At 41.8% G+C, this 144,179-nt stretch overlaps 2 protein-coding genes, 1 long non-coding RNA gene and 1 pseudogene across 5 annotated transcripts; 3 read left to right on the forward strand and 1 right to left on the reverse strand.

The window, feature by feature from the left end:
- The first annotated feature begins 14,371 nt into the window (after window positions 1–14,371).
- Klrg1 (killer cell lectin like receptor G1) lies at window positions 14,372–25,455 on the forward strand. The gene is made up of 5 exons (XM_085839609.1): window positions 14,372–14,464; window positions 17,431–17,535; window positions 18,895–19,064; window positions 22,991–23,088; window positions 24,608–25,455. The coding sequence occupies exons 1-5, from the start codon at window positions 14,383–14,385 to the stop codon at window positions 24,717–24,719; spliced, it is 567 nt and encodes a 188-aa protein (XP_085695735.1). The 5' UTR covers window positions 14,372–14,382; the 3' UTR covers window positions 24,720–25,455.
- A 5,631-nt stretch (window positions 25,456–31,086) lies between these two features.
- LOC110296255 (uncharacterized) lies at window positions 31,087–41,466 on the forward strand. 2 transcript variants are annotated; one of them, XR_015047567.1, is made up of 4 exons: window positions 31,087–31,547; window positions 33,320–33,423; window positions 39,315–39,495; window positions 40,214–41,466. It is a non-coding gene; the product is annotated as an uncharacterized LOC110296255 (long non-coding RNA). The 2 variants fall into 2 exon arrangements; XR_015047568.1 differs by having other exon boundaries at window positions 39,315–39,429.
- A 7,744-nt stretch (window positions 41,467–49,210) lies between these two features.
- Window positions 49,211–102,578, reverse strand: LOC110295777 (murinoglobulin-1). 2 transcript variants are annotated; one of them, XM_085839973.1, is made up of 36 exons: window positions 102,356–102,578; window positions 100,807–100,990; window positions 99,883–100,042; window positions 99,714–99,766; window positions 90,876–90,896; window positions 90,450–90,618; window positions 89,984–90,068; window positions 88,905–88,992; window positions 82,635–82,752; window positions 82,380–82,489; window positions 81,544–81,705; window positions 78,015–78,242; window positions 77,707–77,770; window positions 71,073–71,221; window positions 69,073–69,222; window positions 67,715–67,873; window positions 66,996–67,077; window positions 64,448–64,625; window positions 63,625–63,853; window positions 62,752–62,878; window positions 62,371–62,492; window positions 61,838–61,889; window positions 59,747–59,830; window positions 59,155–59,331; window positions 58,853–58,940; window positions 57,632–57,788; window positions 57,326–57,400; window positions 56,398–56,578; window positions 55,441–55,664; window positions 53,851–54,069; window positions 53,563–53,690; window positions 52,388–52,478; window positions 51,667–51,735; window positions 50,761–50,863; window positions 49,670–49,711; window positions 49,211–49,355 (listed from the first exon to the last, which is right to left on the reverse strand). In XM_085839973.1, exons 1-36 carry the CDS (start codon window positions 102,439–102,441, stop codon window positions 49,339–49,341), a joined length of 4,431 nt encoding a protein of 1,476 aa, XP_085696099.1. In that variant the 5' UTR covers window positions 102,442–102,578; the 3' UTR covers window positions 49,211–49,338. The 2 variants fall into 2 exon arrangements, with proteins under 2 accessions (XP_085696099.1, XP_085696098.1); XM_085839972.1 differs by lacking the exon at window positions 49,211–49,355 and having other exon boundaries at window positions 49,402–49,711.
- Window positions 85,167–85,362, forward strand: LOC110296035 (thymosin beta-10 pseudogene; annotated as a pseudogene).
- Window positions 102,579–144,179: the final 41,601 nt, after the last annotated feature.

The raw sequence follows: 144,179 nt of genomic DNA on the forward strand, positions 1-144,179 counted from the left end.
TAATGAATACTCAGGAAATTGCATTGTAGAATTTTGTTATTATCCCCAAATATAAATTATATTCATAACATAATGAAACACGTCAGGATTATTTCCAAATTCCAAGATGTCCTTGAACAAAAACTGCACCTTAAAATGTTACATACTAACACACACATGCCTCACACCTTAAAAACCACGTGTATGATACTCTGTAACCTTAAAAGTGGACTTATTCTTATTTAAGTGGCTTTTGAGATATAAGATGATATGGACAAGGGGCGGGAGAGATGGCTCAGCAGTTAAGATCACTGGCTGCTCTTCCAACCACGGTTCAATTCCCAGCAACCACATGGCAGCTCACAATTGTCTGTGACTCCAGTTCCGGGACATCCATCACCCGCATACAGACATATGTGCTGGAAACCCACCAATGCGAATACAATAAAAATAAATAATTTTTAAGAAAGATGATATGGACAGGTCTCAATAAGACCCTTACAAACACAGCTGCAGCAGGTAAACAAACCAAATAACACAGCAGGACACTGGTAGAGCACTGGGTGAAGGTTTTGGCATCCTGCACAAGACTTTTGAAAGTAGGTTGTATGGGGCGTTTAGACAAGGCAGAGAAGTGTTGCTACATGGGCGGTCCTACACATTACAAGTTTGTTAATTGCTTTTAGCTGAGAGCAGCGGTATAGGTGTGTGTGTGTGTGTGTGTGTGTGTGTGTGTGTGTGTGTCGGGGGTTGGGTGGGGTTGGGTGGGGTGTGGGATGTGGTCGTGGGAGGCTGGTCTATGGCTCCGGGACCGGAGGAGCGAGGACTTTAGTTGCAGAGAGGAGAGGAAGGGGAGAGAGAAACTGTGTGTTTGAGGGAGAGGGATGGGGAGGGGCAGACTGAGGTTGAGGAAGGCCAACGGTGTCGCTGAAAGGGTTTTGCAGGTTAAATAAGGTAGCTTGGGACTTTGAGAATTGAATATGTTTTAAATTGAACACTATTAAAATGCAACTGTGTCTGGACAGGCTAGGGTCATAATCTGACTCCCGAAGGTGAGGCGGTGGAGCGGGGAGGGTTGCAGCTGGTTAGATTAACACATACTGAGCTGGAGGGGGATTTCTTCATAGGCCGAGATTGGACTCAAATCAGCTGCGAGGGGGATGGGGAAGAATTCATCTTTCTAGGGAAGCTGAGAAGGTAGCTATTTGCTTTTCTTCCTTTGGCCAGGAGGGGAAATTTTGAGTGGAGACGTGGACCATTTCCCCTTGGGAAACAGTGCTAGAGTGAGGTCTTTGATGATGGATGGGGGTGGGGGTAGGGATGGTGTGTCGAGCTGGCAAGTGGGGCTGCGAGGGGGTAGGGATGGTGTGCCAACAAGGAGGGGGAGAGCGGGGCTTAGCAGAGCTGGGCCAGGAAAAAAAGAATGGGAAGCAGAGTTTTCAGAGAAGCTCCCAGAAGGAGAGGAAGAGGCTGTTGAGGCAGCCCGGTGCGTTAGAGCCGGCACTTTCGGTATCTGGGGAGGAAAGCTGTCCTCAGCTAGCAGCCGTTCTGGCACGTATAGAGAAAAGCTGCAGTTAGGTGTCCTCCGGCTGCCTCGTTTTTTTTTTCCTGCTGAGGGACAAGGACTGAGCTCTGGCAAGGAAGAGTAGCGGAGATAGGATGGAGAAGAATTAGGTCTTCATTGTGTTCGTGAAGGGAAGAGACTGTAAGTGGACAGGCCAGCTAGAGGAGCGGATGGATGAGGTTGGGAAAGCCATGTATAGGATACCCCTCCAGGTTTGCTTCTGTGCTGGATGAAGCTGTCTGAGTCTGGGGTTGAGATACCATTATGAAGTCTGGTGGTCAAGTGGACAGATGGGGGTCGGGTCCAAGAGAAATGAGAGACCAGGGCTAGCAGAGGTACCTTATTAGCATACCAAAGCACGTGCCAGGCTTCCAGGCTCATGAAATACCTGTGGTTCCTCACAGCTCTGCTCACCCTGTCCCCTATTCTGGACGGTACCTGCAGGCTTTGCACTGAAGAAAAATAAAGGAGAATCAGCCCGATTTAAGTATCGGTGTTGGGCCAGGACTTTTGAGAGTCATTTATTTTCTGATAACAGTTAATTCTGCCTAGTGAGTGGTGAGTAGACAAAGCTTAAGATATTCAAGCTCTTTCCAAAGCACATATGGCTTGGTTCAAAAGATGGGTTCTTGTGGACTTAGAAACAATCCCCAAGATAAGGGTCTAGGGAGAATGACTGAGGCAAGCATAATGCTGCCTGTGGGATTGCTGCCTGACAGGGGCTCTTCCTTTCACACAATGGGGAACCCAATGCTTCGCCACCCCTCTCTCCTCTTACTCCCTCTTCCTTTAGTGGCTTAGAAGCAATGCTAAAGATTTAGAGGGAAAGGATTTGGGATAAGTAAAACATAAATTCTGGGAGACAGGAGAAGAGCCTGCCTTACCATACAACAAAGGAACAGCAGGCTGTAGACCACATCCACTCCCAGCATCCCAGGAGGAGGACAGTTAAACATCATCTCCTTCCTTGAAGGATGCCCGAGTTTAACTTTACTGGGTTCTTCAGAGTTTATCTGTGTGAATAAGCACTTTTTGCCCTCTACACCCTACCCTAAACTCCAATGCATGGGCTTCCCCTCCCCCCCTCCCCAAACTTCTTATTCCCATATAACCCTGCTGTTGGTTTTCTGTCTGGACTCCATCTGGACTCCACTCCCACAGTTACCTGGCAACAGCCAGGTATGTTCCTCTCCACAGTTACCTGGCAACAGCCAGGTGTGATCCCCACAGTAGGCCTGGATTACTATAAAAGGGGCTGCTTGCCCCCTCCTTTTACTCTCTTACTCCTGTTTTTCTCTCTTGCCTCTGTCTCCTTGCTCCCCCTCTCTCCCTTCCCCCCTCTCTCCATGTGGTCATGGCCGGCTTCTACTTCACTACTCTCTCCTTCTCTCTGCCTTTTTCTGTCTGTACTATACTCTTAACTCCCCTCCCCATGCCCTAAATAAACTCTATTTCACGTGTGGCTGGGGGAAGGGATGCCTTGGCATGGGCATGCCGAAATACCCCTTCCCCCACACACCCATAGAACATATTCTTTTTTTTTTTTTTGAGTTTTTAAAAAATTAGATATTTTCTTTATTTACATTTTAAATGTTATCCCCTTTCCTGGTTTCCCCTCTGAAAACCCCCTATCGCCTGCCCCCTCCCACAGCTCACCAACCCACCCACTTCTGCTTCCTGGCCCTGGCATTCCCCTACACTGGGGCATAGAGCCTTCACAGGACCAAGGGCCTCTCCTTCCATTGATGACCGACTAGGCCACTGAACATATTCTTATATCTTTATCTTTCTATGATCACAGCACCTACCTTTTTGGCAGTGCACCTCCTTGACTCTCATGGTCTGCTGGCCCCCCGCCTCTCTGCCCTTCTCTCTTGGTTCTCTTTGGCCCCCTCTCTCTTGGCCCTCTCCCCTCTTTACTCTCGTTCTCGTTCTTCTCTTTTTCTCAGCTCACGGACATCCTCTCATGATCCAGTTCAGGTTACCAGCCATGTTTAGTCTACTACTTTCTCGCCCTTTTCTGAATTTTTCAGATGTCTCTGGCTGAGCTCTCTTTTATATCTACAATAAAAACCTTCCTCTCACCCACATCTTGGAGTGGTCATGCCCTTTCTCACCTTATAGGAGGGGAAAACCCAGCATTAGTGTTCTCATACCACTTGATTTCATCCCAGACATGTGACCAGTGTCACAAGAAGGCAATTGGGTGGGAATTTAGCATTGTTAAATTTAGCTTGTTCAGGGCAAACTGTCTGACCCTAAACACACGAAGCATCTGACTCGGTGATAAGTTTTACTCAGCCTGAGAGGCAGGTGCAGCAGAGGCTAGTGTGGGTGTGGAAAAGCAAAGGCACGGGGGTCCCTATGGGGAGATTCGCTCTGTGATGAGCACACCCAAGTTTTAGCACCATTATCTGCGTTCTTAGAATCCAGGGTTCAAGAAGGACACTGATGAAGTAGCTTGTCCTTTGGGGTAAGAAATTTACTGGAGAGATTTTTGTTATGAAATACAGTGTGGTAGTAGGCAGGGGTACATGGTGGGCCTATGCCAATGTGTCCCCCTGAGAAATCATGCCATGCAACAGACCTGGTATAAGGAGAGGAGCGAGGACCTGGTGAAGGGGTGGAGGCAGGCAGGAGCAGAGCCATGATGGCAGAGAAAGGGGACAGAGGAAGACAGACAGGACAGAAAGAGAGGAAAAAAAGGCTGGCTGGGAACACGTGGGGACAGAGAGGGAGAGGAGAGGGGAGAGAGAGACAGAGACAGGGAAAGAGGGGGTGGCAAGCAGTCTTTTCATACTTTATGTGGTGTGCTACCCACACCTGGCAGCAGGTAATGGTAGCAGGTAATGATGTAAGCTTTTGCTAGGCCCCAGGTTCCTGGGAGGAGCCTAGTGGCATCACCTGTAAGCTAAAAATTTGCTCATGTGTGTGTGTGTGTGTGTGTGTGTGTGTGTGTATGTGTTGGTGCATTCAGAACATGATGTATATGTTGAGGTCAGAGGACAACTTGTGGGAATTGGTTCTCTCCCTCCCCTGGGTGGGTCCGGGACTTGAACTCAGGTGGTATTTGCCTCACTGAGCCATCTTGCTGGTTCTTTTTTGGGAAAATTTTTAGCTCCATGGAAGGAGACATAGGTGGGGTTTTTAAGTTTTCAGTCCAATGAGGCAAAATGAGGATCCCCTCTTATAAGCTTCAAGAGAAGGGGTAGGCCCTATGCCAAGTAGGTGATGATTAGCCTATCATAGTAGGTGCCTCATGTTGCTAGGCAGCCGGGTGAGGAGGAAAGCTCATCCCCATAGTTACCATGTGTCTGTCACAGAGGTGTGCCCCTCCCACCTGCTGATTGCTTAGCTTACTTCATGAACTGCTTTTCTGGAAAAGAGGGCCTCATGGTTCCAAGCTCTTGGAACCTGGCTAGGACTTGTCGCTGGTGTCATCTTGAAATGGTTCTTCTGTGCTTTCTTCTCATAGTTTCACACCTTAAAGTCTTTGATCCATTTGGGGTTGGCTGTTTTGGCGCAAGCAGTCTTCTCTTTCATGTCTAGCTTAAAACCCGGTAGATTTCCTATGTGCTAAAAATGGGATTTTCTGGAAAAAAGAGTCGAAGGAAAAAAAACAAAAAACCCTGTCATCTGAAGCGCTCTAGCAGGCCTGAGAATGACAATCAAGGCACTGCTGACACATTTTACCTTCATCCTTCTCTCACTTGACTAAAACCTGTTAGGTTCCATTCCTAAAGCCACCAAGGTCTATTCCCTGATTTCCCCACTTCCTCTTCCTGAGGCTGACCACCAAGTCTGAAGTATTGAAGTCCAGCAATCAAAAGCCCCCCTTGGGCTGCCCTAATTAACCTGTCCAATCAAAATTAAACACCTCATCCTACCTAGCCAGGGGTTTTCCCTTTTTCTGTTTATAAACCGCCATTTGCCTAGGGCAAGTCTGTTTCCTCTTCATCCAGAGGCAGTCCTTTGTTCCTCAGGAGCAAATGCCCCTTCCCCCCTCCCTTGCCTGCTTTCTCTTCTCCCTTGTCTCCTATGCCCTGTCTTTGTCCCTCTGGAGCAAATAAATCTTGGTTCTGTGCCAACTCCAGTCCTTTCACCACTCATGATAGTTAAAGAATAAAATAAAATAAACAAAGAAATAAAGAAAACCCCTAGACATAAATTTAATTCGGATGTTAAGGCCTTCTACATTGAAAGCTATATTGAGTCAAACAATGAAATTATAGAAGACACCTGACGATAGGAAACTCCCCCCATATTTATGACTCAACAAAGTTAGTAACTGTGCCCACATTATCAAAAGCTGATTTAGGCTGTTTGAGCTTTGTCTCTTGTGGTTAAACCACCCCAAGGGTTGAGGATTTTGCTTATCCTTTCAAAACAGCTTAGTTTTCTTTCTTTGTTTCTATGTTCTGTATTTATTTCTGCTCTGATCTCCATCATTTCCTTCCTGCTAACATGGGACTTTGTTTTTTTTTTTTTTTCTTCTTCCTTAAGGTAAAATTAGACTTCGAGCTTCAAATCTTTTGTCTTTTAAGGGGTGGTTGGTAGAGACCATCTTGCTTTGTGACCCAGACTGACCTTGAATTTAAAATGATCCTCCCCTTTCTGCCTCTTGAATGCTGGGGTTATAGCGTATACTACAATGCTCTGTTCTTTCTTTAAAAAAATCATTATGGGACAGAGAGCTGGCTCTGAAGATAGGAGAGTGGCTGTTCTTCTAGAGGACCTGGGCTCAATACCCAGCACCCACAAAACAGCTCACAGCTGTCTGTAACATCAGCCCCAGGGGACCCAAGGGCATTAGGCACACACATGCACATGGACTAGTTGGCTCCATCCTGACCTGTGGCCAGCGTCTTCTTTATCTGTCGTGTGAATGCTTTACCAACTTTAATCTCATTAAAGAGTCAAATTTTAGTCTTTTGCTAAATTTCCTACTATTATTAAAATTTGACTCTGGCCACTTTTCTCTTCTGGTTTTAATTTGCTGCTGTCTTTCTATCATTGAACTTTAAAGTCAGATTGTATGATTCTGTCCCCTATTCATTGAGAGCTGCAATAGTTCCTTCAATAGCATCATGTTAGCTGTTTAGCTAATGCTCACGTTCTGTCTGACTTATTCTCTTTTGTTATTTCTTTTGTTTTATTTTAATGGCTTAGGAGTCATTTAGAAGTGGATTTTAATTTCCAAATGCTTAAACAATTGTTGAGATATTTTTCCTTGTTGATTGTTGTTCAGCTACAGGATGCATGTCTAATACCCTAATACTGGACATGTGATATGGCTCAGATACTGGGCCTGTGAGATGGGCATGTGAGATGGGCATGTGAGATGACTCAGATACTGGGCCTGTGAGATGGGCATGTGAGATGGGCCTGTGAGATGGGCATGTGAGATGGGCATGTGAGATGGGCATGTGAGATGGGCATCTAAGATGGCTCAGATGGTGAGGTTCTTTCTGCACAAGCCCCCGTGACCGGGATTTGATTCCCAGAATGACCACAAAAGCAGGAGGCAAAAACTACCTCTGTTCTCTGACCTATACGTGCATAGTGCGGCATGTGTGTGCTCCCAATCTCTCTCTCTCTCTCTTACACACACACACACACACCATTAATAAATAAAGATGAAAATATACTAGTACTTCAAACTTATTGAAATGTATATTATAGCTCAATATACCATCTGTTTTTTATGAACCTTGTTTTTTTTTTTTTCAGACTTGGAAATACCCCTGTATTCTCTACTTGCTCCATGTAATTTTCTGTGTAAATGGAGTCAGAGCAAGGTGGGCAGTGGTGGGGTTGAAATGCTTTATATTACTACTGATTTTTGTTTTTTGGAAGCTTAACGACAATTTTATTAGCGACTAAAGGAAACCCGCCAGGGCAGGCAGGTTGTAAATCTTAGCTGCTTCCTGGAGAAAGAGACTTGGAAGGAGGTAGGGAGAAAAGCCACACTGTTTAAACTGGCTACGAGGTCAGACAATAAGTCTCCACACAGTGAGGAGCGATCAGAGCTCCAGAGAGTGCAAGGAAGCCCAGAATACTCACTGTTAGGGAAAGCACGCCCACAGAAGCGGTGGAAAGGAAGTTACTCTTGTCTGAGTAATGTGGAGAACTGACTGAGTCTGGAAAGACTCAGAAGAGAGGTGAAGGCAAGGGTGCATCATCACAAGCCCCAGGCAGAGACTCAGCAAAACCCCAAACTGGATTTTTAAAAACATACAAATTAAAGTCCATGAGAGCATCTATCCACTGGGCCTCTAAGGCTGGACTTGTGTTGACCCCAGGATATTTTCAGGGTCTCAGATAGCCATTGGAGTGGCTAAAATCACAGCGAGAGCTCTCCCACATTGCTTCTAGGGAGAGAAAAATAAAGCCATCATTCATTTCGTAGGTTAAGCCAATAGTGGGCATGCCTCTCTTGGCGCCTGAAGGGCTCTGGGGTATTGAATTGAGCCAAAGTCTCAAGTCTTACATCCAGGCTGTAGTTTCCTTATCAAGAAGAAAAGTGTTTGTGAGAAATGGTTTCCCAAAATAACTACTGTTATTATTGTTTTTTTTTTTCCTAGTACTGAGTTACTGAGGAAAGAAATTAAGTTTTTTTTTTTTTTACATGATTATGTATTTGCTGATTTCACTTTAATTCAGTAAGCTTTTGCACCGAATGCTTTGAAATTTTGAACTGGGTACACGTGTTCACTTATAGTTGTTGGATAGGCTTAGTACCATGACTAATCTAATCATGAAAGGTGTCTTTGTGTAGGTCTATTTTGCTGTAAGTTAATCTGACCATTTGTGATAAGCTTAGTAACGACTCCCATTACCATATAAGGCAAAAGAGACTCTGTAGTTGTGACTGACTCTGTGTGTGTGTGTGTGTGTGTGTGTGTGTGATCACTATGCACCCCAGGCTGGCTTGGAACTGGTGATCCTCTGACTTCAGCTTCCTAAGTGCTAGGACTATAGGCCTGATTCGAGGAAGAGACAGAGAATGAGGGAGGTACCCAAGAATCACAGTGGGTGTCTTTAGCTGTGACTCAGCACTGGGGACATGGAACCTGAAGAGGCCTCCTTCTATAGCCACCCAGGCAGGAACCCTAACAGTAGGGACACCAACACCCACAAAACTTTCAACCCAAAATTTATCCTGTGCACAAGAAATGCAGGGACGGTGGAGCAGAGACTGAGGGAATGGCCAACCAATAACCAGCCCAGCTTGAGACCCATCCCATGGGCAAGCACCAATCCTCAACACTATTAATGATGCTCTGTTGTGCTTGCAGATAGGAGTCTAGCATGGCCATCCTCTGAGAGGCTCCATCCAGCAGCTAACTCAGATAGAGGTGTACACCCACAGTGCATGGAGATTGGGGACTCTTATAGAAGAGAAGGAAGAAGGATTGTGGCTCCTAAGGTGGTAGAAACTCCACAGGAAGACCAACAGAGTCAACTAACCTGGACTTTTGGGGCTCTCAGAGACTGAACCACCATACACGGGCTGGACCTAGGCCTCCACACACATAGGTAGCAGATGTGCAGCTTGGTCTTCATGTGGGTCCCAAAAAATTGGAGTAGGGGCTGTCCTAAAAACTGTCAGTGGGATATGTGCTACTAGGTGGACTGCCTTTTCTGGTCTCAGTGGAAAGGATGCACCTAGCCTCACAGAGCCTTGATGTGCCAGGGCTGGGGGAATCTCAGGAAGGCCCCCACTAAGTGGAGAAGGGGGGAGAAGAGTTGTGAGAGGGGGTGACTAGGAGGCACGCACTGAGTGGGATGTAAAGTGAATAATAATAATAATAATAATCTTGATATGAGGGATTATGCTGGATTGTCCTTGTGCTTCCAATAGGGGGAGCCAGTGAGAGGGTTAGAATATAGATGCAACAGTAGAAGCAGAAGATGAAATGAGACTTTGAAGGTTGAGGATGCAGACAGCCTTCAGGCTCTAGGACAACAAGGAAGGAAGCTGACTGTTTCCAGAGGGAAAGTCCTCCTGCCAACTCAGTGATTGAAGGCTTCTGACCCCTGGAACATTAAGAACACTTTATGTCATTCTGTGGTTCTTAAGTGTGTGATGGGTGGTTTATTACATTAATGCTACACTCTTTCAGGCTTCTTTGTTTATCATTCATTGGCTTATATAGTCTTTTTGCGTGTAGGCATGAGTGATGAATGTGTGTAGTGTATGTGTGTGCAGGGGTATGTGTACGTGGAGGCCAGAGCAGGAGGTTGAGTGGCCTATGGTATCACACTTCTCCTTGGAGATGCTCTCTCTCTCTCTGAATCTGGAGTTTGGATGGCAGCCACCAAGTTCCAGTGATTTTCCTGTCTCCATTCAGCACAATACTTGGCTCTGTAGACATGTGCTGCTGTACCTGAAATTTTTCATAGATGTTTTGGATTCGAACTCATCACCTCATGCTTGTGTGACAAGTGCTCTTACCCGTGAGCAATCTCTCCAGCCCTGTGTAGACTATTTTAGAATCAATTTTTCAATCTGGTGACTGCCCCCACCCAGTTGTCCATCTCCACCCTCTGTAACTTTAATTTTTTTCAAAACCTATTCTTAATGATGGTTCTTAAATGCTTCTAGCTCACCACCCAGCATAGGTAGTGGGAAAGAAAGGATATGGGGGAGGTGGACCTGTCTAGAAAGGTTCTTTGGAGCAACTCCCATCTGTGTTGTCTGGAAATCAGCAGTTCAGTTCACAGGTCAGCAGCGGCAGCTCAATCCACTCGCAAATACTGCACAGATACACCAGCAGTCCAGTTCAGTAGAGTCTGGCTAGTAACAGTGGTGACACGACCTAGCAGAGACAGTCAGGCCTCAGCCACGGCTCCAGTCAGCAGGAGGGGCCAGGAGAAACACTAAGAGAAGTTCTCAGCTGTGCCTCTCTCAGTGAAGCAAAGATCAGTGAAGACTTGAGACTTACAGATATTGCCCAGCTGGCTGTACCAAGTTCTGCTCCATCACTGTCTGTGGAGTCCTGTTTACACCCTCCAATCATCACGTGTCCTCTACAGGTCTTGCTTCAGCACAGGTACCAGATGTCAGCTTCAGCCATTAGCAAAGAATCCTTCATCACGTGTCCTTTCATGTGCTTGCTTTAGCAGAACATCCTCTCTCCTGTGTCTGCTTCAAGTGAAATGTTCCTTCAGGCCTGCCTTAGCCTTTCACCTGTGTCCACTTCAGCTAAATGTTCCTTCATGTGTTTGCCCCAGCAAAACACCAACCGACTTTCCAAAGACCCTTATGTTTCCATTTCAACCCCCATCCCCTTGCTTATGTGTGTGTGCATATGTATGTGTGTGTACATGTAGAGGCCAAAAGTTAATGTGTGTCTTCTGCAATTGTTTAACCTTATTATTGTTGTTGTTATTATTATTATATTATTTTGAGACAGAGTCTCTCACTGAACCTGTAGCTTATCAGTTTGGCTGGATGGCCGGTGAACCACAGGGATCTCCTGTCTTTACTATCCCAGTGCAGCGATTGCAGATGCATGTCCCCAAGACTGGCTTTTTATGTGGGTGCTGGGGACATGAACTCAGGTCCTTATGCTGGCCGGGCAAGCACTTTACTGATAGTCCACCTCCACAACCTTTCAATTGTACTTATATTACTTGATATTACCCCTATAGCTTCTCCATGTCCACTGATCTTTCCTTCTGAATGTTCCAATTATCTTTAAAGACTATGAATATTATTCTGCAGTAGAACCACTTTAAACTTGCCCCCGACTAGCTTACAAATAAATGAGACTCAGAAGGTGGTTATTTTATTTGGCCTTGACAATTACTGGGGAGTCACCCCTAATCTACTCTTTTAACTGCTGGCCTGGCTGCCTCCCCAGGATGTATCCCTGACACTTGCTGTGTCTCCTGGCCTCGTGCTCACCGCTCATCTCCCCTTATAGTGGCTTCCTTTCTCCTCTCCTTCCTCCTCCTCTTCTCCCCAACCAGTCCCTCCAAACCCACCCCCTCCAGGAATTGGCTGTAGCCAATTTTATTTAACCAATAGTTTTAAATCATTCAGGTATAGAATTTAGCATGACAACACAGAGCAGCAGACCAAACCTCAACAATATTCCAGAATATTTGGCTGATTCTTTTTTACAGTCTCCATTTCTCTGATGAGGTTCTTCAGTCTTTTATTCTTTCTGGTCCTATTTTTTTTTTCTTTTTTGTTCGAGACAGGGTTTCTCTGTATAGCCCTGGCTATCCTGGAACTCACTTTGTAGACCAGGCTGGCCTCGAACTCAGAAGTCTGCCTGCCTCTGCCTCCCAAGTGCTGGGATTAAAGGGTGATCTACTTTTGAACAAGTGTTCAAACATACACACTCACACACACACACACACACACACACACACACACACACACACGTGCATATCTATCTATCTATCTATCTATCTATCTATCTATCTATCTATCATATATATATCTCATATATATAATTATTACAGTTCTTGTTTGCTGACTCCAGTCTCTCTCTTGTATGTTTCTTGCTACTTAACTGGTTTTTCCCCCGAGACTGTGGTTTAAAAGTGTTATGTCTGAGTGTCGTTCGTTTGACAAGGGACATGTGGTGATGGTCAATGCTGTTTGTCAGCTTGACCAGATATAGAGAACAACAGCTCTCAGCCTGTGGGCTGAGATCCCCACAGGGCTTGCCTAGCAGATACCCTGCACATCAGGTATTCACATTATGATTCATAACTAGCAAAATTACAGTTATGAAGTAACAATGAAATAATTTAATGGTTGGAGGGGTTGCCACCACATGAAGGCCTGTATTAAAGGGTCACAGGGTTAGGAAGGCTGAGGACCTCTGCCCTAGATGTGTCACTTAGGAGACACATCTCTGGTGCGCCTATGAAGGATTTTCTAAATTGAGTTCCTGACATGGGAGGACCTACCTAAATGTGGGTAGCACCATCTATGAAGTATAGTCCTAGGCTTAATAAAAAGGAAGACATGGGCAGAGCACCAGTTTTGTCTTTCCCTGTGCCCTGACTTGCAGGTTCCATGAGCCTAGCTGTCGAAGGCTCCTGTCACCAGACCCATGAGAGACTGTTTTCCTCTGTCAGTGAGCCTAAATGATGCCCCCTCTGTGAGGTTAACTGACTGCCCTCTGTGAGCCTATCTGACCGTCCCCAATGTGTTTTTGTCAGGTAGTTGTCATGGCAATAAGAATATCAACTAGGACCGGGCGGTGATGGTGCATGCCTTTAATCCCAGCACTTGGGAGGCACAGCCAGGTGGATTTCTGAGTTCGAGGCCAGCTGGGTCTACAGAGTGAGTTCCAGGACAGCCAGGGCTACACAGAGAAACCCTGTCTCAAAAAAAAAAAATCAACGAGGGATGGAGCGATGACTCAGTGGTTAAGAACACTGACTGCTCTTCCAGAGGTCCTGAGTTCAATTCCCAGCAACCACATGGTGACTCACAACCATCTGTAATGGGCATTTGATGCCTTCTTCTGGTATGTCTGAAGACAGCGACAGTGTACTCATATACATGAAATCAATCAATCAATCAATCAATCTGTCAATCAATCTTAAAAAAAATCCACTAATGCACAAGTCTCACTTTGCAGCCAGGCCAGCCTTGAATTTATAATCCTCCTGCCTCACCCTTCTCAGCACTGGAATTACAGGCAAGCATCAGCATACCAGTCACAGCATATGATGGAATTTCCTCCCCTTTAACAGTGAGTAATATTTTACTAAAAATATACACTAAATTTGATATTACATTTCTTTAAATGGTGTCAGTATTTGTGTCACGTCTGTGGCTAAGTCACCGGTGGACGTTTTTGGTGTTTTTCTAGGGGTGTGGTATGTGTGTGTGTGTGCTAGTACACATAGCAAGTGCTACATCATCTCTGTTGGCTGCTGTCGGCAGGGCAGGAGGCTGTGCTGTGGAGATGTAGCCCTATCTCATGCATGAGCATCCTAGTTTTTAGTCACAGACCTGTGGTGGATTCCCCCAAAGTCTTTCAGGTACCTCCCCCCGCATAGCTCTTGTCAGTTCCTGGGCAATGTAACTTCCAGCCACGTTAACAGCTCAAAATGCCAGTCTCTGACTCCTGCTTGGTGGGAAGTGACTGCTACCCTGTGTATGGCTCCCTCTTCTCCCAGGGGGAAGCCAGGGTAGGGAGTCCTGTTCACTTCACTCTCTCCTTTCTCAGAGACCACAGCACTTTATGGCTCTCCTACCAGAAATAAACTGCTGGCGCTTTAGAATTTGTTTCTCTTTGTAAATTTGCCTAGGAAGATAAAGCAACGAGAAAAGGTCATGGTATTACCGGCAAGACAGTGAATGTTATGTCACACTCACAAAATACATGGAAGTCTGTCTCTTCCATAAAATAGGCCCGCATAGCCACAGTCCATCACTCTAGCTCTTATTGTGTCTCAGAAGGTCCACGGGACAAAGACATCGGCTCTACTTGGTGCCTGTCTCTTGTAGAAGGGGAAGAGACTGTGCTGAAGTCTAAGAACTATTCACATTTACTGCAGCGTCCACACACAAACTTCTGGGCTTGAGCACTGCGATCCCCACAGAACAAGATGAGCTTGGGAGTCCGTGTGTATCTAAGGAGCAATCTCCGAGGTGTGCTGCAGCGGGCCTCTAAAGAGCAATTTGATTATTAATTTCTATAGCAACCCTCGAACCTGAATCACTTCCTGACAATTTGCTTGTGTTTTGGTCAAGTCTACTTGCACTACTTTACAGGATGGGTTGTTCCCTCATGGGTGTTTCTCACCCCACTTACAGCCCGCATTCCCCACCCACTGAGTGTGAAAGGGATTTGGTAGAGATGGCTGACAGCTCTATCTATTCAACACTAGAGCTGCCAGAAGCACCTCAAGTCCAAGATGAGTCCAGATGGAAGCTCAAAGGTGAGTCAGGCACAGCAGCACTGAAGACTGTGCCAAGGAGGAGAGGTGAGGAGAATTACAGGGAGGACAGGGTGCAAGAGTTCGAGGACGCTGTGAGGAAATACTTGAGGTTCAGTTTGCAGTGCTATCTGGACTTTCAGTGTGGAGTGCATCTGTGGTACGATTCTCAGATGAATTTTTTTTCTGGGCACCCACTTCTGTGATCCCAGCTCATGCCCAGCAATGGCAACACTATCCTTTTTGTCATTAATGTTTTCTGTATTCTTAAGGATTCTATACATGGAGACAAGCACGCTCATCTTTATTGATCCCGATCTAAAAGTCAGAGCTTTGCGAGAGAATTTTGTCTTTAGTCAGGCTTTACTGATTGATATCCCGCCACGTCTGTTTCGATAACCACGGAGTGAAGAAAGCAACAGTTTTATTAAGGGGTAAGGGTAAGCTTTCTTGAGATGAGGCATGGATTCACACAGGTAGATTTGTTTTCTGTTTCTTAACCGCCCTCCCCCACCTCCCCGGTTGTAACTCAGCGGCGGTGAGGACCAGAAGCACTGAACTCTACAGATTCCTGGTCAGAAATCTGGGGAGTCAGGGACCACCAATGACACCCACAATACCCCCTTTTAATGCAGATTCTTATCTGAGACAGGGATCGATGCCAAAATTAATCTTTGATTTTACACATCAAGCAGGTGACTCCAGGAGACATATTCTCTTCTATAGTTTTTTTTAAGATTTTCTCTGTTACATAATTTTCCTACCCCTTCCCCCCCTCTCTTTGTTACAATTTTTAATGTACCCTTTGAAAACATGGCCATGTTTTCTAAATCATGGGCATTCAGATTTATTTCTGTTTCCATAAACTATATGTATGATTTTTCCTTTATTATATCTGCTCTAATTTGTGAGGATTAGAAAGGTTAAGTCAAAAGGAATGTATATTTTGAAGTATAGAACTTAATAATATTATATGTTATATAGTATATAATAAGTAAAGAACCTAACAATTAATAGTTGGAATTAATGTATACATAAAATCAAATAAAGTAAAATTTCTGTTTTACTTGAAGTTGATTGGTGGTTGGTTAAATACAATTATAATTTGATAACATATTTTTTTCACTTACCAAACCATAACTAAAATGAGGTTTTTTAAAAATTTCATTAAGAAATCACTTATGCAGCTGGGCTTGGTGGTGCACACCTTTAATCCCAGCACTCAGGAAGCAAAGGCAGGCAGATATCTGAGTTCACGGCCAGTCTGGTCTACAGAGCAAGTTCCAGAGCAGCTAGGGTTACACAGAGAAACCCTGTCTGGGGTGGTGGTGGTGGGGTAGGCATAAGTAATAAAAAAATCATCTATGTTACAAATCTGGTGTATTTTTAACTTTTAATTTTATCTTTTGAGGCAGGGTTTCTCTAGGCTGGCTATGGTGGCTATACTGGCACCTACTCTGTAGACCACGCTGGCCTCCAACCCAGAGGGATCTACCTGCCTCTGCCTACCCAGTGCAGGGGTTAAAGGTGAAATTTATTTTTGTTGTTGTTTGTTTCACTATAATGCTAGAGACTTGGGATTCATGAGTGGAAGTATTTATCATGCTGAACTCTTGTGAAGGTTCTCTCATTGTGAAATTACTTTAAGAAGTTGAGACATTTTCTTGATACAAATGAATAAGAACAAATTACCTAAAACTTGAGTAGGTTCAGGAGACTAAAATAGAAAAATTAAATCCTTTCTCTCTTTCTAGGACAGAATCTCATGTAGCCCAAGCTGCCCTCAAAATTTGCCGGGGTGACTTTGAATCACTGATCCCCCTGTCTCCAAATCCCAAGTGCTGCCATTACAGTGGCTTTTACATCCTGCTTCAAAATCATTGTTTTATTTCAGGATAAACAAAGGAATAATAAAAACGAATCCTTACAATTTTTCTTTACACATAATTTCCATACCATCAAACTATAAGACACCTATGATTTTTAAAACAAAATAAATACTTTCATTTTCAAACTAGAAATACAGTATTCTTAGAGAAAGTATGCTACATAATTAATATGATACAATGCTCTAGCCTCAAGCACAAGGCCAACCTAAACTTATTATACATCCCATAGTTTCTTGCAAAACAAGGTGAATCTTATCAAGTACTTCTGAGATGAAGTTTACTTTCAGTTTAAATTTTATTTATTTAAAATTTGAGTGCCAGGTTCAAATTAGAAGGATACAGAAAAAAAAAAAGCAAAAAAGTGTCTCCCTCTGTTTCTATTCCTACCCACGTTTCCCCTTTAAAAGGGAAAACACTATCAAATGTCTGGGTGGACTTCCACGTTTGAGCTTGGCCGAAAGGCTGAGGAGTGCTTTTGGACTGACTTCAATGATATCAAGCAGCCCTTGTTCTAAGGAATGTGTCTTTCTTTTAAGTATATATTTAAAAGTCACTTCATATTGGCTTTAAAAGAATCCCCCTTTAGAAGCTACGTATTTCATGGCTATAAATATATTCAGCTGGTTTTTTTTTTTTTGGATAAAAATTTCGATTTTTGGTTGATAGATTTAGACAGTTGGCCTTCCTACAGACATTGCGGCCACAGGCAGCCTTATGAGTGTATTTTGCACGTGTGTGTGTGTGTGTATTTAGAAAAATGTTTCTCGAGGAGAAATTGCTGGGCCAAAAGGCAAAATGCTCTTCAATTCCGGTAAATTAAGCCAAATTGTCCTTCAGTCCCTAAGAGGTAGAGTCTATCTACACACTAGCTCACTGTCCTAGTCTTAGAGTACAGAAGCCAAGATTGCAAAGGCAAGGGTTCCCTTTAACTGGAGAGCAAGTGCTTCCCCTAACCAGGAGAGGAACCTGTGTGGCCTGGGTCTCTGTCCCTCCAGGCAGAGTTGCTTCAAGATACCAGAGGTTCTTGCCTGAACTCCTGCGCCTGGGTCAAGGATTTTGCTTTGGATTGTGTCTCTGCAGCTGTCTTACACCGGCCCCGTCTTTCCTGCTTTGCAATGGTGGCTTTGGGGCTTTTGACTGTGATTCTCATGAGTCTACTGATGTATCAACGGATCCTGTGCTGCGGTGAGTGTTGACTGCACCTCCAAATTAACCTTCCGTTTTATGTTATAAAGCAAAATGACTGTGAATGATAGGGTTTTACAGATCTAGAGCGTTCATGGGATCCAGCCCCACTCTCCATTTCGAATTCAGGCCCTAAAGTTTCAGCAGAGAAACTCCCAGGAAGTTGGGATTTTTCTGGTCCAGGCTGATTATGCCACAGTTGTCTGGAAAAGGTGCGAGACCACCAAATGCAATTCGAGGCCTCAGTCTGAAGACTCCAACCCTAGTGCCTGTGCAGCCTTCCCTCAGGAAGTTATCTAATCTGTGTGCGACACGGAAAGCTTTCCCTTCTTTCTAGTTCCTGATCTAGAATATATATGTGTACCTCAGTTGTTCACGTATGTGCATCTCCTGTGGAGGGATGGCTTATGGTGACTTGATGCAAATGAGTCTCTTGGAAGGAGACAATCAAGAGATCATGGGACCTTATTTGAAGTCCCATTTGAGAAGTTCTCACAGTGCCCACCCATTTCAAGCACTTTAAAGGAGTGAGGATTGCATCTTCTAGAGGAACGTGGCAAGGCGAATTCTATCACTTTTCACTTTAGTATCTGATGTGCTTTTCTGCCAGGAAAAAAAAAATATGTTTAGGAAGTTACTTTAGCTGAAGGTGAATTTTTTCCAATTTTTATTGGTTCCAAATGATCACGTCCATTGATTCTTTCTGGTTTGTCTCCTTTTCTTTTCTTTAAAATATTTTAAAAAATATTTATTTATTATATGTAAGTACATTGTAGCTGTCTTCAGACACACCAGAAAAGGGTGTCAGATCTCACTACAGATGGTTGTGAGCCACCATGTGGTTGCCGGGAACTGAACTCAGGACCTTCGGAAGAGCAGTCAGTGCTCTTAACCGCTGAGCCATCTCTCCAGCCCCTTGTCTCCTTTTCTTATACACCTTGTGCATGCTGTCTTGAGGCTGGATGTCCTGAAAGATTCTGAGCATGTGACCTCATGAACTCCGTGAGCTCATTGGAGATATACAGACAGTAGCTAGATATGTACCATGGCAACGTATGCATCCTTTATGTGCTGTGTGTATATCGCATGGAGACAGATGGTATCCAAAGTTCTATGTGCTCTACAGGCTGATCAGACACTTGGTCAGAATCCATGCCTGCTTGATGAAAAGCACTTCAGGGGTGACATTGTGGACCATTCGGCTTCAGGTCATATGTTACAGATTGCCCTAAACCTTAGTTTGAAAAGGGGTAGGGCAAGGTAGACCCTGGAGAGGCCATGTTTTCCTGTATCTCCCTTTTACTTTGCAGGATCATTTGGTCCATAAAGATGTGAGTCGTGTGTCCTCTTTCCTTCTAGGCTCCAAGGACTCTACGTGTTCCCACTGCCCCAGCTGCCCCATCCTCTGGACGAGGAATGGTAGCCACTGTTACTATTTTTCAATGGAAAAAAAGGACTGGAATTCTAGTCTGAAATTCTGTGCAGACAAAGGCTCACATCTCCTTACATTTCCGGACAACCAGGGAGTGGTAAATGATAACATGTAGAAAATATAGAGCTGTTCCTCCCTCCCTCTTTCTTCCTCTCCTTTCTCCTATTCTTTTCCTCCTTTTAGATGACATCTTACTATGTAGTCCAGACTGGCTTTGAACTTGTGGCTCTCCTTCCTCAGCCTCCTAGCTCTTCGTGTGTGTGTGTTTAAATATTCATTTCTCTCCATTTGTGTATGTGTTTGCTTATTTATGTGTGTACTTTAAAAAAAGATTTATTTATTTATTATATGTAAGTATACAGTAGCTGTCTTTAGACACACCAGAAGAGGACATCAGATCTCATTATAGATGGTTGTGAACCACCATATGGTTGCTGGGATTTAAACTCAGCAGTCAGTGCTCTTAACCGTTGAGCCATCTCTCCAGCCCTTATGTGTGCATTTGAACATTTATTTACTTACATATTTGTGCACATCTGTGTGTGCACATATGCCACGGTGTGCTTGTGGTGTGTATATGTGCATGTGCTTGTGCTTTTGTATGAGCGTGCGTGAGCATGTGCGCGTGCGCGTGTGCGGCAAGATGGCGGAAAGCACTGCAGAGAAGAAATAGGCTTAGAACACACATCTAGTTAAATGCAGGATGAGGTCCTGAAACGCACAGGTCCAGTGGAACTTGGGAGGGAGGGGCCACAGGGACAAAGGGGCTGCACTCAGGGACTTAAATGTCCTCTGCTGAGTGTTCTTTATTTCACTGGATTTCAGTACATTCTAGACTGGGAACAATGTCTAGAAAGTTCAGTTAGAAGGAGAGCACCCGGGGGTGGGGGTGGGGTTCTGCAGCACCTGTTCACCCAGAGTCTCCCCATGCCTCTGCCGGTCCTAGAAGACATAAGCCATGTGAGGAGTTCATATCCTGGCACAAACTTGACCAAACTCAGTTACAATTCACACATAAGAAAGTAAGAAACCTTAGATTCTTTTTTTGTTTTGATATTGCTGTTTGTTTTAATTTGAGCGGGGAATAAAACCAAGCCACAGAGGATAGTTTAATAATTGAGAGCTAGGGGCTTTGTAGCCCAAGCTGGTTTCAAATTCATATTCTGGGCTCAACCTTCTACTCTGATTAATCTACTGGGAGTAGCACTCCGGGACTGCTACTTCCTGTTTTGAGAAAAGATGAGCCATTTTGTTAATTTTCTCTCAAAAGAACACCTATGTGCTTGAAATTCTGGAATGACCGAAATCCCAGATCCTTCCTCAGAGATTCCCTTTTCCTTCATTCTTTGTCTAGGCCAAGTGGGAGGATGCACTATATAGCCTTGTTTCCTGGAACTTACTGTAGCTGTTTTGAGCATCTGACTGAAGTCAGTAGCAAAAGTGAGCAGCTAGCTTGAAACATAGCAAGTCAACATAAGGCAGGGGTGCTCTTTCCCACCCTGAGAGATGTCTTCCCACTTCAGTGCCTTATTAGCTCCGGTTTCTCCTTTGGAGATGATGAGAAAATGCAATAAAGGTTTTTCTTCTCTCGTGTGGTTATGGAGACTGAACCTCTCAGCCTTGTATGTACTGGATAATCGTTTTACCATTGACCTCCATGGCTCGAGCCCAAAAAGTGAAAGCTTTTCTTAGAAAGCGAGGGGCAAAATCAGGCACATTCCTCTGAGCAGTCTCTTTAGCCAGTGGGTCCAGAAATGCATGAAGTCTTAAGCCATCTTGAACTGGTCACTTCATATCAGTCTCTTCTTTCTCCTTCATTCTTCCTTGATACCCCTGCCCACACACTCAGAACTCAAAGGAGGCAAAAGGAGTGGAGATTTGTACTTGGGGGGCTTTTGTCTCTCGTAGCCCTGACTCCACAGTTTATTCTTCCACAGCTACTTACTAGATATACTTTTCTATACTGATTCAAGGTGTTAGGAAGCTTGTAAGCAGGGGTTCTTGCCATCACAGTGGTACATTTTAGACAAGACAGGCAACTGAAGTCATAAATAAATACAGTAATTCGTGCTTTGGAGAAGATACACCGTTTGATGGGACAGTGACTGTGGACACTGTTTTAAACAGATCTCCTCAGAAGCAGGACTGAGGCCTGCACAGTGACAGCCATCGAAAATCCAGGGGGCAGTAATGGCTGTGTAAAGAATGCTCTTGGCCTGTTACAAAAAAAAAAAGGGGGGAAAATAAGGCAGACGGGGCAGGAAGTTGGTGAATAAGTGATTGGTAGTGCCCAGATCATGCAAGCCTTTGTATGTGTAGTCAAGATTCTAGGTTTTAGGGGCTGGTGAGATGGCTCAGTGGTTAAGAGCACTGACTGCTCTTCCGAAGGTCCTGAGTTCAAATACCAGCAACCACATGGTGGCTCACAACCATCTGTAACGAGATCTGACGCCCTCTTCTGGAGTGTCTGAAGACAGCTACAGTGTACTCACATATAATAAAATAAATCTTAAAAAAAAAAGATTCTAGGTTTTAAAAACCTGAAGCCTAGTGAAGGGAAGATAGGGGTGATTTTGCCCTTAGTAGACAGCACAGGAGAGTTTCCAAGTGTCTGCTGTCACTGGACGGGCAGAGAGAATTCAGTCTTCCTTTGACTCTCTTCTTGCTGGTGAGGATGCTGTCAGGCAAAGGAAAGCTGTCTACAGCAGAGCCCATAAACTCTTTCTCTTCAGGCACCATCTTCCAGGAATAGAATAAAAATGACCCCCAATTGGGACATTTAGTAGCATCATAATAATAGAGTTGAAATTTCACTGGGCTTTCTTGATTTCCAAATAAAAGACAATTTTCTTGAAGGAAATTGTTCAACAAACACTAATCTAAAATACCATGAAAAGGTCATTCAAGTAATTCAGTCCAAATTCAATTAATTAAGCTGTCACCGGAAAATATTGAAAGTGTAATTATTCATTACACGAATGTTCAACCTTACCGACAAAAATTAATCTTTTTGGATGTATTTTTTGTTCTGTTTAATGTGTTGGGTAGTTCCCTTAGGGCATAAACATCTTCATTTGATTGTACTACTACCATTACAGAGCAAAGCATCATTTATCCCGTCCCAATGGGTAGCACAGCACACATGCTGGTACACTTAGTTTAACTCTGTCTTAAGGCCCATTGGAGCCTTGTGGGGTCCCAGAGCACTGTGAGTGTAACCGCAGTTGGTGCTGTGGATGGGGAGTGAGTGAACACTCCTGCAGTAGGGACAGTAGGGACAGCAGGGTGGAGCTTCTTGTTCTTGCAGCAGGGTTGAGCTTCTTTCTGCTGAATGCCTATCAGGCTCCATCTAATCAGAAAGGAAGTAGCAGTGGAGGTAGAGCTGGCCCAGTATCTTATCTGTTACAGCATGAGAGTGTGCTTATGAACTAAAGGTCAGTTCTGGGAGGTGGCTCCTTGTAAAAGACAAACTTCTGTGAGAACTCAGAGCCCCATTAGAATTAGAAGCTACCGAGGGGTTGGCTATTGGAAGTGGTTCTTTGCCTCGGCTTCCTTCATTTCAATCAAATTCCCTAGAGCGGATGGCTTTAAATAGCAGACACAGCTTTGGAGCCTGGGATGTCTAAAGGCAAGGTTGCTACGGAGAGTCCCTTTCAGCTCTACAGAGGGTGTCTTTCCTTGTGTCCTCACTGTAGAGAGAGCTTCAGCTCCGGTCCCTTCTAATTTCAAGGCCATAGGATCCTGTCATGGGGGTACCATTGTATGGCCTCATTTGTATGATCTCCTCGAAGCTATCTACTTTCAGAGGCTGTCACATCAGAGGTTAGGGTTCCAGCATATGAATTTTATAAACATTTAGTCCTCACCTGGATCTGAGAGAGAGAGAGAGAGAGAGAGAGAGAGAGAGAGAGAGAGAGAGAGAGAGAGAGAGAGAGAGAGAGGATAAGGATGACTATATGATTCACTCAAGGGGTCCAGGGTGTCTTTGTTATCTTTATTCACCATCTTCCATCTTTTTCTTAGAACCTATTTGGAGAGTACCTGGGTCAGGACTTTTACTGGATCGGCTTGAGGAACATTGATGGTTGGAGGTGGGAAGGCGGCTCAGCACTCAGCTTGAGGTAAAGTGAGGAGGGAGGGCAGTGAAAGAAGAGGAAGGAGGAAGGAAAACCCCGGGGAAAACAGAAGGAAAATGACAGATAGCAAAGGGTAGAAAGGAGAGATTGTGGGGGTGGGATGGGGTGGGGGCGGGGTGGAGATGGGGGTAAAGTGGTAATGGGGGTAGGGTGGGGGATATGGGGTGGGGATGAGGGTGGAGGTGAGGGTGGGGGCTAGGGGATGCTTCCCCAGCACAGAGGAGAGTAGGAGGGTCCTTCCTGATTGAGTAGCCCCTGGGAGGGCTGAGGGCTACTCCTAAGGCTCTGACTAGCCATCAGGCCATTTCTGCTGCTTTGACTGACTAGCAACCAGCTGCTTCTTTATTTATACAAGTCTCACGGAACAAAGACGGACAGTGATTATCAAAGTGGTACAGATTATGTTTGACTTTTCACTACATGTTCAGGGTTACTAGCTTGATTACAATTAGAAAATGCAAACAGAACAGATTCTCCTCCTCCTCCTCTTCCTCCTCCTCCTCCTCCTCCTTCTTCCCCCTATAACTCCAATGTAGAGAATCTAAACAATGTCTTCTCTAAGGTAAACACATTTAATATATGACAGCTTGCTTTTCGGATGGCAGTATTTGCTGTTTGAAAGCACTTCGGACAAACAGAAACTATCTGAACCAGTCTGTTTATGAGTAGCAAATATTAATACCTAACTTCTATTATTATTTCATCATCTACACTATAAAGTAGAAAAAGTTTATTTTAGTCAACCCATCTTATCTTCTGAGTTTTACTCCTTCAGGAGTGTGCCCTGTATGACCACCTATCTTTAAACTATATTTATAAAAGCTATAATAAAAAGAGATCTTGAATTTGTAACCTAGTCCCCTGGTCAGTCAGTGTTTATCAATTGTCTCTTTTTATCCTGCATCAATTATACTGTTTGCATTAGCTCAGGACAGGCACCTCGAGAAGATTCCTAGAGTAATGGCCTCCTTTAGCTATGCGCTTATCGGTGTTTAATGATCTCCAAGGCATAAGGAAGGCCCCAAATAGGGCCAGATAAAGTTAATTTTAGGATTTTCCTAAAAAGGCTCAGACATAATTTTCTCTGGAAAAGACATAGAATTAATCATAATGCAGAAATCCCCCAAGAGTACAACACGCAGAGACCAAACCCCAAAATTAGAGACAGAAAGACAGCGATGGTAGCAACCCACTCAGCCTTGCTGGAACGGTGTCAAGCAGCTGTGCTGGCTTCATGCTTGCTGTTTCCAGTGGGTTTGGCTGTGCCAGAGACACAAACAGAACAAAGACAGGGAAGAACATAGGTGATCATAGGAAAGGACATAAACGTGGCAACCTTTTCAAGGGGGAAGCAAACAGTTTCTTCCCCTGCTGTTTTGATGCCTCCTGAGGGGTCTGAGGAGGAGACTGGATTCATTCAATTTCTTTTCTTTCGTGCCCTTTAAGTCTTCTTCTACCCTGCAGGTTACCAAAAGCGACCGATGATGCCTCTGGTTTCTTACAGGATTCTTACCAACAGCTTGATACAGAGGTGCGGTGCCATCCACAGAAATGGCCTCCAAGCCTCCAGTTGTGAAGTTGCTTTGCAGTGGATCTGTAAGAAGGTCCTACACTGATGGATGCCACTGAGCCTCGGATCTGCCACATGTCTTTAAAAAGAGGGAATGGGCCTGGGGAATCTTTGTCTACAAATGTGTGTTTAACAAATGCCAAACCTGTTGTGATATGCCATTAGACAGAGGATTAGCATACATTTCTGGGGGTTGGCCTTTTTCTGTTGGGCTTTCTCCGAGACGGTTTAAGTATTAGGTTAGCCATTTAAAGCCTAAATCTTGGCAAATGAAATGGATAAAGTTTATTTTAATGGATACCCACCCTGGCTCTCTCATCCCTTCCTCTGCCATCTCTGTCAAAGATATGTAGAAAACTATTCATCCTCAGAAGAATGAACCCCTGCCGCATTCAGTAACACGTTCCATAGACATCAACAAGACAGAAAGAAGCCAACACCTCATGTGCTCACTCCTGCTTGGGAGCTGACCAAGCTCGTGCCTGAGCTGTAGAGAAGTGCAGTGGTTATCAGAGTCCAGAGTGATGGGGTGGGTGGTAGAGCTTGGGTAATGGTTTGGCTGGTGTGGGGTGACAATAATGATCAATAATTGTTGTATGGTTGCCAATTTATTGTGAACTTCCAAATAGCTAGGCGGAAGGACTGTGGGTACTTCCGAATGCCTGAAGGACAGGTATGCTGAGCACGCCGACTGGATCATTTTCTACCCACACTGAAGTATCACACTGTGCCTCATAAATGTGTACAATCACTATCTCTCCATAAAAATTAAAGAAGTCACAATTAAAATGAAAAAATACTTTTCTGCTACATATCTATCTTATATCCTGAACTAATCTGAAGAAGTGTGTGCCTGCCGTATTGCTGAGGTCCTTCTCTGTGTGCACTGGAGTGAAACACATAAAATATGCCAGGTAATGGTACCTTCCCCCACTGTGTATCCCGTCCTAACAGCGGCTCGTGTGTGGAGTTTTATTCTGAAACACATGGCTGTAAAGTGTGAGAAGTGGATGACGACAGGGTGGAGCTCTCTGCTGCCCCAGCTCTTCACACAGCAACCACACTTACTCTAGATTTTTCAGATACGCTTGTGGAGATGTGGTTGAAGGAGCCAACGTGTGACAGTTTCTGTTCTATGCAGTGAATGTGTGCTTTGCATTATTAACTCCGTGATAGTCCTTAATCTGAGAGTGGGTTTTTATAGAGAAAACTTTACAGAGACAATGTATGTGGCTGAGTCTTGTCCTGAGGCCTCAAAAGTGAGGAGACCTCATTATTTTTTCTTAGTAGAGTTTGGATACAGGTGAGGAGAGAGCGTACCCTTTTGTTGATTTACTTCAACAAAACTGAAGTAAATCTCTGTCTTTTGACGATGCTGACTGTCATGTTCATTTTCGTAGTCCATTCTTTTACCAGTCTATTTCAACATCTAAGGAAATGCTTATATTCAGCAAATACTTAATAGACAGACTGGTGAATAAAATAAGAAAAGTTATTTTATTTTATATACATAAAATTTATTATATGTTAAGATAATATAAATATATAAATTAATTTATATTATATTAAATTAATTATATATCAAATACATATTCTATAAATAAATGTAAGTATATAATTATACATTAAATTAAATATAAAATTATATATATTATATATAAATAAGTTACAAATATTTATTCTAGTTATTTTTGCCAGCCCATGAGTTAGAGGGATTAAAGACAAGAAAAACAGTGTATTTTGGCCCTCCTAGCCCACCCAAATGAGCAGAATGTAGCTAACTATCCCAAAGGCTACAGCTAGTTCAATTTGGATTTTCTGTCCATAGAAAGGAAGTGATGACGAACCATGCCAGTCCCCCAATCTCTCAGCTTTGCTCCTGGGTGGGGAACGCTCCTAAATTTATGTGTGTGGTAGTACTTTCTCCCACGTGGCTTGGCTGCTAAAAGGTCTCCAGTTTCAGTTACGATTCAAACACACATGGAGGGGGACAGCAGCCTGGTAAGCTGTCACCTAGCAGGCAGGATGTGTGCAGCTTCCTTTGCGAAGAGATCAGCATATGTGTAAGGATTAAAGAGGGTTACCAGTACTGAGTGTCATCTTTCACATCTTCATCCTCCGGAAGTGTTAGTATAGAAATTGCTCATTTCCAGAGGGGGCTGGTGGTCATGCACTCCTGTAATCCCAGCATTTGGGAGGTGACAGCAAGAGGATGAGGAGTTTAAGGCTAGCCTCTGCTATGTAGTAAGTTCAAGACCAACCTGAACTACAGGAGATCCTGTCTCCAAACAAAACAAAACAAAAGGAAACAAAACCAAACAACAACAACAACAAACCAAAAAGCACCACCAACAGCCGGTGAAAGCCTATGCCCTCATCATTTGCTGTCCCTTACATTTGTTATTGACTCAGTTTCTCTCACTTTCCTGGGTGGGAGTTTGGAAAACTTCAAACCACCTCTTGCAGGATAAACTTAAATCCCGTGGCTTTGATGCACAGTATGTGCACATATCCAGCACATGATGTGTTTGGAACAAAGCATTTCATTTTACTTGTATTGAATTTTAGTTTATTCAATTTGACTGTGCACACGGGGCAGTGTGTGTGGAAGTCGGCTCAATCTGTTGAGCCGTTTGCTCCTTCTACAAGGTGGGCACAGAGCCAGGTTTGTTGGCAGGCATCTCTACTTGCAGGGCACTCTCTCCAGCTTGGAATAACACATTTACTTAAGTTACCATGAGAATATTAATAAGGTTAAGATCATCAAGAGAGGGAGAAACCTCTGTAGAGGGTATCTGAGACAATAGTTTAAATGGAAATACAACTGTAGACAGTAGCAGAAAATGAGGCCTTTGAATTATTGTGTTTTTATTGTTTTCTTTTATTTTTGTAACAATACACATTTTTTTTGGAGACTGGCAGAGTGAAACTCCCCAGTGTGTGTCAGCATCTTTATTAGGCCATAAGCGTTTCTTATCTGCTCTCCCCTCTCACTGATGACCCTTAACCTTTCCTCTGGGGTTCTTCCTTCAGTCTGCTTCTGTCTTTAGGAAGTGGACAGTTTGAATTTGGTCTTATATGTAGCTCAATGGTTTTTAAAACATGTTTGACTGTTGTTTTAGAGTTTCTGTATACTCTATGGTTGAGACCAGTTCACTTGTGCTGGTATAATTCATCCGTTGGCGTACATCCACTGTCTTTTCTTTTAATTAATTCATCCACAAACTTTTATTATTCTCTCATGCATTATATTCCCAACTGCTGTTTCCCCTCCCTCCTCTCTTGCTAGTCCCTCCCCTCCCTCCTCTCTCCTCCAGATCAACTCATAAAGTTTAGGTTCTCAAGATCTCCCTGGGAACTGATATCCTATTTGGCAGAAAGAGACATGTACATGGGTAACTGGCACCCTCATTGGCAAGTTAAGACATGAGTGTTGGATAAGGCTAATTTCCTGCCACAGTTGAATGCCCCAACCAATGGGAGTAGGGTAACTGCATAACCAAGACATGTTCCTAAGGAAATCCCCTATCCCTAAATCCCAATTGGTGGAATAACTTGGCACAGATATCTGTGGATTTTAGCTTAAAAGCTCTATAGGATCTTAACTCAGGGTCAAGGTTCAGTGCCCAAATCTGTACCATGGCCCTGATAGATGAGTCCTGGAGCATTTGCTCAATAAGCTATCCCTTCCTGACAAGATCAGTGTTTGTGTGGTTTGTGAGGGTGAGGTGGCTGCTGGATCCCTACACTCACAAGAGTACTTTTAGATGGTGAGTGAGGCAGACATCTTGAGAAACAACTTTTTTTTAAAAAGATTTTATTTACTTTATGTATATGAGAACAATGTAGCTATCTTCAGACACACCAGAAAAGAGCATCAGATTTCATTACAGATGGTTGTGAGCCACCATGTGGTTGCTGGGAATTGAACTCAGGACCTCAGGAAGAAAAGTCAGTGCTCTTAACCATTGAGCCATCTCTCCAGCCTGAGGAGCAAGATGGCTCAGTGGTTAAGAGCACTGACTGCTCTAACGAAGGTCCTGAGTTCAAATCCCAGCAACCACATGGTAGCTTACAACCATCTGCTATGAGATTGGATGCCCTTCTTTTAAAAATCTGTTTTATTTATATGAGTACACTGTAGCTGTCTTCAGACACACCAGAAGAGGGGATCAAATACCATCAAATACCATTACAAATAATTGTGAGCCACTGTGTGGTATCTGAGAATTGAACTCAGGACCTTTGGAAGTTCAGTTAGTGCTCTTAACCATTGAGCCATTTATCCAGCCCCTAGCTTCAGGTTTTCTAGCTTTAGGCTGTTCACCAAAACAGACAAGAGGTGGGACTTTCAACTCTACTGCCCTACTTTTGGAGGGGCTGAAAGTGACAGGACTGAGTTAGCCAGAGCCAGACTGACTCCATGACAGGCTGCAAATGGGCAGTTTGGGAGACTAAGCCTAACTTTTTGTTTTACAGAACTGGAAAAGTCCAAAACAAGTCAATTCCAGGAAATACCACCCCTCACAGGCAGCCAATCAGGAGCTGTAGAGGCTGCCCCACCATCTAGCTTAAGCCAAGTATAGTTAATCAGCAAAAGGTCCCCAAGTTCCCCAGAGCCTTAACCAATCACAAAGGTGTCCATACCCCAGAGATAGAGCCAACCAATCAAGGGAAAGAAAGGTAAGAGTCACCTGCTGTGACCCTAACAGGCTTTAAATTGACCCTGCAGGGTCCATATTGCTGTCTTCCATTCTGATGTATGTTGGACTCCTGCATGCATGTTCTCTGCAGAATAAACACTCTTTGCTGTTACATACTATTTGAGTCTGGGGTATCATTTTTTTTTGCAAATCATACACCCTTATAAAAGTTGATTTCATCATCACAGGCTATTGATTTATCAAATTGTGGCTATATAAGAGAGCTTCATAAAACTGTAGGAGGCCTGAGTTCTGAAGGGTGTACACCCAAAGAGGGTGTGGGTGTTCCCCACTCCTTCCTAAATGACTTGTTTTGTATACCTTTTCCATCTGGCTGTTCACCTGTATCCTTTATAACCAATGAACATATTTAAGCAAGTGATTGCCTGAGTTCTGTAGGCCATTAGCAAATGGAGTGGGGATTCTGGGATTCTAAAAGTCAGTTGATCAGAAGTTTAGGTAACAATCTGCTTGTAACTGTCAACTGGCATCAGGTACTGGGGGTTTCCTGGTGGGATTGGGCCATCAACCTGTAACTGTTGCTTCTGGGTAGATAATCTCAGAATGGAATCAGATAATACGCAGCTAGTGTCTATGAAGAATCTTCTGCAAGATCGATTTTTCTTTCTTTCTTTTTTTGGCATGGTTTATGGGATTTCTGAATTTAAACCACAGAAACATTGTGTGTGAAAGTTTGTTTCTGAGAGAGACATGCTTTATTCTGTTTCTCTGTCAGCTTTTGTGCCTTTCTTACAGTGTCTAAAATCTTTGCCTGATCTAATTTCACAAAGATTACCTTTCTGTTTTCTTCTCACTTTAAAAATAGTTTTAGGTTTTGCATTTAAGTCTGTGATCTGTTTTAGCTTCAGCGTATAATAATACATATAATACATTCTCTAAGAATGTGTTGAAGTCAAATTGTTTTCTTATAGATGGTCAGTTATGTCAGCACCATTTTTATTTATTTATTATTTATTTTGCATGTGTTGTCCTGTGCATATGACATATCTACTTGTTAGTGTAGGTGTGGCTCTTTGAGTGAGAATAGTCCCCATAGGCTCATGTAGTTGAATAGTTGGTCTCCAGTTTGTAGAACTGTTTGGGAAGGACTAGGAGGAGCGGTGTGGTTGGAGGAAACGTGTCACTCATGGTGGGCTTTGAGGTTTCAAATTCCAGGTCCACTTAGCTCTTTCTGCCTCATGGTTGAGTCTTAAGATGTGATCTCTCAGCTGTGGCTTCATCATCATGCCTGCCTGCTTCTATGCTTCCCACCATTATGATCCCTTTAAAATTCTAAAATTCTAAATTTTAAAATTCTAAGCCCCAAATCAAATACTCTCTTTTTTACAAATAAATAAATTAAAATTTGAGGCTGTAGCAAACACATAAGTGGAAGCTCACAGTCAGTTATTGGATGGATCACAGGGCCCCCAATGGAGGAGCTAGAGAAAATACCCAAGGAGCTAAAGGGATCTGCAACCCTATAGGTGGAACAACATGATGAACTAACTAACCAGTACCCCGGAGCTCTTGACTCTAGCTGCATATGTATCAAAAGATGGCCTAGTCGGCCATCACTGGAAAGAGAGGCCCATTGGACTTACAAACTTTATATGCCCCAGTACAGGGGAACGCCAGGGCCAAAAAGTGGGAGTGGGTGGGTAGGGGGGGTGGGGGAGGGTATGGGGGACTTTTGGGATATCATTGGAAATGTAACTGAGGAAAATATGCAATAAAAAATATTTAAAAAATTGAGGCAGGGTCTATCTGGGTTGCCCTGGCTGTCCTGTAACTCACTATGAAAACCAGGCTGGTCTCAAACTCACAGAGATTCACCCATCTTTGTCCCCCAGTGCTGGGATTAAAGACCTGCTCTACCTCCCTCTCACATGATTTCTTGTATAGGTTGCCTTAGTTGTGGTATTTTGTCATAGCAGCTAAGTAACTCAGACAGTAGGTATGTGTATGTGTACATGTGGTTGCATATGCACATAGGTGTGCAGGCGTGTGTAGGCCAGAGGTAGGCATCGGGTCTCTTTTTTTTGACTGCCCTCCAGCTTTCTTTTCAAGGCAGGGTCTCTCTTGAGTGTGATGTTCATCAATTTTCCTGGTCAATGAGATGCAAGGGTCTTTCTGTCTCTGCCCATCTCCCTCCATTGCTGGAGTTGCAGGTATATACTACTCTGCTGGCTTTTCCCATGGGTTCTAGGAATGAACTCAGGTCCCCATGCTTGTACATCAGCCATTTTACCAACGGCCATCTCCTCAGCCCTCAACACTATTTGTTGAAGTAGCCACTTTTTTGGTGACTTCCCTTAGTGTCTTTGTTTAAAATAAGTGAAAAAAAAAAGGTAAATTTCTGCATTTCTCTTTTGTCTCAGTTATTTATGATCGTTTAAAAAATATATTATTTATAATAGTTTTAACAATCTGCAAATCAGGACATCTATCACTTTCTTAAAGTAAAAGTCTTAGCTGTTCTAGGCCCTACACTCTTTCCTGTAGATTTTAGTTAGATATCCTTTTCTTTTCATATGAATATATCAGAGAATATATACTTGAAGTTTGGTTAGATTCTTCCAATGTTCCTATCAATTTAAACTTCCCAGCACTGTGAATCAAATCACCTATTTATACCCTTACAAGGTGTCTTAGTCAGGGTTTCTATTCCTGCACAAACATCATGACCAAGAACCAAGTTAGGGAGGAAAGGGTTTTTTCAGCTTACAATTCCACCTGTTTATCACCAAGGAAGTCAGGACTGGAACTCAAACAGGTCAGGAAGCAGGAGCTGATGCAGACGCCATGGAGGGATGTTCTTTACTGGCTTGCTTCCCCTGGCTTGCTCAGCCTGCTCTCTTATAGAACCAAGACTACCAGCCCAGAGATGGTCCCACCCACAAGGGGCCTTTCCCCCTTGATCACTAATTGAGAAAATGCCTTACAGTTGTATCTCATGGAGGCATTTCCTCAGCTGAAGTTCCTTTCTCTGTGATAACTCTAGCTGTGTCAAGTTGACACAAAACTAGTCAGTACACAAGGCAAGGGTAATGGAAGCCACAGCCTCCTTACATTCACCTGGATTTTAGTCGTGGCTCTGTTCTTGAAGGGCAGTGGTGAGTTTTTACTAGATGGAGATGTGTCAGGCCTTTTGCATCAGAGCCTGCACAGACACTTTGTGACAGCTATTCTTGGTTGTCCATTTGACTATATCTGGAATGAACTATCATCCAGAGATGGAAGGCTCACTTGTGAGAGATTTTCTACTTGGTTTGAGGTGGGTTTAAATCTCTTCTAGTCCAGATCTTTGAGGCAGGAAGACATACCTCTGATCTGGATCTTGAGGTGGGATGACACTTTTAATCTGACCGCACACTCTGGTGGAACCTTATATATGGACATGGAAGAAGGAAGATTTTGTTTTTTTCCTGCTTGCTCTCACATTGCTAGCACATCCATTCCTTCACTGACACTGAAGCCTACTTCTTCAGGATCCAGATAAACACACACACACACACACACACACACACACACACACACACACACACACACACACAAACTCCATAGTTCTCCAGAGAACCCTGACTAATACACAATTTTTATGCTGGCAGTCATCTCTTTGAAGCAAAGCATTGATGATGATAAAGTCTGTGTTTCCATGTTAGTACTGAGATGGAGACAGAAGGGAAGAGGATGGAGAAGTGTAGCCTCCCCTCCCCCAGCCTTAGGGTTCTACTGTTTACACCTGGATGGAGCTTGCCGGCTTAATCGTTCTGCCACGCCCACTGCTGGAACCTGCTGCCTTGCTATTGGTCCCCAGGACTATTTGGCGGGAATCGGGGGCCTCCCTTCCTCTCCTTTATAACTGCGTGCTGATATAGTAAAATTGAGCTTTGATCAGAGTTGCTTTTGACTTGGCTCCGTTCTTTCTCTCGTCGCCTAGCCCCTCTTCTCTTCCAGGTTCCCCAAATGCCTTTCCAGGCTAGAACCCAGGCTGTGATCTGCTGGCTGGACACAACAGAGAAGACTTTTGCTCTGGCACACGGGGTGAGTGTTCAGTCAAGTCTAGGAAGTCATGGGAGGAGCGGTTTTCAGAGCACAGGGAGAAACCATTAGCACGAAATGTTAATGAGCTGTAAGGTAGATTAATGAAGGAGAACTTAATGAATTTGACATTGGGGAGCCCATCGTTCAATAGATACTCTTTATTGGTGTGATGTTGGCAGATGTGCAGTTTTGGTGAGCTGGCAGATGGAAGAGAGGCAAGGAAGCAGAAAAGACTCACGAAAAAGCTTGTGACAGGAAGGAAGGAGATAATATCTGAGTAGTCATAGGTGAGGTCAACTGTGCATGAGAAAGACCAAGACACACTATGACTCGAGGTGAAAAATTCAGTTAAAAGGACATTGAAAGTTCATGCCAGAGGAAGACCATTCCCTGCTTTGTGAGTCCCAACAGACAGCCAGGGAAGGATCTGCGTAGAGGAAGCAGCCATTTTCATGATGACAGAGAAGACCGAATGATTGGAAAGAGAGCACATACTCTTCTTGCCTAGTGAATTTATCTTCTCAGCAAAATGAATTATAAAACCACTTACCCAGAACAAAGGAGGGGGTGGTGGGGATAACTAGATCAGGAAAAGATAGACATCTGCTCAGAGATGGTGTCACTGAGCAGTGGTCACAGCCAGCAAAGGCAGCGGGTTCTGTGTGCACAATGGCCGACCTTGGGCAGTGCCCCCCCCCCCCCCCCCCCCCCGTCACCTTGGTTGTCTTAACAGATAAGTCAGATGGTAGTGATGGTGGAGTGTGGAGGTAGATCGCTTACAGGGTGGTTTAGAGAAAGGGGAAAAAGATTTTTAAGAGCTTGAAAGAGACAGAAGTGGACAACAAACTCCAACAGCAGGAGGCTGGGAGGGAGAGGTATGCTGGACCAGAAAATCTTTGCCTGTAGAACATGAAGTAAAATCATTTCCTACACCATTTCTTTTAAGATTACATTCTAAGGTTAACACATAAAGTGATGGATTCCATCATGGCTTTTTTTGTTGTTGTTGTCATTTGGTTTTGGGAGACATGGTTTCTTTGTGTAGCTCTGGCTGTCCTGAACTCATTCTGTAGATCAGGCTGGTCTGGAACGCAAAGATATGCATGCCTCTGCTAGAATTATAGGCATGCACCACCTACATGGGTCATTAATCTTTATTTTCTTTTTTTTTTTTTAAAGCAAAAGACATTAAGTTTATTTTTCCACTAGCTATTTTTTTTATTACGTATTTTCCTCAATTACATTTCCAATGCTATCCCAAAAGTCCCCCATACAACCCCCCCCCACTTCCTTACCCACCCATTCCCATTCTTTTGGCCCTGGCATTCCCCTGTATTGGGGCATATAAAGTTTGCAAGTCCAATGGGCCTCTCTTTCCAGTGATGGCCGACTAGGCCATCTTTCGATACATATGAAGCTAGAGTCAAGAGCTCCGGGGTACTGGTTAGTTCATCATGTTGTTCCCCCTATAGGGTTGCAGATCCCTTTAACTCCTTGGGTACTTTCTCTAGCTTCTCCATTGGGAGCCCTGTGATCCATCCACTAGCTGACTGTGAGCATCCACTTCTGTGTTTGCTAGGCCCCGGCATAGTCTCACAAGAGACAGCTATATCTGGGTCCTTTCAGCAAAATCTTGCTAGTGTATGCAATGGTGTCAGCGTTTGCAAGCTGATTATGGGATGGATCCTTGGATATGGCAGTCTCTAGATGGTCCATCCTTTCATCACAGCTCCAAACTTTGTCTCTGTAACTCCTTCCATGGGTGTTTTGTTCCCAATTCTAAGAAGGGGCACAGTGTCCACACTTTGGTCTTCATTCTTCTTGAGTTTTATGCGTTTAGCAAATTGTATCTTATATCTTGGGTATCCTAAGTTTTGGGCTAATATCCACTTATCAGTGAATACATATTGTGTGAGTTCCTTTGTGATTGTGTTACCTCACTCAAGATGATGCCCTCCAGGTTCATCCATTTGGCTAGGAATTTCATAAATTCATTCTTTTTAATAGCTGAGTAGTACTCCATTGTGTAAATGTACCATATTTTCTGTATCCATTCCTCTGTTGAGGGGCATCTGGGTTCTTTCCAGCTTCTGGCTATTATAAATAGGGCTGCTATGAACATAGTGGAGCATGTGTCCTTCTTACCGGTTGGGACATCTTCTGGATATATGCCCAGGAGAGGTATTGCTGGATCCTCTGGTAGTACTATGTCCAATTTTCTGAGGAACCGCCAGACTGATTTCCAGAGTGGTTGTACAAGCTTGCAATCCCACCAACAATGGAGGAATGTTCCTCTTTCTCCACATCCTCGCCAGCATCTGCTGTCACCTGAATTTTTGATCTTAGCCATTCTGACTGGTGTGAGGTGGAATCTCAGGGTTGTTTTGATTTGCATTTCCCTGATGATTAAGGATGTTGAACATTTTTTTCAGGTGCTTCTCTGCCATTCGGTATTCCTCAGGTGAGAATTCTTTGTTCAGTTCTGAGCCCCATTTTTTAATGGGGTTATTTGATTTTCTGGAGTCCACCTTCTTGAGTTCTTTATATATATTGGATATTAGTCCCATATCTGATTTAGGATAGGTAAAGATCCTTTCCCAATCTGTTGGTGGTTTTTTTGTCTTATTGATGGTGTCTTTTGCCTTGCAGAAGCTTTGCAGTTTCATGAGGTCCCACTTGTCAATTCTCGATCTTACAGCACAAGCCATTGCTGTTCTATTCAAGAATTTTTCCCGTGTGCCCATATCTTCAAGGCTTTTCCCCACTTTCTCCTCTATAAGTTTCAGTGTCTCTGGTTTTATGTGAAGTTCCTTGATCCACTTAGATTTGACCTTAGTACAAGGAGATAGGAATGGATCAATTCGCATTCTTCTACATGATAACAACCAGTTGTGCCAGCACCATTTGTTGAAAATGCTGTCTTTCTTCCACTGGATGGTTTTAGCTCCCTTGTCGAAGATCAAGTGACCATAGGTGTGTGGCTTCATTTCTGGGTCTTCAATTCTATTCCATTGGTCTACTTGTCTGTCACTATACCAGTACCATGCAGTTTTTATCACAATTGCTCTGTAGTAAAGCTTTAGGTCCGGCATGGTGATTCCACCAGAGGTTCTTTTATCCTTGAGAAGAGTTTTTGCTATCCTAGGTTTTTTGTTATTCCAGATGAACGGAAGGTACTCTACCCAACTCATTCTATGAAGCCACAATTACTCTGATACCTAAACCACAAAAAGACCCAACAAAGATAGAGAACTTCAGACCAATTTCCCTTATGAATATCGATGCAAAAATCCTCAATAAAGTTCTTGCTAACCGAATCCAAGAACACATCAAAACAATCATCCATCCTGACCAAGTAGGTTTCATCCCAGGGATGCAGGGATGGTTCAATATACGGAAATCCATCAACGTAATCCAGTATATAAACAAACTCAAAGACAAAAACCACATGATCATCTCGTTAGATGCGGAAAAAGCATTTGACAAGATCCAACACCCATTCATGATAAAAGTCTTGGAAAGATCAGGAATTCAAGGCCCATACCTAAACATGATAAAAGCAATCTACAGCAAACCAGTAGCCAACATCAAAGTAAATGGTGAGAAGCTTGAAGCAGTCCCTCTAAGATCAGTGACTAGACAAGGCTGTCCACTTTCTCCATACCTATTCAACATTGTACTTGAAGTCCTAGCCAGAGCAATTCGACAACAAAAGGAGATCAAAGGGATACAAATTGGAAAAGATGAAGTCAAAATATCACTTTTTGCAGATGATATGATAGTATATATAAGTGACCCTAAAAATTCCACCAGAGAACTCCTAAACCTGATAAACAGCTTCGGTGAAGTAGCTGGATATAAAATTAACTCAAACAAATCAATGGCCTTTCTCTACACAAAGAATAAACAGGCTGAGAAAGAAATTAGGGAAACAACACCCTTCTCAATAGTCACAAATAATATAAAATATCTTGGCGTGACTCTAACTAAGGAAGTGAAAGATCTGTATAATAAAAACTTCAAGTCTCTGAAGAAAGAAATTATAGAAGATCTCAGAAGATGGAAAGATCTCCCATGCTCATGGATTGGCAGGATCAACATTGTCAAAATGGCTATCTTGCCAAAAGCAATCTACAGATTCAACGCAATCCCCATCAAAATTCCAACTCAATTCTTCAATGAATTAGAAAGTGCAATCTGCAAATTAATCTTTATTTTCATTCAGTCGTCTCCTCCTCCTCTCCTAGGTACCCTTCCCCCATTTTAGCTTGTTTTCTCTTTCCCCAAATAGTGCCCTTCAGTGGCCTCCTCTGGTTTATCATCATGTGTTATATCTGAAATATGTTTCTTTGCATTTATTATTACATTTATGTATGTATGTATGTATGTATGTATGTATGTATGTATGTATGTGTGTGTGTGTCTGCTGACCTAGGCCTAGTCCTAGGAGCTTCTAGACTCTTTACAATCTTACCTAGGCCTAGAATGTTTTCAGCTTCTGACACCTATTGCTGAATAAGCTCACCTTTTCTAGTTCTTTCTGAGCTCTGGCTGGCTGGTTCAACTCAGCTGTTCTGGCTCAAACTCCTCTCCAAGCTGACTGATTCAAACTGGCTTCTTTCCACTTCTCAGTGAACTGCTCTGCTTGGCCTCAAGCTAACTCTAGCAATTTGTTCTAATATTCTGGCTCCTTCTCATTCTCTGTCTCCTTCTGTCTTTGCCTGAGTCTAGCTTATTCTCTCTTTAAACTCTCTCTCTGTAAAATTCTCCTAGTAAAACTGCCTCTGGTCTATGCTCAGAGCTGATCCTGTGCCACAGCACTCCATACTCAAATACTGCCTGGAGAGAGCTGGTCTCCCAGGAGTGGGGACTCGCCTGCGAGCATAGGTAAGACCACCACTTCTACTCAAATTCCTGGCCCAAGAGGGACCCACCCAGACCTATTAGGACACAGGAATTAAGGAACGGCCTGGGACAGGATCCTTTCGGTTTCTGTCTGCACCCCAGAACTGACCCTGTGCCACAGCTCTCCATACCTGAATTTCTTCCTGAGAGAACTGGTCTCCCAGGAGTACTGACACACAGGCTTGCAGGAGGGACAAGCCACAGTCCTATCAGATCACCATGGACTAAGACTGTTCTTAAATTCCAACAACAACAACAACAACAAAACCCAGAAAGCCCACATACACGTGGAAGATGAACAATGCTCTCCTCAATGGTAACTCGGTGAAGGAAGAAATGAAGAAAGAAATTAAAGACTTTTTAGAATCTAATGAAAATGAAGGCATGGGACACAGTGAAAGCATTGCTAAGAGAAAACTCAGTTCTGAGTGCCTCCAAAAAGAAACTGGAGAGAGCACACACTAGCAGCTTAACAGTAATCGGAACACACACACACTCACACACACACACACACACACACACACACAGACATAGACAGGCAGACAGATGGACACACAGACAGACAGACAGACAGATACACACTCACATATACAAATACCAGGGTGGGTTGGGGGTAGGACACACTAATAGGAAAGGAGAAGGTATTAGTGGGAGTGGGATGGGGACAGGAAAGAGTAACAGAGTTGTGTGGCTATCACTGAAATACGTTATATACACTTATAAAAAATGCTATAACGAAACCCATTAGTACTTAACATTAATGCATAATAATAAAACATTAAAAAAGAAAAGAAAAGTTAAGATGAGATGGAAAAGTGTGCAACAGAGAAATGATGGTTAGATATTGTAATTATCAGGGTCCTGAAGGATGCTGAAGACATATTGTTATTTATATACATTAAAATTACCAATTTGTAAAAAAAAAAAGACTTGCTGTCTTATGAATAGAATTATTGTAAAATAGCTTTTGTTTTTGTTTTTGCCAGCAGCAGCCTCAAAAACCTGTTCACCATGTTTGAAAACATCAGTCACACACCAATAGGGCAAGAAGGCAGAAGAGAACCACAGAAAACTTGTCTGCTTTTCCGAGGGATGGAACAGGTGTGTCGATGCATGTGGATGTAATTCACTGAGAGTGAGCCCTGAAACCTTATCACAGAGAGACAGGTATGAGGTCAAATCTCAGAGACTAGGGATATTCATGTAGTGAGAGTCCCAGCACCTGTCACCTAGCCATGGCCATGGCCAAAGGAGGGAGTTCTCTTCGAGTCCCAGATTGTCATGGAAGCCTGGATGTTTCAGGCATCCAGCCTAAATAAAGAGATATAGACTCCACAGGAGGCTAATAGCTTACTGGATCTCTCAGTGAGGCCGCAGAGCACATGAGCCAGATTTCCTGTCTGAGTCCTCACAACTCCAGTTGTCAGATCTCAGCGTGTTACCATCTTTGGGTACCCGTGGACAACCACTGCGGCTTCATGAGTTATTCTTGGACTACGGGCGGGGGTGGGGGTGGGCGGTGGGGGGTGGGGGATGGGGTGGTGGTGGTGGTGCGGGGTGTGTGTGTGTGTGTGTGTGCGTGCAACTCTTCAGAGGATTTGTTGGCATCTGGAGCTGAGGGCACTGCTCTCGGACCCGGTGGGGAGTGATCATGCCCTCTGGTGGATGTGGAAGGCGTGACATGGAGATAGGATTTGAGAGCACTTGTCTGTGGTTTTCCTGGACAACACTGAAGAGAATCCTGCCCTCCTGCCGGCCCAGACCTTTGGGATTCAACTGCTCTTTTCAGTGGCATCTAGAAGACCCCATACCCCACCCTCTTTTGGTAAGAAGCTCTGGTCGGATTATGTGTCTGGATTGGCCCTCTCTCTGCTCTCTTGTTCAGGTCAGAAACCTAGCTGAAGGGAATGTCACCCAGCTGGTGCCTGGTCACTTCTATGATGTCCGGTGGGCTCCACAGCCGGAAGAACTTGGCGTGCAAAGCTCATGAATGACTCATAACCCAGGAGACCCAGAGCAAAGTTCCAGTTAGCGGAGTCTGAAATCATCTACCTTCCATCTGCTCTTCGAGTATTCTATTTACTTGAATTTCTTACAATTTTCATTCCCTTAAATTTTTATTTGTGTATGCTTCATTGTGAAACTTTAGATTTGTCAGGTCTCAGGCAGCTCATGTAACCAGAAATGAGCGCAAGCTGGACTATAGAAGGATTTCTGGTAGATAGAGAAAAGCCAGCATTCTGTAGGAGGTTTTCTGTCCCCCAAGAGGAGTCCTTTCCCTTACCTCTGGCAGAACGGACATATGGCTCTGCAATTCATATATACCGATGGTGACTATCAGTATATCAAAGCACACACTGGCCTCCGGGCTCCCTTGGTATCACAAAGACCAGTTATACATTTCGAAGTCTGCATCCTAGCATGGCAGCCTTTCTCAGCTCCTCCTCTAGCCTCCCTCCAGCTCGAGGGCTCCCTCTCTCAGTTACTCACTGTTCTTATGATTCACACTCTAGATCTTGCTAGCCTCTTGCTGTCTCTCTAACTCCTTCCTCACTATGCTCTCTCCTGCTCTGCTGCTTCCCTAGCCCTGCCTGTGCCCAGTCTGATTTTCATTCCAATCTGACTGGATTCTCTCAGAATGGGGAATTTTCTCTGGATATTTTCTCTCTCTTATTCACAGTGCAAGCCTTCCTCTAATAATGGATCAGTCATGTCACACTTTCTTTACCTCAGCCCCTTTGAATACCATATTCCCTTTAAGATTTTTTTCGAGACAGTCTTGCTGATGTAGCCCACAGTAGTGTGGAACTCAGGACTATACTGCCTCCCTCCTGTATAGTGGCACTACATGCACGCACTGTGACACAATTTGCACCCTATATGATAGACTTAATTTGATTGTGTCAGGGTTAGGACTGTGCGTTTCCCTGGATAGGCACTGATGACTAGGGGATGGGGATAGACCCTCTATGGTACCTCCATGGTAGAAGAGATCAAGGAGCATGCCTCTTACATCAGACAGTTATTCCCTCTCAGCTCTTCATGGATGCCATATGCCTGCCCCTTCTCCTCCTCTTCTTCTTCCTCTTCTTCTTCCTCTTCTTCCTCCTCCTCCTCCTCCTCCTCCTCCTCCTCCTCCTCCTCCTCCTCCTCCTCTTCTTCTTCTTCTTCTTCTTCTTCTTCTTCTTCTTCTTCTTCTTCTTCTTCTTCTTCTTCTTCTTCTTCTTCTTCTTCTTCTTCTTCTTCTTCTTCTTCAGTTCTGCAAACAGGCAAGAGAAATTACTGCCAATGAACCTCAAGAGAAAGGCCTTGTATGCAGGGATATTTTTCTTTTCAGATCTAGTGGCTGAAATCTCTAATCTTGGGATTTCTTTGTAATCCTTTTACAAGATTTAAAAGATCCCGTTGGTAATGAAAATAAAAATTTCATGGTACGCAGCTCAGAATAAGGCACTCCCTACCCCTTTGCTAGTTCTATAGGGACTAGTTGTTGTGCCCAGGGACCAAATGTCTATGTTCTAGTCTTAATGACCTTTGGGTATCACCCAGGAAAATGTGCCCAAGAAACTGTTCCTTTCTATCTGGGTATTTGCCAACTAGCCAGCAAGCCCCTCCTCCCAGAACCTATCAATAGGCTGTAGCTCAGAGGTATGGAGTAGGTCTCCATGTTCTTCCCCTTCCTTCACTGGTATTGGTAGGCCTGATCTTGTAGGCCAAAACAACACAGTTTTTAATCAACTGTTGTATCTTAGCTAAAGAAGTAAAAAATGGTTTCTCTCGTGATTTTAATTTGCATCTCTTTTTAAAAGAATGATAGTATCTTTTCACACACTGAAGAGCTGTTTGTATTTCTATTCTGTGATATACAGTTCACAGCCTTTATCTTTAAAAACATACTTTTCCTAATGGGCTAACCAGTCAAATGGTATGATCTTGTTCTCCCAGTTGAAAGTTAAGAGTTACTTGAGCATTAAGGGCCACCCTGGGACACAGTGAGACTTGGTTTAATAAAATTCACATGATCAAGGTACATTGGCTCTCGTCATATAGTACAGGCTGGTTTTGAACTTGTGGTGCCCTTCTGACACTGTGCATGGCTAACCATCTGTCTGTCTGTCTGTCTGTCTGTCTGTCTGCCTGCCTGCCTGCCTGCCTACATACCTACCTATCTATGTAAGTAAGTCATTTGAGCCCGATGCAAGCTGAACATATCTTGGTTTGCTCTTCTCCTAGTTAGCATGTGTTACAATTTTTCCTCAGCTGTAAGAAATTTTTCACCTGCCAAGTTCATAGTTATTTCTTTTGTGAGTTCTGAGTTTTTAGAATCCAAACCGTTCCTTTTACATTTAAGAATATAGAAAACATATTTCCCATATTTTCTCATAGAGAATTTTTATTTTTTCCTGCTTTAATATGTTAAATATTTAAAATGTTTGGAATGACTTTAGGTGAAAGATATGATATAGGCTGTAACTTGACTATTTCCCTCAAGGCTGTGTAACTGTCCCTATAGCACTGATGAATTAATATACTTTCTTCTAGAAGTAATTTGAAACCTTACCTACATCATGTACCATGTTTCCTGCAGGTAGAACTGTTGATCACTGTCTGTTGTTCCATTGAGCCGTGTGCTTCTTCAGTTACCTAGTCCACAGGGCGAGTGACGGAATCATGATATAGTTTGAGATGCAATAAAAGTGCCCTGAACATTTCCTTCCTAGAATATTCCTGTTAATTTTTTCTATGTATGTATCAGAATTAAATTGGTAAACTTGATTTTTCATACAGAATTGCTATTTCTTTTGTTTAAATTATTGGCACCATTTGAGGTTTTCAGTAGAGTGTGTTTTTAAAAATTATTTATTTTCTGTATATGAGTACACTGTAGCTGTCTTCAGACACACCAGGAGAAGGCATTGGATCCCATTGAAGATGGTTGTGAGCCACCATGTAGTTGTTAGGAATTGAACTCAGGACCTCTGGAAGAGCAGTCAGTGTTCTTAACCACTGAGCCATCTCTCCAGCCCCTCCAGTAGTGTTTTATTTAGATATTTCCTTAACACATTTAGTCTCTTATCATATTTGCCTTCTGTTATCCTCTCTCACATCCACTTTCTTCTTTTTTCTTTCCCTTTCCACTCTCTGGTCTACCTTTTTCTTTCATGACTCCCCCCCCCCCCCCATTTCTCTAAAATCCACATATGAGAGAAAACGTGATGTTTGTCTTTGCAAGCCTGGGTTCTTTTTCTTATATGATGATAAAATTCCATTAAACTGCAGGCAAGTGGTATAATTTAACTTTTATAATGGATGAATCCAACTCCAGTGTATAGATACACACTACTTGTAGAGATCCCTCCATCTGCTGATGGGCGCTTGAATGATTCTGTGCTTGACTGCGAGTTCTGTGATGAACTAGGATGCAGTTATTTCTACATGGCTGGTTGACTTTGATTCTTTTGGGTTAAAGAAGTGATGTGCTGGGTAGTTTTATGTCAACTTGACATGAGCTAGAGTCATCTGAGTCATATGAGAGGAGAGAACCTAAAATGAGGAAAGGCCTTCATAAGATCTGGTTGTAGGGTATTTTCTTAAGTGGTGATTGATGTGGGAGGGCTTAGCCTATCGTGGGTGGTGCCATTACTAGGCTGGTGGTCCTGGGTTGTATAAGAAAGCAGGGTGAGTGAGCCACGTGGAGCAAGACAGTAAGCAGCATCCCTTCATTGCCTCTGCATCAGCTCCTGTCTCCAGGTTCCAGCCTTGCTTGAGTTCCTGTCCTGACTTCCTTTGGTTATGATAGCGATGTGGAAGATGTGGATGTGTGAGCTGAATAAACCCTTTCCTCTGCAACTTATTTTTGGTCACGGTTTTCATCACAGCAACAGAAACCCTACCTAAGACAACTGATGTGTCTGGATGGACCATATTCTGTTTTCAATACTTATTGCCATAGTGACCGTCTGGTTACATTCTCAACAACAGCATTCTCAACCAACATCTATTGCTTTTATGTTTTAACAGTAGCCACAAAGCCCGGGAGAGTTAACACCTCAGTCTACTTTTCATTTCTGTTTCATTGATGGGTAAAGAGGATGAACATTTTTTCACATTTTGAATGAAAATTTTTCTGTTAACTTATGTGTTTATTAATGGCAATGATTGATACTTGGGTATTTATTTTTTGAGTTCTCTTTCTCTCTCTCTCTATTCCTTCCTTCCTTCCTTCCTTCCTTCCTTCCTTCCTTCCTTCCTTCCTTCCTTCCTTTCTTTCTTTCTTTCTTAAAAAAATAAAAATAAAGCAGGCCCATTATGTAGCTTAAGTGGACCATGAACTTACTACGTAGCCCAGGATAGCCCCAACTTGTGCCTGAGAGCTGGGATTAGGGGCATATGCCACAGGGCCATAGATTTTATATTTTCCAGATTTATGTATTTTCTTTCTATAGTACAGATATAGTACACACACACACACACACACACACACACACACACACACACACACAAACACACTCTGCTTTTTTCCCATGAAAATCATTTCCTGCCAGATGAGTAACTGGAAAAGATTGTCTCTCATTCCCTGATCTATTTCTTCACCCTGTTAGTAGTTGTTTCTTTGCTATTCAGTAGCTTTTTCACTGCATGGAATCATACTTGCCAATTTCTGATATTATTTCCTGAGATATTAGAGTCCTATTAAAAATCTCCATTTCCCTGTATTTTCTTATAGATGTTTAAAAGTTAAAATCTTACATTAAGGAACTTAAGCAATTATGATTGATTTTTTTTTAATAGGGTCAGGGATAGGGACTGAGTTTGAGTCTTGTAGGTATGGGTATCCAGTTTTCCCAGCACCACTTGCCAACACAGTTTCTTCAGTGCGTGCTTTTGGAGGCTTATGGAGAATCTGTTGATTGCAGCTGCCTGGCTCTATTTCCACAGCTCAGTAGTGTGTTTTGAAACTTCTTTCTGTTTGTGTGCGTGTATGTATGTATGTATGTATGTATGTATGTATGTATGTATGTTTATTTATAAGTTTAACCTTTTTCTTATGTCTGAGAAGAGAGCATCTCTCTTCCTTTGACCATTTTATTTATTCTTTGGTCATCTTGCCCACCCCATGCTCCTCTCCTGACTTCATCTTTCTCCTCTTCCTCCTTTGTCATGTACTGAGTCCAATTAGAGCTGCCTGTCTGCATGGGGTATAGGGCCACCCATTGGAGTATGTCCCCAATTTCTTATTTTTTTTTAAACATGGTTTTAATGAAATGAGAGTACTTAGATTTTTAACTTTCGCTGCCACCATGTGGTAATCTGGATACATACATATCTAGAACTTTATTTAGCTATCATATATGTATTATCTACACAAACCATTAGGGGGATAATCATATATTTTTCTATTTATATTTGTTATATTTTGATGGAAGAAATACATTTACTGTACTAGATTTTAAACTACTATTTTGAAGTATACACCTACCTCTAACAAAAGCGAAAACCATTGTAAAACTTGAATCCTTACTGTACTTGGAGGGCAGGGGGCAAGAGGTTCCAGCTACTTCTGAGCAGAATAGGAGTAAACATGCACACATTAAATAACAAACAGCAGCACACAGAATATGAGACACACATCCAGCACATGTCATCTGTCTCTCATAATAGCATTTATGCTTTAAAAATCCCACTAATCTCCACCTAACCTAATTTGAAGAGTCTACTATTCCCAATTCCACTTCAAAATAAGAGACTGCCCCACCTAGGGAACCAACCCATCTGCACACACCAAACCCCCACACGATTGCTGATGCCAAGAAGTGCTTGCTGACAGGAGCCTGATATGGCTGTCCCTGAGAAGTTCTACCAGCACCTGACCAATACAGATGCAGATACTCACAGCCAACCATCAGACTGATCACAGGGAACCCAGTGGAAGAGCTAGGGGAAGGACTGAAGGAGCTGAAGGAGGATTGCAACCCAATAGGAAGAGCAATATCAGTTAACTGGACCACGCAGAACTCCCAAGGACTAAACCAAAAAGTACACATGGAGGAAGCCAGGATTCCAGACACACATGTAGCAGAGGATGGCCTTATCTGACATCAGTGGGAGAGGAGGGAAGCTCGATGCTTCAGCATAGGGAGATGTTAGAGGGGTAAAATGGGGTCCTCACTCGGGGCTAGGGCTGCTGGTCAAGGCAGGATGCGCAAACTTTTGACTGTGAGCACCCCAATGTCAGCACCGGGAGGGCATTGGGTTGTGAGAAGCTGTGGGACCCCACTCAGGGGAAGGTGCAGTCTGAGGTCCCCACAGACCTACCAGAGTTAGGCTCAGACTCTCGGGCACTACAGACGCCTCTGGGTGCCTTGGAAGAGTGAATTCTGGCGTCCCTGGGTTTCACGGAGGCCAGGGACTTCAGGTTCTCAATCTTGGACATGAGAAATGCTGCTGGGTGCATTGGAAGAGCTGAGTACAGAGTAGCGCCCATGGGAGGACTCTGGCCTGGGGCTGAGGGGAAAAGGGTAGGAGGAGAGAGCTCTGGCAAGTTACTGTGAGGATGAGAGTCCTTGTCTTACCTGGTGGCTTGTTCAGCAGGCAGCTTGGCTTGGTGGAGGCCCTGCCTGGAGCACAGGGAATCTCTCTCTGAAGACATGCTCCATTGCTCCTACATGGTGGGTCCTGATGAGAGGAGGCAGTCCATGGTTTTAAGGTGTTTATTGTAGAAAGGCAGAGAGAGGGAGAAGAGTAGAGAAGTAGAGGCCTGCCATGGCCATGTGAGGGGAGGGGGAGGGAGAGGGAACAGAAGGGAGAGGAAACAGGAGGGTGAGGGAAAAGGAGGGCAAGAGGAGAGTAAGAGAAGAAGGGTAAGAGAGTAAGAGAGGGAGGAGGGGGCAAGCAGTCCCTTTTATAGTGGGCTGGGTCTACCTGGTTTTTGCCAGGTAACTATGGGGTGGAGCATACCTGGCAGTTGCCAGGTAACTGTGGGGGTGGAGTACAGACAGAAAACCAGGAGCTTGGGGCATTGCCTAAGTGACTGATGGCCACACATCTCTCTGGGGGTGGGGGGCAGGACTGTGGGAGGCTGTAGCTGCAACGGGAGCCAGGGGCCCAGAGTGCATGGCCTAACACCGGCTGTCCCTTAGGATCACCGGGGTTCAAGGCCTGTGCTCGACTAAGGACCAGGCTGTCTGTGCACAGCTCACTGCCCCACAATTGGCTGAAACAATTTTGACTTTTCCCTAAAAATTAAATAACAAATATTCAGAAGAAGTCGAATATATTTATAACCAGTCTTCCAACGTTTCCATGAGATGTAATCTTCCCACCACCCCTCTGTTCCCCATTTGTTGCCCTCCAAAACCACACGTGATTACACAGTTGCGATAAAGATGAATGAGCCTCAACTCATTTCCCCAGTCTCAGAGTGGCATGAATAAACACTACCCTCTTGCTTCTCCTAGGACAGCCTTTTTTTTTTTTTTTTTTTTACTGGATCATGTGTCTGCCACAATCAACTTAGAAAGGGAAAGTTTCATTTTGATCGATTGATTGCTCCTTTAGGTTCTGGGTTGAGTGAGCACGGAGGCCACAGGATACAGTAAACCAAAGCAACATAAGTCAAACTCTTACCTCATAGTCACCAAAGGAACACAGTAAGCCAGTGAGGAGGAGCCGCTGAAAAGGTCACAATAACAACTACAGCCTTTATAACTAGGTACTTGTGTTCAAGGTTTCGCCCTCAGCCTGTGGTGTCACTGGTAGGTGGTAGAACTTTTAAAAGGGGCTGGCCAAAGGGCAACAGATAGGTCACAGAGGGGATTGTGGGACTCTGTCCTCTCCTTTCTCTCTCTTGAATTCTTGTCCTTAAATGAGTGGATTCCCTCCCAATGACATGCTGCTGTGCCACAGGCTCCAGAATAACAGGCTAACTAACTGATAGGGTTTGAATCTCAAATATCTCCATAGGCTCATGTGTGTAAACACCTAATCCTCAGCTGACGGTTCCCAAGTCCAGGCAACACAGCCTGTCATGGTGGGGGAAGCATAGTGGCTAGGAATGTTTATGTTCAAAGATGCAAAAGCTTGGGAAATGGATTCCTCACACTTCATAGGTCAAGAAGCCAACAGAATTTGACTGGGCTGAAATTCTTAAGCTTCACCCCTTTTACCAGCTAGGATCCAAATTCCAAAAATGTTAGACCCTCGCAGAACAGCACCAGCTTGGGACCAACCAACTGCTCAAACACCTGAGCCCACTGGGGACATAACTTAATAGATTTATCATTGCTGTCTTCAACATGGCACTCTGTCGGCCAGTCAGGATAGGCATTTTCCTGGCACTAAAAGCCTCTTTTTTTTTTTTTTTAATTTGTAAAAAGTGTTTTTACCTGGATGCATTACATCCACCATTTTCCCCCTGTGTTAGAAATTGAATCCACAGACTTGAAAATGGTCAAGTATTTTACCATCAAGCCATAATCCCTGCCTTTTGATTTTTTTGAGAGATAGTATTGTTATGAAGCCCAGGCTCACTTGGCACTTGCAAAGTAGCCTGGGTCACTTTTGAATTTTTGATTCTCCTGCCTCATCCTCTAGAAATGCTGTGAATGCGTGCCTGAATCACCGTTTCTTGCTTGCAGTATAGTCTTGCTTCACTAATGAACCCATCATGATTTCCTTATGGAAGTAAGGTTGCCACGGTGTTAAGCTTCATGTTTGGAGCTCTGTCTTCTTGAAGAAGTTGTAAAGTGTTCCACATGTTCACAATGCATGCTTGTCTGTTTAAATATCATTTCTGGCATCACGAATGTGAGGCTATCAGGCAAACACTAACTGAACATGGAGTAAATTTGGATTAAGTGAAGAAATAATGACAGATAGAGACTCTTGAGAACTAGGCATTTATTTATCAAGCTTGTTCAGTATTTGTATTTCAGAGACAAACACAAATCACCATCTTGAAGGTTCCCGGGTCTGGGGACTTCAGCAATGCCTTCTCCACAAATAGGAGTTTCAAACATTTTGTTTGTCTGTGTATGGGGAGAGAAGAAAACAACACATATGATGAGTATAATCTAACTGGACACAGATAGCAGGCGTCTCTGCAGGAAAGCAAACTGGCAGTGATGGAGAATGGTTTCCTTCAGATTTTCTGCTATAAGCTACCATACACTTTGGTAAGGAAGTTGGAGGATTCTCCCGATGTGGAATGCCAATCCAAATGTGCACCTTTCTGCATTTCCAGCCAGTGAGAATTGTCTGTGGTCATCTAAGAAAAGTTCGGGGTAGTGTTGAGGGGAAGGAGTTCAGAGTAAGGCTTGGGGTAGGCATGCTGGGTGCTCACCTGAGCTGCAGGGACTGCTGTATTCAGCAAAAGCCACTTCATCTGAAAGACATGGGATTCAACCTTGAGAATGGGAGTTTTTGAGAGAGGAGTTTGTGGAGGGTGATGTGTTAGGACTGACTGCTTTCCTCAATCAGAACCTGGATGATTGCTTAAAAGTCATCTCTCTGGGGACATCAGACAAACCAAACAAGGGAATTTCTTCCCTTGAAGCTACTGGTTGATACTTTTACCCTGGGATAGCAAGATGGCTGTGGGCAAGAGTGCTTGCTGACATGCCTTATGACCTTAGTGAGTTCAGTCTTCAGGATCCACATGGCAGAAGGAGAGAACACATTTACCTCAATGGCCCTCAGACCTCCACAGGCACAGTATTGTGCCAGCCTCTCACGGAATAAAGAATCAAACATATACCAATACTGGAATCATTTACCCTGTGGAGAAAATCCAAGTGTGCTTCTTCTACAGTATTTGAGTAGAGTCACAGCTGGGGTCATTTTACACATACATCCTTTCAGATTCTGTGCTATGTTTCTGTTTTTTCATCAATATTTCTTGAATTATTCTAGTCTGAAACATTTGGTATATCTCTTCACTTGATAAGAAATCCCCCCCTTTAATTCCCCAGCTCTGGCTTTGCTGTATATCTTTTGTCACCACTGGGCACACAGACTACAGTTCTCTCTCATCTTTTTATTCCTTCTGTAAGTATTTGTACAATTTCTCATCTTCCCATTGCTGTCTTAATAGGAAGTGTTGTGTGCCTTTCAACCTAGTGGCCTAATTTTGTAAAATGTTTGATCCCTTGGGTTATGTGAACATGTTTGATCCCACATGGTTGCTTGGACAAACAGGAATAAGGCTTCAGTAGATGAATAAACTCAAATTTTATAAATGGTTGTCTTACCTACATAATGGGTCAGTGGTTAAAAAAAATTGCTTTTAACAGTGGGTATGATGCCATATTCCTGAAATGTCAGCATTTGGGACTCTGAATCAAGAGGTCTGAGATTTTGTGCCATCCTGGTCTACATAGTGAGGAACTGTAAATAAATCAATACCACAAGGGTCCATCACCATCTCTTGCTCACCTGTCTCATAGTAGTCATAGACTTTCACAATGGCAGGCTGCAGGTTCGTTACTGGGATGTCTTGTTGAATGATGAAGGAGAAGGCTAGTGTCTGATTGGTCACCTAGGAAAGAGAGGAAAACAATCCAGACTCATGAGAGGGACCAGTGTTTTTCTTCAGTTTTTCATTGGATAGCAGTTAACCTCATTGTCAAGGTCTTCTTTAACTGCCAACCTATGTTGATGGTGATATGGTGATATGAATTTCAGACTGGGGACTGGGGAAACTGAAGTAGAGGCTCCTGGGTGTATAAGAAGCTTTTCCAGTCTATCAAACCATTCCAAAAGTCCATATTCCTCCTTAATGTATGACATTTGACTTTGTCCATTTTAAGAGTCAGTAAACACTTTCATTTGCTGACTTGAGATCCTATGTAAGGTTCCAGGAAAGCTAGCAATGAAGAAATAATATTAAAAGATTTTATTTTGTTATAATAATAACAATTACTACTATTATTATTATTATTATTATTATTATGTGTGTGTGCTTGTGTGTGTACTGATGGATCATAGAAGAAGGAATCAGATCCCCTGGACAGGAGTTACAGGCAGTTGTGAGTTGGTATTGATTCTGGGAACTGAATTCTTGTCTTCTGCAAGAGCAGTATATGCCCTTAACTGCTGATTCATGTGTCCCGGCCAGAGAAAAAGAAATCAAAATATCATGTAGTGTGAGGTATCGAGCCTGTAATTTTAAAGGGATCCTTTAGAATTCCCTCTCTTCTCCTATGTGCTTCCCACATAGACTCATTATTAGAGAAACCTCACCTCGGCATCTATAGGAAGGTGGGAAGGATCCTCACCTGACCCACATAGATCAAGGACTGTCAACCTCAACATGTTTAGGGAGGCAGGAAGGAATCGTACCTGATCCAAATATAATAAGACATTGTTGTTGCTCACTTCTGTTCTGCTCACGTGCTCTAATCTTTCAAGCTGAAAATGAGAGAAAACCCCCATGTTAATGAAAAAGGAAAGACCTTGGAGGGGGAGTGAGAGAGGCAAATGAACTGTAGAAGTGAAGGTGTTAGAAAGGTGATGTTATTGAATTCATTTAAATGAATGGGAAGAAACTTTTCCAATAAGAATGAAAATATATCTTGAAAATTGTGAATGCTACTCTACTAAAGGCCCAACTGTATATGATATGATGTAGTAGTAGGTATTTTTGACTTTATTTGAACATAAAAATAGTCACCCATTTGGTAGTACTTACCCAATATTCTCTGTGCTCTGCTATCGACTTTAGCTTGTTGTTAATTTTCATAGTTCTTCTAACATTTAAAACTACACCTACAATTGTAACATTTAATAATATTTTCCCCTGAATCACTACTGACCAGGATCATTACACTTTAAAAGTTATTGTCAGCTAGATTGTGGACTCAATGAATTCAGAGACCTTTTTTATGTTTCTTGTGCTGGCTGCTATCACCATCCATACCTATATCAGCATTTTAACACCAGCCAAGTGTGTTAAATTAGTGCTAACATTGCTTTGACATGGATGGGTTGACATAATTCTGATGGTGTTGGCAGGCTCCTAATCTGCGGATACAGAGAATCCAAACATCTCATCTCTGTTTACCTTTTTCACTGTTGGTTTCAATGGGATGAAACCAGATAGCATCTTCACATCAGCAATCACCATGTTGGAGGCTGGCCGGCTGCCTGTGTAACTACAGACCAAAGAAATGGACAGAAGGAGTCATCTTAATAGTTTGAATCTTGTCTTTTTCAAGGCCTGGCAGTAATTCCTGATATAGCCTGTGGGATTTTTCCATATTTTATAATACATGGCCTTTACTATTAATATAAATAGATTGCAAAACAATATCGTCTGGAGAGGGCATTAAAATGTCTGTGTCTGTCAAGCATGCTGGCTCACCATCAGCATCTGCTTAACCAGTAAGAGACTTCATATCTAAAACAAGTATGTAAGGAACAGGAGGGCTGATGGCTGATATTGTCCTTTGCCATACACAAACATGCTGGCATACATACTCCCCCCCCCACTACCTCCCCCCACACTCAAACACACACTCACACACATACACTCATACACACACACTCAAACACACAAACACACACACACAATTCTCCCCCCCCACTCAAACACACACTCACACACATATACTTTTACACACACTTGCGAATGTATGATGATAAGTCACTCTGTGGATGTATTCTTTCCATCTAAGATCCCTTTGGTTTCTGCAGTTAGACCCTGTTGCTGGTTATATTTTCCACAAAGATTTTCACAAGTGCCAGAAAATGAGAATATCTTTTTTCTTCTAGAAAAATGGAATCCTAAAAGACCAGGAAGGCTATTCTTTGTTGATGAAGAAGAATAATGTATGTTAAGGTCTCTTGGAAAAGAATAGTGTATTATTTTATTATGATAGTTTGCAAGAAAGGAATCCTAAAAGTAGACTAATTAGAAATCATAAATCTACAATTCTTCATTGTTTACTTTGTTGAAGTCCAGTATTCTTAATTTTTTTACAGTTAAAACAAAATGATAATGAAGAGACTCATATTAGATATCGTTGAACCTGTTACATGAAGAGTTCTAGAAAGACAGCCTTATAGTAACTGAGAGACAGAGACAGATGTTCATACAGAGACAGATGCTCATACAGAGACAGAGACAGATGCTTATACAGAGACAGAGACAAAGGTTCACACAGAGACAGAATGATGCTCATACAGACACAGAGACAGAGGATCACACAGAGACAGACACTCATGCCTATCTCATACCTGATTTCTAGTGAGATCTGGAAGCTGTTGTGGCCTTTGGGGTTGTTACAAGTTAGAGGTACTGTCTGTACCCGTAGAGCAAATGCAGACAGCTGCTTCTCCAAGTATATATTGTATCTCAGCATAGTCTGACAAGTAGTGAACAGAAATATTTCACCTCCATTGCACTGTGTCCTTGGATCAATTTTTCCCAATTTGAGCATAATGAGTGCAGGTAGGCAAAGTCAGACTTTCCATTTTGGGGAAGAAGGCTCACAGCTGTACACCCATAACTTCCCAGCATCTTACCTGAGCATACACACATCCTTCCCCTGACACACTGATGGTATAGTTCCCAGGAATGTCTGGTAATGGGACCTGCTGTAGTAACAGGCGATTAGTGTTCCCCACTTGGAACTTTTGGGAAAATGACCCTGTAGATTGGATGGTCACCAGAGTAGTTTTCTGGCTTCTGGAAAAAGTCACTGCTCCATATTTGGACAGAGCGTCGAGGGCCACCACAGTGTCCTGATGGGAATGAATAAATACATTAAGGGTAGTGTCCATTTGGAAGGTCTTGAGCTCTTTGTTTGTTCTAGCTGTCACAAGCCGTCATGAGATTTTTTTTCTCTAGTTATTTGAGCTCTAGTCTTCATTTTAGGTTTTAATATAGAATACATTTGAAATTAAAAATATTCACATGGTTTTCCTCCTTGGAGCACTGTAGCCATCAAAAAATATAAATACAAATTAGATTTTCTCCTGGAATTCATTGTTTTTCTTCCTTGTCCCTGGTTCCCTTGTTTATACCCTCCATAATCCCACAAAATCACAACCCTGTGCTCCTCGAGAAACTTGCTTCTGTCCTTGCTGAGCCATCAGGACACACAAACAGCATGGCCTAGTGCCTGACCTGATTCAGTCTTATTAAACAGGGAAATCTATGATCTAGTGTTGTGTTTCACTGCCTTGCTCCTTGGTGGCATACTCTGGGGAAGTATACTTCATGATCCAGAAATGATCTCTGTCACATGATCCTTCCCTATCCAGAGAGGTCCAGATGCTACCCTGAGAACAGAGCCCAACCAGAGAGCAGAACCATGCAGCGAGAGTTTTACTGTCACAACAGGGACAGTCTATTGACAGGAAAGAGGGAAAGAACTGAATTGCAAAACATGGTGGCTAGTATCACAGAAATTTTCTTTTCGTACATTGTATCCCCTTTAGAGGGCCCTGCCATCTCGCTATATTTCTCTGGAAATTAATTCTGACATGTCTGCCCAGAATAACTGGAGCATAAATTATAGTTATTGTGGTAGATGTTTATTTCCAGGGATGTGAGATATTATCTCTTGAGAGTTTTACTGACTAGATGATAGAATACTTTACAGTCCTGGTTGTTTCCAAGTATCAAGAGGTTAAGCAGGGCAGCAGGACTTCCTGCTGGCTTGGAGAAAGCCTGAGGGTGATGTGTCTTTACTTAAGATTAGGAGAGTCTGTCAGGAGAAGGGAAACAGTGGTACCTAAGGTCATTAGGGAAACAGACATGTCGGTTTGGTCTTAGGTCTCCACATATTGTTCTAGGGCACAGGAGCTATGTCTAGGATTATGGATAGTCCAGGATATTTGCCATTGTTTTATATTAAGAACTGGGTTTGGGTTAGAAGCTCTCAGTACCATCGGCCTGTTTCACTAGCCATGGTATGAAGAGAACTCCTGTGGTTGGGCACAGGAACTATGGCAATTTGTTACAGGATATACCTTCCATCACTTCCTAGTGACAGAAAATACTCTAGACTAACATTTCCTTGTTCTTCTCTCCTTTTCATCTTGTTACTGTTTTGTGTCTCTTGTTTAAATCTTCTAACCCCATGGGGACTCTGAAGGAAAACCACCAACCTGTGTGGAGGAGAAGCCACCATTAGAATTCTGCTGCTTTGTGAGCCACATGATGGTGCTCATTGACAAAGTGAGATCCTCAGGAGATGGGGCTGGCTGAGCAGTGAGGCGAGCCAGGACCACATAGGCATTCATCTCTACTTCAGCAGAGGAAGCCTGGGGTTTGTACAAATGGTGTTCGGATTTCCTGGGTTTCTGAGGTCTTTTCCAGTGGATGGAGTTGTCTTAGGGTTAAAAATAGAGAAATAATTTAAATTCTGAGTGGTCAATGATTTCAAGTCCATATGTAGAAAGAAGGAACTATAAAAGGTTGTAGAGGGTTTCAAAAATTTCACTCACAGTATGCCCAGATTTGCTAATCCTCAGTAAAAATCTCCAGTTGGTGTAATGGATTGTGATTGAGAAAGCCCATGAAAAGAAATGTGTAAGTTATTAACTAAACCAACCTCAGTGGTGCTCTAGCAGAGCTGCTGAGGAGACAATGGCAGACATAATTCTTTTACTCCTTAGCTCCCTCACACCGAACAAAATGTTGCTTGTTCAGTGTTCAAACCAAATGACTTAGTAAAGTTTCCCAGTGGGTTTATAGTTGCAACTGAAATAGCAAAACTTTGATGCATCTTTCCTCTTTGTGTTCTTCATAGTCTTTACTGCTTCTGGTAGGTATGTCCTTAGCAGAGAGAAAAGCTAAGCTTTAACTACATTCACCTTTGTAACCTAGTTAGACCCGTGTGCATTCTACTATGATAGTATATTTGCTGATTTTGGTTACACTGTCAGAAAATACCAAAGAGAAGGCTGTTGTGCAGAAAGAAGACTCATTTCTTCATGGGGCAGTCCAAGGAGAAACCTCAGTATGCCAAAGAGTCGGGACTAACAGCGCTATCCATGCTCCATAGCTCACCTGCTTTTTTACACAGGAGCTAAATAGAGAGGCACTTGAGAACACAGTCTTACCTTCTTTTATAGCTTCCTCATCAAGTGACTTCAGGATTTCATCTCTCTTATCCTGGTTCCCCGCCAGAGCGAAAGCATAGGCCATCAATGCCTTGGTGTACACAAAGCTGGCATTTCGTCCTTGTTCTATGGTCTTCCAGGAAGAGTCCAGGCAGCTCAGGGCTTTGGAGACAACAGGATGCTGTTGGGAGAACAAGGAAAACTGAGCTACGTGAAAAAAGGGTTCTAGCAGGTCCTGGGACAAATATGGAGGCTTTAGGAGGTTATGCTTTTCAAATCAATCCTCCCTCCCTCTCCTCCCCTCCCTTCTCTTCCCTCTGTACCTTCTCCCCATTCTTTCTCAGTATCTCCCTCACATTGCCCTACCTCTCCCTTCTTCCCTCTCTGTCTCTCCCTTCCTTTCTCCTTCCTTCCCTTACTTCCTCCTCTCTCCCAACCTCTCTCCTCATTACCCCTTCTAACTCCCTTCCTCCTCCCTCCTCCCCATTCTTTCTCTTTCTCCTTCCTGCTCTCTCTCTCCCATTCCCTCCCTCCCTCTCCTTCTTCCCCTCTCCCTCTCTCTCCCTCTTCCCCTCTTCCCCTTCCTTTCTCCCTCCGTCCCTTCCTTCCTATTCTCTCCCTTATCCTCCTTGCCTCCTTCCCTTCCTTATTTCCTATTTTCTTCCTGTCACTGGTTATCTGTCTTCCCTCTCTTCCATCTGTTGGGAGCCATTTCCTTTTATAAACTATGTTCCATTTAATATACAGACAAAAAGGGCTGTGTTTTTGGGTTGATTTTTGGAACACATACAGAATTTCATTGAGCAGGTGGATGCTCATGGATGCACTCTGACAAATGCATAGCATTGTTTAAAAAAAATGCTGCCACTTGGCTTTAGAGAGGATAAAAAGCCACAGGCTTTCACCAGTTTGGGATGCTGGCACCTACCGTAGCTGGGAGTGAACTTTCCAGAAGGGCCATAGTTATGTAGGCAGAGAGGGTCATTTCATCATCTACTCCCCCCTGCAAACAAGAAGGAGTGAGACCAGCAGAATATACATCAAGCGAACCATCAAAGATGCCTTCCCTGCTCATGGCCAATCCACATGTTCAGTGGAAGTTCCCATTCATATCCCCATTATGAAAAAGTACATTCCCATCCTAGAGGCTTATTCCTCCCCATGGTAAGTAGTATGGCCTGACTTTAAGGGGTTATTAGGTCACCATTCTTATAAACAGTTCAGAAAAGATCACCTTCATAGCATTGTTGAACAATGATCCAGAGCTCCGGAAGCAGCCATTGTCCTTCTGCTGTTGGGAGAGCCAGGTGAGGGCGTGGGTGATGTGTGACTCATCAATGAAGATGAAGGCTCGAGCTTGGGCAAAAGACTTGAGCACAAAGGCTGTGAGCCTGATGGGGGAGGGAGAGTGGGGAGATGAATCCTTTGTTCTGAGGCAGTACCTACAAACATGGCTTTCCAGGGGGCCCAGTCCAGTCTCATGAGCAATGAGTCTAAAGGTCTCTGAGAAGAACAGCTGGAGAGCGTCTCTGGCTACTCCAAAGCAGTCATCCATTCCTTGGTCCACTCAGATGTGCATGTACTAGGTGTGGTTTCAGGTATTTCCTGCTTTTCTTTCTCACTTCTTCTACCTTTCACCCTCTGGTGTTTGTCTAACACACCTACATGCTTATCTTAGGCTTCTCCCCATCCCCTTCTCATGATTTCCTTTTGTACATCAGAATAATCTCCTTTCCTAAAAACCCCAGCAATATGTTTTCTGGCTCAAAAAATTAGAGCACTCTTCTTGGTTTATCTCTGGTTCATGTCAGTCTCTTTTTTTCTTTGTCATATGTTGGTCATTTGTCTGTGTGATTTATCTCAATAACACTGTCTGTTTGTTTTTGTTTTGGGTTTTTAAGTAAGTGTGTAAGTTTTCAACATAGATGTATTTATTTCTTTTATGTATATGAGGACACTGTTGCTATCTTCAGACACACCAGAATAGGGCATTGGATCCCATTAGATGGTTATGAGTCACTATGTGGTTGCTGGGATTTGAACTTGGGACCTCTGAAACAACAATCAGTGCTCTTAGCACCTGAGCCTTCTTTCCAGCCCTCAGTAATACACTCTCATATAATGCAAGGTCACATGAAGAATGGCAAGAGCTTTTTGAGTCTCAGTTATGAGCATCTCTGGATGCTCAGCCAAATGTAGCCAGGCATTTGCTGATGAATGATCCTGGAGAGAAATGAGAAAGCCAGCTTCCTGACATCAGGAAAGCACATGGTTCAGAGTCAAAACAGATGAGCCTCACGGGAAACTTAGTTCTGCAGTTTATGGTTTGTGCTACCTAAGACATGTCCGTCTCAGGCCCAGGCACCTGCTAGACTTCCATGAAATAAGATGCATGTGTAGCTGCTGTGAGGAACAAGAGTTGAACAAGGCCTGGCACACAGTGGACTGTTCTTACCAAGTGTTTCCTTCTCTCTCGCCATTTTGATCCCCGAAGGCACTGTAGGAGCCATCCTTGTGTTTGTAGTTCAGCTCTCTCTGGTAACCTGGAATAGAAGGCTTTGGGTGTGTTCTGAAGAAATGGATACATCAGAGAATGGCAGGCTATAAATCTGAAGGCAGAGAGGCCCTCACATACCCTGGCTTATAGGACTGATCAAGAACAGTGCTCTGCTCTCCCCTCCAATGTTAGGCCCATTTCTAGACATTTCTAGAGAGGACATTTACAGGAACAAGGTGGAGTTTCTGAGCCTCACTGACCAGCTCTGAGGAAGCCAAGGGCTTTAGTCTTGATCGTCTGGGTCAGCTGTTGGGTTTCATTCAGATATTTCAGTACGTAGATGTTGGGAGCAAACAGGACCATGTTCTGCTCCCCACAGCCATAGGGCATGTGGAGAAGATTTTGTGTGTTTCTTATGGCTGAACTCAAGATATCACCTGGAAGTGAGAGGTAGGACATCAGAATGGCCAATATCTTCAAGAACAAAGCAGTGTCTTCCAAACTTTATATGCCCCAGTACAGGGGAATGCCAGGGCCAAGGAGTGGGTGTGGGTAGGTAGGGGAGCAAGGCAGGGGAGGGTATAGGGGACTTTCGGGATGGCATGTGAAATGTAAATGAAGAAAATATCTAATAAAAAATTGAAAAAAGAAAGAATCCCTTTTCAGTGATGTGAAGGAATTTTATGGGTGATGTGTGCTAGAACCCAGTGGGAATTGAGGGGATAAAGACAGAAGAAGGATGCTAAAGAGACCAAGTGTAGTAGTTTGGAAGCTACATTTGGAATCATGGCGGGGGGGCAGGGCAGTGATAGTGAACATTGTTCCAAGTCCCCCAGGGATGAATTGACTCACCCATCACAGAGAAATGGGCTCTTGCTGAATCTTTCACTACTGTTGGTGGGAGGACCAGGGACATTTTTTCAGATATCTCAGCATCTTGATAAGCAAAAGAAAGGGGTAGATGATCATCTTTGTTCTCTGCATCCCTAAAGAGTCCTAAGTTCAGTGTCTTCAGAGCTACATTCTTGCTTCCCTAGAGAAGTTATTTTGAACTAAATATCACAAATCCATGTTTCCTGGTACCACAGGTGTGTCAAGCACCAGGGCATGATCTCTTATCACCTATTGCTTTGGAACGAAGCATCTGTCTAAAATGGAACATCTGTGCCTCTGTGATCTGTGTTCTACTTTTATCAATGCCTTACTTAGTTTCAATAAACACACAAAAATGTGTTATTGGCTGAATTTTGGTGTGGGAAAATCTTGTGTGTGTGTATTTGTGTGTCTGAACTTTGACATAATTTATAGTTTTGGGGGGAGTAGGGAAACTCAACTGAGAAAATGCCTCCCTAACAGTGGTCTGTAAGCCAGTCTTGAAGCTTTTCTTTCATCATCATCATCATCATTATTATTATTATTATTTTGATTTTTCTGAGACGGGGTTTCTCTGTATAGTCCTAGTTGTTCCTGGAACTCACTTTGTAGACCAGGCTGTCCTCGAACTCAGAAATCCCCCTGTCTCTGCCTCCCGAGTGCTGGGATTAAAGGTGTGCGCCACCACGCCTGGCTTTTCTTTTTTAACAATAGATGTGGCAGGTCGTGGCCCAGTGTAAGAATTCTGTGGAGTATAAGAAAGCAAATGGAACAAGGGCCGAGCAAGCCAGAAAACTGCGCCCCTCCACAGCTTCTGCTTCAGTTCCTGTTTCCGGATTCCTGCCCTGCCTTTGCCTCATCATAGATTGTGAGCATGTAAAATGGTTAGCTCTCTAAGTTGCTTTAGTCACGGTGTTTTATCTCAAGGATGGAAATCTAGAACCAAGCAGTGTGTGTGTAAACATCCAGTGTGTCCGGATAAGTGAATGGAGAAATCCTGAGCCAGCTTTTGCTCGTCCTGGTTCCCTGAGTTGCTTGGGAAGCTCTCTGATCCCATGCAGCCGTCCCAGATGGCTTTCTTATGGCAGGGATGGTGGGTGGATTGCCTTGTAATCAGTAGCTATGAGGGGAAGCAGAGCTGACCGGTGGAAAGAATACAGCTTTTGTTATCCATTCTTTGGCTTTATAAAAAATTATCTTCAGCGACCCCCTTCCCGCTCTTTCTTTCATGGAAAACATTAAAACGATTTTGGTATTATATGGTGATTTTCTTCCACCCGCTGTTAGGAGTTGCTACAGTAGTTTACCTGATTTACAAAAAAGTTTGCATTATTTCATGTCTTTTGTTAACTTTCATATAATAATGGATTTTACATTAAATTAAATGTAAATTCTTTATTGTTTTGACAAATAGATTTGAGTAGACACTACTTGCTAAAAGAGGTGTCAGCTTTGGAGTCATTATTGTGAGTGGACAGTCTCTGACCTTATGCTTGTACCTTATAGGCAACAATGAGCTTCCTCTTGTGGGATAAGTTGCAATATTTTCTCTGTAATAGTTAGCTTTCAGTGAGCAGCAAGGATAAATGAGCAAGTCATAAAACAACCACTAGAGAAAAATGGCATGCTAAGTACATACCATGATTTAGCTTGGCTTATGTATGAAATTTTACAACTATATATATCCATTTTTATTTATGCTCTAAACAAAGAACACATATGGTACTTCCAAAGATATTCTCTATATTCGCACCCTTCCCCTATTTTAAAGAAAATTTCAATCCTGAGTTCATCTCAGTCATTCCATATCTATATCTTTCTAAGTATTGAAATGGATGAAGAGGCTTCTTATTCTAAAAATAAAAAGGACTACAGTGAAGTGTGTAGTCCCAGGGGAACTATACTCTTGAGAGCTGCCTGGGGTAAGTGATGATCATAATTTACATGACTTAGTTTAGTGTTTTAGTGGTTATAAGGTATACTGTATTCTGTTTTTCTTGTAGGAATATTGCAAGATCTCTAGGTAAGTGACTTAAGTTACTGTCTAATTCAGTTTTGAGAGGTTCTCACCTGATGTGCAGAACAGTGAGCTGAAGGTATGCTCTTTCTTGATTCCTTCAGGCTTGGACAAAAGGACAGGAAATTCAGACATGAGAAATCAAACACTGAGTATGCAACCACCAAATGTGCAAGCACAGAATTGCTGGAGGCAGTTTTTGTTTGTTTTGTCTTTGAGAGACAGCTTTACTTGTGAGGACATGGGCTGGAATGGCTTCAGGATGTGAGAATTTGGGCATGCCAGGTCAAAAAGAAGGCAATAGGGAAAGATAATAAAGACAAAGGGGTGGGGCATGATCAGAAGAAAGCAGTATAACCTTAAGAAGTTAAACTGGCTTAGATTATCCTCCTTGCCCCCTAAGCTTCAGTTAAAAGTCTAGGAACGGAAAAGAAAGCACAACACAGATCTGTTTAGAAGCATGAGCTTGCCAGTTATGAACTATCTCAAGGTCACATGATATTATCTTTTAATTTTCATCTAAATATAGTCAACACTGCTCCATTTTCTGGACTCAGCACACTGCTGACTGGGAAGGTTTACTCACCTCAACTATCAAGACTTTGACTACTGTGTCCTTTCTCCCAGTTTCAGGAACTGTAGCCACCTCAGAACCACAGGGCTCTGGGGACTGTTGTGCTTCAGCAGACACAGAGAAATTCACATTCCCTGAAACAAACAGTCCAGAGAGCTGAGCTCAGATCTGCCAGGAACCTGGTACCTACCAAATCCCCTAGATCTGCAGGGCCTCCTTGGTTCTAGGAGTGGTCCAAGAGCTTGTATGGTATTAAAGGTGTAGTAAGCATACACCAGAGTTAGTAATGACTGGGCGCTTCCTCTTGGGGACCCAATGAAAAGAAAGTGACTAAAGAAACCTCCCTATACTTACCTTTTCTGGGTAGATCCCCCTCACAAAATTTTCACTCACCTAAAGTCTTGGGAGTTACCAGCCAGGATGAGGTGTGCCTCCCACTGGCACTGAGGCAGTAAGAATCTTGGTCGTCTCCCACTGGGACAGCTGTGAAATCAGGAGAGGCTTCCAGCTGCACACTCATCTGTGGCCCAACATGGAAAAAGAGACAGCAAAATAAATAAATGAAAAGAAAGATGTTGCCATGGAAGGACAGCATGTTATGCATGGTATTAGGTAGGCAAAAGTCTTACAGGGATTTGTGTTAGAAAGAGGAGAGAGGGAATGTGTTTGGCAAACATGCCTAAAATGTCATGTAAGTTGACACAGAAGGCTTGCAAAGATGTCGTTTGCACATGCATTTCTAGAGTGTTATTTAGCTATCATCTATGTATTATCTACACATACTATTTAGCAGATAATTATATATCAGTATACTTATATTTGTTTTATTTTGATGGCAGAAGCACATTAATGTACTAGATTTTTAACTAACATTTTAAAGTATTCACCTCCGTCTAATGAAAGAAAAATTCATTGTAATACAATATATCATTTTATCCTGACAACAACCTCATACATATATATGGACCAGGCCTTTTGATTATATACAGAGGCTACATGCAATATCCTCTCTCTGTTACTACAGTATGTGCTGTTTACATACTGGCAAAACCACCTGATTTTATGTCATGTTCACACTGTTAAACAACTCTTTGCTGTGTATATTTAGCTAGAGTATGGGAATTGTTTAAACATTGGGCACTACTTGCTGACCGGTCCAGTACAACCTCTTCCCCCCTTTGTTTATTCTTTTCATTTAAGTCTTAGTTACAATCTACACACACTAATCATCTCCTCTGGCCATGCTGAATTCAGAAAGGTATTCACCCGCATGCTTGTAGGGAGGTAGTTCATCACAGTGGCTTTGAGCATGAAGGCTTCTCCACGGACCACAGAGTAGGGCAATGAGACTTCCACAAAGAAGGGCTGGAAGGCTTGGAGAGATACCACAGAAGAGAGGCCAAGGCCAGTGTCGTTGGACAAGCAGAGGGCTCCAGCCTTCCATTCAGTGATGGTGTCAGGGACAGTCATTTCCACTTCAGCCACTCCTGTGGAGCTGGGAGAGAGAGAGTGTGTGTGTAAAGCACAGAAAGTGAGCCCATGAATTAGTTATCTCTGAGATGGTGAGTCTGAGTGTGACAAACCCTTCCCTTTAGTCCTTCAAAGGAACGATGAGGGAACAGAGTATCAGGGACTCCAGATGGCAAAATGAAAGGTCTTTCAGTAATCTTGTTTTTCCAACTCAAGTAATAGACCCACAATTTCTCAAACTTCATATGTTCATGGAAATCTAAACATAGATGTGAAGTTTTCTCTGAATTCCCTTCTTCAAAATATCATATAAGAGTTGTATGACTTCTATGGTCTTCTCCATGTAGCCATCCCATAATCTGCTCTATATAAGACTGCCTCACCTACTACTCATTATGGTGATCCTGAATAGTTTTAACCATCAGGCAGGTACTTGAATTTTTTTCTGTGCATTTCCTGGGAGGGATGGAAATAAATGTATTTTATACTTGATGGGTTGATATGCTATGGTTTTCTAAATGACCAATTTCCTTGGTTTATGATAAAACTTAATTAGGGAAATAAAAGTAAACACAAAAAATTATACCCAGCTCAAATAATACAAATGGAAATCACTTACTTTACTGTGACTATATCCCAGACCCAGGTTTCAGGAAAATATTTTCGAATGGTCTCGGTAAGTGGATCATTAGATGGTGGATCTTTACGTGGTGGCTCTTCAGGTCTTTTACTCAATGTCGTGCGTAAACTCAAAGCAAATTCAGGTCTAAATGCAAGATCAGATTCCACAGGAGGCGCTAAGAAGTTACAATGGAAGAAATGAACATAGTACTTGAATTCAATGGAACATAGTGGTGTAGTGTAAATGTAGCTGAATTTTCAGTTTCTTCTTGATTGTTAAACACTATAATAGTGATGCTGAAAATGATGCATTGAACCACTCATTTTGGAGGAGACTGGGTAACATCCTTGTCATAGGTGAAACCTTAGCTAGAGTAGTTGAAGTTGGAAGGAACCATGATGCATATTTTCTTGGGTTGGATATTGGATAGTTAGTGAAAACCTACAGATATAATGTGTCCCCTAGGAGGAATAAAGATCCATAATTTGATCCTAGGCAACAAATCTCATGACAATGAGAATCACTCCAGACAAGATCTGAATGATGTCTACATTATTGGCAGAGATATTCTTGCAATGTTTTTTCTTTCTTACAATCTGTAACATTAACCCAATGTTTTAATAGGTTTTCAATTTGGATAAAAACTGGAAGAGGTATATGTACAAGCTCTTGCACTAGAAATAGGAAGTTTATTACTCAGGAACCATAGCATTGGCTTGGGTTTGTACTGGCAAGAAACACAGGAATTAAAGCTGGTAATAGAAAGTCTGTACTCTGCTGTTTTTCAAGGACAAGTATACACACTGATTTAGTTAGGGCTTCCCCTAAGTATTTCCCAGCTGACTTCTAAGTCTAGAAAATCATTCCCAATTTTTTAATTCACACACACACACACACACACACACACACAGAGCTTAATTTCTATAGATACTTCCCTGTGATAGTCACAACCTGTAACCTGACTGTGGTCTTTATATTTGCCTTCAAGAACTAAGTATTTTCTAGTGTTTTAAGTTCTTCACCCATTACTTTAACAGCTACAGGGATAGTTGCCAAATTATTCCATTGTCTAGAGTAGTCACAGTGCCTTAGGTCCTCTTGCTTTTAGAAACGTGTGAAGATATTCCAATTTCCTTTTTCAAAGCATTTTCTGCGTGAGCTTCATAAAATCTCATCATTAAACTTAATTTAATATTGGTTTAATTTGCATGTTAGTTTAAGACTGGTAATTTCCCAGCATTATCTTAACTAAGGAGTTCTGTTTTTATATTTACATATCTACTGTACATTCTAAATCATTATGAGGAAAATTAATATAGTCCAGTCAGAATAAGGTTTTATTTTATGTTAGTACAGATATAAAAATAAAGTTTAGTGTTTAGAATATAAATAATGATAAAGATAGGGTTTCATGGTTTTAAGTTAAATTGCAGAGGGATAGGAATAAAACCTGCATGGTAATGGCATAAAAATTGACATGTAGATCAATGGAACATAACAGAAGACCCAAACACACTCATGCAATCCCAGGCATCTGATAGTTGATGTAGATGTCAAAACGTAACCCATGGGAAAGACAGCATCTTCAACAAAGGGTGCTGGGAAAACTGGATGCTCACATACAGAAGAATGAAAGTAGACCTATCTGTATGACCCTGCACAATAATCAACTCCAAATGCATCTAAGACCTGAACATGAAACTTGAAACTGCTGGGGGAAGAACCATAGGCAGCAACCCTACAAAACACACGAGTAGGAAAGGACTCAGAATGAGACCCATTCACTTAGAAATTAAGGTAAATACGTAGCAAACGGGGACCTCACAAAACTGAAATGCTTTTTGCACCACTAGGGAGCAATCAATTGAGTGAAGTGGAAGCCTAGAGAGTGGAGAAAACCTTTGCTAGCTATACATCTGATAGAGAATAGATACCCCAATATATAAAGGACCCTAAAAACAAAGAGTCAAGAAAACGAACACCCTGACTTAAAGAATGAGCTGTGGATCTGAACAGTGGTTTCAAAAGAAATTTTAAAAGGTTAAGACACATCATTTATCAGTGTTTGTTATGCTAGCAATTGCCACATGTAGATTAAAACAACCCAGATTCCATCTCACCCCAGTCAGGATGGCCAAGGACAGCAAAAGGACTGACAGCAAGTGCTAGAGAAGACAAGGGGAAAGGGAGCCCTCATTCACTGTTGTGGGGATGCAAATGGTGCAGTCACTCTGAAAGGGACTCAGATGAGAGGAGGAGGAAGATTAAGTGGTTCCTTGGTTAATATATGTGTGTGCATGCACCTTTCCACACTTCATGTAATGATCCTATATCACAAAAATGATTGCATTTTGTCTCATTTTAGCAGTGAAGGAAGGACCTCCAGCCTTTAATGTCCTTGTAGCAGCATATATTTGGACACACTTTGCGCTCATAAGCTTGAGTTCTTTTTCTCTTACTGGATTGCCACTGCAATTTTATTTTACAAGCTTTGATAAATAATTCACACGTACTTTGTTTTGAAAATATTGATTTGTTATTTTACCTGATATTTGAACCATGTCATCATCAAAACAAATTGTAGGACGTTTGATCTTCAAGTTGGTGAATGCCTTTAAACCCATGTCCTAGGAAGAAAAATATTAATCAATTAAAATAGCTCAAACTCCTGAAAAAAGTGTGTATAAATATTGCAATAAATATTTCACATGTAGTTTTGCATGTTCAAGTAGGATTCCTATTCAAGTTGTTTGTCTCCTACTTGTTAGGGAGCACAGTGAAGACCATATAATTTATAGTGAGGCATATGCAGGTCATCTTACTGATACAATGCTGTTATTTTTACAAAGCATTCACAGCCATGCATGGTGGTGCCTGCTTTAATCCCAGCACTTGAGAGGCACAGGCAGACAGATCTCTGGGACTTTGAGGCCAGCCTGGTCTACAGAGTGAGAACCAGAACATCCAGAGCTACTCAATGAGAGACTGTCTGAAAAATCATTTATAATAATAATAACAATAATAATATCCACCACACTATGCAAGTTTTCTCAATAGAGAGAAAAAAATCATCCAGATTGGCCACTTCCCAAGATGTAGATTTTGGAACGCTTAGGTTTTGAACCCATGAACCAACACGTGCAAGGTGGGTGGTCTGACAGTGACTCATATCCCTGTCCTGAGCCTAAAATTCTTTACTAATATAGCATTTCATTAAACCTAAATAATTCACAGAGCAGCATGTCAGTAGATAATAGGGCTTACCTCCACATATCTGTAGACATCCTTCTCTCTTCCATGTGGTACCGAATATGTGTGCTTCTCAACCACCCATGATCTGGACCTTATACAGTCTTCTTGGTCTTCAGACAGGTGGGAACTTGGAATGAATTTGTTGAGCTGCATACCTGGCAGACTGTATATCTGTAAGAGACAGGAGATGAGGAGGGACATGTGGGGAGCACTTTCCAAGTTAGCTTTGTCTAACATTGTGCTTCCCGAGTTGACTGACTCGTTGGTTCTGGCAGGACCCTCTCTCTTGAAACATACTCACCTCCCCCGCCCCCAAATAAATGTGAGTACTACAAATACCGGAATGTTCAAGAAATAGCTCTTCTAATCAGTAGTACAAGGCACCCAGTTCACAGAGATAGCAGGGTGGTATGAACAAGGGAACTCCATCCCCCTTTAAATAACCCTTGCAGTTTTTAAAGAAATTGCCAGTATTCGTCAGCTAAAAACAACTGCTCAAGAAATCTCTATAGAATAGATTTTGGGAACGTAAAAATCAAAAATGAAAATATTTTAGATGGATACTTCCCAAAGAATTTTCTGCATGACCTTCATAAAATCTCTTATTTAACTTATTTAAGTTATCTAAATAACTTAATTTAATATTGGTTTAATTTACATGTTAGTTTAAGACTGGTAATTTCCCAGCATTACCTTAACTAAGGAGTTCTGTTTTTATATTTACATATCTACTGTACATTCTAAAACATGCTACTAGCCAGTGTCAAAAATAATTTTTACACCATAGAGTGATCATATAATTATTCCTAATAAATTCTGTTTTTAATTCAATAAAAGGAGGAGTTTTATTGTTAATATCTTGGGCAAGACACCTATAAATACTGTATGGTTTCATTTGTGCTTCTGAGAATTTTCAAAACAAGTTGAGAACCTTGCATTTTAAAATTTAAAAATTTTAAATAATTCTATCCTTTTCTCTTATTTGGGTAACTCTTGAGATTGTAAGATTCTATTTGTGTAAACAGTTTCATTTGGCTCCCACATGCAGCGTGACTCTGAAAAGCTCCACCAAGAGCATCTGAAGGGGACAAGCCACTCCTGGGGCACGACAGGTGCAGTAAGAGCACAGAAGGCTCTGCAACTCACAGAGCGCCTTATTTCCTTCCATGTCTTCAGTTTATTGGCTAAAGTTTTCTGATCCGTTCTTCGGGATTTTACAATGAAGAGCTCCCTTACAGAAGCTGTCAGCATTAAATGCAGTATTTTTGCATTCAAGATCCCTAGTGTCTGAACAATCACTGTTTCATCAGAGCCAGGGTCACTTCTGGACTCTGTGGATGGGTTTTGGACAGAGGCAGAAAGGGACTCACCCAGGAAGGGGAGAGCTCAGCCTCGGGCTTCAGGAGCAGCACACTCTGGTCCACAGCTCTCAGGCCACAGAGGGACTGAGGAGAAGCGGTGACCCGCAGACGGGTTTGTGAGGAGGGAAGACTTTGAGATGAGCTGAAGCTCAGGTCCACCTGCGAGAAGGAAAATCAAGCTTAGTAGTGACGTTTCCTGCTTTTGCAGTCCTGAAATCTGCCACTCGAAGTCACCCTGATTCTCTGCACACACATCTGTTTTTCCAGATAATGAATACTGTCAAAAGCACAACTGAAGTTCCTTGCTTCCCCTTTCTCCCCTGGGATTAATTTAGGAAGACAGGAAATGTGTCAGTCAAACTCCAAAGCAACAAAAGGATGATTTTCATTGAATTTCTTCAATTAACTCATTTTTTTGTGTATGTGCACATGTATGTGACTGTGGTGTAATGCACATGCGTGTGCAGGTGCATACACCCGTGCACCCATCAGAGGCCATAGGAGGGTGTGAGTGCCCTGCTCCCACTTTCTACCTTATTCTCTTGAGAATGTCCCTCATAATCTTGGAGCTAAATTGGCCGAAGGAAGTCCTAGCAATTCTCCTGCCTCTAGCCTCCACAACACTAGGGTTGTAAGACCTTCTGGTCATGCCTGGCATTTACATGAATGCTGGAATCAGAAATCAGTGCTATTACCTACTGAGCCATCTCTGCAACATGGAAGGTACACTCCCTCTCCATCATCTCTCCTTCTTTTCCTACCCCTCCTCCACATTTCCCCCTCCCTCTCTCTTTCCATCTCTTTCTCTCTATCTCCATCTTTGTCTCTCTCTGTCTTTGTCTCTCTCTGTCTGTCTCTGTATGTCTGTCTCTGTTTCTCTCTCTCTCTCTCTCTCTGTTTGTCTCTCTCTCTCCGTGTGTGTGTGTGTGTGTGTGTGTGTGTGCGCGTGTGTGTGTGTGCGCGCGTGCGCGCGCATTTGTGTAGTCCTTGCTGTCCTGGAACTCACTCTATAAACCAGGCTGGCCTTGAACTCAGATCTGCCTGCCACCCCTGTGCTTGGATTAAAGGATCATGCCACAACCACCCAACATAGTTACTTAATTTAAAGGACTTTTTCATGATGAATCTTATACCTACGGTAGAAAAATCAGATCAGTATTGTAATTGGAAATATGTCTACATTTGCCTCTCTGTCTGGCTATGGGATTATCTGCCATTCACCTTCATCTCTCAGTCCTTCCTATTTCAATTCAGGGACAGAATCAAGCTGCTGAAGACTGGAGTGTATTGAAAGGGGATGATGAAAGCAGATCAGAGGTGGCCTTAGCTGCTCTAGAGTAAGAAAAATGCAGATGCTCACCAACGGACATAGTTTCAGCTGCCTAATGTGACTAGGAACTGAAGATGTGTGATATAGCACACACTCAATATGCTGTGTCATAAAAATTAATACTAGCAAGGGTCTTATGTTCTTATCACACCTAAGAAAAAATCATAATGAAAAACTGGAGGGAAAATAAATATCCTAACAATTGATAGGCCTGGATCCTATGACTGGTCTCGCATAAGATTATATGACATTAAGGATGTATGAGATGGATCAGTGGGTAAAGGCATCCCCCGACAAGCCTATTGACCTGAGCTTGACCTCTCAGACCCATGAGGAAGAAGAGCACAGACTTGTGAAACTTGTCCTCTTTCCTCTACATGTGTGCATTCACATGCACACGTGCACACGCAGATAAATACAGTAAAATGTCACTCACACAACTTTAATGTAGTTATGAAGGATTCGGTTCTCCTCTCTCCCTCTACACAACCTTGCTTCCCCTCTCTTAGCCCTCCAATCACATGTGGGGTTTATAAATTGAAATCTGGCACTCTGGTACTGTCCACATCTTTGCCATGGAAGCACACACCAATGAATGGATTTAGCATATTTATCTCAAATCTCTGTCCTTCAGACCCCCCCCTTTAAAAATAGAAGTTATAGGTAATAAATCCCTCACTTTGTTGCGAAGACACTTTTCAACTTCAAAGTTTACAGAATCTGCAATCACTTCTCCATCAGGCAAGATGGTGTAGATGAGCATTTTAGCCATGGGGACCATGCTGAAGTCCACAGGGATCTCCAAGGCAAAGTTGCCTTTTACTGGAGCTGGGGGGAATGGAAAGAGATGGTTATGGGTCAGACTACTGACAGGCAACCCCAAGTAACTGAACACAGGGATTTGGAGGTCAGTCTATATGTGGAAGACAGTCTACCTCTCCTGTGGTTAGTTGCTTGCACGCTAATGATCTCAGGAGAATATCACAAAGATATCTTCCACCAAGGTGTTCACTGTCAAAAGTTATGTTGGTTATTTACAGCTAATCATATACTAACCTCTTATCTCTTTTATCCCTTAGCATCCCAAACAGCATGCTATATTTTATAAAAAGGACTGAGACAACCTTGACTGATGTCCCATTTATTATTCAGATAAAAGGAAGATTAACAGAGAGGAAAGCCTGATAGTCAGGGAGCTGAAAATTAATAATCATCTCAGAGGAGCAAGCCACACTTGGCAAGAATAAGAATATCTTTGGTAATAAACTTTCACTCAGTGCAATGTTCATAGTGTTTACATCTTTTGGGAGAAAATGATGTCTCTCTTATTGTTTCTGGTGAACCTGAGGGGATTCATAAGCCTTCTCATGATGGGTGCTATGACTCCCACTTAATGTTTGTTGAAGAACCAATTGCATAATTTATTAAATAGCTAAAGGTTTTTATAATTGATCAATGGCAAGGAAGCCTCTTTTCAGTAAATTTGCTGAGCATCCACAGAGTATCTACCACGTCTAGAAATGACTTGAAAGATATCTATGACTGAATAGACAAAGCATGTTTACATCTAAAACTTGCTATTAGCCAGTGTCTATATAACATTTTTAAAAATTTTTTATTAGGTATTTTCCTCATTTACATTTCCAATGCTATCCCAAAAGTCCCCCATCCCCATCCCCCCACTCCCCTACCCACCCACTCCCACTTCTTGGCCCTGGCATTCCCCTGTACTGAGGCATATAAAGTTTGCATGACCAATGGGACTCTCTTTCAACTGATGCCTGAGTAGGCCATCTTCTGATACATATGCAGCTAGAGACACTCACTCCAGGGGGTACTGGTTAGTTCATATTTTTTCTTCCACCTATAGGGTTGCAGATCCCTTTAGCTCCTTGGGTACTTTCTCTAGCTCCTCCATTAGGGGCCCTGTGATCCAGGAGAGGGATTTTATATTCATCAAAGTTAAAATCTTCCAAGATGAACTCTCAATTCTGAATATCTATGCTCCAAATGCAAGGGCATACACATTCATTAAAGAAACTTCAGTAAAGCTCAAAGCACACATTGCACCACACAAAATTATATTGGGAGACTTTAACACCCCATTCTCATCAATGGACAGATCCTGGAAATAGAAACTAAACAGAGACACATGGAAACTAACAGAAGATATGAACCAAATGGATTTAACAGATATTTACAGAAACTTTTATCTTAAATCAAAAGGATATGCTTGTTTCTCAGCACCTCATGGTACCTTCTCCAAAATAGACTATATAATTGTTCAAAAAACAGGTCTCAACAAATACAAAAATCTCAAAATTATCCCATGAATCCTATCAGATCACTATGGACTAAGGCTGATCTTCAACAAAAACATAAATAACAGAATGCCAATATTCACGAGGAAGCTGAACAACACTCTACTCAATGGTAACTTGGTTAAGGAAGAAATAGTGTATAGAGTTTAATGAAAATGAAGCCACAACATACCCAAACTTATGGGACACAATTAAAGCAGTCTTAGGAAGAAAACTCCTAGCTCTGAGTGCTACCAAAAAGAAACTAGAGAGAGCATACACTAGCAGCTTGACAGCACACCTAAAAGCTCTAGAACGAAAGGAAGCAAATTCACCCAAGAGGAGTAGACGGCAGAAAATAATCAAACTCAGGGCTGAAATCCACCAAGTAGAAACATAAAGAACTATACAAAGAATCAAGTAAACCAGGAGCTGGTTCTTTGAGAAAATCAACAAGATATATAAACCCTTAGCCAGACTAACTAGAGGGCACAGGGACAGTATCCTAATTAACAAAATCAGAAATGAAAAGGGAGACATAACAACAGAACCTGAGGAAATTCAAAACATCATCAGATCCTACTAAAAAAAGCCTATGCTCAACAAAACTGGAAAACATTCATGAATTGGACAATTTTCTAGACAGATACCAGGTACCAAAGTTAACTTAGGATCATATTAACGATCTAAACAGTCCAATATCCCCTAAAGAAATAGAAGCAGTCATTAATAGTCTCCCAACCAAAAAAAGCCCAGGACCCGATGGGTTAATTGCAGAGTTCTATCAGACCTTAAAAGAAGACCTAATTCCAATTCCCCTCAAAATATTCCACAAAAAAAGAAAAAGAAGGTACTCTACCCAGTTCACTCTATGTAGCCACAATTACTCTGATACTTAAACCACACAAAGACCCAACTAAGAAAGAGAACTCCAGATGAATTTCCCTTATGAATATGTACTCAAAAATACTCAATAAAAGTCTCACAAACCGAGTCCAAGAGCACATCAAAATGATCATCCATCATGATCAAGTAGGCTACAATTCAGGGATGCAGGGATGGTTTAATCTATGGAAAACCATCAATGTAATCTACTATATGAACAAACTAAAAGACAAAAACCACATGATCATCTTGCTAGATGCTGAGAAAGCATTTGAAAAAAATCCAACACTCCATGACAAAAGTCTTGGAACGATCAGGAATTCAAGGCCCATACCCAAACATAATAAAAGCAATATAAATCAAACCAACATCAAACTAAATGTAGGGAAACTTGAAGCAATCCCACTAAAATCAGGGACTAGACAAGGATGCCCACTTTCTCCCCACCTATTCAATATAGTACTTGAAGTCATAGCCAGAGCAATTAGACAACAAAAGGAGATGAAGGGGACAAAAATTGGAAAGAAGAAGTCAAAATATCACTTTTTGCATATGATATGATAGTATATAGAGTGACCCTAAAAATTCCACCAGAGAACGCCTAAACCTGATAAACAGTTCCAGCGCAGTAGCTTGATATAAAATTAACTCAAATGAGTGGCCTTTCTCTAAACAAAGGATAAACAGGCTGAGAAAGAAATTTGGGAAACAACATCCTTCACAATAGTCACAAATAATTTAATATACCTTGTGTGACTCTAACTAAGGAAGTGAAAGATCTGTATGATAAGAACATCAAGTCTATAAATAAAGAAATGGAAGAAGATCTCATAAGATGGAAAGATCTTCCATGCTCATGGATTGGCAGGATTAATATAATAAAAATGACGATTTTACCGAAAGCAATATATAGATTCAATGCAAATCCCCATGAAATTTCCAACTGAATTCTTCACCAACTTAGAATGGGCAATTTGCAAATTCACCTGAAATAATAAAAAACCTAGGACAGCAAAAACTATTGTCAACAATAAAAGAACCTCTGGGAGATTTGCCGTCCCTGACCTCAAGCTGTGCTACAGAGCAGTTGTGATAAAAAAAAAAAATTGCATGGTACTGGTACAGTGACAGACAGGTAATCAATGGAATAGAATTGAAGACTCAGAAATGAACCCACACACTTATGGTTACTTGATCTTAGATAAGGGAGCTAAAACCATCCAGTGGAAAAAAAGATAGCATTTTCAACAAATGGTGCTGGCTAAATTGGCAGTTACCATGTGGAAGACTCAATTGATCCATTTTTATTTCCTTGTACAAAGCTCAAGTCTAAGTGGATCAAGGAACTCCACATAAAACCAGAGACACTGAAACTTATAGAGAAGAAAGAGGAGAAAAGCCTGGAAGATATAAGCACAGGGGGAAAATTCCTGAACAGAACACCAATCGCTTGTGCTGTAAGATCAAGAATCGACAAATGGGACCTCATAAAATTGCATAGCTTCTGTAAGGCAAAGGACACCTTCAATAAGACAAAAAGGCCATCAACAGATTGGGAAAAGATCCTTACCAATCCTAAATCTGATAGTGGAATAATATCAAATATATACAAAGAACTCAAGAAGATGGACTCCAGAAAATCAAATAACCCTTTTAAAAACTGGGGTACAGAACTAAACAAAGAATTCTCAACTGAGGAATATCGAAGGGCTGAGAAGCACCTGAAAAAATGTTCAACATCCTCAGGGAAATGGATATCAAAACAAGCTGAGATTTTACCTCACACCAGTCAGAATGGCTAAGATCAAAAATTCAGGTGACAGCAGATGCTGGCGAGGATGTGGAGAAAGAGGAACACTCCTCCATTGCTGATGGGATTGCAAGCTTGTACAACCACTCTGGAAATCAGTCTGCCAGTTCCTCAGAAAATTGGACATAGTTCTACTGGAGGATCCCACAATGCCTCTCCTGGGCATATATCTAGAAGATGTTCCAACCGGTAAGAAGGACACATGCTCCACTATATTCATAGCAGCCTTATTTATAATAGTCAGAAGCTGGAAAGAACCCAGATGCCCCTCAACAGAGGAATGGATACAGAAAAATGTGGTACATTTACACAATGGAATACTACTCAGCTATAAAAAATGAATTTATAAAATTCCTAGGCAAATGGATGGACCTGGAGGGTATCATCCTGAGTGAGGTAACCCAATCACAAAAGAACTCACATGATATGTACTCACTGATAAGTGGATAGATATTAGCCCAGAAACTTAGAATACCCAAGATATAAGATAAAATTTGTGAAGCACATGAAACTCAAGAGGAACGAAGACCAAAGTGTGGACAGTTTGCTCCTTCTTAGATTCACGAACAAAACACACATGGAAGGAGTTACAGAGACAAAAGTTTGGAGCTGAGATGAAAGGATGGACCATCTAGAGATTGTCATATCCGGGGATCCATCCCATAATCAGCCTCCAAAAGCTGACACGATTGCATACACTAGCAAGATTTTGCAGAAAGGACCCTGATATAGCTGTCTCTTGTGAGACTATGCCCGGACCTAGCAAACACAGAAGTGGATGCTCACAGTCAGCTATTGGATGGATCACAGGGCCCCAAATGGAGGAGCTAGAGAAAGTACCCAAGGAGCTAAAGGGATCTGCAACCCTATAGGTGGAACAACAATATGAACTAACCAGTACCCCCCCAGAGCCCTTTTCTATATAACTTTTAAGCTATTAGAGTGGTTATATAATTATTCCCAGTATGTCCTGCTTTTAATTCAATGTACGAATAGTTTTACTGTCATTGGCTTGCGTGAGACTCCTATAAGTAGTGTATGGTTTCAATTGTGCTCGATGCAGTCATTATGACCATGGAGAGAAGTGAATAAGAAAAGGCATATTGTAGAACATGGGTTTGCACGTGGTAAGTGCTCTTTTGGAAGGAAAGGGTGGCAAGAACATAGAATTGAGATTACCAGGATTCAGTGGGTACTTGGATTTTAATAGGAGTGGGTGCAAGAGGCCCAAATAAGGGAGTGGAAAGGGAGTCACATTTTGGTAGAATTGAGCAAATATCACCAGAAGATGACAAGGTGACTTCACTGATAAAGTCACAGCAGCTATGATTCCCTGCCCTGTACCTTCACGACAGCAAGCCAGTCAATATTCCAGCATGGAAGGGGAGGCGTTTGTGAAGACCCACAATTAGTTGAGGAGCTATTGACAGTTGAAGGCTACTGAGGGGAGGAAAAGTCAAATCTCTTCAGCAATGTGGCCCCTGGTAGACTGTCTATGTTTCAGGGGCTTTCCCAATACGTTTTTATGTATGGGTAGCACTAATTGAACTCAATAGGTTTAAAAAGAGATGTAGAATAGGGAAGGGGCCTGGTGAGTCAGGGAGGAGTCCGGGGATTAGTGGGGAGAGGGTTTGGTTATAATACACATAAATATATGTGACTTTCAAAGAATAAAAAATGTTTTTAGAAGTAAAAATAAAGAGCTCAAGAGATAATTCTGAAGTTAAGATCAGTTGATGCTCTTCTAGAAGACCCTGGTTTGATTTCCAGCACCCACAGCAAGGTGCTCAGAACTGTAATTCTGTCTCCAAAATATCCAGGGGATCTGATGCCTCTGGGTTTCAGAGTACCTGTACTGACTTGCACCTCACACATAATTTAAAAATAATAAAAATACATGAAAATCAGTGTAGTTATATTGTTAAGAACCAAGTCTGATGCCCTCCAGATTTTTTTTTTTTTTGACCATCACTAAGATAACTAACTCATTTGCCTTGTTGGGGATTATCTGTATGTGAATGCATAGGTTCCTCATGTAGATTTTATCTTGGAGTATTTTGTGTATTCAGGTGTTACATATGCAGATTAGATATTTCACCATGTTGAATGATACTCAGGTTGGGACCCTGAGACTTTCCTGAAGGTCATGGCATGATTGAGAACTTACATTGGACGGCAAAGCCATGAGTTCCTACTGTGGAGAGTGTCTATGGAGACACACACTATGATGGCACAGTTAGTTGCTCAGTGGTAAGATTCCATTGGTAAGTATGTGGACACTGAGTTGGGGAAATGTTACTTTGTGGGGAAACACTTACCTTCTCCTGGCTCCACCTGGTGAGTGTGGTTTCCAGTCTGGATGATGCTGCCCTGGGCCATGACCTAAAATGGAAAGTATTTTCAAGGATCTATCTATATTTTACAAGGCTTTGTTCTAACTATGTTAGAAAAAATAGATGAATCTATTGTATTTCAGGAAGAAATACCCAGTCTAGAACCCAATGTGTAAAGAGAGACATGGTCAAGAGAGAAAAGAATTCTTTGGTTTGGTTTTGTTCTGTTTTTGTTTGTTTGTTTGTTTGTTGTTGTTGTTTGTTCATTGTTTCAATTTGGAGCCAGTACTCACCAGGTAGTAGAAAACGAGCTCTTTCAGCACTCCCAAGTCCCCCTTCAGAATAAAATGTGCCTGAACTGTGTGAATCTGGTTGCAGGGCAAGATGCTGCTGGTCTCTGTGTCAAGGTAGATGTAGCTCTTGCTGAGGGAGTAAATAGCATAGGCCACATGCTCTGCACTTGCATGTCTTCCCTCCATGCAATAGAAATAGGAACATGAATCTTCCTCTTTGTGGTTGACCTGGAGAAACAACAAAATACTATGCTGCAGATTGCCTAGCAGACAGAATATCTCTTCTGTGATTAATCAGTGGATTTTCCCATTTCATTTAATGATTGAATATTTTGTACATCTTATTAAAAATGGAGGGAATTTCATTAAATGGATTGATGTCTAACATCCTGAATTTTCAGAATCGAAACAAATATTTATACCAGGGAAGAGGGAAAGGGAAGTGCATTATTTTTATGAGGCAAAGGAACCATTTATTGTGCATCTAATATATAATGAAAAAATTTACATATATAAATTTTAGTGAATAATAAATGTATAAAATAATGGTTTAACAGAAATATTTTTATATATTAATGTAGTGTACTCTGAGCATCTTCATCCATCTTACAATGACATCCTACATCTCCTGCTGGCTCCCTCCTTCCTTAATTGACCCTCTCTGCTTTCATTCCTCTGTTTCCCTAGGTTCCACATATGGGGGACTTACAGAGATAATTTCTCCTAGTCTCATACTCTTTTCTTATATTGACAATTTACAAATCCATTCATTTCTCTATAGACAAGATGCCTCTCTTTTAAATATCTGAATAAAAGTCCAACGAGCACATATTTACAAATTTTCTCTATCCACTCATGTAACTGGAATTTCCTCCATGTGCCCAAGTTCATAAAAGTATGACTGCAAGAATGAATTATTCAATTATCCTGTTTATTCTTTTCTGTTGGTTACCTCTCAGTTTGGGGCTCTCACACTAACTCTACCCCAGAAATTCTCTCTATACTTGAACTTCCACCTCCCAATTTCCTGCCGAAGCTAATAGGCCAACAGCATTTTATTGACAGGTGATGCTTCCATAAATTGCCCAAGAGATTCCCTGTAATCCACCAATAGGCATTGAAGTTGGCTTCATTTCCCAACACTGTTGAGATCTGCTGAGACTGCCACAGGGATGTCGATGTCTCTCTTATACGTTAGCTTTGATTCATATGGGCTTGTATATGGGCATCGCATACCTGTACTGTATACTGGTTTCACTTTGGAGTTTTGTAGAATCCCTGAGCTTTATCGTCATACTAATTTGATGTCACACCTCCTGTGCATATAGGTTCCTTTGTTCTCATAACCTGCAGTTTATTGAGATCCATATGTGTTGAGCATCTTTGTGTGTGTTTCTTGACCTTTTGTAACTGGTGTTTTGAAAACAGACTATTTGTTGGATCCACTGAGATGACCGTGTGTTTTTTAACTCTTGATTCTATTTATATGTTGTTTTACAGTTGTAAAACCATCCATGTATTCTTAGTACAAAGTCAGTTTTATCATGGGATATGAATTGCTTAATGTGTGGTTGAATTTGGCATGTAAGAATTTCACTGTGGTCTTTCTCTTATCATTCATTGGTAAATTATTCTGAAGAGTTCTTGTCACTGTATCCTTATCTGCTTTTGGTCTCAGGGCTGTTCTAGATTCACCGAACAGCTTTGGAAGCATTCCTCTCTTTGAATCTTTATACAACAATATTTCCTTTTTGAAGTTTGGTTCTATTCAAAAATGAGTTCTTCCCAGTCTCAGATTTTATTGTGCCAGGTCTCTTTAATTGTTTCTTCAATTCTATTTCTCATTGCCAATCCATTCAGGTTTTTCACATCCTTTTGGCTCACTTTTGGTAGAATATAAATATCCAGAAAATCATTTGTTTATTTTGGATTTTTTAAATTTATTGTAATGAACGTTTTCAGATTATTCTGTAAGAACCCCATGGATTTCACAGTGTGTGCTGTAATAGTAACCTCTAATTTGCTAATTTGGGTTTTAACTTTCTTTGGGTTTAGATGAGGTCTAATCAAGTTTACTTGTCTTTGTGATTTACCTTTGATCTCCATCATTAATTCTGCCATATTTATTATTTCCTTCCTTTCATCAATTTTTAATTTGGCCTGTTCTAGTGGTGCTAACAAATTGAGGTACAGCATAAGGTATATTATTAATTTGATATCTATCTGATTACTTAGTGCAGAATTTCATTCCTTGTAGACTCTACAAAATTCTTTCTTTTTCTCAGACTTCCTTTTCTGCGACTTCCGTAATAAAGCTTCTCTCTATTTTTTAACCTAACTGTTTAAGCTACATTGTATTTTCCACTTTGTATTCATTGGAACTGGGGGTATAGTGGCTGTTTTTAATTTTTAAAATTATATCCATACATCTGATTTGCTTTGGTGTTGATGAATTTACTGAATTTTTCTATGTTCCTGGGATTTGCCTTTAAAAGAGAGCAACTCATTATGAAAATTTTCTTATGATACCAGATGTTCTATAGCTATCACTACAGATGTACAAATTAAAACATCAAAATGGGTGAAATATGAAAAAAACATGACTTACCATAAATCTCTTAATTTTCCTATAATGGAACTCAAAGCTATTGAAGCATATGAAATATTATGTAAATAATATTACAAGTCTAATCTTAAAAATTATTGACAAAATTGGGGACACAAACACACACACACACACACTTCCCAGTGGAGTAAATAAGAGATTATATATTTTACCCAAAAAAATCAGGAATCAAACATTGTGAAATAATTTTTTTTTCATTTTTTGAGACAGGATTTCTCTGTATAGCCCGGGCTATCCTGGAGCTCACTTTGTAGACCAGGCTGGCCTTGAACTCAGAAATCTGCCTGCCTCTGCCTCCCAAGTGCTGGGATTAAAGGTGTGCGCCACCAAGACTGGCGAAATAATTTTAAAAATTGAAATCTGAGAAATAAACAGAGCAGTAAGTTAAATAAAGTTACGTGCAAGATTTCACTAATAGTTTAGATACAATGGAAGAAAAATACCAGGGATTAGAGATAATGGAAAATTAATTTTACATGTAATGAGTGGTAAAGAAAAATTTAAAAATTCTTGCCACAACTTTCAAGGCCTCTGGAAACCAGTTGAGATTCAAAGTGTGAAGATGTTGCTGTCCCACAGAAGTAAGAATTTGAGGATGCACAGCACCTATCCTTGTCTATGTAGATAAAAATGGACCTTTAATCATTGTTTTACTTGAAGTTCCTAACTTGGGGTATTGAAAACATAAATAAAGCAAAAGATACAATAAAATAAAAATTGTGTTAAAATGTGTTTGCAATGTATGCTCATACTTTTATTAATAAACAGAAACTTTTTGTGTGTTTTTCCCTAAAATAAGAGAGTTTGGCATGGATTTTTTTTTTCATTAGGCTACACATCATTGAGTTCAAGCTGTTGCGAAGCCTTGCCTTGTGTCTTTTGTCCTCCTCATTTCTGACTTACTTTGATATGGAGGGAAGAGCCTGAGAAGCCAGCAGTGTCTATGGAGAACTTTGCCAGGCCATGCTGATCAGTGGTAGTAGCACTGGTATAGCCAAGTTCTTGTGCTTTGATGAAGACTTTCTCATTTGGAATAGGGTCTCCCTTGATATCCACTAGGCGGACCTAAGTTGAACAAGGAAGAAAAGTATAGTCTAGGCATGGAAATATGACAAAGAATGTAAGCGAAAACACTGTTTCAGTGTTATACGAAGATTCCAAAGATGAACCAACAAATTCAGCACATGCAAAAATTGGTTCAAGAAAATCTATGCCAGCAGCACTATCGGTTCTGTGAAAGTATGAAGGCTGAAGTAATCATATTCTTAATGCCATAACAGATGCTTTAGAGATGCTTTCTACTTTCTTATTATTCATAAGAAACCATTATTGATTCCTTTGTGTAAAGTACAGGAAGCAGATGCTCTGTCAATATCACAAGTACAACTTGTGAGGGTGCAGAGGCTGATGGAGAGCATGTATCTGTTATGAGTATCTATCATATGCTGCTTCACCATTGACACAGTGACACTTTCATAAGGTTTTCAGGAACAGTAGCTATAAATGAAAACTTTGTAGCCTATGTTTTATATTTGGAGCTTCCAGATAACCTAAGTCTTCAGTTTAGTTCTGGGAATTGAACTCATACACTTGGGCATGGGAAATATACACTCCACCACTAAGCTGCACTTCTTGTGTTGCAATCAATGATGTCAGACATGCCTAATATCTAGCAGAATGGCTTTGGTTTTGAAGTACCACTCTACAGCTTAACCAGGTATGAACCAAAAACACCTTACTTTCACAAAGAATGGAATCCCGTGTCTGAAATGTGAATCTGCCTTCAGAAATATGAGCTTGCTTGTGATTCTTTCAATTTTAGTTGTTCCATATCCACTGAACTCCAATCCTGAAGAAGAAATTAGTGACAACCTTGAAAGCCTAAGTTGGTTAGAGAGTTGCTTGATTTCTGCATCCTTTGAACCACCATCTAGATGTGAAAAGGTGTCAGTTTTCACAGCATCATCTTCTATATTCTTTGGTTACCCACATACCTGTCCCTTCTTCTGTAACAGTTGCATTCACATGGAAAAGCTGAACCCTGTGATGTCTTTTATTTGATTGGAGCTCAGTGATGTTCGCTTCTTGTGTGCTGCAGCCATTGTTATCTAGCTGATATGTAAAATAAAAGCAAGGTAACATGTCACACTGCTCAGATCAATGGTTTACTCAAATTCACTCATGAGGACTTCTTTCAGAAAAATGACAGCTTAGTACATGATGTTCTGGTTATAAGCATGGGACTCAGCTCAAACCCTGGGCTCCTGTATGCCATGGTCATGACCAGTCCCAGTGTTGCCTTGGCTTAGTCATCTATAAAAATAGTGATTATCTATTAAGTACTAAGTGATATCTACTAAGGAGTATTAAGTAAACTCACAATTATAATGTCTGAAGCAATTAACTTGCATGCCATTAGGATTTAATACTTAGTTTCTATTATTAAAATAGCACGGATGTAGCCCAATGGTACATTTTACTAGCAGGCATGATGCTGTTGCCTTGATACCAAGTGGCAGTAAGTAAAGTGAAGTCCATTCCCAGAGCGAAATGGTGTTTAGAAAACTCTTCATAAGAAAGAATTGACATTATTCTGAACTGTGAAAGATTCACCAGAATCATTGTTTTATTCTTCGTTAAATTTTACCTTCACTGCTTACTTTTTTCCCTTTTCATCATTACAATTATTGTTGGCTTAGTAGTATACTTTATTTCATTTAGATTATATTGCTCAAACAACTTCAGTTTTCTGCTCTTGCGGTAGTTTGTCCAGATACCTTTTCCCTTTCTTTGCTAGCTCATCTGCCCAAACTCCATAGAAGAGGTGCCTAGTCTTACTGCAACTTGATATGCCAGGGCAGGTTGATACCCATGAGAGGCCATCCGTTTTCTGAGGACAAGGGGCAGGAGCAGTGGTTGGGTGGGGTGAGAGGAGGTGAGAAGGAGGGACTGGGAGGAGAGGAGGGAGGAGAACCTGTGAGCAGGATATAAAGTAAATAAATAATTAAAAAAAAAAAAAGAAATACACCAGTCAGAATGGCTAAGATCAAAAATCCAGGTGACAGCAGATGCTGGCAAGGATGTGGGGAAAGAGGAACAGTCCTCCATTGCTGGTGGGATTGCAAGCTTGTACAACCACTCTGGAAATCAGTCTGGTGGTTCCTTAGAAAATTGGGCATAGTACTACTGGAGGATCCTGCAATACCTCTCCTGGGCATATATCCAGAAGATGTTCCAAAGGGTAAGAAAGACACATGCTCTACGATGTTTATAGCAGCCTTATTTATAATAGCCAGAAGCTGGAAAGAACCCAGATGCCCCTCAACAGAGGAATGGATACAGAAAATGTGGTACATTTACACAATGTTGTACTACTCAGCTATTAAAAAGAATAAATTTATGAAATTCCTAGGCAAATGGATTGACCTGGAGGGCATCATCCTGAGTGAAGTAACCCAATCACAAAAGAACTCACATGATATGCACTCACTGATAAGTGGATATTTGCCCAGAAACTTAGAATACCCAAGATACAAGATACAAAGCATATGAAACTCAAGAAGAACGAAGACCAAAGTGTGGACACTTTGCCCCTTCTTAGAATTGGGAACAAAACACCCATGGAAGGAGTTATAAAGACAAAGTTTGGAGCTGAGACAAAGGGATGGACCATCTAGAGACTACCATATCTGGGGTTCCATCTCATAATCATCCACCAAACGCAGACACCATTGCATACACTAACAAGATTTTACTGAAAGGACCCTGATATAGCTGTCTCTTGTGAGACTATGCCGGGGCCTAGCAAACACAGAAGTGGATGCTCACAGTCAGCTATTGGATGGATCACAGGGCTCCCAATGGAGGTGTTAGAGAAGGTATCCAAGGAGCTAAAGGGAACTGCAACCCTATAGGTGGAACAACAATATGAACTACCCAGTAACCCCCAGAGCTCATGTCTCTAGCTGCATATGTATCAGAAGATGGCCTTGCCGGCCATCAGTGGAAAGAGAGGCCCATTGGTCATGCAAACTTTATGTGCCTCAGTACAGGGGAACACCACGGCCAAGCAGTGGGAGTGGGTGGGTAGGGGGTTGGGGGGGTATGGGGGACTTTTGGGATAGTAAAAAGGAAAATACCTAATAAAAAAAACTTAAAAAAAAATACAAGAAACACGACCAGCAGGGAAGCAGGACATGTACAAAGGGTACAGCTTTTCATTAACTGCATCCTAGGATACACGAATTGTCACAGTGTTGGACAAATAAACCAATAGTATAGTTTTGGAAATGACTAGTAACCCCAAGGAGAATTTAAGCAAGTAGATGAAGATATGAATGCTATCAATTCAGAAGAAGACTGAGATACCCAGCAACAGATGTGATGGTTAATAAAAGATAAATAGCATGTGAATCAACCTGAACAGCCAATATAGAAATAGGAATAAACATAGAATTATCAACAATAACCCCAAGTGTAAATGATTTTTAACTCTGTAATTAAGAGTCACAACCCAGGGTTCTTGCTGCAGCAATGCAAGTGGGAGAACCTGGAGTGTGAGCTGGGGACTCCATGGGTTGGAAGAAAATGGCAGGTAAGCCAGCCTTGGGGGAAATCCCAGGCTTCAATCAGGCCAAGCTGAAGAAAACCAAGACTCATGAACATGATAACCTGCCAAGCAAAGAGACCATTGAACAGGAAAAGGAGAGAGAAATTTCCTAGAAGCCTAGGAGGATTTCCCCACCCAACACCGTCATCTCTGAGACCCCCTCATGATGTAGAAGAAGGAAAATGAAACACTGCAGAAAAGCATCTGGAAGACATTCAAAGTGAGAGAGACATATCTAGTCCTGAGTGCTGCTGAAAATAAAAAAAAAATAGAACAGAAATAAATGACGTGATAATATAAATCAAAGATTCAGAAAAATAACAGACAATCCAAACTCTGAAGTAGTAGGTAGGAAGAAATAATAAAAACCAGAGCAGAAGCTGTGGCGAAGAGCAGAAATAAAGAATATAAAGAATCAACGAGTCTAAGAGACAGTTATTTAAGAAGATATGACCAAGAACAATCTTTGGCACAATTGACCAAAAGAAAGAAATAAAAAGACCCAAGTTAATAGAGTCAGGAATGTGCAGGGTACCATTACACAGAAATTAAAGAGGTTTGGACTAGTGTAAAATAATACTTCAAAAACCTGTACTGAATTAATTTAGAAAACTCTAAAAAAGTGGAAAGATTTCTACATTCGTGCAAAACACAAATGTTAAACTAAGAAGTAATGGAAATTTCAACAGTCACATAGACGCTATAGAGAGAAGCCTACTACAGACAGGTAGATGAATGGAATAGAATTGAAGACCCAGAAATGAACCCACACAAGTATTCTCACTTGATCTTTGACAAAGGAGCTAAAACCATCCAGTGGAAAAAAGACAGCATTTTCAACAAATGGTGCTGGCTCAACTGGCAGTTATCATGTGGAAGAATGCGAATTGATCCATTCTTATCTCCTTGTACAAAGCTCAAGTCTAAGTGGATCAAGGAACTCCACATAAAACCAGAGACACTGAAGCTTATAGAGAAGAAAGGGGGGAAAAGCTTGGAAGATATGGGCATAGGGGAAAAATTCCTGAACAGAACACCAATAGCTTGTGCTGTAAGATCAAGAATTGACAAATGGGACCTCATAAAATTGCATAGCTTCTGTAAGGCAAAGGACACTGTCAATAAGACAAAAAGGCCACCAACAGATTGGGTAAAGATCTTTACCAATCCTAAATCTGATAGTGGACTACTATCAAATATATACAAAGAACTCAAGAAGATGGACTCCAGAAAATCAAATATCCCTTTTAAAAAATGGGAAGCTAAACAAAGAAATCTCAACTGAGGAATATCAAAGGGCTGAGAAGCACCTGAAAAAATGTTCAACATCCTTTTTGTTTTGTTTTATTTTGTTTTGTTTTTTTGTTGTTTTTTTTCAAGACAGGGTTTCTCTGTATAGCCCTGGTAGCCCTAGCTGTCCTGGCACTCACTTTGTAGACCAGGCTGGCCTCGAACTTAGAAATCTGCCTGCCTCTGCCTTCCAAGTGCTGGGATTAAAGGTGTGTGCCATCACCGCCCAGCGATGTTCAACATCCTTAATCAGCAGAGAAATGCAAATCAAAACAACCTGAGATTCCACCTCACACCAGTCAGAATGGCTAAGATAAAAAATTCAGATGACTGCAGATGGTGATGAGGATGTGGAGAAAGAGGAACACTCCTCCATTGCTGGTGGGATTGCAAGCTGGTACAACCTCTCTGGAAATCAGTTTGGGGGTTCCTCAGAAAACTGGACATAGTACTACTGGAAGATCCAGCAATACCTCTCCTGGGCATATAACCAGAAGGTGTTCCAACATGTAATAAGGACACATACTCCACTATGTTCATAGCAGCCTTATTTATAATAGGCTGAAGGTTTAAAGAACCCAGATGGATACAGAAAATGTGGTACATATACACAATGAAATATTACTCAGCCATTAAATACAATGAATTTGAGAAATTCTTAGGCAACTGGATGGATCAGGAGGATATCATCCTGAGTGATATAACCCAATCACAAAATAACACACATGTTATGCACTCACTGCATATTAGCCCAGAATCTTAGAATACCCAAGATACAATTTGCAGAACACTTGAATATCAAGAAGAAGGAAGACCAAAGTGTGGTTATTGTGTTCCTTCTTAGAATGGGAACAAAATACCCATGGAAGGAGTTACACAGACAAAGGTCAGAGCTGAGAGGGAAGGAAGGACCATCCAGAGACTGCTCCACCCAGGGGTCTATCCCATAAACAACCACCAAACCCAGACACTATTCCATATGCCAACAAGAATTTGGTAACAGGACCCTGATATAGCTATCTCTTGTGAGGCTATTCTTGGGCCTAGCAAACACAGAAGTGGATGCTCACAGTCACCTATTGGATGGAACACAGGGCCCCAAATGAAGGAGCTAGAAAAAGTACCCAAGGAGCTGAGGGGTCTGGAACCCTATAGGAGAAACAATAATACAAACTAACCAGTACCCTCTAGAGCTCATATCTCTAGCTGCATATGTAGCCAAGGATGGCCTAGTCAGCCATCAATGGCAGGAGAGGCCCTTGGTCTTGGGAAGATTATATGTCCCATTATAGGGGAATGTCAGGGCCAGTAGGAGAGAGTGGGTAGTTTGGGAAGCAGGGCAGAAGGAGGGTACAGGGGACTTTCAGAGAGGAAACTAGTAAAGGGGATAACATTTGAAATGTAAATGAAAAGAATTTCTAATAAAAATACCAATTAAAAAAGACTTGCAAATTGCAGCAGACTTTGAAATCCTTGCGCTTATCTGGGTTTCCTGAGGACTCAGGGCATAACATCAGGATTCTACAAAATAAATCTATAGCAGCAGAACAAAACCTGTTTCCATGCATGGCTTGTCATTTATGTGTGTCACAGACAAGCGAGTCCATCAGCTGATAAACTGATAATCAAAACCAAATAAGAGAATGCTATCGGTGCAGAGATTATCACCATTTACAAAATATACCAGACTCCGACATACAACAGTGCATGTTTTCTGCCATATGGGAGGTAAAACAAAACAGAACCAGAAGACAACAAAACAGAAGTTGTTCCATTTGGGAAGAGGAAGGGTCTGGTGGGAGGAGGGATGGAGAGAATGGGGTAGGTGATGAAGGATGTAACCAAGTACATGATTCACTTGTATGAATTTATCATAAAGAAGCCTAACACTTACTTACATTTTATATATGCTAATTGAAATATACATTTTAGGAATAATCTATAAGGCATGGAAGTAGTAGAGGTTACATAGGAAGAGGAGAAGGACACATAAGAGTGAGGAACTTCAAGAGAGCAGAGGTGGCAATGGGACAGGGGATATGGTTGGAATATGTGACACTCTTGTATGGAAATGTCATAAACCTACTATTTCATACAATGAATATATACTCAAAATAAATTTGGTGGCTAAGTAAAGTTATTGAAATATCCCTTTAATAGTAGTGGATCTCAGAATTATCTCTTTTGTCAGTGAGGGGCTTAGATGGGTTTGCATACAAGCTTGGCTAGTGTTCCATCCCTGGGCTACAGCCCGAGGTCCCAGAATATCCTCTTTTATTGTGTGGGTATGTGTGTCCTCTTCTTTTTGCTGTCTGAATTCCTGTTAGTTAGCCTTTAAAACATGCCTTAGAATGGATTCACTCACCTGGGAATTGACTTCTTTGCATCTAGTCTCAGTCTCATGGCAGACGCTTATCTTCACATGTCCTGGGACAGGCTTCCCATAGGTATATCTGTCACAAGATAAATTCACAGAAACGAAGAGTCTTTCAAAAGGAGAGACAAACTGTCTTTCACTGAGTCTGTTTGGTTTCATAACGACAACAAACATGTCCCATTTTTATTACCTCCTGACAACTTCTAACGGTATATGTTAAAAATTTGGGATATAAATTAATTGGTAGATAGATAGATAGATAGATAGATAGTAAAAAAAATTAGATGTATTAAGTATCTATGGAAGATATGGTTTTCACCCTTTTGTGGTTCTGAAAAAGATTAAGTAAGCAAACCAGCATTCTCAGCTACTAAATGATGGGGCTTAGACAAATAGAGGGCATGAGAATCACTCATAGCTGCTGTAACAAACCTCACTCCTTTGCCTTTGCTCTACCCATTTTAGTTTTTGAGCATGACCATTGTAAGGACAAACAGCTGTGCGCTAAGGTTTTTGTCTTCTGTTTGATTTAGGCACATATTGCAAGTCACATCTCATATGGTTCTAGACTTAAATAGAAATTTTAGTTGTTGTAGTAAATGTCCTCATTATTCAGGTATAGAAATGCAAGCGGGAAGACTGAGATGTCTAAAGTTTAAACTTGATATGCAGTGGATTGACCTGGAGGCAGATTAAGAGCTGTTTTTTCTCTACTCTTTCTGTCAGCCCATAAGAGGCCAGCAAGATGCCTTGATTTAGTGCCTCTGTTCTCTTCACATGGTCAGTGGGCCTTATTAAGTCCCTTCCTGTCTCCAAAGGCAGGACCTCTTTATTGCCTCATAAGATTGATTCATCTATTGATATCAGCAATGTATGCAATGAAGGATTGTAATGTAATTGGTGCAGAGTAGGAAAGAACAAAAATGAGCACTACAGGGGGGAACATTCTAGTGGGGAAGGACATAACTGTAGCATTTTCTACATATTCTACAAAGAGACATCATCCCAGGGATTTTCTCTGTCTGAGTACTTTCTTAAGGGTAGAAGTACAGAAGCCAGCAACTCACTTTGCACATGCAGTCACACTGAGCACTTCATCATTCACAGAGATGGCATTTGGGAACTTCAGGTCGACTTCAAATCTGGGAAGTACTATTGGGAGAGAGAGGAGATACTCAGGGGTGGAATGACTTGTCTAGTTGCCTAAGTGACCACTCTCTGCCCAGAAATGGTGATTTCACATTATTAAGGCATGACCCACCCCAATAAAGTTGGAATGATGAGTGGTTATACACTATATCACTTCTTGAAAATCACAGGGATATCTACTTAAATAAGAAAAACGAACAAACAACAAAACAAAACAAGTAATTTGCTTCTGAAAAATCCCAGAACTTTCTGAAACTCCAATGTTGCTAGATGGATAGCCTTAGCTAGAGTCAGATGGAACTCATTTTGTACAAAGTAATTCATCCTATGATAACCAGAATCCCAAGAGACCTGCTTTTTCTTTTTGGTCTTCCCAATCCATACCAAATTCCATCACAGTAAAAAAGCGTTCTTCCTTTGCCCCTGACTGTTTTTGCATCACTATCTTGTAGGGGCCCTGAATGGGCTCTGCTGCCAGGCTGAAGGACATTTGCATAAGCCCATTCTCAGTCTTAATATCCTCCCACTGCATAATTCGGTTCTTTTTCGGATCCTGTAAAAGAGGTTGTAAATTTTCTAAGTCAATAAAGTATTAAGAACAACAATGCATAGAGGATGCTGTTGATGGAAGCATTTTGAAACTTGGTAATTTTCTTTTGTGGAGCAAGGAATAAAGGTGAAGTAGGAAATAACAAGCCAGTTATCTTGAATGGGGGAGGGCTGCCGACCCATAGCAGTTAGACATTCCAATGTCAGGTTACTTTCATAAGATTGAGTTCTCTCTGATTACAAAACACTTAAGTTTCTTACCTCAATGTAAGCCAGAGGAAACTGAAACACAAGGAAAACAGTGTTAGTTTAGAACATCAGGCCACACCCCCTTTTGCAAACATGTTTACAAAGATATTTACATTGATTACTCAAAACTATCAAAATCATAGTCATGAAATAGCAACAAAAATAACCAAAAAAATGTGGTTGGGGGGGTCACCACAACATGAGGACCTAGATTAAAGGGTCTCAGTATTTGGAAGAATAAGAACCACTGATTTAGAAATTTCCTACACACAGCGAATTCAATAGATTTATAGAATAGGCTGTAGGATAGGAGTTTCAGCCAAAATGTGAGGAACTTCATATTCAGTAACAAAGTCAATTGTAAGCCAATTCACCAACATAGAGAACTCTTATGTGTATTTTCTAGAACTAACTGAGTCATACAAATCACTCAATAGATTGGGACTTACTCTACTCAAAAAGTACTTTGAGGAACATCATCAGTAAGATTTCTCTGATGTTCTGGGAGACCTGCCCTGAGCCTTTACAGTATGGAGATTACAGAATTTAATGTCCCAATCAGGAATATTTTTAGTGTGAAGTGGGGTTACTAGTTTTAAATATATCCAACCAAAACGTATATCTTTCGAGAGTTCTGGGCAAGCCTTATACAAACACTGCACACAGGCAGTGCCTTCCATTCCTTGTCTGATGAGCCACAGAGGGATTAGCTTGTTTAGTCAATACTCACCTCCTGAACATAGCTCAACAGACTAAATCAGTGCCTAACTCTGCCCAAGAAATAGAAAGAAAGGACTCAGTAGCTGCTCTTGCTTCAAAGGAGAGTTGCTGCTGATCAGGGCAAGGGCTGCAAGTTCAGAGCTTTTAATGGTGAAGTGTTTCTGATCAACTCAATGAAGTGTACATAGGAAGGACAGACAGGAACAGGAGGAACATTTAAGGTTCTCTGGTAACTGAGCTGTCTAAAGAGGCATGCTTATTTTAGGCAAGCACAAGTTTAAAGAAGACGGAGTCATTTATAGCACTGGAAAACAGATCAAGCAATGGCAGTCACAGGGAATTACAGTGATAGTGAACTCATTTCTGAAAGTATAGGAAAATAAGCCATGACAACGGATCATGGAAATGTGGTACGGGGTAAAAAATGGAATTTTTTAGCTATAAAACCTAAAGTCACAAAACTTGCAGGGAAATGGACAGAACTTTAAAAAGTTACAGAGATAAGGCAGGCTCAGAAAGTTAACTGCTGGGTGACCTTTCTCACATGTGGCTCCTCACTTCAAATATCTATAGTTATGTGTTTAATCTGGAGTACCTGTGAAAACACAGAAACAAGAAGAGGGCCTGGTTGGGAAATTCCTCAAGTAAGGGAGATGGCATGTTGTAGGTGACATGAAAGCACCTTGTACTTGTGGGGAGTGAGGAAAATAGTTGAAACTGGCATGAGTATGTGGGGTGAAAGAAGGTAGGGAGAGGGTAGGAGAAAGGAGGACCAGAGATGTGAGAAAAGGGTTGTTAGGGTAAGAGGGGAGGGTGGTTGAAGTGAGATGGGAGAGTGGGTGAAGTGAGAGGGGAGGGTAGGAATGGTGAGAGGGTTAACCAACTCTAACAATCTACAAAACAGTCATGTGGAAACTTACAGATTTATACTTGAATTAGAAATATAAGTTAAAAGGAGAGTTAGAAGGAAGATTCACTGCATTTCTTGAAAATGCTGTACCGGAAGGTCAAGGGTCACTAAACAAAGGTCTCAGTACTAGGCATGAGATACTTCATCCATGAGTTGTTTGTCAGGGAGGCCTAGAGACTTTCCAAACAATAAAGCATCTTGTCACTCTTCTCGATTGCCTGCAATAACTAGGTTGATAATATTCTATTGTGGAAGACACCACACATCTTAGGTAAAGTTGTAGAGAAATGAAGCTGGTACTGTGGCTTCCTCCCTGCTGCCAAGCCTTCTCAATGCTACAGAGTACTGTAGAGATGGCTGCCAGAGAGGAGACATCAATGGTCTCATCGAGCTGAGAACCCTGTGAAGTATAGTCCCAATCTGCCAGGTAAGATGTACCCATTAAATAGTGGTGCAACTTTTATGGTGGCAACCAACTGATCACTGATTAGGTTTGACTCTTGTTCTGCAAGATGGAATTCATATCAGGTACTGAAAACAAAGTCAACAGCCCACGACTGAGGAAGTCTTAAGCCCAAGGGGTCAGGGTCTGGGGGATGATACTTTTGTATAGCTAATTTGTCATGGTGCCAATTTGTCTTCTTAATAATTTATGCTTAAATTCATACACAAATACTACACTCAGATTGAAGGAGAAAAGCATTCAACCTGCAGTGTGACCTGGCTTCAGGACAGTAGGCATCCTCTATTTTCTGTGTACTTTATTTCCTGACCTTTTGAATTAGTTGGTACCTGGGACAGACACTTTCTCTTTCCTGTTCTCACTCTCAGCTTTAAGTACTGAAGAGGAACAGGAATCAGAGTAGGAAGGAGAAGAAGGAGGAGGAGGAGAAGAGAAAGAGGGGAGGAGGAAGAAGGATGAGAAGGAGATGAAGAGGAGGGGATAGGAAGAAGAGGAGGAGGAAGGTACAAACTGAAGTTTGAATTTTATAAAATTAGGATGATCCAAGGGAATAAAAGAAAAGTAATTGTTGTGTTAACAGATTTAGAGAACATTACTTGAGCCAGGCATGGTGGCATATGCTTTAATACCAGCAATCTTCGTGGCAGAGGCAGAGGCAGAGGAGGCAGAGGCAGAGGCAGAGGCAGAGGCAGAGGCAGAGGCAGAGGCAGAGGCAGAGGCAGAGGCAGAGGCAGAGGCAGAGGCAGAGGCAGAGGCAGAGGCAGAGGCAGAGGCAGAGGCAGAGGCAGAGGCAGAGGCAGAGGCAGAGGCAGAGGCAGAGGCAGAGGCAGAGGCAGAGGCAGAGGCAGAGGCAGACAGAGACAGAGACAGAGGCAGGAGAATACCTACAATCTTGGCCAGCCAGAATAACATGGTGAAACCATGTCTCAAAACAAAACAAAACAAAACAAAACAAAACAAAACAAAACAAAACAAAACAAAACAAAGCAAAGCAAAGCAAAGCAAAGCAAAGCAAAGCAAAGCAAAGCAAAACAAAACAAAACAAAACAAAACAAAACAAAACAAAACAAAACCATTGACACTGCAAAGTAGTCAAATTTTTGAAGTAAAAAAACTTTCCACAGAAGTCCCCGAGGCCCTGGTCTATATGCCAGGGAAGAAAACTGAGTTATAAAAAGTGAGTGAAGAAGTACAACTTTTCCTATCAGACCCAGGGACTAAAAATTCGAACAATCCCTGGGAGGTTGACAGATATAAAGAGGAACCACTAACAGATAATAAACATGGTGAAATCCTGGCTTCTTCCTCACACTCCTGGTCTAAGACAAATATTTACCCAAAGATCTACCATAGGGCTCTGCCTCCTAATTCTAGGGCACCTCTGCAGTAAAACTTTCTGACACCAGGACACGTTTACACTAAAGTTTCTGCCTTCAATCAAACTGATCAACACTAATTTAACGAAAGATGATCTCTTAAAGATCCCCCATGTTAGAGAGACAGGACTTCCCAAGCCCCTTCGGTATTCTTCCCACCCATGTGTCTGCTATCTGTGTGTTTCCTCACCTCTAATAAATGTCTCTGTTCATTGGCTAATTTTGCTTGCTGTGTTCAAGACTTTTCCTGCCTTTTAATTCTTTAAATGACAGAGAGATGAACCCTAAACTGTAGTGGCAATACTACATTATAACCAGCACACAAAATTGGTTTGAATCCAAGTAAGTAAGTGTTACTAATGAATTCAGCAAGATCAAAGTGATAAAAAAATAATGGGATCCTTAGAAACATTTCAATTACTCTGGAAATGCAGGCAACAAATTATAAATTCTCTAAACTCCATTCATTCATGAAAACTATGATTTGGGAATAAGTTAATTTCAATTAAGAAATCCAGTAGGCTTAAGAAGAACATTGCAAACCATTAGGAATATCTAAAAAGTAATCTAAAATAATGGGTAGAGATATACACACTAAACAGAAATGTTTGTTATTAAATGATTCATACACTTTCCGAATCAATATACATGTTAGAAATAATGTAGTCAAATTTCAAACGCTGATTGTAGAAGTGCAACCTGATAGTAAAATTTATATAAACCACCCAAGAGCAGTTGATGAAATTCTGAAGAAAAGGTTAATTCATGGATGTGAATTTACCCTAAATAAAAGTGGAAGTGCTGTCCTCTATGGGGCTCTGCACTGCATCGAACTGAAACAGATGCAGATACCCACAGCCAACCTTTAGAAGGAGGTCAGGAACACTTATGGAAGAGCTGGGGGAAGCATTAAAGGCCTCAAAGGGGATACAAACTCCATAGAAAGACCAACAGAGCCAATTATCCTGGACCACTAGGAGTTCTCAGAGTCTGAACACCAACCAAAGAACATCCATGTGCTATAATGAGCCACTCCCGGCCCCCAGTATGTAGCAGACAGGCAGGTCAGTCATCATGGCTACCTTGTCTGGTATCATTGGGAAAGGGTGAGCCTAATCTGGCAGAGACTTGATGCACCATGATGGGGAGATACCCAGGGGAAATCCCATCCTCTAGGAAGAGCAGGGGAGAGAAAATTGGAGGGGGGTGAGGAAATATGTTAAGGAGAGACTGGAAGGAGTAACAGTATTTGGGATGTAAATTAACTAATTAAAAAAGGAAGGGTCGATCACAGGGCTCCCAATGGAGAAGCTAGAGTAAGTACCCAAGGAGTTAAAGGGATATGCAACCCTATAGGGGGAACAACATGATGAACTAACCAGTACCCCGGAGCTCTTGTCTCTAGCTGCATATGTATCAAAAGATGGCCTAGTCGGCCATCACTGGAAAGAGAGGCCCATTAGACTTGAAAACTTTATATGCCCCAATACAGGGGAATGCCAGGGCCAAAAGAATGGGAATGGGTGGGTAGGGAAGTGGGGGGGTATGGGGGACTTTTGGGATAGCATTGGAAATGTAATTGAGGAAAATACGTAATAAAAATATTAAAAATTAAAAAAAAATAAAATTTATCTGAATCTAAAAAAAAAAAAAAAGGAAGGGTTGCAACTATTATGAAACTGGGAGGTGAACAAAGGAAGGGAGACACAGTTGGCAATGTGCTGGCTGCCAGTGTGTAAAGACTTGGGTTTCATCCTAGGATCCACATAAAAAGCAGGTAAAAGTATTCCTTGTAATCCCAGCTGGAGAAGCAAGCAGAACAGACAGTTCTTCAGGGGTCACTGTCCAGGCAGCCTAACCTAACCTGGTAATCAAGTTCCAGGCCAGTCAGAGAGGGTGACTCAGAATCCAAGTTGCATGGTATCCTAAAATTGACACCTGATATTGTCATATTATCTCCTGTCCAGCACGAGCATATGTATGTACACACACACACACACACACACAATAAACAGGCACTATATAGCCACACAAAGTACTAGGAAGCAAGTCAACAACTTTGGTGGTTTGAATAGGTATAGTTCCCAAAGACTCATGTTTTTAAATGAGTGACCCATAGGGAGTGGCACTATTAGGGGGTGTGGCCTTGATAGAATAGATGTTGTCTTCTTGGTGGAAACATGTCATTTAGTGGGTGGGATTTGAGATGCCAAATGTTCAAGCTATGCCTGGTATTACAGAGCCACTGGCTGTCTGCAGATTAGGATGTAGAACTCTCAGCTTGTCTAGTACTTCATGACATGACGATAGTGGACTAAACCTCTGAAACTGTGAGACAGTCCCAATGAAATGTTTTGTTGTTGTTTTTCTGTGTTTTTGTTGTTGTGTGTATGTGTGTGTATTTCTCTTTCTTTCTTTTTTCTTTTTCTTTGTTATGAGTTGCCATAGTCATGGTGTTTCAGCATAGCAATAAAACCCTAACCTACACTGTTAATTTTACCATGCCATAAGCCTACAAAGATGGGTAAAGGGATCGAGGAATTGTCCAGAACAATCCTACACATGTTTATATAATGAAGGATGGGACTTTAAACAATAATCCTAAATGAGGCAATCCAGACCCAGAAAGATAAACATGATATGCAACTTATAAGCAGAAACAAGCCGTAAAGTAACAGGTGAATTATACTTCATCCACAGATGCAGACAGACTAAGTAACAACGAGGGCTCTAGGGGATGCCTGGATCACCCTGGGAAGAGAAAACAGAATATATTTTACAGCTGTACTCAGGGATGTAGGAGATGGAAACAAGAGGAATCAGATCAGGAAGGGAGTGTGGGGCAAGATGATTGGAATTGGAGACATGTAGGGGTTGATGTGGTAACTTAGTGCAGTGAAAACCCCTGTAATTTTTTAGCGTGTCCTTTTTAAGGATTCCTAGTAATGGAGGATATGGAACCATCCTCTATAACCAGGTAAGGTTGCCAGTGGTGGGATTGGAACACCAACCCAGCCACAAAACCTTTGACCCACACCTGTCCTACCAGCAAGATGTGTGGAGTCAATGGTGACTCAGAGCTTGTGGGAGTGGCCAGCCAATGAATGGTCTGGTCTAACTTAAAGCCAAGCAATGAGAGGGAGCCCATGTCCCAAAACTTCTGCATGGCCAAGAATAAGAAGCTAGATGGCTCAGAATCCTAGTGTAGAACCAAATATGACTAACAGAGGGGGAAAAGATCAATGAAGTGATATCCTGCTATACTCATAAGATCAGTGCTCAGCCCAGTCTTCATCAGTGAGGCTTTCTCCAACAGCTTATGGGAGCAGATGTAGAGACCCACAACCAAACAATAGGTAGAGCTTGAGAAACCTTGAAGAAGAGTGGGAGCAAGGGTTGCAGGATTCACCGAGGTCAAGGACATCAGTAGAATGTAGCCTGCAGAATCAATAAAGCATGGCCCATAGGAGTTCACAGAGACTAAAGAGACAATCACGGAGCCTGCTGGGTCTGTGCTAAGTCCTCTGCATGCGTGCTGTGCTTGTTTAGCTCAGGGTGTGTGTAGGAGTCCTACCAGTGGAAGCAGGTATGTCTTTGACTCTTACTTGCTCTTGGAACCCTCTTACCAGGTTGTCTTGCCCAGCCTTTCTTTATATGAGGGTTTGTGGCTAGTCTTAGTGAATCTTGTGCCATGTTCAGTTGGTATCACTGGGAGTGCTACTCTTTTCTGAAGGGAAATGGATCTGGAGGAAAGAGAAAGTTGTTGGAGACTGGAAGGAACAGGGGGCAGGGAGGCTATGGCCAGGATGTTTTGATTAGAGAAGAACATATCATAGAAGAAAAGGTAAATACATACTTGATAAAATTATACAACAGATCATTGGGATAAACAGAATTTTTAGACTCTCCAAAAAATGGTGTCCACTGTAATTTGTTATTTGTAAAGAACAATTTAAGTGGATTGATACTCTGTTTAATATTTAAATATTTCTTTCAGAATTTTGTACAGAATTTTCTGATGATATTCATCCCTTCCAGATCTATCTCCTTTCCCTACATACCCAAGTTAGTTTTTTTTTCCCCATCCATTAATTCCAATTTGTGCTGTGTATCTATATATTCTTGGATATTCGGACTTCCACAGGAGTATGTTAGGCTTAGAAGGGTCTATACTCTTAAGAAAAATAATTTTCCCAATAGCTGTCATAACAATAGGTCATCAGCTAGAAGTGTTACTTCATTTCCATCTACCCTCTCCATGTAAGGATATTTTTTTTTAAATTGTATGTGCTTGTGCATGCTAACCCAACTCTAAGTTCATATGGGCAGCTGCCATGCTGTGTTTAGAGGATTGTTCCCTTGCATTTATTCTGTCTCTAACAGTTTTCACCTCTGGCTCTTCAGTTTTTCCTTCCTCCCTGACACAATAATCTCAGTGCCTCTGGAAGCAAGGATGTGATTTAGATTTCCAATTTAGGATTTCATATGCTATAGTCAAGCATGTAGAGACAGGAACCATCATTTCTACTTGCTAGCTTCCATATAGCTGGAAGGTGTTATCCATAATAACAGAGGGGGAGATGATGATCAATCTTACCCAGATGTGAAGCCTATGAACTATGAGAACCACTGTCTGGGTAAGACATGCCCACTGGTGCAGTATTGGGACAAATGTGAAGGAAGTAACCAACCTCTTCTGACTGGATTAAGTCCCACTGTACGAGATGAAATTTACACACTTGTCATTGTAGAGCCAAGATCCTGAGGTTTCATGCATCATAGGCCCCAAGCAAGAAGCCACTACTATTATGCTGCTAAAGGACACAGGATTAAGCCAACTGTTACTGATTTATTCTTAAAGCACCCCTCATCCCTCCTCAGAGAAGCTTCTTCTCATATTAGAAGGAACTTAACACAGGTCCCCACAACTTGTCTGAGGACAGAGAAGAGACTGAAATGCAAGTTTAGTCTTAAAAGACTCTGTTTAGGGAAGAACCCAAGTTTTAAATACAACATTATAAAAATAATAGAGATTGTGAGAGAAGTAGTCCTGTTACACTAGAAATGGATAACTTAAGGATGGCACAAAGAAGCAGAATCTGCAAAAGTAATGACTGAAAAGCATAACCAGCTGAAAGATTCTATCCAATAATAGTCTCCACAAAGAAAACCCAAATATGCCTAACCAATAAGCTACAAAATAAGGACACTCACATACAAAGAAACCATAGGGTCCCCAATTGTAACTCAGTGACGGATATAAATAGGCAAAAGAGTAGAAGAGAAAACAACTCATGCCTCAGAAGGGGCTGGAAATTAGAATTTTGCTTTGACATTTCTGTCTTGAAGAATCCACCAATACCCACAGGTTAAAGACTCACCAACTCATTCAGGGGACGTAGCGTTTTATCCATAGAGACAACCCGAAATTTAACTTGATAAAGAGAGAGAGAGAGAGAGAGAATTTACTAGTGAGGTCCACAGACACAGCCCTTCTTGCCATGTTCAGGATGGTGTCTTAATTCCTTTGCCCACAGTGGAGCTTCATACCTGATTGTCCTGGCTTGTACACGGGCTTATCTGTCTGGACAAAGACAACACTTTCTTTGTTCTTCACAAGCACTGCTTTCCTTTTGCTGAATTCATGGGTTGGCCCTTTGATGTCCACATAGAGAAAATCCTCCTCTTCAGAAGAGGAGAGTCTAGGCATCTGAGAACACCAGGAACAAGAGACCCTTCACCATCTGACTCTCAGCACTTCTTAGATTACCTCACTAACCGTCTCTCCTTCCATCTCACAGGAAAGAGGTGGAGGGTCCATCAGTTTCTCTTTAAGGATTACATGGAGGAAAAAACAGTGTCATGGAAAAAATAATGAAAAGAAAACACAGCATTTTGTGTAAGTCAATGTGAGTTTATGTGGGCACAAAAACAGTGATTTTTACGGAGTAATTAGAATCTTGATAGAAAATTAACTCTAAGAAATGAAAGAAAATTAGCTCTAACTCTGAAACTGAGGCTGAGAGAAAGGCAATTTATTACTGGTTACAGGAATTATGTCTTGAGGATAGGCCCCAAAGAAAAAACCCAGCCCTTACTCAGGATATCAGGATTATGAATAGGAGATGTGGTTCTAATTAGATGGAGTGCTGTTTAAAAGTTTATTAACTCACTAGCGGGAAGTACTATGAATTGGCAAACACTTTCTTTTTCTGGGCCATAGTCTTTTTTGTTGTTGTTGTTGAGGCAATTCAATGGAAAAGTAATGTATGCACAAGTATGGTCTCTTCTTATTTTGTGGTGGGATGATCTATTCTATTTGTTTATTGGGTAAATGTTCTAAATTTCTATTGTTTTCAGTTCACTGATATGCTTCTAGATTAACTTTTTTAGAAATATATATGAGGTTATATATACATATTCACAATATGTTCATAAATATAAAATAAATCAGGACAGGTATATAGTACTCACAATGAAGGAAACACATTGGAACAAGTCCTTCTCAATCACCAGCTCATCGAACAGGTTTTTCCTTCCTGATTGAGATACCAAGGAAGCTGTGACAGTCACTGTCTCATTCAGATGGTATAGATGGAGGCAGATTTTCTCAGGGGTCTCAGTGTAGAGCTGAGAAGGGACCAGCACCATATACTTCCTGCAAAGAAAGGAGATCTGGCCAGCTGATGACAGAGCTCATTGTCTATAACTGGAGTTTCACCAAAGTAACCATTACCATTCATATTTCGATAGCTTGAGATGGCAGGTTGACAGTGTGGCAGATGTCACAGTTTGCCACACAGCAGAGTGGAAAGACAGTTATCAGCTCATCAATCATCACCTACAGCAGTGATACCTGCTGCAGCACGTTCAAATGGCAATATACTACCTTCACTAAACTGCCAGAGTTCAAGTTCTAGAAAGTTTTTATTTTTTTAAATGAAAATATGAGAGAGATAATTATTGATTTCATAAGAAATTATCATGAGTGCTTTTCATTAGAATTTTAAATTCCTTTTAACAATTATTTATTTATTTTATGTATATGAGGACACTGTAACTGTCTTCAGACATGCCAGAAGAGGACATCGGCCCCATTACAGATGTTTTTGAGCCACCATGTGGTTGCTGGGAATTGAACTCAGGACCTCTGGAAGAACAGTCAGTGCTCTTAACCACTGAGCCATCTCTCCAGAACCCATTTTTAATTCTTAAAATATAACTCATTACCCTGTTTTTATTTTGGGTACTCTTCAAACTAATATTTATAATGTGACAGTGAAATTCTAACTCGCATAAATCACCTATGCTGTACTTGGGCAAATGTCAAAGGCTATCTGTAGGAATCATTCTCTTCTTTTTCCTAGAATTAGAGATTTTGTCCCCCAAAATCTAGCCTGTCACTGCTATATCACAGTATGTAAAAACATTACTAGCTTGCTTTATATTTCAACACCTTGAATATCTTTTTCTGATCACAGACACAAAAGTTACTCAACAACATAATCCTATTTTATGGTTATTTTTGACATTAAAATAAATTCTCCTAGTAGTTTAATCCAAGGTCTTTGATCCTAACAAATGTATTATTTTAGGACACAAACATCCACAGGGTTCTGATGCGCCTGAAGTCTTATCTGTCTCAAGGTTACACCACTGGCTACACATTTCCAACTAAGAATGTTAACAATCTAAATGCTTACTTTTCAAAGTGATTACATAGTTTTAACACTAGAGAATGTCTCTGACCATTGGGATTTGAGAAAATACTGGTTCAGTAATAAGGGAAAAGTTATTCTAAATCACACCACACCTCAGTTTAGTAACAATGATTGCTTTAGAGTAGGAAAAATGATTATCCAGAATCATGCAATACTAAAGTTGAAGCACACATATACAATTATTTGGTAGTTATAAAGAAAAAGAATTTAAGGAGGTTTTTAGGGGAAGGGGCTGTAAAAGGAAATGGATTGTTTTTTGATTTGAGGAGAGAATATACGAAGAAGGCTTTGGAGGTACTCACGAGTCTCCATTGAGTGAAGAAGCAGAAGGCAGGAAGGCAAGAAGAACCGAAAAAAGGCACAGCTGAGCCCATCTGCTCTTCCACATGGTGTGGTAAGAAAGGACGGGAGGACAGGGCTTATGGTGTCTCCTCCTTAACACTGTCTCCAGAGTCCTCTACAGCCGGCTTATTTATGAGTCCTCTCTGAAAACAAAAAGCACTGCCCAAGGTGTTTCAATAGCAAAATAGAATATTTGTTCTCTGTTAATGTCACTGTGTTCAGTGGTGGCCAGAGAATAACTCAAATAAATTACAACAGTCTTAGGAAAGGTGCCAGCAGAGCTGTGGTTGGCATTGGTAAAGGGTCAAGGCCACAGAACTTGCTTCATCTGAAGTAGAGAAGACTTTAATGACCTGTAAATCTTTGCAGTAGGTGGCTACGCTTTGACTATGTGACATTTGCCACCTAATTGCTTTTACTCACTTATAATCTAGTGGCACTCTCCGGGAATGTGACATCTTCGTTTCTCTCCTTCCTCATTGAAGAGTCACCAGAGTAGTCCACGTTGCAGATTTTAAGTTCTGTCTCTGATTGTTCAAGTATCTGCTTTTATGTGTCTTGTGTATAAAAAGGGGACTGTGGATACTGGGTAAGCTAAAATATCTCATGTATTACAAGTCACTGTACCTAATTCTTTGTTATAACATCAGTTTACAAGTCTCATCTAGAAGCATGCTTCTCTATCTCTACAGTTTGCTAGGATGCCCTGTATAACTGTTCCACTAAAGATGTTTGTTTCAATTGTTGAGGGATCAGTCTTTGGGATGCAGCTTGGATCCTCTGGAATGATATTAACGTATGAGTTAGGAACCACATTAGAATTTCTAGTCTAGATCATAGGGCTGTTTATTTTTGCAAAGATCCTGTGATATTGGCTAGAGGGGGAGGCATAGCATAAACTGAATCAATTATAATGTAGTCACATTGAGTAAAGAGAAAGGACGTGCTAGCAGGGGTGTAACGTAAGCATGAAAGAGATGAAAAAGAAAGAAAATGTATGCCTTACATGGTGGTGCACCCCTTTATCTCAAAAACTAAGGAGGTAAAGGAAGGCATATCTCTGAATTTGAGGACAGCCTGATCTACAAAGCCAGTTGAGAACATCCAGGGCTTGCATTGAGAAAAACTCTGGTTTGAAAGAAAAGCCAACACAAAACATCTGTATTTCACTGATAGACCTCTGAACCCCAAATTAATCAATAGTAGACTATTGATAGTTCCAGACATGTTGGTTAACTCAAGTTCAGGACATCCAGGTGAGGGTGATACAGGACAGGTTTTGGTGCTGGCACAACTGGTTGTTGTCATGTAGAAGAATTCGAATCGATCCATTCCTATCTACTTGTACTAAGGTCAAAACTAAGTGGATCAAGGAAGTTCACATAAAATCAGAGACACTGAAACTTATAGAGGAGAAAGTGGGGAAAAGCCTCAAAGATATGGGCACAGGGGGAAAATTCCTGAATAGAACAGCAATGGCTTGTGCTGTAAGATCGAGAATTGACAAATGGGACCTCATGAAACTGCAAAGCTTCTGCAAGGCAAAAGACTCCATCAATAAGACAAAAAGGCCACCAACAGATTGGGAAAGGATCTTTACCTTTCCTAAATCAGATAGGGGACTGATACCCAATATATATAAAGAACTCAAGAAGGTGGACTCCAGAAAATCAAATAACCCCATTAAAAAATGGGGCTCAGAATTGAACAAAGAATTCTCACCCAAGGAATACCGAATGGCAGAGAAGCACCTGAAAAAAAATGTTCAACATCCTTAATCATCAGGGAAATGCAAATCAAAACAACCCTGAGATTCCATCTCACACCAGTCAGAATGGCTAAGATTAAAAATTCAGGTGACAGCAGATGCTGGCGAGGATGTGGAGAAAGAGGAACATTCCTCCATTGTTGGTGGGATTGCAAGCTTGTACAACCACTCTGGAAATCAGTCTGGCGGTTCCTCAGAAAATTGGACATAGTACTACCGGAGGATACCGCAATACCTCTTCTGGGCATATATCCAGAAGATGTCCCAACTGGTAAGAAGGACACATGCTCCCCTATGTTCATAGCAGCCTTATTTATAATAGCCAGAAGCTGGAAAGAACCCAGATGCCCCTCAACAGAGGAATGGATACAAAAAATGTGGTACATTTACACAATGGAGTACTACTCAGCTATTAAAAAGAATGAATTTATGAAATTCCTAGGCAAATGGATGGACCTGGAGGGCATCATCCTGAGTGAGGTAACACAATCACAAAAGAACTCAAATGATATGTACTCACTGATAAGTGGGTATTAGCCCAGAAAGTTAGTATACCCGAGATACAAGATACAATTTGCAAAACACATGAAACTGAAGAAAAATGAAGATCAAAGTGTGGACACTTTGCCCCTTCTTAGAATTCTAAACAATCACCCATGGAAGTAGTTACAGAGAGAAAGTTTAGAGCTGAGACAAAAGGATGGATCATTGCCACAGACCCTCTTGGTCCCTGTGTCTGCGTGGAACCGGTCTCTCGGGCAGGTGGGCAAAGCATAGGATTAATTGACAAACAGACACACACAGGAGAGGTGTTGAATCTGATTGTAATATCAGGTTGAGCTTTAGACTATTTTATAATACAGAAAATTACCAGGAGCTACAAATCACATCAGACAAGGTACACTGAAATTTACCAGATACAAGAGAATGACTGCAAAAGGAATTTGCAGGAATCAAATAAATGTTTAAAATAGAGATTAGCAGCCCTGCCTAGGATCAGCCTAGTGACAGGCAAGAATTTCAAACTTTAGTGTTAATAGCACCAGGGGGTAATTACTCTTGGCAGGCCTCAAAAATAATGTAGTGTCACGGACCCCTTAAATTCTTGCTAATTCTTATCTTATCTGGAGAATCTCCATTTATCAGGAGAGTATATCAACTTGCTCTTAGTATGGAATGTAACCTGTAATTAAGATTTCTATCTCAGTGAAATTCCCAGGCTCTTTCTGCAGACCAATTGAGCTAATGGCTCTGTCTATTGTAATGCTTAATTAGTTACTGAATAGGTTAAACTCCTTGCTGTTATCTGGGATCGTGGAACACTGGGGAGGCTTTATCTATGTCAGAATTCAATCTTAAAAGGCAGTTATAATAGGATAATTACTAATAGAGAGCACGTGGATCCATACACTAGACTAACGCGGGAATGGAAAATTAATTTTTGGGATAGAGAGAATGCCAGACTCTAGGAGGGAGTTTCCGTGAAACTCTTTTCCTTGTGGTCAGCTTCCAAGCCTCCACTTGTCAAACTGACTCGACTGGAGAGCGTGGCATTTCTCCCTTTCTTTTTTTATTTTTCAACCGAAGTTCCAGGATGTCCCGCTTTATCCTAGCTACAGACCTTAGGACCACTCTAAAGATGAGTGGAAACACGATTACTAATAAAACAATGCCAAAAATCATAACAAGTAGGATTATATATTGAACCCTATCCGGGGGGTTCAATGCACTTAGGTTGTTTTTCAAATCTCTAGCCAATACATCAATGTTCCAAGTGTCCAGATGGCTTTTACTAATATCTGAAATTTTTGCCTTTAACTCTTCTAAATAATAAGAAACATCAGAACCTCTCCATATTCCCTGAAAATGAGATTTGGTCTTTTCCCAATCAGTGGTTGTATTATAAGGTAAGGGGGTGACACAAATGTATTGGAAAGAAGCATGACATTTAGTAGCTAACCTGGTCTTAATATTAGCAAATTCTTGCCCTATTGCCAGCACTACTTCTTCTAGGGTGTTATCCTTTGCTTCTAATTTTTTATTTATAATATACAACTCTGACAAGGCTACAGAGATATTCTTATGCTTATTATTAACAAAATGAGCGGTATGCAGTTGCTGAACTAAGGCTGTAGTAGATTATGTAAAGGAAGTTAAAATTTCAATTAAGGCAGTAATTCCTAAAATCAGTGCTGCTACAAATCTCTTAGGTCTAATAAGTTCGTTTAGTCTTTTTAAAGCTTGCAATCCTGAATTCTCAAACCAAGGATCGTTTCCTAACTCTACAGGCAGTAAAACATACCCAGGCCTCTTGAGCAAAATCATAACAGCAGATTCCTTGTCTAAATTAGGATCTACACAATTAGTTAATTTACAAGAATTACACTGGATATAAAAAGACTCGCCAAGATTGATGATTTTAACTCTGTCAGGACTTCCCAATAAAATAGCATATGGGTAAGGTACGCAAGCTTTCACAGATATAAAGGAGTTGACTTGAGCTTTGGGTTTCTTTAAAAAAAATCGTGTTAGTAGCAGCAACAAGTCTAAACAATTCTGGTTGAATAGCAATAGAACGACCAACCCAAATTGGGGCTACAAAGCCTGGAGTAAAATAACGTTTCAAGGGCTCGTTCCCCATATTAGGATCAAATCCATGAAACTGAATATCCGAGAGTTGCTTTAAAAGGCGAGTAAAGTTAGCATTGGGACAGGGGACTGAAAAATCTGTTACTGAGTCTTGATTTCCCCTAGGGTGAAAAACAGTGGCTGAATGTTTAAATCTACAATCTAGCCAAACAGGGTACTCAGAAACCATACTATTCCAAGTATAGTCTTTATCTTTATCTCCGGTAATTACCATACAATCAGGGATTGGCAAACTAGATACAGTTTCAGAAGTTTCATTATATTTATCATATCCAAGCATCTGGATTCGCAGTTTGCATACCCAGAGCTTAAGTTTATTGTCATAGTCAGGAGCATCAGTCACAAAGAATCTATAGTTGATTGGCAAACACCCTATTGGTACCGCCCCTTTAAGCACTAGACAAATAGGGGCTACATCAGACCTCCCTTCATAATAAAGACGCTTGGATATATGATGGTCCCTACCAAAATCAACTCAGAATTATTAGTCATAACCTTAATATGATTCTGTTCATTCCACCCGACTGGATGAAGAAGGGGTGGCTTAGGCATGTAAGCCCGAAAACTATCTCCCACTACAGCAGTCACCTGCGTAGCTATTAAAGCAAGCATGGCCAAAAACATTGTTTCAGAGGAGAATGTCTCGCCGGTTCTCTGCACCAGTCCTTCTGCTTTACGAGTCAGTTTCTTTAGTTGTCCTCAAGTCGGTACCAGCGAGGTTCTGGTTGCTGCAGTTCACGGTGGGGATAGGGAGAGCTTCTTCATTCTGTCTGCAAGCACTCGCTCTTCCTGCTCCCTCTTCCTCTTCATTGAGGGTCTTTGTGTGCGGGAGGGGCGGGGCTGGTCGGATGAGTCAGTCTGGAATCCAGATGGGGGATTCTGCATTCTGTGGAAAAACACATGCATATCCTCTCCCCGAAGTGATTAAGGTATCTGGACCTCTCCAGACTCCATTCAAAAGATCTTTCCACATTACTAATGGTTGTGCCTTAAAGGCAACCGGTCCCCAATGTCTCATCATAGGAGTCTCTCCCTGTTCACTGGTGTTAAGATGATTAATTACAAACGGCATGATTTAAAGCATGATGGGGTGAGTAAAACTGATTAGCAGCTCTTACCCTATCAAGCTGATTCTTTAATACTTGATGAGTCCTTTCTATTATTGCCTGTCCTTGTGGGTTATAAGGAATTCCAGTGACACGCTCAATATTCCACTGATTCAAAAACTTTGCAAATGCCCTAGAAATATAAGCTGGCCCATTATCTGTTTTTATTTTCGTTGAGACACCTAGGTATGGAAAAAAAAGCCAGCAAGTGTTGTATAACATCTTTTACTGCCTCTCCTGTTCTGGCAGTGGCCATGACAGCATGAGAGAAGGTATCTACTGTAACATGCACAAAGCACAATTTTCCAAATTCCGGTACATGGGTAACATCCATCTGCCATAGTACCTGTGCCTTTAAACCTCGTGGGTTTACACCCATCTTTTTGGGGTGATATACCTCAGGACAATGCTGACACTGTTTCACGATTTGTCTAGCCTGTTCCCTAGTAATTTGGAACATTCTTTTTAATGCCAGAGCATTTTGATGATGTAGCTAATCACTATGCTGGGCTCTTTCTATGGCATTCATGATTATTTCTTTTGTATATTTGTCTGCTAACAAATTTCCTAAAGACAGTGGACCTGGAAGTCCCGTATGTACACGGATATGTCCTATAAAGAATTTCTCTTTTCTACTCTGAATTAGAGACTGCAGTTGCTGTAATTGCTTTAGGATTTTAGAATCGCCAGAAAGCAAGGCTGTCTCTATAGCTGGGAACATATTTAGAATCCATATAAAGATTAAAAGCCTGAGGAAAAATTTCCAAGGCTAGAATTACAGCAGCAATTTCTGCTTGTTGAGCAGAAAACTCTATTACCCTTTTTATTATAGGGGGATGATTTTCTCTATACACCACTGCCCTGCCATTAGAGGAACCATCTGTAAAAAGCAGGAGTGCTTCCTGCAGAGGTTCTTTGGAAACTTTATTAGGAAAAACAAATTCAGCATTTTTAGCAAATTCAACTAAAGGATGTCTAGGTAGATGATACTTAATCTGTCCTGTATATCCTTGCAACGCTATTCCCCAATCCTCATCATTTTGCAACAACTGTTCAAATTGCTGTCTGTTAAACAGGACAATTATATTTTGCATTTCTTTACCAAACAATTCTTTGGAACGAGTCTGAGCCTTAATAATTAACATTGAACACATAAACAAGTAAGATGACACCATTTTGGTTTGTGTATGAGGTAGATAAATCCATTCTAGTACTCCCTCCTCCCAGAGGCACCCAGTAGGTGTATAAGTAGTCTTAAGGATTAAAAACTCCCATTCCTTAGTGTAGTCCAACTGCTGTACTTTGGCCTCTGTGAGTCTCTCCTCTACCAAAGCAATGGCCTGTAAGGCTTCAGGAGTTAAAACTCTAGGTGAATTGGGATAAGTATCTCCCTTTAGGATATTAAATAGGGGACTTAAATCTCCTGTGGTAAGTTTCAAATATGGCCTAACCCAATTAATATCCCCTAACAATTTCTGATAGTCATTTAAAGTTTTTAATTTATCCAATCTAAGGGTGACCTTTTGAGAAGAAATACAATCTTTGTATATCAAGTGCCCCAAGTAGCTCAATGGTCTATTATGCTGAATTTTCTCTGGAGCTACAATTAACCCATATTTTGTTAAACATTCTATACTTATTTTCAAAATCTGTTCTGTTTGCTCTTTACTTTCCATAGCTATCAAAATGTCATCCATAAAATGCAGCATATATGCTTGAGGAAATAATTCTCTGACTTCCAATAAGGCTTTATCTACAAATTTTTAACACAATGTAGGACTGTTTTTCATGCCCTGAGGTAAAACCTCCCACTGAAATCGCCTATAAGGCCTTTGTAAATTAACTGAGGAAACACTAAAAGCAAATCTTTTGGAATCTTCAGGATGCAATTTTATTGTAAAGAAGCAATCCTGTAAATCTATAACTATAATATAATATCGTTTTGGAATAGCAACTGGCAAAGGTAGCCCTGGTTGCAAAGCTCCCATATCATGCATAGTAGAGTTTACTGCTCTAAGATCTTGTAGAAGTCTCCATTTCCCTGATTTTTTCTTTATGATGAGACCTGGAGAATTCCACGGACTGTTGGACTCCTCTATATGCCCTTTCTCCAACTGTTCCTTTACTAATTCTTCAATATCCTGTATTTTCTCTCTAGTCAGGGGCCACTGATTAATCCACACAGGCTCTGAGTCTTTCCATTCTATTTTGTCAGCATATAAATGTTCATCAGTGACCCCTATGAAAAATTCTGCCAGTTTAAATTGTCAGAAGTAACCAGTTTAACATTCATATCCTCCATAATATCTCTTCCCCAAAGCGAGAAAGGTAGGGAAGCTATAACGTAAGGCCGTATATGCCCCCATTTTCCTTCACACTTCCATCTTAATATTTGTGAGCTTTGGGCCACATTAGTGGCCATCACCAACCCTTGCAGTGTAGGAGAAGTCCGGTGAACTGGCCAGGATGAAGGCCAATCTTTACCTGCAATACAGGATCTGTCAGCACAAGTATCTAAAAGGCCCTTAAACGACTTTCCATTTATAATGATATTCTTAAAAGGCCTCTGATCATTAATTTCCTGTACCCAAGCTACAGCATCCGTAGATCCAAATTGTCCCCTGTCTCGATCTCCTTTCAACGTAGGATTTGGGAGTTGTAGATAAGGTAATAACAAGAGCTGAGCTATCCTTTGACCTTTATGAAGCTGAACTGTCTCCTTTAGCGCTTTTACCATAACTTTAATTTCACCTAGAGTGTCAGAATACACAACTCTAGGGACCACCTCGAAGCTTTTCTTAAAATTTGAGCTACGGGACATCCGGCACCCTCCCAGCCGGAGGACAGTGACCTGCCCTGCAGGGAGCGCCATCTTGGCTCCGGGACTCCGCCGAACTTAGTCTGTACAGGTCAGAGTGAGGACCACAGAGGCAGACAGCTTCTGGGACAGGCGGGAGCCACAGAGCCGCTGAGGCAGCACCCTTTTGGGGCCGCAGACATCCGGCAACCTCCCAGCCGGAGGACAGGGACCTGCCCTGCAGGGAGCGCCATCTTGGCTCCGGGACTCCGCCGAACTTAGTCTGTACAGGTCAGAGTGAGGACCACAGAGGCAGACAGCTTCTGGGACAGGCGGGAGCCACAGAGCTGCTGAGGCAGCACCCTTTTGGGGCCGCAGACATCCGGCACCCTCCCAGCCGGAGGACAGGGACCTGCCCTGCAGGGAGCGCCATCTTGGCTCCGGGACTCCGCCGAACTTAGTCTGTACAGGTCAGAGTGAGGACCACAGAGGCAGACAGCTTCTGGGACAGGCGGGAGCCACAGAGCCGCTGAGGCAGCACCCTTTTGGGGCCGCAGACATCCGGCACCCTCCCAGCCGGAGGACAGGGACCTGCCCTGCAGGGAGCGCCATCTTGGCTCCGGGACTCCGCCGAACTTAGTCTGTACAGGTCAGAGTGAGGACCACAGAGGCAGACAGCTTCTGGGACAGGCGGGAGCCACAGAGCCGCTGAGGCAGCACCCTTTTGGGGCCGCAGACATCCGGCAACCTCCCAGCCGGAGGACAGGGACCTGCCCTGCAGGGAGCGCCATCTTGGCTCCGGGACTCCGCCGAACTTAGTCTGTACAGGTCAGAGTGAGGACCACAGAGGCAGACAGCTTCTGGGACAGGCGGGAGCCACAGAGCTGCTGAGGCAGCACCCTTTTGGGGCCGCAGACATCCGGCACCCTCCCAGCCGGAGGACAGGGACCTGCCCTGCAGGGAGCGCCATCTTGGCTCCGGGACTCCGCCGAACTTAGTCTGTACAGGTCAGAGTGAGGACCACAGAGGCAGACAGCTTCTGGGACAGGCGGGAGCCGCTGAGGCAGCACCCTTTTGGGGCCGCAGACATCCGGCACCGTCCCAGCCGGAGGACAGGGACCTGCCCTGCAGGGAGCGCCATCTTGGCTCCGGGACTCCGCCGAACTTAGTCTGTACAGGTCAGAGTGAGGACCACAGAGGCAGACAGCTTCTGGGACAGTCGGGAGCCACAGAGCCGCTGAGGCAGCACCCTTTTGGGGCCGCAGACATCCGGCACCCTCCCAGCTGGAGGACAGTGACCTGCCCTGCAGGGAGCGCCATCTTGGCTCCGGGACTCCGCCGAACTTAGTCTGTACAGGTCAGAGTGAGGACCACAGAGGCAGACAGCTTCTGGGACAGGCGGGAGCCACAGAGCCGCTGAGGCAGCACCCTTTTGGGGCCGCAGACATCCGGCACCCTCCCAGCCGGAGGACAGGGACCTGCCCTGCAGGGAGCGCCATCTTGGCTCCGGGACTCCGCTGAACTTAGTCTGTACAGGTCAGAGTGAGGACCACAGAGGCAGACAGCTTCTGGGACAGTCGGGAGCCACAGAGCCGCTGAGGCAGCACCCTTTTGGGGCCGCAGACATCCGGCACCCTCCCAGCTGGAGGACAGTGACCTGCCCTGCAGGGAGCGCCATCTTGGCTCTGGGACTCCGCCGAACTTAGTCTGTACAGGTAAGACTGAGGACCACAGAGGCAGACAGCTTCTGGGACAGGCGGGAGCCACAGAGCTGCTGAGGCAGCACCCTTTTGGGGCCACAGACATCCGGCACCCTCCTAGCTGGAAGACAGTGGTCTGCCCTGCACAGGAGCCCTCTGCCTCAGGAGCAGGGAGCACATCTTGGATCCAGGACTCCACTGAACTTAGGAACTTAGTCTGCACAGCTGAGAGTGTGCACCACAGAAGCCTACAGCTTCTGTGACCTGCCAAAGCAACACAGCATCTGGGAAAGGTCCTGTTTTCCGCCTTCTTCTTCGGCCAGGAGGAGGTCCAAACGCCAGATATCTGTACACCTTCCCTTTAAGAGGAAAGCTTGTCAACAGGAAGTGCTCTAACCACTGAAACTCAGAGGAGAGAGCCTGTCTCCCAGCTCTGCTGACAGAGGATACTCAGAATCACCAGAAGAACAACCTCTGAACAGAGACAACTATAACAACCCCAGAGATTACCAGATGGCGAGAGGTAAAGGTAAGAATCTTACTAACAGAAACCAAGACCACTCACCATCATCAGGACCCAGCACTCCCACTTCGCCCAGTCCAGGGCACCCCAACACACCTGAAAAACTAGACCTGGATTTAAAAGCATATCTCATGATGATGGTGGAGGACATCAAGAAGGACTTTAAATAACTACAGGAGAACATGGCTAAAGAGTTACAAGTCCTTAAAGAAAAACAGGAAAACACAACAAAACTGGTAGAAGTCCTTAAAGAGAAACAGGAAAACACATCCAATCAGATGATGGAAATGAACAAAACCATACTAGACCTAAAAAGGGAAGTAGACACAATAAAGAAAACCCAAAATGAGGCAACACTGGAGATAGAAACCCTAGGAAAGAAATCTGGAACCATAGATACCAGCATCAGCAACAGAATACAAGAGATGGAAGAGAGAATCTCAGGCGCAGAAGATTCCATAGAGAACATCGGCACAACAATCAAGGAAAATGTAAAATGCAAAAAGACCCTAACGCAAAACATCCAAGAAATACAGGACACAATGAGAAGACCAAACCTACGGATAATAGGAGTGGATGAGAATGAAGATTTTCAACTCAAAGGACCAGCAAACATCTTCAACAAAATTATAGAAGAAAACTTCCCAAATCTAAAGAAAGAGATGCCCATGAACATACAAGAAGCCTACAGAACTCCAAATAGACTGGACCAGAAAAGAAATACCTCCCGACACATAATAATCAGAACAACAAATGCTCTAAATAAAGATAGAATACTAAAAGCAGTAAGAGAAAAAGGCCAAGTAACATATAAAGGCAAGCCTATCTGAATTACACCAGATTTTTCACCAGAGACTATGAAAGCCAGAAGATCCTGGACGGATATTATACAGACACTAAAAGAACACAAATTCCAGCCCAGACTACTATACCCAGCCAAACTCTCAATTAACATAGATGGAGAAACCAAAGTATTCCACGACAAAACCAAATTCACACATTATCTCTCCACGAATCCAGCCCTTCAAAGGATAATAACAGAAAAAAACCAATACAAGGACAGGAACCACGCCCTAGAAACAACAAGAAGGTAATCCCTCAACAAACCTAAAAGAAGACAGCCACAAGAACAAAATGCCAACTTTAACAACAAAAATAACAGGAAACAACAATTACTTTTCCTTAATATCTCTTAATATCAATGGACTCAACTCCCCGATAAAAAGACATAGACTAACAAACTGGCTACACAAACAAGACCCAACATTTTGCTGCTTACAGGAAACTCATCTCAGAGAAAAGGATAGACACTACCTCAGAATGAAAGGCTGGAAAACAATTTTCCAAGCAAATGGCATGAAGAAACAAGCTGGAGTAGCCATTCTAATATCTGATAAGATTGACTTCCAACCCAAAGTCATTAAAAAAGACAGGGAGGGACACTTCATACTCATCAAAGGTAAAATCCTCCAAGAGGAACTATCAATCCTGAATATCTATGCTCCAAATACAAAGGCAGCCACATTCATTAAAGAAACTTTAGTAAATCTCAAAGCACACATTGCACCTCATACAATAATAGTGGGAGACTTCAACACACCACTTTCACCAATGGACAGATCATGGAAACAAAAACTAAACAGGGACACAGAGAAACTAAGAGAAATTATGAATCAAATGGATCTGGCAGATATCTACAGAACATTCTATCCTAAAACAAAAGGATATACCTTCTTCTCAGCACCTCATGGTACCTTCTCCAAAATTGACCACGTAATTGGTCACAAAACAGGCCTCAACAGATACAAAAATATTGAAATTGTCCCATGCATCCTATCAGATCACCACGGACTAATGCTGATCTTCCATAACAAAATAAATAATAGAAAGCCAACCTTCACGTGGAAACTGAACAACACTCTTCTCAATGATACCTTGGTCAAGGAAGGAATAAAGAAAGAAATTAAGGACTTTTTAGAGTTCAATGAAAATGAAGCCACAACATACCCAAACTTATGGGACGCAATGAAAGCATTTCTAAGAGGAAAACTCATAGCTCTGAGTGCCTCCAAAAGGAAACTAGAGAGAGCACACATTAGCAGCTTGACAACACACCTAAAAGCACTAGAACAAAAGAAAGCAAATTCACCCAAGAGGAGTAGACGGCAGGAAATAATCAAACTCAGGGGCGAAATCAACCAAGTGGAAACAAGAAAAACTATTCAAAGAATCAACCAATCAAGGAGCTGGTTCTTTGAGAAAATCAACAAGATAGATAAACCCTTAGCCAGACTCACTAGAGGGCACAGGGAAAGCATCCTAATTAACAAAATCAGAAATGAAAAAGGAGACATAACAACAGATCCTGAAGACATCCAAAACACCATCAGATCCTTCTACCAAAGGCTATACTCAACAAAACTGGAGAACCTGGATGAAATGGAGAAGTTCCTAGACAGATACCAGGTACCAAAGTTGAATCAAGATCAGGTTAATGATCTAAACAGCCCTATATCCCCCAAAGAAATAGAAGCAGTCATTAATAGTCTCCCAACTAAAAAAAGCCCAGGACCAGATGGGTTTAGTGCAGAGTTCTATCAGACCTTCAAAGAAGATCTAATCCCAGTTCTTCACAAACTATTCCACAAAATAGAAACAGAAGGTACTCTACCCAACTCATTCTATGAAGCCACAATTACTCTGATACCTAAACCACAAAAAGACCCAACAAAGATAGAAAACTTCAGACCAATATCCCTTATGAATATTGATGCAAAAATCCTCAATAAAGTTCTCACTAACCGAATCCAAGAACACATCAAAACAATCATCCATCCTGACCAAGTAGGTTTCATCCCAGGGATGCAGGGATGGTTCAATATACGGAAATCCATCAACGTAATCCAGTATATAAACAAACTCAAAGACAAAAACCACATGGTCATCTCGTTAGATGCTGAAAAAGCATTTGACAAGATCCAACACCCATTCATGATAAAAGTCTTGGGAAGATCAGGAATTCAAGGCCCATACCTAAACATGATAAAAGCAATCTACAGCAAACCAGTAGCCAACATCAAAGTAAATGGTGAGAAGCTTGAAGCAATCCCTCTAAAATCAGGGACTAGACAAGGCTGTCCACTTTCTCCATACCTATTCAACATTGTACTTGAAGTCCTAGCCAGAGCAATTCGACAACAAAAGGAGATCAAAGGGATACAAATTGGAAAAGATGAAGTCAAAATATCACTTTTTGCAGATGATATGATAGTATATCTAAGTGACCCTAAAAATTCCACCAAAGAACTCCTAAGCCTGATAAACAGCTTCGGTGAAGTAGCTGGATATAAAATTAACTCAAACAAATCAATGGCCTTTCTCTACACAAAGAATAAACAGGCTGAGAAAGAAATTATGGAAACAACACCCTTCTCAATAGTCACAAATAATATAAAATATCTTGGCGTGACTCTAACTAAGGAAGTGAAAGATCTGTATAATAAAAACTTCAAGTCTCTGAAGAAAGAAATTATAGAAGATCTCAGAAGATGGAAAGATCTCCCATGCTCATGGATTGGCAGGATCAACATTGTAAAAATGGCTAACATGCCAAAAGCAATCTACAGATTCAATGCAATCCCCATCAAAATTCCAAATCAATTCTTCAACGAATTAGAAAGTGCAATCTGCAAATTCATCTGGAATAACAAAAAACCTAGGATAGCAAAAACTCTTCTCAAGGATAAAAGAACCTCTGGTGGAATCACCATGCCTGACCTAAAGCTCTACTACAGAGCAATTGTGATAAAAACTGCATGGTACTGGTATAGTGACAGACAAATAGACCAATGGAATAGAATTGAAGACCCAGAAATGAACCCACACACCTACGGTCACTTGATCTTCGACAAGGGAGCTAAAAACATCCAGTGGAAGAAAGACAGCATTTTCAACAAATGGTGCTGGCACAACTGGTTGTTAACATGTAGAAGAATGCGAATCGATCCATTCCTATCTCCTTGTACTAAGGTCAAGTCTAAGTGGATCAAGGAACTTCACATAAAACCAGAGACACTGAAACTTATAGAGGAGAAAGTGGGGAAAAGCCTTGAAGATATGGGCACAGGGGAAAAATTCCTGAATAGAACAGTAATGGCTTGTGCTCTAAGATCGAGAATTGACAAGTGGGACCTGATGAAACTGCAAAGCTTCTGCAAGGCTAAAGACACCATCAATAAGACAAAAAAACCACCAACAGATTGGGAAAGGATCTTCACCTATCCTAAATCAGATAAGGGACTAATATCCAATATATATAAAGAACTCAAGAAGGTGGACTCCAGAAAGTCAAATAACCCCATTAAAAAATGGGGCTCAGAACTGAACAAAGAATTCTCACCTGAGGAATACCGAATGGCAGAGAAGCACCTGAAAAAATGTTCAACATCCTTAATCATCAGGGAAATGCAAATCAAAACAACCCTGAGATTCCACCTCACACCAGTCAGAATGGATAAGATCAAAAATTTAGGTGACAGCAGATGCTGGCGAGGATGTGGAGAAAGAGGAACACTCCTCCATTGTTGGTGGGATTGCAAGCTTGTACAACCACTCTGGAAATCAGTCTGGCGGTTCCTCAGAAAATTGGACATAGTACTACCGGAGGATCCAGCAATACCTCTCCTGGGCATATATCCAGAAGATGTCCCAACCGGTAAAAAGGACACATGCTCCACTATGTTCATGGCAGCCCTATTTATAATAGCCAGAAGCTGGAAAGAACCCAGATGTCCCTCAACAGAGGAATGGATACAGAAATTATGGTACATTTACACAATGGAGTACTACTCAGCTATTAAAAAGAATGAATTTATGAAATTTCTAGCCACATGGATGGACCTGGAGGGCATCATCTTGAGTGAAGTAACACAATCACAAAAGAACTCACACAATATGTATTCACTGATAAGTGGATATTAGCCCAAAACTTAGGATACCCAAGATATGAGATACAATTTGCTAAACGCATGAAACTCAAGAAGAACGAAGACCAAAGTGTGGACACTTTGCCCCTTCTTAGAATTGGGAACAAAACACCCTTGGAAGGAGTTACAGAGACAATGTTTGGAGCTGTGATGAAAGGATGGACCATTTAGAGACTGCCGTATCCAGGGATCCATCCCATAAGCAGCTTATAAATGCTGACACCATTGCATACACTAGCAAGATTTTGCTGAAAGGACCCAAATATAGCTGTCTCTTGTGAGACGATGCCGGGGCCTAGCAAACACAGGAATGGATGTTCACAGTCAGGTATTGGATGTATCACAGGTCTCCCAATGGAGAAGCTAGAGAAAGTACCCAAGGAGCTAAAGGGATCTGCAACCCTAATGTTGGAACAACATGATGTACTAACCAGAACCCCGGAGCTCTTGTCTCTAGCTGCATATGTATCGAAAGATGGTCTAGTCGGCCATCACTGGAAAGAGAGGCCCATTGGACTTGCAAACTTTATATGCCCCAATATAGGGGAATGCCAGGGCCAAAAGAATGGGAATGGGTGGGTATGGAAGTGGGGGGCACTATGGGGGACTTTTGGGATAGCATTGGAAATGTAATTGAGGAAAATATGTAATAAAAAAAAAATTGAGCTACGTCCTATGATGAGACCAACAGTCCCTTGAGGCAGAGTACCAGACACTGAAGTGGAAATGAGATGCACACCATCCCAACTAGAAATGATGACATCAGTTAAAGCTGCCAGATCTAGCCCTGCACTCCCTGGGGTGGCTCTAGGTAAATGATGGATAGTAAACTCCGGGGCTTCCTGGTTCAGAGGAGGGGTTCTCTACCCTCCTCTTGACTCTATGCCTCTCTTTTTTCGGGGCTGAGAGGTGGCCCCCTATATAGTTTTTTGACTCGCTATCCTTTCCCGCTTCTCTAGTGAGCAGATTTCCATACTTGTGAAACTTTGATTTACACTCATTTTTCCAATGTCTTCCTTTGCCACATCTTGAGTAGGGACCCAAAGGATTGCTTTTCTTATTTCCTGAGAGGTTCTTACAATCTTTCCTCAGGTGCCCCAGCTTTCCACACCGGAAACATGTAACTCTGTAAGTATTTTTTGACATAGGCGCCAAATTTCTGTCCTTTCATTGCTGCGGTGTAAGCAATCCCCTGAATTACAGCCAGTGAGGCGTCTATACATGCTTTTATATAATCTTGTAGGGAGCCTGTCTTGCGGATTGGTCTGATCAGGTCTTGGCACAAGGTATTCACGTTTTCCCAAGCCAATTGTTTCATCAATATATCAGTTCCTTCGGAGGGGGGAAGTATCCTAGAAACTGCCTCTTCCAATCTAGCCACAAAACTCTCATAAGATTCATCACGCTTTTATCTAATTCCCGAAAGGACTGTGGACTGAGCCCCAGGTGGAGGTAAACTCTGCCAGCTGGATACGGCTATCTGATTAATTTTCCCCAACACTGCCTTTGAAATTTTCAGTTGCGCTACTGGTTTAGCATATTCTTTTTGCCCAAGAAGCATAGGCACTGTGGGTTTAGTTCCATTTCTCAATGAAGATCTTTCCTGAAATAACTTTCTGGCCCTTTCTTCATACTCTGTTCTCCAGAGAATGAAATCTCTGGGAGCAAGAGTAGCCTTTGCAGTTTGGTGCCAATCATAAGGGGTGAGCCACTGGCTAGCTACTGCATCCAGAACCTGTAAAGTATAAGGTGCAGTAGGACCCAGCGTTTTTACTGCTGACTGTAATTCCTTAAGAGTTTTTAACGGCAAAGGTTCCCAACGCAGCTCACTTCCTTCTATGCAAATTACCGGGCAAATGAGTGTAAAGTCTCCTTGTCTTTTTGCCTCTGCCACGGCAGCATCAAAACCGACCTGCGGCAAGAGCCAACGAGGCTTTGGTACCAGTCTGCGGGTGACTGGTGCCATAATTAAAGACTCCTCCTGATCTTGGTTCTGAGACCCAGCCGAGAGTATTCTGCACAGGTGAGAGTACACAATACAGAAGCTAAAAAGCTTCTGGGAAAGGCGGGAACCACAGAGCTTCTAAGGCAGACCCCTTTTCGGGCCCCAGACAGCTTGCCACTTTCCTGGCCAGAGGATAGGGGTCCGACCAGCCCGGGGGTGCTTTGCCTGAGCATTGGCAGCAGACATCTTGGATCCAGGACTCCTCTGAGAGTATTCTGCACAGGTGAGAGTGTAGAATACAGAAGCTAACAGCTTCTGGTACAGGCCAAAGCAACTCAGCTTCCGGACAGGTCCTGTTTTAGGCCTTCGTCTTCGGCCAGGAGGGAGGTCCTAAGGCCAGATATCTGTGCACCTTTCCTGTAAGAGGAGAGCTTGCCTGCAGAGAGTGCTCTGACCACTGAAACTCAGAGGAGAGAGCTAGTCTCCCAGGTCTGCTGATAGAGGTTAACAGAATCACCCGAGGAACAAGCTCTAACCAGAGATAACATTAACAACTAGCTCCAGAGATTACCAGATGGCAAAAGGCAAACGTAAGAATCCTACTAACAGTAATCAAGACCACTCACCATCATCAGAACGCAGCACTCCCACCCCACCTAGTCCTGGGCACCCCAACACAACCGAAAAGCTAGACCCAGATATAAAAGCATATCTCATGATGATGGTAGAGGACATCAAGAAGGACTTTAGTAACTCACATAAAGAAATGCAGGAGAACACTGCTAAAGAGTTACAAGTCCTTAAAGAAAAACAGGAAAACACAGCCAAACAGGTAGAAGTCCTTAAAGAAAAACAGGAAAACACATCCAAACAGGTGATGGAAATGAACAAAACCATACTAGACCTAAGAAGGGAAGTAGACACAATAAAGAAAACCCAAAGTGAGGCAACACTGGAGATAGAAACCCTAGGAAAGAAATCTGGAACCATAGATGTGAGCATCAGCAACAGAATACAAGATATGGAAGAGAGAATCTCAGGTGCAGAAGATTCCATAGAGAACATCCGCAAAACAATCAAAGAAAATACAAAACGCAAAAGGATCCTAACTCAAAACATCCAGGAAATACAGGACACAATGAGAAGACCAAACCTACAGATAATAAGAGTTGATGAGAATGAAGATTTTCAACTTAAAGGGCCAGCAAATATCTTCAACAAAATTTTAGAAGAAAACTTCCCAAACCTAAAGAAAGAGATGCCCATGAACATACAAGAAGCCTACAGAACTCCAAATAGACTGGACCAGAAAAGAAATTCCTCCCGACACATAATAATCAGAACAACAAATGCACTAAATAAAGATAGAATATTAAAAGCAGTAAGGGAGAAAGGTCAAGTAACATATAAAGGCAGCCCTATCAGAATTACACCAGACTTTTCACCAGAGACTAAGAAAGCCAGAAGAGCTTGGACAGATGTTCTACAGACACTAAGAGAACACAAATGCCAGCCCATGCTACTATACCCGGCCAAACTCTCAATTACCAAGGATGGAGAAACCAAAGTATTCCATGTCAAAACCAAATTCAGACATTATCTTTCCATGATTCCAGACCTTCAAAGGATAATAACAGAAAAAAACCAATACAAGGACGGAAATCACGCCCTAGAAAAAGCAAGAAAGTAATCCCTTAACAAGCCAAAAAGAAGACAGCCACAAGAACAGAATGCCAACTCTAACAACAAAAATAAAAGGAAGCAACAATTACTTTTACTTAGTATCTCTTAATATCAATGGACTCAATTCCCCAATAAAAAGACATAGACTAACAGACTAGCTACACAAACAGGAACCAACATTCTGCTGCTTACAGAAAACCCATCTCAGGGAAAAGACAGACACTACCTCAGAGTGAAAAGCTGGAAAAAAATTTTCCAAGCAAATGGTCTGAAGAAACAAGCTGGAGTAGCCATTCGATATCGAATAAAATCGACTTCTAACCCAAAGTTATCAAAAAAGACAAGGAAGGACACTTCATACTCATCAAAGGTAAAATCCTCCAAGAGGAACTCTCAATTCTGAATATCTATGCTCCAAATGCAAGGGCAGCCACATTCATTAAAGACACTTTAGTAAAGCTCAAAGCACACATTGCACCTCACACAATAATAGTGGGAGACTTCAACACACCACTTTCATCAATGGACAGATCATGGAAACAGAAACTAAACAGGGACACAGTGAAACTAACAGAAGTTATGAAACAAATGGACTTAACAGATATCTACAGAACATTTTATCCTAAAACAAAAGGATATACCTTCTTCTCAGCACCTCACGGGATCTTCTCCAAAACTGACCATATAATTGGTCACAAAACAGGCCTCAACAGACACAAAAATATTGAAATTGTTCCATGCATCCTATCAGACCACCATGGGCTAAGGCTGATATTCAATAACAACATAAATAATGGAAAGCCAACATTCACGTGGAAACTGACAACACTCTTCTCAATGATACCTTGGTCAAGGAAGGAATAAAGAAAGAAATTAAAGACTTTTTAGAGTTTAATGAAAATGAAGCCACCACATACCCAAACCTATGGGACACAATGAAAGCAGTTCTAAGAGGGAAACTCATAGCTTTGAGTGCCTCCACAAAGAAACTAGGGAGAGCACACACTAGCAGCTTGACAACACATCTAAAAGCTCTAGAAAAAAAGGAAGAAAATTCACCCAAGAGGAGTAGATGGCAGGAAATAATCAAACTCAGGGGTGAAATTAACCAAGTGGAAACAAGAAGAACTATTAGAAGAATTAACCTCAGTTGGTTCTTTGAAAAAATCAACAAGATAGATAATCCATTAGATAGACTCATGAGAGTGCACAGGGACAATATCCTAATTAACAAAATCAGAAATGAAAAGGGAGACATAACAACAGATCCTGAAGAAATCCGAAACACCAACAGATCCTTCTACAAAAGTCTATACTCAACAACACTGGAAAACCTGGACGAAATGGACAAATTTCTAGACAGATACCAGGTACCAAAGTTAAATCAGGATCAAGTGAAGGATCTAAACAGTGCTATATCCCCTAATGAAATAGAAGCAGTCATTAATAGTCTCCCAGCCAAAATAAGCCCAGGAGCAGATGGGTTTAGTGCAGAGTTCTACCAGATCTTCAAAGAAGATCTAATTTCAGTTCTACCAAAACTATTCAACAAAATACAAGTAGAAGGAACTCTACCCAACTCATTCTATGAAGCCACAATTACTCTGATACCTAAACCACAGAAAGATCAAACAAAGATAGAGAACTTCAGACCATTTTCCCTTATGAATATAGATGCAAAAATCCTCAATAAATTTCTTGTAACTGAATCCAAGACCACATTAAAGCAATCATCCACCCTGACCAAGTAGGCTTTATTCCAGTGATGCAGGAATGGTTTAATACATGGAAATTCATCAACGCAATCCATTATATAAACAAACTCAAAGGCAAAACCCCCATGATCATCTCGTTAGATGCGGAAAAAGCATTCGACAAGATCCAACACCCATTCATGATAAAAGTCTTGGAAATATCAGGAATTCAAGGCCCATACCTAACCATGATAAAAGCAATCTACAACAAACCAGTAGCCAACATCAAAGTAAATGGTGAGAAGCTTGAAGCAATCCCACTAAAATCAGGGACTAGACAAGGCTGTCCACTCTCTCCCTACCTATTCAACATTGTACTTGAAGTCGTAGCCAGAGCAATTCAACAACAAAAGGAGATCAAGGGGATACAAATTGGAAAAGATGAAGTAAAAATATCACTTTTTGTAGATGATATGATAGTATATACAAGTGACCCTGAAAATTCCACCAGAGAATGCCAAAACCTGATAAACAGCTTCCGTGAAGTAGCTGGATATGAATTTACTCAAACAAATCAATGGCCTTTCTCTACACAAAGAATAAACAGGCTGAGAAAGGAATTAGTGAAACAACACCCTTCTCAATAGTCACAAATAATATAAAATAGATTGGCATGACTCTAACTAAGGAAGCGAAAGAACTGTATGATAAAAAGTTTAAGTCTCTGAAGAAAGAAATGAAAGAAGGTCTCAGAAGATGGAAAGATCTCCCATGCTCATGGATTGTCAGGATCAACATTGTAAAAATGGCTAACATGCCAAAAGCAATCTACAGATTCAATGCAATCCCCATCAAAATTCCAACTGAATTCTTCAGGAAATTAGAAAGGGCAATCTGCAAATTCATCTGGAATAACAAAAAACCTAGGATAGCAAAAACTCTTCTCAAGGATTGTCTTAGTTAGGGTTTTACTGCTGTGAACAGACACCATGACCAAGGCAAGTCTTATAAAATACAACATTTAATTGGGGCTGGCTTACAGGTTCAGAGGTTCAGTCCATTATCATCAAGGTGGTAGCATGGCAGTATCCAGGCAGGCATGGCGCAGGAGGAGCTGAGAGTTCTATGTCTTCATCCAAAGGCTGCTAGTGGAAGACTGACTTCCAGGCAACTAGGGTGAGGATCTTATACCCACACCCACAGTGACACACCCACTCCAACCAGGTCACACCTATTCCAACAAGGCCACACCTTCAGATGGTGCCACTCCCTGATCCAAGGATATACAAACCATCACATTCCACTCCCTGGTCCCCATAGACTTGTTCAAAAACATGAGTCTATGGGGGCCATACTTAAACATAGCATAATGCAAAATGCATTTAGTCCTACTTTCAAAGTCCTCATAGTCTATAGCGGTCGCAACAATGTTCAAGGTCTCTTCTGAGATTCATTCAACTTAATTAACTGTAATCCCCAAAGCAAGGCAGGAAACCAGCTGGGCAAACTCCAAACTGCATCTCCATGGCTGATGTCAAAGCGGTCTTCAGATCTCCACTCCTTGTTCATGTTTGTTGACTGCAACAAACTGCTTTCTCCTGGGCTGGTTCCACTACCTGTTAGCAGCTTTCCTCAGCATGTGTCCCATGGCTCTGGCATCTTTAACATCTTTGAGTCTCCAAGGCAATTTCAATGTTACAGCTTCTTGTTTCAGTATCTGGGATTCCACTTGATCTTTTGGACTCCTCCTAAAGGCTGGCATCACATTTCCAGCTCTGCCCTCTGTAGCACTCTAAGCTCAGGTTGATCCACTCCACTATGTCTGCAGTTCTTGGTGATCACTCCATGGTACTGACATCTCTAATACACTGGGGTATTCCACTCCAACTAGGCTTCACCAATAGCCTCTCATAGGCTCTCTTCAGGGTGCCAAGCCTCAAATCCTTTGCATGACCCCTTCAGTCCTGGGCCATCAACTACAGCTGAGGCTTCACCTTCTCCAATGGCCTTCCCTGGCCTCTCACAGTGCCAAGCCTCAGCTTCTCTCCATGATCCCTTCATTCCTTCACAAGCAGTACCACCTGAGTGACTCTTACACATTACCAAGTCCAGCTGCAGCACGAGGTACAACCTTGGCTATCTCTGGAACACAGCTTCTTTGTGCTCCCAGAAAACAATTCCCATAAGCTTTCACCTCAGTAATGCTGGTCTCTTCTTAATCATTGCTAATGTTTTAGCTCCAGCTAACCAGCATCAATTGTCCCAGTAGTTCTTTCCATTCTTAACTCTAGAGCCAGAGCCACATGGCTGAAGCTGCCGAGTTCTGCTGCTTACAGGAACTAGACCATGATCTTCTTGTCCTATTACATTATCACTAGCTTTATGTTTTCTAAATCCTTCACTGCCTAAGCTTGGTTATTCTGGTTCTTGCTCTATAGATTGAGCTTGAATGCAGAGATCAGCATGCTTGTCTCATGGGATTAAAGGTGTGTACCACCATACCTGGATCTAATTTAGCTGGGTAGGATCTTTCCCCAAGGTCCCACTCCCTTAATCTTTATCTCCTAGAACACAAGATTTTGCTCCATTTCACTTCCTGGTACTCCTTTAAAACTCAAACCATATATTTTATATTTTTCCTTTCTAAGCTTGCTATGCTTGTTCATACTTCTCTTCATAAGACTTAACCAGAGAACAAAGTCTCTGCTGGGCTTTTTTGAAACTTCTTTTGTCAATGCAACTAATGCAAGTCTCTTCACCTTAGCCTCAGGCAAACTTTTCAGACAAGAGCTAAAAGTAGCCACATTCTTCACCAAAATACCACAAAACCAGTCTTTATGCCACATTCTGAAATTCTTCTCCTTTGAAATCTCTTGGGCCAGGTCAACACAGTTCAAATTACTCCCAGCAACAAAGTCTTCCATATTCCTACTAGGATGACCCATTAAGCCCCATTTAAAGCATTCCACTGCTTTCCAAATCCAAAGTCCCAAAATCCACATTCTTTCAAATAAAAGCATGGTCAGGCCTATCACAGCAATACCCCACTCCCAGTACCAACTTCTGTCTTAGTTAGGGTTTTACTGCTGTGAACAGACACCATGACCAAGGCAAGTCTTATAAAATACAACATTTAATTGGGGCTGGCTTACAGGTTCAGAGGTTCAGTCCATTATCATCAAGGTGGTAGCATGGCAGTATCCAGGCAGGCATGGCACAGGAGGAGCTGAGAGTTCTATGTCTTCATCCAAAGGCTGCTAGTGGAAGACTGACTTCCAGGCAACTAGGGTGAGGATCTTATACCCACACCCACAGTGACACACCCACTCCAACCAGGTCACACCTATTCCAACAAGGCCACACCTTCAGATGGTGCCACTCCCTGATCCAAGGATATACAAACCATCACAAGGATAAAAGAACCTCTGGTGCAATCACCATGCCTGACCTAAAGCTTTACTACAGAGCAATTGTTATAAAAACTACATGGTACTGGTATAGCGACAGACAAGTAGACCAATGGAATAGAATTGAAGACCCAGAAATGAACCCACACACCTATGGTCACTTGAACTTCGACAAGGGAGCTAAAACCATCCAGTGGAAGAAAGACAGCATTTTCAACAAATGGTGCTGGCACAACTGGTTGTTATCATGTAGAAGAATGGGAATTGATCCATTCCTATCTCCTTGTACTAAGGTCAAATATAAGTGGATCAAGGTACTTCACATAAAACCAGAGACACTGAAACTTATAGAGGAGAAAGTGGGGAAAAATGGAGTACTACTCAGCTATTAAAAAGAATGAATTTATGAAATTCCGAGGCAAATGGATGGACCTGGAGGACATCATCCTGAGTGAGGTAACCCAATTACAAAGGAACTCACACAATATGTACTCACTGATAAGTGGATATTAGCCCAGAAACTTAGGATACCCAAGATATAAGATACAATTTGCTAAACGCATTAAAATCAAGAGAACGAATACCAAAGTGTGGACACTTTGCCCCTTCTTACTTTTGGAAACAAAACACCCAGGGAAGGAGTTACAGACACAAAATTTGGAGCCGTGACGAAAGGATGGACCATCTAGTGATTGCAAAATCCAGAGATCCATCCCATGATCAGCTTCCAAACGCTGACACCATTGCATACACTAGCAAGATTTTGCTGAAAGGACCCAGATATAGCTGTCTCTTGTGAGACTATGCCGGGACCTAGCAAACACAGAAGTGTCTGCTCACAGTCAGCTATTGAGTGGATCAATGGGCCCCCAATGGAGGAGCTAGAGAAAGCACCCAAGGAGCTAAAAGGAAATGCAACCCTATAGGTGGAACAACAATATGAACTAACCAGTACCCCGGAGCTCTCGTCTCTAGCTGCTTATGTATCAAAAGATGGCCTAATAGGCCATCACTTGAAAGAGAGGCCCGTTGTACTTGCAAACTTTATATGCCCCAGTACAGGGGAACGCCAGGGTAAAAAAGGAGGTGTGGGTGGGTAGGCAAGTGGGGGTGGGTGGGTATGGGGGACTTATGGTATAGCATTGGAAATGTAAATTAGCTAAATATCTAACAAAAAATGGAAAAAAAGAACTCAAGAAGGTAGACTCCAGAAAATCAAATAACCCCATTAAAAAATGGGGCTCAGAGCTGAACAAAGAATTCTCACCTGAGGAATATTGAATGGCAGAGAAGCACCTGAAAAAATGTTCAATATCCTTAATCATCAGGGAAATGCAAATCAAAACAACCCTGAGATTCCACCTCACACCAGTCAGAATGGCTAAGATCAAAAATTCAGGTGACAGCAGATGCTGGCAAGGATGTGGAGAAAGGAACACTCCTCCATTTTTGGTGAGATTGCAAGCTTGTACAACCACTCTGGAAATCAGTCTGGTGGTTCCTCAGAAAATTGAACATAGTACTACCGGAGGATCCCGCAATACCTCTCCTGGGCATATATCCAGAAGATGTCCCAACTGGTAAGAAGGACACATGCTCCACTATGTTCATAGCAGCCTTATTTATAATAGCCAGAAGCTGGAAAGAACCCAGATGCCCCTCAACAGAGGAATGGATACAGAACATGTGGTACATTTACACATTGTAGTACTACTCAGCTATTAAAAAGAATAAATTTATGAAATTCCTAGGCAAATGGATGGACCTGGAGTGCATCATCCTGAGTGAGGTAACACAATCACAAAGGAACTCACACAATATGTACTCACTGATAAGTGGATATTAGCCGAAAACTTAGGATACCCAAGATATAAGATACAATTTGCTAAACGCATGAAACTCAAGAAGAATATAGTCCAAAGTGTGGAGACTGTGCCCCTTCTTAGAAATGGGAACAAAACACCCATGGAAGGAGTTACAGAGACAAAGTTTGGAGCTGTGACGAAAGGATGGACCATCCATAGACTGCCATATCCAGGGATCCACCCCATAATCAGCTTCCAAACGCTGATACCATTGCATACACTAGCAAGATTTTGCTGAAAGGACCCTGATATAGCTGTCTCATGTGAGACTATGCCGGGGCCTAACAAACACAGAAGTGGGTGCTCACAGTCAGATATTGGATGGATTACAGGGCTCCCAGTTGAAGAGTAGAGAAAGTACCCAAGGAGCTAAAGGTATCTGCAACCCTATAGGTGGAACAACATTATGATCTATCCAGTACCCTGGAGCTTTTGACTCTAGCTGCATATGTATCAAAAGATGGCCTAGTCGGCCATCACTGGAAAGTGAGGGACATTGGACACAGAAACTTTATATGCCCCAGTACAGGGGAAGGCCAAAAAATTGGGAATTGGTGGGTAGGGAAGTGTGGGTGGGTGGGTATGGGGGACTTTTGGGATAGCATTTGAAATGTAATTGAGGAAAATACATAATAAAAAATATTAAAAATTAAAAAAAGAATATACTCACAGTTTCAGGAAAAGACTAAAAGAATAAATAAGGACATGAACTGCTGAATCAAATGGGAAAAATATAAGATTCCTCCTCACTACTGTCTAGGTGTTTATGAAAAAGATCTCTTCTTCCCTTAATTTCACACTTTGCCATTCCCTCAGTAATTTCTCATTCATCATCATCTTCATTGTCAGTAGTCTCTGATTCACTTTTCTCTAGCCTTTTCCCTTTTTTGCTTGAACAGTATGATTTCTTTTTACAAGCATACGATTTTGCTTTCTGATCATCAGAGAGCTCTGAAGGAGATTCCTCTGCAAGGAATTCTAAGTCTGTTTTCTCAGTCAATAGATCCCTCATTTGTTGCCACAAAATTAGGGCATTGCCGGGATATCCCTAGATGGATTTTCCCCATGGAACTTCCGCATATCATTACCTACTCGCTTCCAATCATCTAATGTCAAGCTTCCCTCCTCTGTAAACCAGGGACTGATTTTTTGCACGAAATCATAAAATTCTTGTAAAGATTTATCCGAGACCTTTAGGCCTCTTCCAGACAACATGTGTTTGAAGACCGACAGAAACAATCTTTTCCCTTTTGATTCTGACTGCCCCATGATAAAACTTACTCGTCTCTTAACTGATGTACGAATCAGCCTGTCTGCAACACGGTCACGATGAGATCCTATCTTTTCCTGAGAAAATAAAGAATAGAAAGAAAAAGGAAAGAAAAAGAAATAAAGACTAACCTGCTCTGGTGTCCCTGTTCAGGGGCCAAATCTGCCGCAGACCCTCTAGGTCCCTGTGTCTGTGTGGAACTGGTCTCTCTGGCAGGTGGGCAAAGCATAGGATTAATTGACAAACAGACACACACAGGAGAGGTGTTGAATCTGAATGTAATCTCAGGTTGAGCATTAGACTATTTTATAATACAGAAAATTACCAGGAGCTACAAATCACATCAGACAAGGTACACTGAAATTTACCAGATACAAGAGAATGACTGCAAAAGGAATTTGCAGGAATCAAATAAATGTTTAAAATAGAGATTAGCAGCCCTGCCTAGGATCAGCCTAGTGACAGGCAAGAATTTCACACTTTAGTGTTAATAGCACCAGGGGGTAATTACTCTTGGCAGGCCTCAAGAATAATGTAGTGTCACGGATCCCTTAAATTCTTGCTAATTCTTATCTTATCTGGAGAATCTCCATTTATCAGGAGAGTATATCAACTTGCTCTTGGTATGGAATGTAACCTGTACTAAAGATTTCTATCTCAGTGAGATTCCCAGGCTCTTTCTGCAGACCAATTGAGCTAATGGCTCTGTCTATTGTAATGCTTAATTAGTTACTGAATAGGTTAAACTCCTTGCTGTTATCTGGGATCTTGGAACACTGGGGGAGGCTTTATCTATGTCAGAATTCAATCTTAAAAGGCAGTTATAATAGGATAATTACTAATAGAGAGCACGTGGATCCATACACTAGACTAACGCGGGAATGGAAAATTAATTTTTGGGATAGAGAGAATGCCAGAGTCCAGGAGGGAGTTTCCGTGAAACTCTTTTCCTTGTGGTCAGCTTCCAAGCCTCTGCTTGTCAAACTGACTCGACTGGGGAGCATGGCAGACCATCTAGAGACTGCCATATCCAGGGATCCATCCCATAATTAGCCTCCAAATGATGGTACCATTGCATACACTAGCAAGCATTTGCTGAAAGGACCCAGATATAGCTGTCTCATGTGAGACTAGGCCGGGGCCTAGCAAACACAGAAGTGGATGCTCACAGTCAGTTATTGGATGGATCACAGGGCCCCCAATGAAGGAGCTAGAGAAAGTATCCAAGGAGCTAAAGAGATCTGCAACCCTGTAGGTGCAACAACATTATGAACTAACCAGTACCCTGGAGCTCTTGACTCTAGCTGCATATGTATCAAAAGATGGCCTAGTCGGCCATCACTGGAAAGAGAGGCCCACTGGACACGCAATCTTTATATGCCCCAGTACAGGGGAACACCAGGGCCAAAAAATGAGAATGGGTGGGTAGGGAAGTGGGGGGGGGAGGGTATGGGGGACTTTTGGGATAGCATTGGAAATGTAATTGAGGAAAATACGTAATAAATAAAAAGATTTATTGTACATTTTTTTCTTCAAGTCATGTTTGAGGATCCTAATACTTATAAGTAACAAAACAACAGTGGGGAAAGTACACAAGGGGGTTTTGTATTTTAACTTAGCTTTAAAAGTTGTATCTTTAATATCAATAATGGATATTCTGGCTGAATTGGATGCAAGGATGAACATGTCCAGAGTCAAGCAATGGCCTCATAACATAGGCAACTTTGTTCCTAGTACGTTGAAGGGAAGTAGCCTGGATAAATGGGATGGCATTTATAGTTCCTCTTAAGATTTCATCTATCAGGGAGTAATTTTTCTCATATTTCATTAAATTAGGTAACCTTTTTCTTGAAAAATGATGGGCATGTATATGACAGTTTTTCTGCTTACATGCTATGCAGATGAATTAACCTTATCCCTCATACTACTCACTGTGACAGAAATTCGATAACTCTAGTCATCCTGAGTTCATCATCTCTTCCACTTCCAAGTTCTAAGTTCTTGTGAGCCTGGCTCTGAAAAACTTCCATTGCTTGCTTAGCAGGCCTTCCCAAGTCAAGTTGCTCATTGACAGAACACTCCCTACACCATTGTGCACTGAATTGGGCCATAACTTCATGTTCACACTGACATACTTTGGGAGAGTTAGGGGCTGAAAGACATTGACACTGAAGGTCCCACCTGTTTGAGCCAGTTGCCAAAGAGCTATGGCATGGGAAGTTTGACTGGTTGCTACCATGGTCAGACTTTACCACATATGGCAGAACACTGATTTTGTGTGTTCTATCTCTCAGTGGGGATTGTGAGGTGTGCTTGGTATTTGTCTTTTATTTTTTCTGAGACATAGTTAGGCTCATGGTTTAATTCCCCTTTGAGAGTGTGAGGTGGATATGAGTCATCCAGCATAGGTGTGGGGAGCCAACCATGGGTTCTCTACTGGAGGAGATCCACAAAAATCTCTTCTTAGAGGAAGTAACGGGAGCACAAGAATCTCTCCTCATACCTTCTTAAGACAATGTGGGTTCCTCAACCTGGGGGTTGGGATTCCCTTGGGGGCTCAGTGACCCTTTCACAGGTGCCACTTAAGTCCGTTGGAAAACGCATTATGATTTATAACAATAAAACATTAGAGTTATGAAGTAGAAGCAAAAATAATTTTACGGTTGCAGGTCACCACAACAGGAGGAACTGTACTAAAGGGCCACAGCATTAGGAAGATTGAGAACTCAGCCCTAAGACATTCATAGATGGACAAATCTGCAATTCTTGGGGAGGTTTTCTGAAGTGTCTACATGAGAAGAGAGACATGGGAGTTAGTTCTGCTCTCTGAAATGCAAACAGATTATAACAGGGTAAGAATTCAACATCAGAAGCTAGTAGGATGCTTCCCTAAGGGGCTCCTCTTCCAAGTCTGCAGACAACATGGGGGAGCTGGATGTACATGACCCCCTGGACACATAAGATCTTAATACTTTGATCCCCAGTTGGTGAAGCTCTTTGGGAATGATTAGGAGGTATCGCCTGCTTGGAGGAGATGTGTTAGTGAGGGATGGGCCAATTAGAGAAAAATCTATTCCTAGTGAAAATTATCTATCTATCTATCTATCTATCTATCTATCTATCTATCTATCTATCTATCTATCTATCTATCTATCTATCTACCTACCTACCTACCTACCTACCTATCTATCTATCTATCTATCTATCTATCTATCTATCTATCTATCTATCTATCTATCTGTGTATCTATCTATCTATCTATCTCACTCATAGTTCAGGAGCAGAGGTGAGTTCTCAGCACCTCTTTAGAATCAGACCTCTCTGCTTGTTGCCATGTTCTCCTCAATAATGATCATAGACTCTAAATTTCTTAACCAGGAGCCTCAAATTTTGATGTTATCCCTTATAAATTACCCTGGTGATGGTACTTTTGACCTGACCATAGATTATAAATTACAAAAGAAGGAATGGTCCTCACCAGTAAGTGGATAGTGGAAGGGAAATGATCCAGGGCATCACAGAACCAAGATTCAAGTCCTTATTATAATTACCTGCTGTACTATGACTGCCTGGATGGGTGGTTAGAACAGATTACTTTATCAACTGGCTATAGGTGTAAGATGTGGCCAAGGATGTGAATTCCATAAACACTGAGAAGCTGTTCCAAATGACCAAATTCACATTGACCACAGCCAGCTGTCTGAGGATAAAACACAAATATGTCGGGGTTACATAAAGTCCAGGCTTCAGAAACTCATCTTGTGATCCCCACTGATTATAACCCTGCACTTCCTGTCAGCTGGGCAGCCTTTGCTGACTCAGAGAGCTGCTCCCTACCTGAAAGTTAGTAAGATGAACATAGTATACTCATAATTACCAAGGCTCCACATCATAGTACTTGCTGATATCTACAGCTGCCAGAGCCAGCCAGCCAGTCAACATGGAAACCAGGACTGGGAGATTTACGATGATTATAGGAAAGGCAGAAAGAAGATGCAAGAGACAGATATAGGATTGCCACTTGTCAAAACCAGGCCAGCGAGCAATTGTAAACCTTTGGATGGGGAAATAAGTCCACAGGACTTGGAGAAGATAAAAGTCACAGATCATACCAGATCAGTCCAAGAATGGATAAAGCAGAAAGAGGAAGAGGTTTCTGGGAAGAATGTAGCTTCTCTTCTCTACAGTAGTATCCTGCCTCAGTACCTCAAGACAGGAACAGATTTCCCAGACAGCATCCAATTGGTGCAACATTGTTTAAGCTGGAACTCACCAAGAAGACACACTCTTCTCTTTCTGAGTACACATGCACTCTACAGCTCTCCTTTCTAGGGGAAGATTATTCCTGTTCCTGCTTGTCCATGGCCCCTGTCTCCACCCAGCATGCTCATTATTTTCTTCTCAGATCCCTCACTGACATTTCCTATGGTAAAACTCTCCTCCTTCCCTCAACTTCCTATCCTTGTCTCCTTCCTCTCTTATCTTACACCATTCCTTCTCTCTTCCTCCCCTCACTTCCCCTCATCCCCCACTAGTGCTGGGGGAACCATGAACTTATGCAGTATGAGATAGTAACTCAACTTCTTCAGGGATGGGAGAGGTAGAGAGCTTGTACTCTGGTTTCTGGGGGATGTCTAACAGGTTAAAATGGGTTTTGGGGTACACAGCCTCTTCAATTTCTGACCTAGCTTACTGCTGTGACTGTTTGATTATACCTGGTCCAACACAGACCCGTGGTTTAAGAACCACGGATCTGTGCCTCTTCTTCAACCCTTGTATGGAGACACAATCGAAGGCCTCTTAGTGGCTTTGACATAGGTAGGACTTAGCACTGGGCTACTCTGATGTCCAATAGCCATGTTGTACCAAGGCTTCCCTTCTGAACCTGTGAACCTTTCACAAAGCCTTCTTCCCTCCTTCTTCCCTCTATCCCCAGTCCCTGGTCACATCCTCTGCAATGTGTTTCTGTCTCAACTTCACCAGAATGTTGTAAGTGGGATTCAGTGGGAAATCTCATTCTAGGGTCACACACATCTAATGATTCATGTCTTTATAAATGGCTACAGCCTGTTGGTGAAAAAGAGCCTTGAAAATGCAAAGTTCAAATTCACAAATGAATGTTAGTGGCCACTCCTACACAGGTTCCCTTGGGATGTAATTTTTCATGCCCTGTTGTTCCTTACCTATGTGATTTGTCTCCTTTCTTAGGGGTGGGAAAGCAACAGCACAGGCTATCTCCTCACTCCCTTCACACCCCTTCTTTTGTTATTGGTGTGTGCTATGGGTGCCTCCTCAGGCTGGTCTTTACTAGATGTAAATGATAGATGCTTAAGGGTATTTGTTACTTGGTATTTTCATAATCAGTGTTCCCATCCTGGGGAGGTTCCAAGAAGTCTATATTAGTACATGTTCTCCTACTGAACTGTAGTTCAGTTCCATTCATGTCTTTAGTTGTGTGGATGCTATCAGTTATGTCAGCAGCATCCTGTGTTTCTGGGATCCCATAGCAGTTGGTATCTTCCAGGATCCACAATACATCAAGGGATGTGTGACTGATTTTGATGGTGCTCCTAGTCTCCTCAATCTCAGCCTTCTACACCCTTGTCCCTTGGGGCTTAGCTCGAATATGAAGTAGTGTCCTCCAGGTAGGAGAGGAGGTTTTTGGATGTGTCATCATATGACATAGATGTCTTGTGCATTCATAAGGTTCCCCTGTGTGTCAGAACTCCAAGGTGAGCTGATATCTAGTGTGTTGTATAAATCAGGTGATCTGAACCTAAAAGAGCCCTTGCTACTTATTTCTTTCCCTTATTTCCTATCTTTTGTTGCCCTCAGATGCCAGGATTGTGGGCAGGGAAGGCTGACTCCATGCCGCCATTAAGAGAAAGAGGGATAGTTAGAGGAGATGCAAGGCCTTTGTTTAAATGGATCTTTTGAAGATACCCTATTTCCCCAAGGATGTATCCACTAACTTTTTCTAGTGGAAGATAATTTTTTGTTAAATGGCCATGACATTAAGCCTATTTGTTCCTCCCATTAGTGGCATGTAGGTAAATAAATACATAGCTTCCACAATGGTGGAGATGGCTCACCTAGAATATCTTTCTCTGAATGCTAGTGGCAAATTTGCATCACAGAGATCCATACATGGAAATTCCACCTCCAATTTCTCCACCCTGTAGATGAGAAATGACACTACTACAAGATGCTAGAAGAAAAAAAAAGAGCAAAAAAAGTAAAAGCAGGTCTAGGAGACAAGTTTATGCCTAGCAGTTTCTATATCATGAAAATCACACATATCTCAAGCATCCCAATGATACAACTTGTGTTCAGAGATTAAAAACAACAACAAAACACCCAACCCAAAACCCAAAGCATTTATGTAAAGCATAAGTAAGATCAGAGCTGGAAGTAAACAGACATACATAAGATGAACCAAAGATCACAGAAACAAAGACCTGTATATTTGATAGGACAAACAAATCTGGCAAACTGTTGGTGTTAATCACTTAGCAGACACAAAGTATTAAAATTGTGACACAGAATAGACAAGTTAGAATCCATTTGAACCCTAAAAGCTATGAGGCAAACTTGTATTCCAGAGTGTTGACAATCCTGAAAGAAAGATATTTCTCACTTCACAAAACAGACACACACACACACACACAAACCAAAAAACAAACAAACAAACAAAACTAATCAGAGGTTATCTAATATGAACCACCTGCTGCCATTCCACTTCTAATCCATGGGTGTGATGATAAATTCTGGATGTTACAAACTATATGAAGAGATCAATAGAGGGAAAGATGGAAAGAGGTGATATAATCTCCTCCAACAAAGAAAGCCTAGACCAACAGATTGATGGATCTGACCCACTGGCTGTAAAGTGTCATGAAGAATGTTCAATCTTCTTCACCAAAGGGATAACGAAAGGTCATTCTAAAAAACCTACAAAGCCAGTATTACACTGGTGTAGGAGCCATAACAATACATGCACATGTACACACCCATACACACACATACATTCATGTACCAATATCCTTGCATATTCACATGGACATCTCTTATGAGATTACTTGGTAGTTCAACACATGATAGAGATAGTATTTCTTGTTCATGTTGGGTTCAGCGTGGAATTTTAGGATAATTCCACACATGAAGTCGTCAACAAGAAGCACATAAGGAGGTCAAGGGAAGGGGCCCATACTCAGCCACAAAAAATGAACTTTTGTCTTCTTCTGAGCTGTAAAATGGACTTAGGGTTGCTCGTCTACATCATGCCAGTTCCAGAGATAAGGTGAGCCTAAGTAGAGTCCTGGATATGTAGCTGAAACCTTAACAAAAAGATAGGCTTTCAGGCCTATTCCAGGGCCTTCTGCAATGTTATAGAGCAGAAGATGGTCCAAGTTCACTATGTAAATATATAGAAGTGTCACAGGAAAATTCTTTACCGGTTTCAAATAAGAAAATGAAACCACAGGGAAACAAGGAAGACTCAAGCTGTCGAAAAAGGAAAAATTCAGAAAATTTAACATACAAGCAGAAATCAATGCTTAAAGCAAAAGAATGAAGAGTGTGACGCAAAAGGAAAAAACAGAACACAAGGACCAAACCAACAAAGAGGAAACTTGCCCATAACAAGGTCCAAGAGATTAGGAAATCCAAAGTTTATCATAGCCAATGCTAAGGTCCAACTGGCATGTTTTGTTTTTTCAAGGAGGGGTCATGGCAAGATAGTTATCAGGACAGGCAAACTGTAAGCTCATTTACAGGCAAACTGTAAATCCTAGAGGATAAAACAGTACAGAAGGTGTATCCACATGCATGCTATAATGAGATTCCTTATTGTGTACTTCTTATCACACTAATGAGGCATTTAAGAACAGAAAAATTAAATTGAAAAAGTATCAAAGAATCATGCTTGTTTAGTAATAGATTTATGAGTCTACAAAACAGGAAACTCAAAGAGAACCACAAATCAGATCAATAATGTCTGGTTTCAAGAAATCAATAATACCAAAGTCTACAAGAACCAATATCTGAGTCCAACCTCTGTGTACCCAACCAAACAACAGGTTCTCTGTAGTGAGATCCAGCATCTAACCTGACCCATTTCTGGTCTTCAATGTGAGGGGTTTGCATTTCCTCACAATGTGCCAATGAGGTCATAGCAAGAAATGAGTCTATCATCATGGCTCTTCACATCCAAAAAAGAATGTTTTCATTTTCTGCCTCTGAGCACCCCATTACTTTTATTGCCATGACCAATCCCTGAGAAGAAACAACATACAGAACAAAGGTTTTATTTTGGCTCAGCCTCTCGGAGAACTTGGAAGGCCTGGCTGAAGACTCTAGAAGATGGTTCTGAAGCAGCTGCTTAGATAGGGTTGGCAAGTTCCATTGCCTTTAATGACCGAGTTCTTCCTCATGGGTTCCACTGTCCTGGTGTTTAAAAACTTCTCCAAACACACACTTGCAAGAGACAAGCAATTCAGAGACAGGAGGTAGTATCACCTCTCCCATTCAAATCTTAAGTAGGACATTTTGACCTTGATAAGAGCAGCAGTCACAAGAATGGTGAGGTCTGTGCCAATTTGGACTTGAGTGAACACACAGCCTTCTTCCAGTTCTTTTCAAGAGAGGTAAAGATCATTTTAGGTTAGACCCTCAAATTCTCTAATGACAAACTACTGCAGACCTCCTATTTTGTTCCTATAGGCATGAGACATACTTCCTTTATCTTAACCTCTTAGTTACAGACATCAAAAAGATGGTAACCTGTCTGTGACAATGTGATGCCATAAGGAAATGGGCTGTCCCTCAAGAACCCCTAGAGTATTTTTTTTCTCCTGAGTAGCAGGGTATGGGACATCTCAACATGATAGGGGGATTTATCACTGCAGGGACAGGTTTGGGGATGGGTTGGGGGTAGTAACAAGCCAGTGGTTATGACCCAAGTACAAGGATAGGAGGATATAGATTTACTGTGCAATATGTGTTTGAGTGCTTATATTCCTAATTAAAATTGTGTGATTAGTCAAAGGTACTTACCTCAGCAGAGGTTGACAAGGAAAGTAGGAATATCTGACTATTTTCTGCCTTTGACACCTACACACCTTGTGAATTTGTTATTCATTAAATCCCAATATTGTGGAAAGACACAATGCTCTTTTCTGTTCGGGACATAGTGCTCTTAGAACATACCCTCTATTTAGGAGGGTGTAACTGCCTTGGAGCACCTTCCACACACAAGAGCTGAATCTTGGTAGACAGCTGCTTGCTACCCTCTATCTCCAAATGGTCTTTCAGAGGGGCTCAGGATTTGAGCTAATTGCTTAAGACAGCATTACATCTAGAAAGCATCACATCCAAGACTGAACTTTCCCCAGCATTAATCCATTCATAGAGGCTCAGCCCTTATGAACGATCTAAATATCTCAGTTTAATCTAGCTTTTAGTACTCATTATCTTTTTTCACTTCAGTCACAATAATTTTATATTTTCTGTACATATAACCTTACCTATTTGCCCCAAACTGCAGTACATAAACAACAGTATTCTCAAGGGAAGGGGCCTATAACAACAAATTTGGGATCAGGAGACGGGAAGGAAGGAGACAAGACAAAAATCCTGTTCAAGTCTCATTTACTCTCAGGAAATGGAGGGTTTATAAAGCTGAAAACCACAAACAGTATTTGCTCAGGTGCATAGTGGAAACCTGTGTTTGGTAACAGATTGACATCAAAGGAATGTCCCCATTGTAAAATGTTCTGAGTCACCAGAGGCAAGATAGAAGAAACAAAGGATGTTATTTAATAGATGATGTCCCAGGGACAGGATGGAGACTGAGATGCCAGGGGCTTTTGGGCCCCATCAGGTCCCCTATTTTTGTATACATAAACAGGGCATACTTAAGGTATCAGTGTCTAAATCAGCATGGTCCTAGAGACTTAAAGGGGACTGTGCCTATCTTCAGTCAGATGGGTTCCAAGCATGGTCATGCCCCAAATGGTCTTACTTGTCACGGGGGGGGGAACCCCATCATCTTATCAGAGTTCCTTTTCTTAGGTTCCTTTTCATTCATACTAAGTGCTGCTTCCTCCTCTCAGTTGCCTGTCACTGGCAATCCAGTCCATCACACTGGAAAGGTGAAGGACCAAGCATGAGCTGGGTTATTTTAAGGGTCGTTTGTAAGAATGTCATCAAAATCGTTTCCCAGATCTGACATCAAAAGCCAGTGGTAATGAGTCTGCAAGTGTTGGGCCTTAATTGCATCTATTTATCCCTAAATAAAGGCCATAATTTTATTGAAAAGAAAAGGTCTTAACGATAGGAGAATTAGTAAGCCAACCATTGGGTCATAGGAGGGGCAAAGGTAGGGCAGAATTCTGTCCCAGGCGTTCCACACGGGATTCCTGATGTTTCTCCGTCCAGTACCTGCAAAGCTTCTTTCAGAATACCAAGGTCCTGTAATACTCACAGGCCATAAAAACAAAATCTGGTTGATAGACCACCATAATAGACATGCCAGATTTCAATAAATAAACTCAAAGGGAAAAAATAAAATCAATAAAACTTAAATACAGCATTAAATGCTATTGAAGAAGAAGTAATTTTAACATGACCAATCAATAACAAGATTTAGTGCCTTACCACACGGACTAACATTTGTTTGAAATCCAGATCCTTTCCCAATTTTATCTATTATTAACATATCATCACAGAGAACTGCAGCTAACTTTCAAATGTCTCTAAAAATATCCACAACCAGCCTTCCAAATGAAGACTGTTATTGAGAACATTGGACTGAATTATAGAGCAGCCTATGATTGAGTCAGAATAACTGATCACATTAAAGGAAAGAGAAGAGTCATCATAACTTCCCCTTTTGATCAAGTTTTTGATGGCAGTTTCCACAGTCTCCATGTTCTCTGTCCCACAGGGTATAAGAGCTTGAAGCAAGGGAGCCTGTCCAATCTGAGATACAGGCAAGCAAAGGTGGGTCAGGAACATATATATAAAACAGCTTCCCAGTCATTGTTGTCAGGGCACTCTGAGAGCTCCCCTCTGCATCATTCTTTGTCCTCACATCAGCATGTCTCACCAATCACACTGGAAGCTAGCATGCTCCTTCAGCATCCTGGGCGGGGGGAAAATCCACAAACATCAATTTTGCCTAAAAAGTTTACTATGCAATAGGCCAAATATAAATATTCTCCAATAACCAATTTAATTGTTGTTCAACACAATGAATAGATGTCTCATCTGGTTTTTAAGACATTCTTTCCAAAATCCTTTCATGTTTCTCTCCTACAATTCTTTATTAACTCCACAACAGCTTCATAATAGGATGTTTAAACTTTACTTAGAGGCAAAGAAAGTTGAATCCACATTAATATTCTCTTTTGACAAAGAATTGCTGTGGGTACTTTGAGTAGCCATAACTAGAACAAGCAGCTAACACTTGATTACAGAAGCTTCCGATACTTTCTTCAAAGCTTGCATCTTCCTTGATGACATCTAACAAAGGTTTACATTCTCTTGTGGTGAGCTTAAGGTGAGATCTTAGCCAATTAACATCTCCTGGAAGCTTTGGAAGATACTCTGAAGTAAGTAAATCATCTTTTCTTTCTTGAACTTTCTGTACCACACCTTCTCTAGGATATAACTGAGGCCCTAAATATTGAAGGAGATACTGCCTCTGACTCTTTTCTGGAGCAACAACTAGTCCTAAATTTTTAAAGCCCATTGTATAAGAGCAAAGGCCTGTAATAAAACTCAATGAACAATATACATGGAGAAATTCAAAGTCCTAACTTACTGTAGTGAAGGAGAGACAAAAAAATTTTTTTTAACATAATGTAAGGCTGTTATCCATTCTTAGGGCAAAACTTTGCAATGATACTGCTTCAGGGGTTCTTTAAAATTAGCTCACTAAAAGCAAAACTTTAAAATTAGCACACTAGAAGCAAATCCTTTTTAATTATCAGGATGCAAAGGACTAATAAAAACAATCTATCAAATTCATAATAATTCTATATGGAGTTGGTAGGCCAGAGACTAATGCTTCTACAAGTTCCATAGCCTCATTAACCTTGCATAAATCTTTAGTTTGAACTTTATTTTGAACAACACCTGGATAGATCTGTTAAAAATGAAGTTCCACACTGAAACTTTTTGTCCCTACCTGTAGGACAGTCTCTCCCCCTACCCCCTCTGTCTTTTTTTCTAGGTCTTCTCTACTTTTTCATGTTTTTTTTTTTTTTTTTTTTTTTACCATCCCTGTCTTATTTACATAAAAGCAACCTTTGGAGAGAATGGGTGACAAGAAATACAAAGAACAGACAGCCAGTCTGATTGATCAAGCTGGCAAATTTTATTTTTCCCAGGCAGGTTTTATACCCATGGAAGCAGGATATGGAGATGGGGATGACTCAGAATTGCTTTGTTTCTGGGGGAACGCACCTGTTTCAAAAAGCAGGATACTGGCTAGGTAAAAAGTTGAGCAGGAGGAACAGAACAGAATGGGTTGCTAGGTAACTGTCCACAAAAATCTATAGCTATTTGTTTTTAACTGGGGGCAGTAATTTCCTACAGAGGCCTCAACTTTTCCCACAGAAATATCAACCAAGCTAGTACTTTTCCACTAAGGCTAAGACTTTCTATGTAAGTACTTATGGCTGACAAGGCAGTTAACATTGAAACAAGGTTGCTCCCAACATCTCTTCCTTCCTTTTAATATAGAAGGACTGTGGTGATTTTATTCTTTGCTAAGGCGAGGATAGAGGTCTGACCTCCAGTGCCTAAAGGGGACCTTGTAATGGCTCAGGTCCTCCTGGTGTTGTCCAGTGAGGCATGGGGGCCATACTGTCTTGATGTCTTTTTCTAGGAGAGGGGATGGTTTGGACATCAACCCCTATGCACTCAGGCTTGTCCCTCAGCGAACCCAGAAAAAAATGTTTTTAGTTTTTGCTTTATATTCCCTTGCAGCACTTTCCCTTGCAGTCCAAGCAAGAAATTAGATCAACGGTCAGAGGGGGTTCTGGGTGATCTGTCTCTACTTGGTCCTGGGGTGGGAGTGTTCTCTTTCTTTGGTTGTGTGGAGATGACTTTTGGGAACACCCTGAAAGAAATAATAACCTCGAATTGAGTCTCTTGTTCCTCCATAGCTAACTTATGATAAGGCACCTGGGTAGGTTTTGCTGCCAAAATCTATCTGATGTTTCACAAAATTGGTAAGACTATTAAGCGCCCAAGAACCAAGAGAAATAAGCAAAAACAATCCAACTAATGGTCCCAAAATGGAAGGAAATAGGGTTGACAGCCACAGAGAGGTTGAAAACCACTTCTTTTTTTAACCAGCTCTTCTCTCTCTCTCTCTCTCTCTCTCTCTCTCTCTCTCTCTGTCTCTGTCTCTGTCTGTCTGTCTGTCTGTCTCTGTCTGTCTCTGTCTCTCTCTCCCTGTCTCTCTCTTTCTGTCTGTCTGTCTGTCTCTCTCTCTCTCTGTCTTTTTTTCTAGGTCTTCTCTTACTTTTTCATGTTTTTTTTTTTTTTTGACCATCCCTGTCTTATTTACATAAAAGCAAAACTCGTCCCTAAGAGCTACACACAGCCTTTCCTGCTGTAAAAAGAGTAAATCAAATTGGTGGAGGTCTTAGAACTGGCCCAAACAACATCATTTCTTTGAGAGGACCACCCAATTATAATTCCAAGGGAGATGTCTATAATTAGAAGGTTTGGGTAGAGGCAGCTGAAGGTTGGTGGTCATTGTGGTCAGCAACAGGATCAGGAGGAGTAGGATCAGGTGTGTCCTTGTTTGGAGCAGCATCTGGAAAGGAAATAAGATTTGTCTCAGGAGGAGACAATTGCTCCATTCTGGACACAGACCGGTTAATAGTTTTTACTCACTCCATCTGGACACAGGCAAGTTAACAGCTTTTAGTAGCCTCTCTGGTAACCATCTTGGGCCAGCATTTTTTTTTTTTTTTGTCATAAATGCAAGCAGACTCTCCATACTCTCGTTCCCATATAAGGACGGGATCTGGTCCTTTCCATTGTCCAGTGAGGGTATCTCTCCAATGCACTAATGCATGAAAATCTTGTGACTTAGGATGCCACAGGCGGTCAACTGCTGACCTGCCTTCATTATCCAGGGACAAGAAATTAAGAACAAAGAGAACATGATTGAGCATGTTTCAGGGTATCAAGGGGGGGGGGATAAGCATCTGTAACTTCAGTCAACCACTGAAGCATATTTTCTAGAGTCTGATGGGCTCATTCTATGATGCTCTGGCCCTGAGGATAATAGGGAACACCAGTGACATGTTTAATGTCAAAGTGAGAACAAAACTGTTGAAACTTGGTTTCTATATAACCAGGGCCATTGTCA

This window comes from Mus caroli, unplaced genomic scaffold (genome assembly GCF_978045245.1).
Source record: "Mus caroli unplaced genomic scaffold, Mus_caroli_1 scaffold_7, whole genome shotgun sequence".
In the NCBI taxonomy this organism is placed as follows: domain Eukaryota; kingdom Metazoa; phylum Chordata; class Mammalia; order Rodentia; family Muridae; genus Mus; species Mus caroli.

Coding starts and splice junctions, on each gene's coding strand:
- LOC110295777 (XM_085839972.1), bottom strand. CDS start 102,441: ATGTGGAAGAGCAGATGGGCTCAGCTGTGCCTTTTTTCGGTTCTTCTT. Junction 88,993..89,983: donor AGTGTGACTGCATGTGCAAA/GTGAGTTGCTGG, acceptor ATCTTGTGACAG/ATATACCTATGGGAAGCCTG. Junction 53,691..53,850: donor AAGGATGTGTGTATGCTCAG/GTAAGATGCTGG, acceptor ACTACTTGTCAG/ACTATGCTGAGATACAATAT.
- Klrg1 (XM_085839609.1), top strand. CDS start 14,383: ATGGCTGACAGCTCTATCTATTCAACACTAGAGCTGCCAGAAGCACCT. Junction 14,465..17,430: donor GTCCAGATGGAAGCTCAAAG/GTGAGTCAGGCA, acceptor GTGTCTCTGCAG/CTGTCTTACACCGGCCCCGT. Junction 17,536..18,894: donor TCAACGGATCCTGTGCTGCG/GTGAGTGTTGAC, acceptor CTTTCCTTCTAG/GCTCCAAGGACTCTACGTGT.